This window comes from Canis lupus, chromosome 13 (genome assembly GCF_011100685.1).
Source record: "Canis lupus familiaris isolate Mischka breed German Shepherd chromosome 13, alternate assembly UU_Cfam_GSD_1.0, whole genome shotgun sequence".
Taxonomy (NCBI): Eukaryota; Metazoa; Chordata; class Mammalia; order Carnivora; family Canidae; genus Canis; species Canis lupus.
In genome coordinates this window covers 47,859,820-48,003,998 of record NC_049234.1, presented here as the reverse complement: position 1 = coordinate 48,003,998, position 144,179 = coordinate 47,859,820, and the positions used below count along the sequence as shown (strand labels likewise).

At 43.9% G+C, this 144,179-nt stretch overlaps 1 protein-coding gene and 1 long non-coding RNA gene across 2 annotated transcripts; both read right to left on the bottom strand.

Moving 5' to 3' along the window:
- Positions 1–12,850: 12,850 nt before the first annotated feature.
- Positions 12,851–15,708, bottom strand: LOC119876922. The gene is made up of 3 exons (XR_005368378.1): positions 15,390–15,708; positions 15,004–15,109; positions 12,851–12,929 (listed from the first exon to the last, which is right to left on the bottom strand). It is a non-coding gene; the product is annotated as an uncharacterized LOC119876922 (long non-coding RNA).
- Positions 15,709–51,948: 36,240 nt separating this feature from the next.
- KIT (KIT proto-oncogene, receptor tyrosine kinase) lies at positions 51,949–133,527 on the bottom strand. Its single transcript, NM_001003181.1, is given in 21 exon segments — positions 51,949–52,275; positions 53,332–53,437; positions 53,791–53,890; positions 54,004–54,115; positions 57,606–57,728; positions 58,832–58,959; positions 59,437–59,528; positions 61,411–61,561; positions 62,753–62,863; positions 62,950–63,054; positions 63,340–63,466; positions 63,560–63,666; positions 64,875–65,056; positions 66,799–66,913; positions 80,930–81,045; positions 84,123–84,312; positions 88,218–88,389; positions 92,969–93,105; positions 94,190–94,471; positions 97,257–97,526; positions 133,427–133,527. Coding segments are annotated over 21 exon segments (2,928 nt in total). The 5' UTR covers positions 133,500–133,527; the 3' UTR covers positions 51,949–52,146.
- Between the last annotated feature and the right edge of the window lie 10,652 nt (positions 133,528–144,179).

Sequence of the window (144,179 nt, the reverse complement as noted above, 5' to 3'; positions counted from 1 at the left end):
CCAATAATGCAGATATATCATATAATTACATAGAATATCATATAGCATATGATAATTATGTACTGTATTACTATAATTATACAATTATATAATAAATATATAATATTTATATGATCATGTATTTATAATGCAATGTAATATCTAAAACATATATAACAAAATAGAACATAATCTATAATATAATTTTATTACTTACATATGTGAATTTGTTATTTTACATTATGTTATTTTATTTACATGGATTTTCATAAGTACAATTGATACTATTATATATTTATATGTATATAGTGATATATTATACAAGCAGAATATATTATTTTATGACACTATTGTCCTTTAAAATTTTGCTATTCTTACCTAGTAGGTATGTGGCAATTTTTTAATAAAATTGAATATTGATTAAATACTTTGTGGCCATTCCCCAACCATAGCAGAAAACTTGTATTTTTTTTTAAGATTTTATTTATTGATTCATGAGAGACACAGAGAGAGAGGCAGAGACACAGGCAGAGGGAGAAGCAGGCTCCACGCAGGGAGCCTGATGTGGGACTCGATCCCAGGACCCCGGGATCATGACCTGAGCCAAAGGCAGATGCCCAACCACTGAGTGAGTCACTCAGGTGCCCCGGAAAACTTGTATTTTATAGGATTACATGGATCAGGTAACAAGCAGAAAGATAAGCCATACATTTACACTCTGTGTTTTTATTTCATCCACAGTCCACTTATGTTAAGAATCATCCACCCTTCCTGCCTCTGAAGAGCATTCCCACATGCTCTGTGCCCCATCTCCAAAGCCTGGTGCTCCCCAAGTCCGGTTGTCTTTGAAGTCTTTGAAGTCTCCGTGGGAGAAACTGGAGTTTTTGAGATAAAAAAGTGCCTTTAGGTGATGTGAGTGCCAAGTCTCCATCACCACCTCTTGAGACTAAAGACAATTTTAAAGTGTAATGTTTTTCTCCCTTTCTATGAAAGAAGCACCATCCTGAGCTATTGATGCTTCAAGGACAGGAACCTGGGGGAGCAGCCAACTGTGGTCCAGGATTTGTCAGGATGTGGACCATTCACAGTTTTTAACTGAATTCCATTCAAATAATTTCCCTATAAGCTGAAAACATTGAATCATTTGGGTACACACACACACACGTGCATTTTGCCCTCAATTACAAGTGGTTCATAGACACCCCCCGCCCCGCCGCCCCACTAAAGTCTATCTGTGGATCCTGAGTTAACAAACCCCAACCACACCTAATTTGACAACTATTTTCTTAAAGCTAGTTTACAGAGTCTTTCTAAAGAAAAAAAAAAAAAAAACAAAAAAAAAAAACCCTAGAAATTTGCTGACTGCTTGGTTTTGTTTTTAGTGAAATCCTTGACATCAGATTATTTTTTTTATGATTATCTGTCCTACAATTTAAACAGAGCCTACAGTGTTCTGGAAATTGAAGTTTCTGGTTAACCAAGATTTTGCTACCCCTTATCTATTTCTCTATAGCTATCTAGGAGGTGCACAAAGAGTAACCCACAGAATAGAGCCAGTAGTATCTCAGGAAGATGGTGCAAAAGAGGCCACAAACAGCTAACAATCTAGAAAACCAGTCATCACCAATGGGAGTGAAGGTCAATTGAGTAGAGGACGAAGCAGCACCTTGTAAGGAGGTGAGGCTGTGAAGTGAGCTCAGTTTGTGTTTTGGCATATTTCAGAAAATAAAGAGGATCAAGAAGACATGAAGTGATGATATAAAATAATCCAGAGTCTCCTGGCCAATTAGCCCTTAGAAGGTTGAGTCCCTGTGCCCCTGCACCCCCACAACACCTTCCCACATCAACGGGAGAGGTCACTCTTAAGCCCTGGAACTTTCAACTGATAACATGTCATCGGGTGACCTTAATCATGGTGCAAGAACCAACACTAGCCTCTTTGACTGCCATCATCCTCAACTTTGGCAGCACATTGCAATAATCATAAAAGGATCTTGGAAGAAAAAATGTGGTCCCCACCCCAGACTTACCAAAACAAAACTTCTGTAGGTGAACCCCAGGCATTTGGATTTTTCCAATCATCCCAGGTGATCCTGTTGACCAAACCAAGCTAAACTCCTACTTGTGCTGAATGACAACCACACACTTAGTTGGCTGGAGATGCAAAGTGAGTCCTGCCCCTTCCCTATGAGGTAATTCGTCATGCCTCTGCATTTCAGTGACCTTGGAGTGTGCTCTAATTTCTACTTTTGTTAAGGAAAATAAGTATTTTTGCACAGAATACATATACATCTATGTGTTTGGGGGAAAAACACACCAAAATGTGAAGAGTATACATTTTGAGGTAGTAAGATAATAGGTAATTTTTATCTCTTTGTCTGTATGTTACATTTTCATATAGGGGTGTTTTACTGAATGTTACATTTTTATAGAGACCATATATTTCTTTTTTTAAAAAAAGATTTTATTTTTAATTTTTTAAAAATTTTTATTTATTTATGATAGTCACACACACACACAGAGAGAGAGAGAGAGAGAGAGAGGCAGAGACATAGGCTGAGGGAGAAGCAGGCTCCATGCAGGGAACCTGATGTGGGACTCGATCCCTGGACTCCAGGATCACCAAAGGCAGACGCTCAACCTCTGAGCCACCCAGGCGTCCTGGGACCATATCTTTCTAAGCAAAGCTTATTTAGCTAGTATAGCTATCCCTCCATTTATTGTGGGGTACTTCCCAGCAAACACATCGTAAGTGTTGAAAATAGTGGAAGCCCAAAATGCATTTAACACACCTAACCTACCAACCGCCATAGCTTTCCAAATGTACTCAGAACAGTACCTTAGCAAAGAGTGGGCAAAATCATCTAACACGGAGCCTATTTTACAATGAAGGGTTGAAAATCTCCTGTAACGCATTGACCACTGTACTGAAAGTGAAAAACAGAGTGGTTCCCTGGGTACAAATGGGTTGTAGGCCGCAGTGGTTTACCCTCGTGACCCAGTGGCTACCTGGGAGCAGAGGCACGCTGCCCCCACCCAGCATCACAAGAGTGTACTACCTCCTGGCTAGCCCAAGAAAAGGTGACAATTCAAAGTCCCAAGTATGGTTTCTGTGTGTATCTCTTTCACACCAGTGAGAAATGGAAAAATTGTAAATTGAACCATCGCAAGTTGAGAATTGTCTATATTTCAGGAAAAAAAATCGAGGAATAATTTCTGACAATGTGCAGGGAGTCCCAGAATCCAGTTATGTCCTAAGGAGCACCCCTTGCTAGAAGGTGCTTCTTGGGGCCAAATCAGGTGGAGTTTTGGCTGAAATGGGGAAAAACAAAGAAGGAAATAAAAGAACAGAGGCACAAAACCGAAAAACAACAACAACAAAAAAGGAAGTGATAACAGAAAACCCAAACAGTCCAGAGCAGGAGGGGAGGGGGATGGCAAAGGAGGAAGATGAGAGTTTTAAAGACCAACTCTTGAAAATATGGGGGCTCTCGGGACAAAAATTTCTCTTAGATGTGATGAGTTTTGAACCAGAAGGCAGTGGATGGTACTGATATGTTTGGAATCCTAAATTGAACCCTGAACACGAAAAGTGAATTAATCTAAATCCTCAAAAAGAAGAGTCCATTTTTCTCAATGCTTCCCTCAATCAAAACCAAGCTGATGAAAAATAAAGTTCAGCCCTGGTGAGAGGATTTGTTAAAGCCAAGCTGGAGAGAATATTCGACATTAGGAGAGGTGTTTAGGGGGTAAATAGAGCATGAATGATGGGTAGAGAAGGGAATGCAAAAAAAAAAAAAAAAAAGCTGATGGCCATTATCTTACTCTTTAATTATCCCATGGTATCAGGCATATGACTGGTTTGAGTAAAAAATTTCCAATCTAAAATACAGAGACAACAAGAAAAGCTACCCGCTGACAGCTTTATCCTCTGAAGTTTAAACCTAAGCCATCAACAATCCACAATCATCGCCCTGTCCAATGGCTGATTCCTTTTTCCAAGCCTTGTCCTTTTGACTCAAGTGGCACAAACATGACTTTTAACCCAGTTAGAGCGGCTCTCTCGCTGGCATTTTCTGTCCTTGCACAGAGGGAACATTTGCTGAAAGCTGACACTTCACCTCCTGGAAGGCAGAACAACGTTTGCGGCTCTTGGGCACCCTTGTCCCTTGAGACTGTCTCCCTTGTCACAGAGTTGTCAGGAACTGTCCCCTGCTGACGTTTGAGCTGCCAACCTCTGGATCAGCAGAGACCAGAGTAAATTGGAGGTAAGGAGCTCTCCTTGGCTCTTCTGGCTATCTCAGAGGAAAAAAAAAAAATTGCTTAGTGCCCAATTAAAAATTCCTCCATCGGAGACCCTTCCCCTGCCCTGTCTCCCCAAAGCCCACCCTTTCACTCAGTGCTGTGGGCTACTAGCTCCCTCTCAATGCCCAGTCCTGTCCTAAACAACTCCCTGTAGAAACAGACAGATGGAAAAAGGAGATTTTTTTTTTAAGTCAGTACTTTGTAGAATGCATTTTGGGGGAAAACCACATTACTCCTATTCCTATTATTATTTGCTTTTCACAACCTGGTCTAATGTGGGGTTACCTCATTGCCCCATATCAACATAGAAATAAATTGGGAGTATGTTCTGTTTATGGTCTTTGGTGGCTATGACCGAAATCCCAGGCTATAGGCCTGGAAAGAACGTTAGCTGAACATTAGCTGGTTTGACCTCCCCTACGCTGCTTAGCCAACCCCCTTGAACATTTTCCCAACCATCTGATGATCCAGCTTCTATTTAAACATCTTCATTAACAGGAAGCTGTTATAAGTCCCATATGATCCAGTTCTGGGGCAGATGTGGGTGCTTGAAAATCCCTTCCTCCCCACGTCTCCACATCTGGGTTAGGACCCCTCGTCTAGGTACTTATGTTACCTGTCTGACCCCATCCTGACATTACCACCCTTGCCTTATAGTTTGTGCATTAGCTTCCTGGGCTCTATCCTCTCCTCCCCATGCTGTAGACTCCCCAAAGTCATGTTTCTCTTCGACATCGCGTCCTCAGCCTATAGCACAGCACACTTACTAGGCAGTCAGGGACTTTCTGTTGAATGACTCAAGAAATGAATAGCATGCACAAGTCAGCATCCTTGTGCTCAGCAGATAAGGCTGGAGGAGAAGATTAATGACAGCTATTTAAATCCTGCACAGCAACTGTGTGAGCAGTTGCTACATGCCTTCTGCTTCTGGAGCCTCTGTTTTCTCACCTATACCAGAGAGCGTTGGGCTCCACTGTTTGCCACCAGGGGCAGTGCCAAGCCTTTGTGGGGGGTGGGTATTGAAATACGTGGGGGCCTCTTTGGCTGTCACAAGTTTGTCAACTGGATGCTACTGGTGGAGGCCAGAGACTCAATGTGCTCTGCAATATGTAGGGCAGTCTAGCGCAGTGAAGAAATGCTCACCACCAGCACTATCCCCATGAAATGTCAATAGTGCCCCATGGAGAACCACTGTGGGCTGAACACGGGTTGCGAGTCGGAGGACTGGGATTCTAGTCTACCACCAACTAACTGTGTGACCACGAGCATCCTGACTCACCCCTCTGTGCATCAATTTCCTCATGGAGATAAAGATATTTGCCTGATGTTTTTAAGATCAAGTAATCTGGGGTGAAACAAATAATCGTGGTGATCATCCTGCAAATAATGCAGGAGGGCCATATGCATAAGGTCTCATTGCTGTTCCATGAGAAGCAGAGCAATTGGGCCAACATTTCTGAAAGTAGGAGCTATTATCCCTGAGCAGAGCCCTGCCAAGGAGTGGCGTCTGTTAGGGCTCCGACTCTGTACGCTGACCCTGACCTCATGCCATTTCAAGAGCAATGCTGGGATGGGAAGGAGAGGAGGGGGAGGCGAAAGAGGGCAACACCGACCGAGGAGGCACATATGTGGAAGGAGCGTTCTCTACCCTTGCCCAGAGTTGCCTTCTTCTGGACTTCTGCTGCCAAACTCCTGCTGCAATCACCTTTTAAAGCCAGAAATCAGATCACAGTCCTCTCCTGGCTATGGCCCCCAGTGGCTTCCCATTGCATTGAGGATACTGTTCGCCATGACTCACAAAGAGATGGTTCTCTCTGACCTCATCTCAAACCATCCTCTCCCTCTCTCCCTGTTCTCCAGCCACGCTGGCTCTTAGCACGTTCCTTAAGCTTTTTTTTTATTTTGTTTATGGTTAGATCCACCTAGTTCTTACCTAAGAGCCTCTACCATTTCCTCTGCCTCATGTGCTAACTCTGGATCTCTGTATGGTTTGTCTTGACTCAATATTTCCTTCTCTGGGACACTGACCCAAAATAGTCTCCTCCAGCTCCATGCCCCCATCCTCCATCACTCCCGATTTTCTTCTTAGCATTTTGTGTTGCTGCCTCAACTCTTTATATGTTTGTTTGCTTATTTATTTTCTTTCTTCCTTCAGCAGAATGCAATTCCCATGAGAGCAGAGGCTTTATCTGCTTGTTCAACACTTTAACCACAACACTTAGAGCAATGTTTGGGCATAGTAAACACTTCACATATATTCTCTAAATAAAGGGATGGATGGATGGGTGGGTGAGTGGACGGACGGGTGGATGGATGGTTGCAAGGATGGATGGATGCAGGGACAGATGGATGAGTGGGGGGATGGATGCATGGGTGGGTGGGTGGATGGATGGATGGGTAGATAGATAGATGGATGAGTTCTTCTAGGTTTGGTTCAGGCATTATCTCCTCCAGAAAGCTGTTGTTAGCTTCTCCAGGCCCATAATGCTCCCTGTTCTCTTGTCAATCACAGAGTTGACCAGCTCACCAAAAATTCTGCTTATCCATTTGTCTCTCCACCAGCCTATGAGACCCTCAAGAGCGGGGATCTTGTCTCATTTATGTTTGTGTCCTCAGTGCCTTGAATATTGCCTTGCCTATAGTCATTCAACTCATTTGGATTAAATATTGGCCTTGGGCAACCCGCATTTTCTTCTTGATGTGCAGTGAAGTGGTGGAAGGGATGATCTGCCCACCTCATAGTGAGCAAACTTCATAACCCCAAAAGTCTTTGGCAAGGAGTAGCAAATGGCCAGCTAACCCTGAGGCATTCCAGTAACCACTACCTGGAAGCTGATAATAGAATTTTAGATGTTGTTGGTATCTGTTATTGAATTTTAGGATTTCCTTTTATTTTGGTTAACAGATATCTTCCCAGAAAAATGCATATAAATCAAGATTTTGCCCTTTTAGATAGAAAATTATTTAAAATTCAAATTCAAGATGAACTATGAAAGATTAAAAGATTGAAAAATATTTTTGATATCAATCTTGTGCCAGACACTATACTAGGCATTTTGAAATGTGTTATTTCACAACAGCCTAAAACAGAAGTATTTTGTATGTCCAGAGGACAAGCTTGAGGTTCAAGGTGGTTAAGTAGCTTGTCCAAGGTCTCACAGCTAGTATGTAGCAGGATCTGGATTTACTCCTATATGTAAATTCTGTGTATCATGAACAACACCACTAGAAAACAGCAGGGAACCTCTACTTAACCTGATTTTTTGGTTAGAATTCTTGGGTGTTGGGCTTTCTTTTTTTTTTTTTTTTTTTTGGTGTTGGGCTTTCTTGAAGAGAGGGTCCCCACAATTCCTTATGCGGCTCTCTATCTCCACAATTCAGCTCCTTTAACTGCTGGCAGGGGTTTAGCATGAGAATTATACTGACTAGGTCTGACATATGGGTATTCCTACTTGAATGACAGATCGTTTGTGTAGCTAGTCCCTTTATAATAAAAATGAAGTACTTGGGAAGATTGAAAGCAATTTGGGTTTAAATCATTGTTGGCTTTGTGGTCCAGGGCATATCAGCAAATAGATGAACAGCTGCTTTCCTTAAAAATTGTACAGAAAAATGTCATCACTGGGTAAAAATCAAGTCTCCACAAACCGAAATATTTTGGCTACAAATCCCCATAACAATGATCACATTGTCTGCAAGTTCTGGCCATATATTATTAATGCATTTTCAGAGACAGAGTTTTAGTAAATGCAAGTTTTATGGATCTCACTTCAAGCACAGATACTTTAGAGATGTTCCAGGTAGAGTTTCTTCATTGGATATGTTTTGGCAAGTAGGAGGGGAAATTGCAGGGGGGACTTGAGATTTGCTTTAGTTTATTTTGGGATTCAGATTTTTTTTTTGAATGCTTGTGTTAATACAATCATGTGGACTTTAAATCTAATATAAATGCCACATAATCTTTAAGCCAACTCTGGCCTTTCCTGTCATTTCTCCTTGGCACCCCTTGTTCAGAAGTCCTGCAGCATCAGCATGGCAAGGCAGCATGGCGAGAGCCGGGGTCACCTAGTCTATGACTTGGGCACACCTCTTTGTATGGAAAGTGTGTGTCCAAATCTTGGCTCCAGCCTTTATTAGCTGGGTGACCTAGAGCAGGTTTCTTAAGCTCTCCAAGCCTCAGTTTTCTTAACTATAAAGTGGAGATAATAGTGCCTACTCCAGAACATTTTTTCAAGGAAAAATGAAATAGTAGATATGAAAGAGCCTGGGATAGTTCTGAGGCCATAGGGGTGCCTCTTGCTTTGCCAGTTACAGGATAGAAAATAATGGCATATGGATAACTCAACCTTGTATTTCAAAATTTTTGACAAATTAGGTGCAGATTCATTCATCTGTTGGATTCACCCAAGCCCAGTCTTTGGGTTGTATGTATCTCTACGTGTGTCTGCATTTGTGTGCTCTCTGGGAAAAAAGAAATTAAGTTGTGATATGCAGAGACCACCTAGATAATGATTAAGAACGTGAGTTCTGTAGACAACACTATATTGATTTAACTTCTTGTTCTGTCTCTTATTGACCATGTGGCTTTGGGTAATTCCCTAACCTCTCTGTGACACAATCTCTTCATCCGTAGAAGGAGGGGATGGGGGCAATAGCTTAGGCTTGATGTGAAAATTTATCATATATATGTGTATATACACTCTTAATATCAGCTGTTTTTATTTAACCCTGTTTTGTGATGGAGCTGGAAACAGAGCTCTGTCTGGCTTTTTAAAAATATTTTATTTATTTACTCATGAGAGACACAGAGAGAGGCAGAGACACAGGCAGAAGGAGAAGCAGGTTCCCTGTGGGGAGCCTGATGCGGGACTCAATCCCAGGACCCAAGGATCATGCCCTGAGCCGAAGGCAGACGTTCAACCACTGAGCCACCCAGGCATCCCTCTCTGACTTTTAGACCCCAAGTCAATAGTTGTGTTCTCCATTTCTAGGAGCAGCAGAACATGACAGAGGAGAAAACTGTGGCAGTGAAGGTGACAGAGATTCTAGGGAGGCTGGTGCTCAAGATGATGCCAGGTCAATGATCCATGATGGGATAGAAGCCAAGAGCCTAGAAGGGTCCAACAAGATGGGTAGAAGGGAGTCATTAATGGTATAGAGCAGAACCCAGGCCCCAGGGTGCTAGGGACACAGGGATACTCTGCCTCCTGTTGATGACTAAAGTTGAAAGTAGGATTTGCAACTTGGGGTTTGGGAATATTGCAGGCTTTGGGGGTCACCGCATGTGGAGATGCAGGTTAAGCAGCGTGGAGGAAGCCTGCAGCTCCTGCTTGGCATCTGCTGAAGTGGTCAGGCCCCATCTTGTAGTGCCATGTTGAGGGTGCTGGCTGGTGGGGAGAGCAGAGGGTTCAAGGAGGCACGTCTTTCCAGGAGCCAGAGAAAGACACAATCACTGCCCTGCATGGTGATGTGGGGTGAAGGCCTCCTGTACGGTTAGGAGGTGACAACTACAGTTAAGACAGAAGAGAAGCATAATTACATAATCTGTGCTTATTGCTTTAATGTCACTCAGGCCACTAAATACACTGAGTTCTGGGAATTGGGACCTTATTGTCAAGCTAAATATGTTATAGATGATAATGTACAAAGGGGAGCCATACACGGTCATGTCTCATTGCAAGGACTCGGGAACCAGACTTCCTGGGTAGGAAACCCACCTCAACAACCCGTGCAGTAGAGTTTAGGGAAAATCACTTAACTTCTCTTCGACTGAATTTCCTCATCATTATGGGCTGAACTGTGTTCCCCCAAAACTCGTCTGTTGGCACCTCAGAATAGATGGTCTCTAGAGGTAGGGCCTTTAAAGAGATGATTCAGTTAAAATGAGGTCATTAGAATTGGCCCTAATCCAATCTGACTGGTGACCTTATAAGAACAGGAAATTTTGACACAAAAAAAGGACACCAGGGATGCACCAGCATAGAGGAAAGAATGTGTGAAGGACAGCCATCTGCAAGCCAAGGACGGAGGCCTCACAAGAAACCAACCCTGACACCTCAATCTTAGACTTCTAGCCTCCAGAATTGTGAGAAAATTAATTTCTGTTGCGTAAGCCACCCAGTCTGTGATCTTTTGCCATGGTGGTCCTAGCAAATTAATATGCTTGTCTATAACATGAAGATTAAAAATAGTATGTGCCTCGTGAAGTTGTTAGGAAGTTTAAATGAGATATTCCTTGTAAGGCACTTGTCTTCCCTGGGCCGTAGTTAACACTCCATAAATGTTAGATTATAAAAAGTGCACCTATAAGTTCTGCTGTGTTGTGGGTGTTGAGTGGAGAGGGGACAGGTTCTCTAAAATGCATAAGTCATGACTTAAGTGACAGCTGTCATGTATTAAGTGTATGGATCCTCTTTAGAATTAGAATTCCTGAAAGGAATAGAGAAGAAGTATTTAAATAAGATAAAGTGTATTTCTCTCTCCCCTGCCAGTATCTAGAAGCCAACAGTCCAGGGTAGTTACGGTACTCCATTATGTTAGAGACCTAGGCTCTTTCTAGTTTGTTAAATCGTCATGTGTGGATTTCTTTCCCCAAGTCTCCATATTGCCCAAGATGGCTGCAGGAGCTCCCGCCATCGTACCCCAGTTCTCTCCAGGGTGAAGGACAAAAGAAGTGCAAACCTTCATTTTAAAGACACTTCCAGGAAGTTATGCATACCCCTTCCACTCGCATTTCTTTGACCAGAACTTGTTCCTATCACCTCACTTAGGTGTCAGGGAGTCTGGGAAATATAGTCTTTATTCCAGACAGTCAAGAACCCAGCTAAAACTCCAGGATTTTATTATCAAGGATAAATAAAAGGGGAGAGGAGATATCTGGAAACAACAATTGTCACAATGTACAATGTGTGTCCTTGTGAAACAGGCATCATTATTGTGTTATTTTTTTCAGATAGGGAAACTGAGCCTTGGTTTCTTCTTCAAGGGCCATACAGCTAGAAAGTGGCCAGGGTGTGATCCGATGCCCAGTCCCTGTCTCTGATGTTATGATCTACCTCTTAACAAGTAAGATCGACTGTATGTAATCAAGGACCTTGAGGTGATGGGGACAAGCTTCCCAAATCCCCACTGTCATCAGATGGAAAACTGTAAGTTGGACTGCAGTCACTTGAGTCATGAAGAAGAAAGTGTTACATCTTACCACAATGATGTGTGGCAATGGGTCTGGAAGAAAATTGTGACATCATCTTGCCACTGCTAGGAGGTGCTTAGGGACAAGCAAGAGAGCACTGCGTGGGATGCTTTGGTGGCTCCTCCCTCCACAAGTTGGCCAATGGTGAATCTATGATTAGAACGAAAGGGGCTAATATACATGAAGAAAAAGTTATGATGGCTGTATCTGGTTAGGTTAAAGGTCTCCAGAGAAGAAAGAAATCTGACAGAAAAGTTGAAGGAGCAAATGTTAGACTGGAATAGAAAAAAAAAAAAAAAAAAAAAGCTTTCACCAAAATGTCAGGGGAAAAAGAAGTGCTGGGAAGTGAGACCATTAATAAGTGAGCACTGGATAATGCTGGCGGCAGTTCTGAAAAGGGGGGAGCTACTGGGCTACTTTTTTAAAAATGTTCATTTTTTTTTCTTTTTATTCAGCTCATTTATAGGTGTCCATTACAGAACATCTAATCTCTTACAGGCAAATAGACTAAATAGAACATTGAAGTAGTCTCGATCCAATGAATTAGGCCAAGTCTGCAGCTCGAGGAAGCTCAGGAGACTGCATGGGGTGCTGGGAGCAAGAGTCTCAGGAAATAAAAGTCTTCCCAAGCACTGCTTAGTTGAAGCCCTGGCTGGGTTGGACTAGGGAAGATGTGGGGATGGATGACTGAATTCAGACATCATCAAGGCAGATGGACGACAAAGAACGACCTAAATCCTACCTGACAGCTAAGATCTTTGCCAGACTTTTGTTGTAAGAGTTCTTTTAAAATGACCCTGACCAAAATTTTCTTTTATTGGCCCGGAAGAGAGAAAAGAGTGCTAGGACTCATCCAATGGTATTCCTCAAACACATCAATCCTCCAAGTGTGCGGGACGTGTGTGGAACGTGTGGTAGGCAGCCGTGACGAGGTCTGAGGGATGCAGGGTAGTTGGTGTCCCACCACAGATCTGGCCTTGACCATCTCCTCATTTTAGAGTATTTGAATACTTATTTGTTCTAGCCTTCCACTGGGTTAAGGTGTTGTTCATCCAAAGCAGAGGCTGAAAGGCAAAGACCCAAAGCATAACCCATTCGCCCTGCAGGGCCTTCATACAAGTGTTTCTTAGATTCAAAATCCAGAGAGGCCCAGGGTTGGCTGACTAGGCCTCACTGAACTTTAGAGACAAGTGGGGAAAGAGGAGGAGGAGAGGAGGGGATGGTGGTGGCTGGGATGGGTACTTGGGATGGGTACTCAGGATGGGGGTGGCTGGGTGGGGATGGGACCAGAGTGATGAATGGGAAGGTGTGGGGCCTCCTGATGGTTTACTCTTTCTCCCTGACAAGTTCCACCAGGGTCAGATCTGTTCTCACCTAAGGGCTCTTCTTCTTCCTCAAGCCCACTGGGCAATTCACCCTGGAGTAAGCATCTGGAGAGGAGACATCTCGATTCCTTTTAATTATTAAAACAAAAAAATAATCATTAAGCATTGGTTCTTAACTTGGGAGAGAGGTGATAATGAAAATCCTCTGAGAATCTGATAAAAACTGTGCTTCTCCTTCTCAAAAAAATGCATTTTATGCACAGCCACACAAAATATATTTTCATTTGATTTATGGACACTGTGGGAGCCCATCTTCAGATCCCATAAGAAGCATGGCCTCCTGGTGTAAATGCTCTGATTTATTTTTTAATAACCTAACACAGATTTTGGTTTTGTGCATTATTTCTACGTCTTCCATATGCATGCAAAATTGTTACTGTGCAATCATAATCTACATACAATTTATGTGTTCTACTTTATAAAATCTGACATTATCTTGTAAACATTTTTCCATGTTGCTATATAGTCTTCATAATTATAAATTTGAATGAATGCATAATATTATATTGAATCGTTGCAGTGTAATTTTCCTAACTGTTCCTCAATGATTAGTGCTTAAATGGCATCTAATTTTGTAGTATAGATAATGCTGCATTGAATATCTTTATACATTTATCTTGCTTCTGTTTAATGTTTCTTTCAGACCAATTCCCAGGAGCGGTTTTACTGAATCAAAGAGTAAGAACATTTTTAATGGCTCTTGTGGCATGATGTCATATCGGTTTCCAAAGGGGTTATGGTTTTTGCTATTGCCAACAACATAGAAGTAGCTCAACTTCACTACACCTTTCCCTGTAATGGGGTAGAATCACTGAAAATTTTTTTTTCCTAATTTAATAGTTTTCAGAACATCAAGGGGACAGACAGCCCGATGTTGGGTTGCCGGGGGTGGGTGGGGGGGTGGTGAAGTGGAGAATGAGAAGTGTGTTGGGAGAGTGGGAGAGTCTGAGTCTATAATGGGAGTGGGTAACTCTCTTCTACTTTTAAGTAGGACCAGGCAGGAGATGTGCATTAAAGAACAGACCATTTGATTTAAGAAATAGTACCTCCTAATCGTCTGTTCAATCCCTTCTCAAGCCTTCACTTCTAAATTCAACCAGTCAAAATGGAAACTGGAAGCTGGGGTTCAGTCAGAACCAAAAGGGTTACCCTCAGTCACTTTATAAGGCTACTATTTAATAATCCATGTTATTGATCTATCCCCTTGGGCACACTGATCCCTCAAGCAACTCCTTGTGCCAGATAGCAATGTCATTCAATAGAAGCATGATACAAGCCATACATGTAATTTTCAATATTCTAGTAGCCACATGAAAAAGAAAAAAGAGGGACGCCAGAGTGGCTCAGTGGTTGAGCTTCTGCCTTTGGCTCAGGTCATGATCCTGGGGTCATGCAGGGATCGATTCTCACATCTAGGTCCCAGCAGGCAGCTGGTTCTCCCTCTGCCTATGTCTCTACCTCTCTCTCTGTCTCTCATGAATAAATAAATAAAATCTTAAAAGAAAAAAGAAACCAGTGAAATTAACCTTTATATTTTCTTTAACCCATCATACCCATAATCTATCATTTTTGAGCAGGTCATGTTAATCAATACAAAAATTAGTAATTAGATATTTTACATTCTTTTTTTCATACTAAATCTTTGAAATCTGGTGCCTATTTTACACTCATAGCACATCGCAACTCCAACTGGCCACATTTTTTTTTTTTTCCAACTGGCCACATTTTAAACTCTCGTTTAGCTGCATCGGTCCCGGCCACTCTACCGGACAATGTAGTTCTATGGTCTCAGCCTGTCAAAGGTGGATAGAATTTACCTCTTCATGCGTTGAGCTACTGGGAAATCAAAACCATCTTTATCAGAAAAGAACATTTTATTAAAAATATAAAATACCCTGGGTTCTATGGCTCGTTGCCCTTGTAGAGGAAACACAGGGAAATCGGGCCATGTGCTGCCATCTATCAAAATACATAGATTCTCAGGCCTCACTCAGACACACTGAAATAAGATCTTTGGGGCAAGGGGAGTCCAGAAATCTGTACTTCTAAAACATATTTTTCATTACAGGTTTTAATGACATAAGACATGGTGCTTGTTATCAACAGGAGGAAACGGAATCCCATACAGAGTAAATGACTTACTCATGTTCTCGTAGTCAGGGGTCAGCCAGCAAAGGACCCTGGTTTGACCCATAAGTTCATTTCCACACCATCACACTCACTGCCAACTCGTCTTCCAGCACAGTTCCTGCCAATAAAATAATCAGTTGGCGAGTGACAGGTTTCGGAACAGTCAAAATAACTTTCTGGAAAGGTAACGTATATTTAACCATTAACACAAATAAGAGGAGGAAGGATGAATTTCTTTCTCTAATCTGCCTTTGTTGAAATTGCTCTCTTGGCCAATTACAAACTAATCATGGCATAAAATTAGTAGGGCAAAAATGACCCTCGTGACCTGTCTTTAACAAAATATACAGCTCTAGTCCCTCTTCCTGTTATCACTGTAGAAATATGCAGGTGCCTACCCGGAAAGGAACATTTGAAACAAACGCCACTGACAAGTTTCAATCACAGAGAAGAGCCAGCCGAATGGCCTGCGTCGGCCAGGGCCATGTGGCCAAATACTCTTCAGACCCAAGTGCGATCATGAAACAAGAACGTCGAGAACAGCAGGTCTGTAAACATCCTGATGACAATGGGGGGACAAACAGCTGGGCTGAGGCCAAATCAGTTCAGGCCAACGTGCTCATGCTTTTGATCCAAGAGCAAGATGAACGGATGCAGGGGAGGCAGCAGCTGCAGCACAGCTGGACTCAGGAGGCATGTGACAGCGTGACTTGCAAATCATGCTTGAAAAATTCATTCTACTGAGCTTGGACGTGAACACAGTCACATGGGCCCCCAATCAGCTCGCACACTGCAGCCAAGAGGGAGACAGATATGTAACTGGGCTAATAAGAAGCATTAGCCCCACTTCTGGCTGGACATGGCTGCCTTTCAGGGATGGGACTGCACAGGATATGTACTATATTTGGAAATGACCCTAAATTTAGAGCTATTTGAAGGATGGGGCTGGCTCAAGCAGAGAGAGAGAGAGAGAGAGAGAGAGGGAGCTTGGCTGAGAGTTTGCATAAATGCATTCTGTAATCATGTAAGGCATTTGTTGGGGTCTCTATCTCAGTGTCTTTGTTTTTTTTTTTCATTTGTTTTTATTGAAGTTCGATTTGCCAACATATAGTATAACACCCAGTGCTCATCCCAGTGTCTTAAAGGAAAGATTATTCTGACCTCTTCTAGTGGTCTGGCATTTTGGGTGTGCAAAGAGCCTTACGTTAACTTTCACTTCACAGATGAGTAGATGAGCCTCATAGAAATCAAGTAAACATCGCATGTGTGCGTGCGCGCACACTATTTATGTGTATCCTCCGTAAGCATATTCCCGACACCACATACTTTTATACATCCTGTATTTTAAGATCATATGCACATATGGATGTATATATCTCTCTCCACATAGTAGTAGAATCGTTCATCCCACAGATATTTACAGAGAAATCACTAAGTCCTAGATTAGTCTATAGGTGCTGCATCAATAAGGGGCGGGGATACAGACTCATCACTCATCCAACTTACAATCTCGGTAGGAAGAAAAGGTTAAATAAATAATCACACATGAATATATACTTAGTCTGGAGAATGTGCTACCAAGGAAAAGCACAAGGGGTCACGAGAACGTACAGGAAGGGCCTGGCCAGCCCGGAGGAAAGGCCTTGGAGCTGAGGTATCAAGATGAGCAGGTGTAGACCACAGCCTATACGCAGCATCTGCTGAGAATCTAGAAATGAAACCACGGGTATGGGGGTTCATCACGCTGTGGATGAGGCAGGAGTTTCCTGAAAAGAGACCAATTTCACAAAGCTAGATCCTAAGTCTCAGCCCAGATCAAAAGGTAGGAGGGCTTCATGGTTAGCTGAGGTTAAAGTCCAATCAATTAGTGACCACTTAGAACGTGGCATGCTGTAGAAATGGAAATCTGAACACAGATGAGCTCTCCAATAGGTTTTTCTGCTCTTTAAGCTTGAAAAAAAAAATAGCAAGAAGCACAAGACTTGCTTCTGGCTGTCAGAGCTTCCTGGTTTTGATGTTTTTCTCTCCACTCCCCATCATTTCTTTCTTCTCTGCCTCTACTTCTCTTTCCTCTACCTCTGGATTACTCTCAGCTACTCTATTAATCTTGATTATAAATACCCATCCTCTTCATGTTGAGTGCTGACCAGTTGTCTTCTAGGGTCCAAAATTTAAAACTATATATGACATGGCAAAGCCTTTTACCGTATCACAGAATCAAGCTTTTATTTTGTATTTACACACACACACACACACACACACACGATCAATACCAAGGGTTGTTGGTGCAGGCTGGCATCAAATAGTTTTCTGGCGTCCAACACTGGAGGTTCATACACATTCAGGAGAGCTCAACCTGCTCCTGGATGGTTGACTTAGCCTGGAGGGCCTTTGCAAGCAGGTAGTAAAACCAACACAGCATTACATTACAGCAACGTTCTCAAAAACAAAGAGCTGGATGCTTGCTGTTGCCTTTCCTAAGTAAAGGAGAGATTTCCTGCCTTCCTTGCTCCTATTCAGCAGTTTCCAAGAGGCAAGAACATCAACACTTGGGCAGAAGCCGAGGTGGAAGGGGGGGGGGGCGAAGCTAGCCAGTGGCCCCCAGTGAAGTTTCCACACAGTGGTTGCCTTGGAGCCCATTTGGAGGTTAACTTGCTCTTGTTTCTCCAACATTTCCTTGCTCAAGGAGGTTTGTACTCCAATTCCTCCCTGGTTCCAGCTCCAATAAAACAGCGATAAGATGCCCTGGAGGGTTGAAGTCAAGCCTGAGGGGCAAACGGGGTCAAATCGCATCATGGGAACAAGATGGGATTTTACATAGTTTGAGTGTTGGCTGTTTCCCACTCGCCAACAGTAGGACGTTTGTTCTTGTTGTTAAATAATTAAATAGGCAGTTTGTATTTATTTAACATACAGGCTCCAGCCAATTCCCGCTGACAGCTACCAAAATAACCCCGCACTGCCTGGGCCCCAGTGGCTGGGGAGGCTGCTGGCTGACTGTGGGGGCACCTGGGCGAGCGAAACTCCCCTCCAAGTCTCCGAACACCTTTTTTCATCACTTGGAACAATAAATCAATTCACAGCGTGGGATCCAAAAACAACAGGCCGGTTTTATTGGATGAGATTCCCGTGCTCCGAGGCGCTTCCCGCCACCAGCGCTGAGCTGTCTTGAAACTATGCTGGGCTGCGAGGAGGATGAAAAAAAAAAAAAAGGCTATATTACGTTCCCTCGTTTGTGCCTGTCCGGGAAGGAAAGTGCTCTGTGCTCTGATGATTTAAAAATAGCAGGGGTGGTGGGGGGGGGAGTGGATGATGAGAAAGGAGAGAGTTTGGGAGACGCAGGCCATGGAGGGAGGGTCGAGGAAGGATGTATTTCAATGTCGGGTTGGGTCACCTGGGGAACTTTGGAACAGTCCCTGGTAAAGTGTAGGCTCTGGGTGGTTCCCAGAGGGGGGTGCCAGGAGCCACCAAAGACCAAAGATCCTCTGGATCAGGAGAGGGTGCTGCTGAGGGGATGCTGGGCATCTTGATGTATTCATTGTCAAGGCTTTTACCCTATCACAGGTGCAGAAAGTGTTAGCAGAGGAGCTAGAAACCAGACGCCCCTCGAGGTTTCCATGGGCTAGTGCTTGGGGTATGTAGACAGTGCCCGCTCAGGAAGGGGTTTTAGTGGAAGCTGGAGCCCGAGGAGGAAGCCCTCTGGGCCTCCCTGTGTAGGGAGCATCGCCCATTGGCCAGCAGTGTGTCGATGTGTGGGTGCCACCAGGCCACATCAGCTTCCTTCTGATGCTCCCATCAAGGTGGGCACCAAAGGACCCCCCACCCCCGACCCCGGGGAGAAGCAAGCAAAGGAAGCAACAAGGGGGATGCCCAGGGGGAAGAAGGTTTCTTTTCCAACTCCCCATTCTGCCCTCATCGCCTCCCTGACTCTGGAATGGTCCCTCTTCTGGGCCGTTTGCCTCTTCGAGTGGCTCTGCGGAGGGTGGGCACCGGGAAGGCCTCTTTATGGTCAATGTGAAAACTAAGCATCCACGAGGCAAAGTGGCCCCGCTTTGAAGGGTTCAACTTCAATAGCAGCACAGGTTGGAAGGAAGGTAAAGAAAACCATCCACACAAGTCAGAGATAAGAACCTGTTCGCATGGCTCAGCATTTCATCTGGAATGTGATGCCCGAACCCTGTCACCTGTACATTTTTAATGGTCTGGCCTCAGTTTCCTCATCTGTGAAATGCACCCCCCCCCCATCACTGTGTCATCCTGAGGACTGGAAAGCATCGTGGGAATGGAAGTCACTCTCTGCCATTCATCATTAGTGCCATCCTGTTAACCAACCTGGGGGCACCAGGGTTCAATTTCTACCTCTTCCAAGATGGGAAACTATGGATCAAACCTCAGAAATAATTTGTTGTTGTTGTTTTTTTTTTTTTTATGAAATCTTTTTTTTAAGAGTTTATTTTGTTTTTTCTTTTTAAGTGGTCACTTCAGCCCCTGATTTTCTCATTTGCAAAGGGAGGAAGTTTTCCTATAAAATCTCCAAGGTTTCTTCCAACCTTAAAGGAGAAGAAGAAGAAAGAAGAAGAAGAAGAGGAAGAAGAAGGAGGGGGAGGGGAGGGGGAAGGGAAGGGGAGGAGGAGGGGGAGGAGAAGGAGAAAGAGAAAAAGAAGAAGAAGAAGAAGAAGAAGAAGAAGAAGAAGAAGAAGAAGAAGAGAAGAAGAAGAAGAAAGAAGAAGAGAAGAAGAAGAGAAGAAGAAGAAGAGAAGAAAGAAGAAGAAGAAGAAGAAGAAGAAGGAGGAGGAGGAGGAGGAGGAGGAGGAGGAGGAGGGGGAGGAGGGAGGTGGACAGTCTTCAGGAATGTCACTCATAGGGTCTTGACCAACTTTGGAATGAGAAGCGACTTCTCATTCCAGTAAACCTCAGCTCAACCTCTGTTAGCTCAGCCACAGAAGCAGATGTTCCGGGCTTGGACAGCTCAGGAGCGGAGGCAGAGACCTTGGCATGTTTGAAGGCGTGTTGAAGTGGGCGTGGGTACCAGAGAAGTGTGTCAAAACTGCGCGTTATCCGGGACCACACTCCTAGGAGGCCCATGCAGCTATTCATAGCCAAGAACCATTCCTGGTCACGGTCCCAACTCTCCTGTGGGAAACCTGCTTCGGGTGCATCACCTGTCCCTGGTGAGCTTTGCCATTCCCCCAGACCATGAATCAAGAGACCACTGCCAGAAGCAGTCAGGTGGCTGACTCTGGATTTTCTAGAAGGGTCGCTCACCTCTCGCTGCACTTTATTTCTTCTCCCCTTCTTGCCCCACCCACAGGGACCCTCTACTTTCTTCACTATCATCCCTTTTCTCTCCTGATCCTTTCTCTCCCCTTCATTTTCTCCTTCCTCAGCACCTCCGCTGATGGCAGATGCTGTTTTCCATATTTCTAAGCTTCTATCAGAATCCACACAGCCAGCTTCACTTACATTTCCCTTCCACCCCTCCTTGCCTGTGCCATTATGATTCCTCCCCACGGAGGACAAGGGGGCTGTGTCCAAACTGGGACCAAATGCAATCAACAGGGACTTTAATAACGCCCCACGCCCACAGTACCCTAAACCCCAGTATCATGTTCAGCAGGTCAGAGGACCAAACATCAAGCCCTTATTAGGATGGGATATTTTTGATCCCTGTGGAGACTTCGCCTCTGCCAGTCGAATCCCTTGACATCCATCATACAGAACTGGATAATGGGCAAAGAAAAAAAAAAAGATCACAGTTTGGAGGTTATGGGAAAAAAAGTCAGAGAGACAAATCAAAGTAATGTGATAAATACCGAGCGAGAGACATAGAGCTGAATGAGATGGAGAAGCATTTTGTGGGAAGGGGGGCGGGCAGTGTTAGTGAATGGGAACAGCAGAGTAACACGGGGTCCAAGAGAACTGGGGCGACAAACAGGAGGTAGGAAACATGTCTCTGGGTTATAAGTTGGATCCTCACAGCCGTTTTTTAAAAAAGAGATACATCTTGGAGGCTGGATTCCTTCTTGATTACTTTTGGCTGTTTGATCTATCAGTCTTTGAACATACGTCTCTCTAGAAACGGAGCCATGTGAGTCAAGGAGGCAGATGGTTACACACTGGAGTTTAGGTAAATACAGGAACTTCTGGGTTGTCTTCAGATTAAGCTCTGACCACTGAGGTTTAGGAAGGGTGATAATCGCTGGAATTTCCCCTACAGCACTCTCTCATCAGACAGATATTTTTTTTTCCCCCAAAGGGGAGTCATTTTAGCACAATTGGATAAAGAGATAAATGGCATCCCTATGAGTCTGGTATTTGATGCATCCGTCCTCCCCTGAGAAGCTAATGCCTTCATTCCAGGCTTACCTGAAGCCATTAGGAGACTACCAAAGATTTAAAACTCCTGTGCTAGGCTGAGAGTCAGTAGGTTTTAAAGCTAGAAGAATTCTCTCTCCGTAGTTCAAATGGCATTCAGAAATCCAATTAATGTTTGGTTTTTAAAGCAGAACCTGTAATTGTGTTCAATACCGCCAACTGTTCAGTCTGATAATAAAATAGGCGACTCCGAAGATGACTTTTAGTCATTAGGGAAGTCTGGCTCTGTAGGATAAACTTTCCCTTTGGAATAATAATATCTTACATTTTTATAATTTCTTTTATCCAAGAATTTCACAGCATTTTAAAATAGTTTGGGGGTAGATGAGAAATGTAATGTTTCATAAGTTATGTTACATATGTCAATACTTCGCCTGGGGCCAGAAATTACTTATGCTATGGCAGTGATGTGGGTATCTCATTTTATTCCACTTACGCTGTGAAAGTATCACTGTTAATCATTACAATAGCTATTATTTGTTGAAAGCAGAATGCTTCTTCTGTTAGGCTTCACTGTATTAAGTGCTTTACATGTATTAGCTCATTTAATCTTCCCATGAATCTAATTCTAAACCTCGAGTCATCCTAGTACGAATCTTTGAGACAATTACTGTTTTTATCCTTCCTTCACAGATGATGTAGATTAGACTCAGAGAGGTTAAGTAACTTGTTCCCCTGTCACACATCTACTGAGAGTGATCGTGTCCCTTATTGGGTGGGGATCAGTCAGTAAAAGTTCTGGTGGTCAGCCACTTTTCCAAATGTCATCTGCATGGCAGTTTATGCAACCTCTTAGATCATGAGGCGATGCACTTCTTAATCCTGGAACTGTGTGGCTGAAGTCTCTGCCAATTCTTCAATGTGCTAAGGGGTGGCTCCATTGTCCCTTGACACCTCAGTAAGTAGAGAAAACTCAAGGGTGATTTTGAAAATACAGCAAATGACACCCCTTCTCAACTGTCAGCCAGTTCTCTAGAATTACAGCTACACCACGTACCACAGCCAAAAATTCTAGTACTTGGAGATATAGGGCCACCATCTTTCCCCTGGATTGTTGCAATATCCTCCTCTCAATTGGTCCTCCTGCTTCTACTCTTGTCCCCCACAATCTCATATTGATTGCACATTTAGAAAAATCATCCTAACATGTAAAACCAAGTTAATGCCCTGCTTACCATCTCCCAGGGCTTTCTCATCATATTTAGAATCAAGCCCACAGTGGAATGCTCTACAGGATCTAACCAAGTCTACCGTCAACTTGCTCCCGTCTTATACCACTCTTCTGGTCCACTCCATCCTAGCCTGACCCATTCAGCCTTTTTCAGATCTCTAAACACACCGAGTTCATCCTGCCCATGGGTCTTCATGAATATTGTCACTTCCTGCTGAAACCTCTTACCCCTGGTCTCCTCCCAAATCCTTTCCTCTAGTCGCAGGTCTCAAATGTCACACCTAGCTTTTAGTGACACGCACACACACGCTCCTAAATTCTCTCCTTGCCACATTTTCTCCTAATGCCTTGTGTTTTTCCTTCATAGCTCTCATCCATATGTGTTTCCTATTTTTTTTTTTTTTTGAGTAATGAGTGCCATGAGGAAAAACTCCTTATCTTTTTCGTCACATTGGACTCTCAGCACAGGAGACATTGCCTGGCATGCTAGGTACCAATGAAATATTGGTAAGTTGAGCAACTCAAAATTTGATTCCTTATCAACCACCTAATTGCTAGTTACTTTGGAAATATATTCAGTTTCTCTAAGTCTCTGTCTCTTTCTCCGGTAAGTGGAGCTCACAATAACTATGTCACAGAATCTATGCAAAGAAGATGTATGATATTGTGTATACCACGCTTCATAAATTATTAAACCTTGTATTATAGAATTTTAAATTTTAAATTTCAGATTCAGCTTCACCCCTCGGAAGCAAAGGGCACTTCCTCCTGTGTGCTAGGCTAAGCTTGCAGAAAGAGCAACATGTGGGCAGTTTTCGCAAGGCTTGTAACTGGACTCCAGGGTGCTCAGGGGCTCAGAAAGGAGTGAAACGGGTCCAGCTTGTCCCCTGAGAAGTGCACTGGCCCCTCAATGGAGCTAGATGCTCAGATTGCTTATTTAGGCTTCAGAGATTCAGCCACCTCCTGTTGGCCTTTCATCCTCTTTCCTAACTGACTTCTCCCCCAAAGCACAAAGCCAAAGGGAAACCCACAAGGGCATGTGTATCAACAGAGCACATGTCCTTGGAGGGGCAGGGTGATCTGTGGTTATTTTAGGTAATAAAAAGATGGAAAGGCTCTGCAGTCACCTCAAACACGGGGCTCTTATCTATACTCAAAGTAGACATCACCCTCTTGACTGCTTATAGATGTTTGGAAGGAAGGGCTACGTCTGATGCAGACTAGGACTTTCCCCAGGGGTTTTGATGAAAACCCCCTTGCTTCTTGTTGATCTGGACCTAAAAAAGCAGTAGCATCAGTAACTGTATTAGGGGAAAGGTCAGGATGACTTGAGGCCATTTGCTAGGGGAAGAGGTCACCTGTGGACACCAAGGTCTAAGATATATGCTTTCCTTTGACTTTTTTCTTTGCATCAGTGGGCGAAGCATCTGTGGAACCATCCTTGGAAGTTCTCCAATCTTCTCTAGCACCTCGAAGTAAACAGAGTACCTCAGAGCAGACTACAGAGCTTCCTTGCCTTACAATGACTTACATCTTGATAAATCCATTGAAATATCATAAGTAGAAAGGCATTTAATACACTTCACCTCCTGAGCATCGTTAACTTAGCCGAGCCTGCTTTCAACATGCTCAGGACGCTCACATCAGCCTACAGCTGGGCAACATCATCTAATGTAAAGACTACTTTATAATAAAGTGCTGAACATTTCACACGATTTCTTAAATACTGAAACTGAAAACCAAAATAATTGTATAGGTACAGAATGGGTCAGTGGTTTGCCCACATTCAAACCCAGAATTGTCAAAGTCTGGAGCCCAGATTCCAATCTAGGATGTTTCTCTTGACCTTGAATAATGAGTAGAACTCTGGGATGAGTATTTGAAAGTACTTCTCAAAGTAAGAGTCATAAAGAAAAAAGAGAGGGTGGGGTTGACATGGCACCAGCCTGGGAATCGATATTAGAACAGAAACTTGAAAACTGGTGTGTCCTGCCTGGAGGAGAATGTGCTGAGCGGGCCCAGCTGTGGTTGGTGCACACCTGGTGAGCAAGCAGCCGCAGTTCACATAGCACCCTGGGCTGGCAGCGGGAGCTCCAGGGAGGGGAGCACGGACTCCCTCGCACTCCCTCCAACCAGGCTGCTGCTGCTGGGATCTGCTGTGAAAGCAAAACACTTCCCTCCTTAAACACCAGGTAGGCCCCCTCCTGTTACTCTGACTAGCTGTAATAAGAGCTGAAGGGATGCATCAAAGAAACAGCAGAGCTGGGGATCCCGTTCAGCAAACTTTAATTGCTCCAAAGGAACGGTTATAGTGTGTCTACATAAAAGCCCCTAATTATCTGTTAACCCAATAAAACAAATTTCAAAGGGCCCACAAAGACCTATTAACCAAATGTGTAATCTGTAATTACAAATCATCCATTGGGCAATCAATAGACGTTTTAGCCATTACTTGAAAGTTTATGTACTTCTGCGGGAGGTGGTTTTCCTGAAGCCTTTTATGTTTATTTTTCAACTGAAATATACATAAAAATTGGATCATGGGTATGAGCTACCCACTGTTAAGGGAATCCCACATCAAGACGGAATATCTGAACGCTGATGGGTTTGCAGATGCAGACGACGATGTTGAGAACAGTTCCTAAGTTGTACTAAAGGCAATGTATGAACTTGAAATTGGGTCTACAGGAATAAAATGCTGGTCTTAATTCAAGAACTAACAGCTTTTGGTGTGTCTCAGCCATGATACTAGAGCATCCTGGCCCTTGGGCTGAACGAGACCCTCGTAGGTGGTTTCATCCACGTATATGTTCATTCAGCCAACAGATATTCATACTGTACTCCTATGCCAGACACTGCTACACAGGAGGATTAGATTGACAAGGCCCTGCTCCCAGTGAGCTTGTATTTGGATGTTGGCAAGAAATAAGTAAATGGATAAGATAATTTCAGAGACTGGGTCGCTATTGAGACACTAAAGAGAGATGAGGGGATAGTGATGACCCAGTAGGAGGCTGGAGAGGGACTGATCTAGATTGAATAGAAGGCCTCTTGGGGAATGGGATTCTTTAGCAGAAGATTGATGAGAAGGATCCAGGAACATAAAGATCAACAGTGAGCTTGCCGTGTGTGAGAACCAAACAGAAGGCCAACGCGGCTGGAGCACAGTGAGCAAAGTGGTTACAAAACAATATCGGAGAGGCAGGCAGGGGACCAACTCATCTGGGAAGTTGTCATTCTGTGTTTCATTTTAAGTGCAGTAGGAAAACTGTAGGAGTGTTCAAGTAGAGGGATGACTTGAAAATATACATTTAAAAATAAAGAGCATTCTGACTACTGAGCTGATAATAGATCACAGGAAAGCATGAGTAGACAAGGAGACAGCTCAGAGGCTATTGGAATAATCCACACAAGAGGAAAAAAGAAAAAAAAAACATAGGCTTGGATTACAGTGATAACAATGGAGATGGTGAGAAGTGGTTGGGCTTGGAATCTATCCTGGCCTCAGAGCCAACAAGGCCTACTTCATATGGAGGATGACGGAAAGTGATAAATGGAGGCTAATTCCTGGGATTTGGACCTGGGCTATTGGGTGGATGACGGAAGTGGTCGCTGAAATAGGGGAAGGCAGATGAGGAGGAAGTTTCAGGAGCTGAAGCTGCAGGAATCAGTAGGTCTACTTTGAAAATGAGTTGCATCTGCCTGTTGGGTATCGAAGCGAAGAGGTCAAATTGGCACCGAATGACTTAGAGCTCAGAGGAGAGGTCAGGATTGGAGCTTTTACATATTGAAAAGTATCCCCATGTCAGGAAAACGGAGACTTGGGCAGAGGGGTCGTATATGATTGAGGTCCTACAGCTCATGAACATAACCTCCCAGACCCCCGTGAGGGCCTCCTTCTACCCCTCAGCGGCATTCACGGCCCCCTTGCCTGTTGAATCTCCAGCCACACTGCCTTTCACTCTACTCCTCAAAGGTCCAGAGCTCCTTCCTGCCTGGAGCCTTATAGCTTCAGCCCAGACATTCTTCTAGTTTTCTATCCAGCCCAAAGTCATTTCTCAGAAAAGCTTTTCTGACCCCCTGAAGTAGATCGTGTATATCTCTGCAATCCGTATTCACAGTTCCTTTTATGTGTTACTACGTGCCGTAATCAAATTTAAATAGGTGCGATTATTTGATTAACTTCTGCTCCTCCCCTAGAACATAAGCTTCATCAATGATCTCTTACTACCACAAATCCAGGACCTGGTAATCAGGAAATAGACATTGAAATTGGCAATTCATAAATAGTGGCAATCGATAAATACATGTCAATATATGTTGAAAGAATGAATACGTTTTTAAAATGTTATGATTTTCTTATTGAATTCTAAAAATTAGGGCAGCCCTGGTGGCTCAGCGGTTTAGCGCCACCTTCGGCCCAGGGCATGATCCTGGAGACCCGGGATCGAGTCCCACATCGGGCTCCCTGCATGGAGCCTGCTTCTCCCTCTGCCTGTGTCTCTGCCTCTCTCTCTCTCTCTCTGGGTGTGTCTCTCATTAATAAATAAATAAAATCTTTAAAAAAAATAATTGATGACTAGATGGATAGTTTTGTTGCCTGAATGATGTCAAGGAAGTTATTTAGCTTTCCTTCATCTTCTGCTAGATGTATAAAATTAAAGTGAAAACATCTTCTTTATCCTTCTGGGGATGTTAAAAGGCTAAAGATAAAGTGCTTTGCTAGTTTAAAGATAAGACCTGTATAAGTATATAAGGGTATTTCTAGACACAGAGAAAATATCCGTACTAAATCCATACTAAATATCGTTTAGTTAGCAGTCTACTTTATCAAACCTTTTCTTAGAGTGGCAAACAAATTCATTTGAACAGATTCATGTTTTTCCTCCCTTCTCATCCTTTGCTCACCCACTTTTAGAAAGTGGCAATCTTTAAAGAAAATGTTTCAGTTTGAGAGGGACCAGGAACGTCCCTGGTAATCTTCTAATAACTACGGAGTTAATCCCCAGAGGTTAGAAAAGCTGAGTATTTTTCTCTCCAGTTGCCTTCTTCATTGATGGCCAAAAGACTTGGGACCCAATAAAGCCATCACAGGGCATCTGTGGGCCATGGGAAAAAAAGTGCCCTTCGCACTTGAGCCAAATGTAAGAAGCCCAGCTACCTGCTGGAAAGACCATGTGCAGAGGGGAGAGGTCCTGGGATTACACCAGGGTCACTGGGAGCGTGAGAGCATAGCCCAGTGAGCGGTGCAGCCAAATCTCCCTACCATCCCCACCAAGGTCCCAGAAATATGAGCAAATCAGGTCTGGAGACTTTAGTCCCTTGGCCCCCACCGTGACTATAGGCACAGCTGACACTGTATGTGAAGCAGAAAACAAACTGCCAAGTTAGTCCACAGAATCACACGAAATCATAAATTGTTGCTTTAATCCTCTAATATGTGTGATGATTTCTTAGGCATCAATGCAGAAGATTATTGTATTTTTATATACCACTCACAATATATTGCTTCAAATATCATTTGTACATCAAAACAATTAAATATTTAGGACTAAATATAACAAGAGCTGTTAAGATCTATGCGCTGAAAGTTATAAAATGTTACTGAGAGAAATTGAAGAAATCCTAGGTAGGACCTACTTGCTAAATTGGATGCTGCCTGAATCAAAAATCCCTTAATCGAGCCAATTAGATAGGAGGAGGAGGAGGGGGGAGGAGAAGGAGGAGGAGAAGGGAGAGGAGGAGGAGGAGGAGGAGGAGGAGGAGGAAGGAAAGAAGGAAGGAAGGAAGAAGGAAGGAAGGAAGGAAGGAAGGAAGGAAGGAAGGAAGGAAGGAAGGAAAGAAAGAAAGAAGAGCCAAAGGAAGGAAGGGGAAAAGAGGGAAAGGAAAGACAATAGAGAAAAGACAAAGGAAATCCTAAATAAACTGAAAGCTAGGCCAATTTTCATGACCCAGAGATTAATAGCATAAGATATCCATCTCCTCAAACTAATCTACAGATTTAATGCAATGCTAATAAAAATTCCAATAGGTAATTTTGTCAAAAATTGACAAGGGAATTCTAAATTTTATATGGAAGTACAAAGGGTTAAGAATAGCCTATCTACTCCCTACATCGTGAAGAAGTTCTAATTTAGAGAATTTAGATTACTAGACATCCAGTCTTAATTATAAAGCCCTGGTAACAAAGACCGTGTGATGTTTGCACAAAGATCTACAAATAAACAGAGAGCACAGGATAGATTTCTGCCCAGATGGACACTTTTATTGACTTTAAAAGTGGCAAAGTAAAGCAGAGGGGAAGCTACGCTCTTTTCAGGAAATGGAGCCATTTACTTGTACACTTTCCTGAACGTATATTCCACTTCAATAAAAATGCCTATTAAACAATTACTTTGCCAACGTGGGACGGGCGGCCCTCCTTGGCCTTCAGAGGCGAGTCTTGAGAAGAGCACGTTGCTGGTTTAAGAGTCCAGCTTGGAATGCAAAATCTGCGTCTAACTATGATGAGCATCACTCAAACCCCAAGTGAGGAATGATCTACTTTAAAAGTGTCAGCGTCACGCAGGACAGAGAAGGGCCGTGGAAATAGTCCAGACCAAAGGTAACTAAGGAGGCACAACAGTGAAACACAATACCTGATGCTGTGCAAAAGGAGTGAACTAGATCAAGAGATCTAACTGGACGACGGCACTACTTTCATGAAACCCAATATTTAAGCAAAAAGGGCGATAGTGAATGAAGATTAGTCTCAGATGGCTCAGAGAAAAAATATTTCACATATATACACAAATATAAGTACACATAGCAGGTGAATCTGGGCGAAGGATAGTCGCTGTGTTTTATGTACAATTCTGATTCTGGCATATTTTCTCCAAGTCTGCAGTTATTTCAAAATAAAAAGATTTCAAAATTGCACTGGCTTATTGGATACCTCCGCGGCACAGACACTAGTTGACATGGTTTCTGAGTTTATACGTGTTACAAATAACTGAATAAATGGTTGAATCGCCCGTCACAGCCTGTTCTGCGTGGTTCTCCGGGCCCAGCCACCCAGCTAGGTGTAATGAAAAGGGTGTCCCCCCGTAACCCTACAGGTGGACTCAGCAATCAGATTCCGTAAGTGGCATTGGCAATGACTTACAAGTCATGTTTAGTGTCCCTCAAACTTGGGAATATAGAATGTCTGTGACACTCGCATGTCTTTCCTTCTCATTGATCAATTCGCCCATGGAGCACCTACTATGTGCCAGGCCCTGCTTGAGGCTCTGAGGGTAGGGCTGAAAAGTAGAGAACCCACATACTACCCGAACTCCAGAAGGGAACATTAGAAGGGAGCGACATAAGAACAATTTAATCGAGGCAATACTGATTTCACAAATGCTTATTGACTGGATTTCGATACAATGGGAAAGTTTTTCAAATGATGATTAAATACACAAACAATAGAGCTATAAAAATTCGGTCTACTTACTGGGTAAGGATCCAGAATTACCCTGCTAGGGTAGCAGGTGTGTGGCCATGGCCTTCCCCCCATATATTCAGAGCCGCCCGCCAACCTCCCATGGGGTGCACACCAAAGAGAGCAAAAGGAATGGAAGCAATCATCTGTGGAGAGATTATTGTCTACTGGACGCTGAAGGTGTTCGGCTTGGTGGTGAGTTGAATCATGCCCCCCCCCCAAGACATACGTGGAACGACTAGCCCCCCTTTACCTGTGAATGTGGCCTTATTTAGAGAATAGGCTCTCTGGGCACCTGGGTGGCTCAGTGGTTGAGCATCTGCCTTTGGCTCAGGTCGTGATCCCGGAGTCCTGGGATCGAGTCCCGCATCGGTTTCCCTTCGAGGAGCCTCCTTCTCTCTGTGTGTCTGTCACAAATAAATAAAATCTTTAAAAAGGGGGGAAAAAAGAAAATAGGATCTTGGCAGATGTAATCAAATTAAGATGCAGTCATAGTAAATGAGGGTGGCCTCTAACCCAGTGACTGGTGACTTTGTAAGAGAAAGGACAGGGAGATGAAGCACATGGAAAGCGGGCGAGACATGCCCTTGACATCAGAGGCAGAGCCTGGAGAATGCCCCAGGATCGCCTGCAGCCACCAGCCACTGGGAAGGCAAGAAGGAGTTCTTCCCTAGAGTCTTCAGAGGGAGGCTGGTCAGCCCTGCCCATAGCTTGATTCTCAGCCTCTGGACTCCAGAACTTTCCAACCACCCAGTCTGGGGTGACCCTAGGAAACTAATGCAGCCCTGGTTTATCACTGAGGATGCTGGAGTTCAGAGACGTTACTGCTTGCTCAAGTTCACACAGCTGGTTATTAGCAGAACCAAAAGCCCATCCTGGCACTTTCTCTCCTTCTCTCTCCAACCCTGACCTCTCTCTCTCCTGCATCACACCTGCCATATCAAGACGTCTATCTCGTAGTGTGACTGGATGACGCATAAGCGTCTCTTCCATGTCAAAATTAACGGGTCAGAAATGAACTCTTGAGTCTCCCTTCTCCCCCCCCTCCCCAGACTCCCCATCCCAATAACTTATATCGCCATCCACTCAACTTTTTCATTGAAAAACCAGAGTCACCCCTGCTTCTTATCCCCCATTCCCCAATCCCTTATGTCTAATCCATTAGCGAGTGCTGCTCAGTTCATCTCCAAACTGAATCCTCAAGCTGGCCACGTGTTGTGGCCCTCAGTGCAGCCACACTGGTCAGGACGACGCTAACCCATCTCCACCTGGCAGCCGGGGTGACCTTTGACAAATATAGATCAGGTCCTACCACTTCCTGGTGAAGGTCCTCCAATGACTTCCTATTTGCACTCAAATAAAAAGCTAACCTTTGTCATGATAGAGTGGACATCTGTCATTTCTTTGGTGATTCAGAATCCAAACCTGCTTTCTACATTTGGGGAACTCCCTGATTTGTGAGTTTTGATGGGTGCCAGAGTCTACTTCCCACTCTGGAACACTTCAGATACTCATTTTCCAGGCTGTTGTGTCCCCTAAAATGTGGGCAAGTGACCACTCAGCCAATGGGCTGCGCTTACCCACCACAGTGGTTAAGTTTATGTGTCAACTCGACCTGGCCAGGGAGTGGCCAAACGTGGGGTTAAGCATGATTCTGGGTGTTTGTGGATGAGATAAGCATCTGAGTCAGTAGACTCCGCGAAGCAGATAGGTCTCCCCAGAGTGCGCAAGCCTCATCACTGAAGGCCTGACTAGAACTAAAGGCAGAGAGGTGGAGTTAGCTCTCTCTGCTTGAATGTCTTTGGGCTGGAATGTGGGGATTTTTTTTCCCCTGCCTTCAGACTGGGACTCAGGGACTGGAACTCACACCGTTGGCTCTCCTGGGTCTCCAGCATGCCAACTGCAGATCTTGGCACTTCTCAATCTCCAAAATCATCTAAGCCAATTCCTTATAATAAACCTCTTTATCTATCCGTACACGCATAGCACACATGTCCTACATCCTACTGGTTCTGTTTCTCTGAAGGACCCCGATATACCCACCGCTTGCAAGCTCTGGTGACTTCAGGGAATCGTCCTGACGGTGGTGGCTTGAAGCAGCTTGGTTGCCATCCAGGGAAGTGTCCGGCAACCAGTGCTGGCAGGGGAGGTAGCATTGTCCGAGTCCAGCTGCCATCCCTTCTCTTGTCACGCTTCCATATCTGTCCCTGGCAAAACTACCTAAACTCTTTTCAATAAATTCCTTTTCTGATATAATCAACCAGTCAGTCTCTGTGACTTACAAAGGGACCAGTTTATGGTAAATGTGGCCTGTAAGCCTTACAAATGCTACCTCCTTGTCCAATTTCATCATACCCCACCCTTCCCACTGGGTCCCTACACTCCATCTCTCTGGATCTTTTTTCTCCAAACCCTTGCCCCGGGTCTTTGGTGCTCAGCCTTCCCTGGGGGTCTTTACATGGTGGCTCCTTCTTATTACTGAGGATTCAGCCCAAAGAGCTCCTCTTGGGGAGGACTATCCTGACTGTGTGACTTAAAGCAAGTCCTTCCCCACCAAGATACCTTCATTATTTTTTTAAATTTTCTTGATAACACTTGTAACTACCTTAACGTGTCTTGTTCATGTGTTTACATGTTTATGGTCTACCTCTCCCATTAGAGGTGAGCCCAGGAGAGCAGAGACCTTTTCTTCCCCATCAATGCTGCATATCCAGGACCTCGAATGACATCTGGCACATGGTCAATGTGCAGGAATCATTTGCAGAATAGAAAAAATAAAAATAAAAAAAGAACGAAGGCCCCTCATGGGAAGCACCCAGGGCTAGACTTCTCGGGGGCCCTCTGCCCTGCTCCAGGCCTCACGCTTCCTGCCCGAGCATTCATTTCTAAGTGTAGTAAACTCATGAATTTTTTTCTTTCTGAGGATCTGGGCTTTATCCCCCTCAGGGTGCCAGCAGGGGTGGTTCTGTCCATGTCGATTACTGCCATTTAAACTCTGAAAACTGCTAGAATGTTTGACAGGGAAAAGTTAGAAGGCCAAAGGCCCTGACCACCCCCAGCTACAAATGTCATCAAGAGAGCCCTGGCTGTGCTGGCGACAAAGGGCATCCACTGGTACTTTTCACTGAGTAGCAATAGTAACAAAAAAAGAAAAAATTCTTTCTTTGTTCTGGTCTGTCCTAATCCTATTAGCATGTTTCTTGCTGGAGAAGGGAGGGCACAGGGAAGAAGAGGACCTGGTTTTTCAGGCTTTGGGAGGAATATTTATAGAACCAGGCTGTTTGGGGTGGGCATGGGGAGGAGGATGCAGATAGGGGGAAATCGGAGGGGAGGGAGAAGGGAGGGAGAGAGCCAATCTCAGAGGGCAGCAGCGAGCTGGAGGGAAGGAGGAAATGCAGCAGAGGGATGAAGGATGGAGGCAGGAAAGGGGGAAGGAAAGATAAGAGCAGGAGGGAAAGGGAAGGAAGGGAAGGAGGAGGAAGAGAACCTGAGGCCAAGAAGTGGGACAGGTATGGAGAAGTGTGGATCCCAGCCACTTTTTTTTTTTTTTTTTTTTGTCCTCAAAACAGCAATTTCCCTCAGTGAGGTAGTAGAAGGCGCTCTTGTGTGGTTCATCTGGATCCCGTGCACGACCCTCCCCTCCTTCCTCCATCCTCCAGACTCTGGCCCATCGGACATCCACAGCGATGAGCAAACCCAGCACACTTGCAGGGGGCCCCACACGGCTCATGTTACCCCTTAAGCCTTGCCAAGGCCCTAGGCTGGAAGGCTGGTGCCAGTGGCCCCATTTTTCAGATGGGAAAACCGAGACGCACAGAGGCGAGTTAAGCCTGCCGGGGGTCATACGTCTGATGAAGCGGCGCTGGGGTTCGACTCAAGCCGTCGAGCTCCAGAGTCCGACTGCTGCAAACATCCCTCCCTGCCACAGAGAGTGGAGCTGCCAGTGCACTCGGGGCTCCCTGACGCCTCTTCCACCGGCCCAGGCGAAGCTGGCCACCCCCTTCTGCGCTCCCAAGGTGTGTGTGTGCCCCAGGTGTCGTCGTGATAGATTGTCCCTGGATGATCTGCTTGCCCCGGGAGCCCTGACGTTGCTCGAGGGCCGCTGGCTATGCCTCCTTTCCCACGTGCACCTGGCACCCAGTCGTGCACCTTGCACACAGCAGGTCCCCACGCAGAGGGTGTGTGTTGGCTCACAGGGAGTGCACCACTGCTCTGCCAACGTTACCCCCTCAGAGCCCAGCGCTGCAGGTGCCGAGGCCGCAGTGAGGGCCCCAAGGCAGTGTGTGATCGCCTGTCCCTGTCCCGATCCACATACTGCCAACTCGTGTAGCCCAAGGCGAGCTGGGGGGCCGGGTGGGGCAAGCAAGGGGTGCAATCACCAAAGCGGGGGGGAGGCAGGGGGCATTGCATCGGCAACTCCAATCCCCCAAGGGGCCTTGCCCAGCCCAGGGGGGCTCGGGGCTGGCACAGCATCTCTGGGATGCGAGCCCTTGAGGGGGGGCCCCAGTGGGACAGCACCGAGGGGGCCTCGGTAGGACAGCAGACCGGGGAAAGGTCACCCTCCCTTCTCAGCAGATGCCACCGCCTTCACAGTATCCCAGGCCCCAGAGCTCAACCCACTGGTGGTTTGCAGAACCTTTCTCTTGCCTGAGCAGCAGGACCCTTTCTTCCGACCAGAGCCCACAGTGGAGAAATGTCAGGGGGCTCTGGTTAACACGGGGGGCAGGGGGGGGGACTCAGACGTCCCACCACTCCCACCTCCACACTCACGGAGTGTTTTGAAAACCACAGAGGCAGCACGACTGGCTCATTTCAAAGAGGGCGACCCTGAGCCCCAGAGAACCTGAATGACCTGGAGGAGGTGACCTCGGGGCCAAGGGGCATGTGGGTGGGATGAACCAGACCCGAAGATGTGCCCTCCACTATGTCCCTCTGCTTCTTTTTAGAATAAATACAAATCCACTACGAGCAGTGATGAGAAGGGTGCTCCGAACGCTCCAGTGGGTGGCTGTCAGGGCGCTCGCTGCCTGCTGGAACCCGCCGACTGGCCCCTGGACAAGTGGCAAAGCCCTGGGTTGTGTTCCGTGCGCTGGTGTTAACACCCGACGGGCAGAGAAGCTCTTTTTTGGATGTGGTGGTGTCCTCTGCTGAAAGATGAGTTTGCGTGACAGGCAGATGCTGCTAGAAGACAGACACCTTCTCCCTTCTGTCGCCTTCGCTTTCTAGAGGCTGGGTTCCCGGCAAGGCCTTAGGCAGGTTTGCCCAGAGGGAGTGAGGTGGCAACTGGACTCCTGTGGGGGGCACTGGGGTGGGGGAGGACTTGGAGAGGCTCCTCACAGGGCCTAGGAGCTGCCCTGGAAGGCAGGCAGCTAGGATTCGAGCTCCACACCAGTAGGGGGGCAAGTCCTCAGTGGACAGAGAGCCAGGCCCAAGGCAAAGGTCAGGTCCCCCCCAGCAGTCACCAAAGCAACAAGCGTGCCTGGCTTCCAGGGGACCGTGCATGACTTTTCTTTCCCCAGCTTTATTGGGGTATAATCTACAAATAAAACTGTAAATATATTATATTTAAAGTGTGCGATGACATAATTTGGTATATAAGTGCATTGTGGAAAGGATTCTCACTACTGAGTTAATGCACACATCCATCATCTCACATCGTTACTTTTTGTTTGTTTGTTTTCTTTTTTAGTGAGAACACGTATGATTAATCTCTCGCCAGCTTGGTAGGATGGGGGTGTGGAGCAGCTAAAATTTGATTTAGAAAAAGAAATGTGACTTGTCTTTTGGAGACAAAAATGCTGAGATCCCCATCATAGACAAGATTGAGGGAGCCAAATAAGCCAAATACGCTTGGCGCCTTATCTTCTCGGCTCCGCACTATGACGTGAGGTAGGTAGGGCACGTGCTACTGCTATATTCTCATTTTCTCAATGAGCAAACTGGGTCTCCGAGTGGTTTAGTGTCCCACGGCTACTAAAAGGGTCTTCTCCTTTTTCCTCCAAATATCACTTCCAAGATTTGTCTCAGAAAAAAGGGTATAATTGCTTCTCTCTCTGCCTGTGTCTCTGTCTCTGTCTCTCTCTCTCTCTGTGTCTCGAATGAATGAATGAATAAAAAATAAATAAATAAATAAATAAATAAATAAATAAATAAATAAATAAATAAATCTCTTTAAAAAAAAAAGGGTGGTGGGGGATCCCTGGGTGGCTCAGCAGTTTAGCGCCTGCCTTCAGCCCAGGGTGTCATCTGGAGACCCAGGATCGAGTCCCACATCGGGCTCCCTGCATGGGGCCTGCTTCTCCCTCTGCCTGTGTCTCTCTCTCTCTCTGTGGCTCTAATGAATAAATAAATAAATAAAAATCTTAAAAAAAAAAAAGAAAGAAAAAGAATATATTGGATATGATGTCATGGGAGAGCTTGCTACTCTTAAGAAAGTAAGGGGATGGGTGCCTGGGTGGTTCAGTCAGTTGGGCGTCTGACTTCAGCTCAGGTCATAATCTCGGGGTCCTAAGCTGGATCCCCACATCAGGCTCCGCACTCATTGGGAAGTCTGCTCCTCCCTTTCCCTCTACCCCTCCCACTGTTCATGCTCTCTCTCAAATAAATAAATAAAATCTTAGGAAAAAAAAGAAAGTAAAGGGATGGGAGTATTTTTGTAATTAGATTCCCCCACGCTTGGACCCAAAAGGATGCACAGTGACTCAGAAAAATACTTAAAGTGGGGATGCCTGGGTAGCTCAGAGGTTGAGCATCTGCCTTCAGCTCAGGTCTTGATCCTGGGGCCCTGGGATTGAGTCCTGTGCTGGACTCCTTGCAGGGAGCCTGCTTCTCCCTCTGCCTGTGTCTCTGCCTCTCTCTGTGTGTGTCTCTCATGAATAAGTAAATAAAATCTTTAAAAAAAACTACTTAAAGTGTAGTGTAGGGAATTGGCCCCCTGCATCCATTGCAACCTTCTTCTGTCATTTGCAGCTAACAGGATGTCCTAAGCTCCTTGAAGCTAGGGTTCTGACTATGAATTAGATTCCACGCGTTTCAAGTGTTTATGTGAGATGGAGCAGGTGAAAGGGACACAGGGCCATCTTTCCCCTCCCGCCTCAGCTGCTGCGTTGGCCCACATGGGCACTGGGACAGGGGTATTCTTGCCTGGCCCCTAGCTTCATGGGTGTGAAAGGCAGTAGCAGCAACTCACCAACAGCCATGTCTTCATCCCTGCACTGCAGCTCCGAGGGGAGCTTTGGAAGTCAACAATTCCAGTGGCGGCCTCCTGATTTTCATTTCCTGCTCATAGACATTAGTTAGCTGACTCTGCAAAGACAGTTTTTACAATAGAGGTAGCTGGATTTAACTCCTGCAATTAAAAAAAATTCTGAGACAGTGGAAGGATGGGGAAACACCATTTTATATATTTTTAAAACATATTTTTAATATCTTAATATAAACATTTAAAAATTATGTATATACTTATATATAAACACATAATTTTAAATTACACAAAAATATTACACAAAATATTAAATATTACACAAAAATATTCATTATACATATATAAAATATTTCTATAATATTTATATTTATATAAGCAAATTAAAATATAAATATTATATTATATTATATTATATTATATAATATATGCACCAGAGACAGCAGCTTCTTTGGTGAGTCAGTTCAGCAGTGTTTTTCAGAGGGCATACTTACAGGACTGGTCTAGAGCCCACCTTTTAATGCTTTAAATCCCGCATAAACACTGAATCTCCTGTATTAAATCTCTCTCTACTTGAAATAGAACAGTTATGGGTTTTGTATTGGTACCTTGAATGATACACAAAGTTCTATAAGATAACATAAGCCTTAGAAAACTATACTGGAAAATGAAAGGAGGGGCAAACGAGGCATGTGATTAGTACAAAGTGCGTATCATCACACTGTCTCCGTCTGCAAGTGGTGGATCGCTCATTTGGTTCTAACCTTTCTAGGAGTGACTCCTGAGAGGAGAAAGAAGCATTTGATTTGCAAAATTCATTAAGCCAAAACATTCCATTTCAGGGAAAAGCACCATTTGTTTCAGGACCGGAAAGAGATTTCTCTCATGGCTCTTAAAAATGCTGTTAGTGACAATAATGTAGTAGGAGTGATCTGGGCACAGTATTTCACTAATTGATTTAAAAACAAAACAAACAGAACCCCAATACTGATTAAAGTGGGGGGCAATTATTTACCAAACCATCATGATGCAGGCACACCTTATACCTTTTATTTAAATTAATCCTATGAATATATGTTTGTTTCCCAATCTTTTGGTAGGGTAAGGCCCTTTCTTTGATTCTGAATCTTCTGCTTTGAGTTATGGTGTCATCTTTCTTCTGTAAATCACATCCACAATACATCATGACTTGAAGTTAAACTGGAGCATGAAATTAAACAAATTGTGAAGTATTTTGAGTGTGTATTTCTTCTGAGGTTTTTATAGTTTTTTCCCCCATTTTAAAAATTGTTGTTATATTCATACCTACATTGAGAGCAATTTTTCTTGGCTACTGATCTTTATGAAGTTTTTCCAAATATTTTCCTTTATTTTTATTAAAATAAATTGCAGTCATACATATTGGAGCATTTTAATGTAAATATCAAAATATATTACTGTGATAAATTCAACTGACATAAATATGTTTGGAATAAAACAACTTGGCTGGTATGAGCACAAGTGGGAGGGCAGACGGGAGAATAACCCTATTGGCCCAGAGTGTCCAGAAGGTCTGGACATCAGTCTTTATGATTCACAGAGGGTTTAGAGGACTCTGGTGAAAGTCAAGCTCAAGTAAGACCATGAGCTGAGTACCGTACTGCTAGAACTTAACACAGGTTATCTCCTGTAATTCAACAAACAGCCTATGAGCTAGGAGCTGTTGTTATTTCTATTTAACAGATGAGACAGCTGAGGCTCAGAGAAATTACAGGACTGGCCTAAAGTCTTATACTTAATAGATGGCAGGGCTGGGATCAAAACTCAGGTCTTCTCAGGGCTCCTGAGTGGTGCAGTTAAGTGTTCACCTCTTGGTTTCAGCTCAGTTTGTGATCAGGATTGTGAGACTGAGCTCTGAAACAGCTCGGTACCCAGTGGGGAGTCTGCGTGAGTTTCTCTCTCCCTCTCCTTCTGCTCCTCCCCTCACCACTCCCTCTCTGAAATAAGTAAATCTTTAAAAAAAAAACAAAGAAAACAAACTCAGGTCTTTTCAACTCCAAACATTAACCACAATAATGTTCTTTTTATAATATCCTTAATCTAAGGTGGAAGCCAATGGAATATCTCAATGTCTAATTCAGCAAAAGAATTTCTGGGGATTATGGGACAATATAAACCTAGTCTGTGCACACAGCTTTCTTCTGTTCATGGATAGAACTTGACGTTCAAATGAGAGGGGAGATGAACTAATTATTCTTTAGACAATTGTGCATAAGCATGGTTTCTATCTATGTGGTTTTCAATGGATTCTGAATGTCAGGGAGTTGGAGGTTACCCTGCCTGACAAGTACCTGGAACACAGCTATTTTCACTGTCAGGATAAAAGCAGACTAATGCTTTACTAATCAGCCCAAAGAGGGGCAAGGATTGACATTCATGGGAGCAGGGGAGTTGCGATCATTGGGCAGCAGTTCGAAGAAAAAGTGATAGCCTATTGTAGTCTGAACAGTTCACATCTAATGTAACCATGGTGTGGTTTGGCTTTATTTTACTCAGAGACAACTGAGCTCTAAAGCATGGGTGTGATTGAGAAATAACTCCTTTCTTCCAATTTCCCTTAGACATCTAAGAAAAGCTAATAATCTTACTTTTTAAATGCATTGAATGAAAACCAATCCAGGCAAACTAATATTCCTTCTACTTTCTCTGTCCTTTTTTTTTTACCAACTAAAGGATATTATACTTCCGGTCTTCAATAATGAATGCATGAACCCGCCTAGCACCGCTCTGTACCCTCTCCTATGGATCATCTTTATTTAATAAACTGACTAAAATGTATTATCACATACTTCCCCTTGATTTAGCTTCTTACCCAAACAAAACAATGCATGATATCCTCTACATTTGTTAGAAGTGGACCAAAAATATTAGGTCTTAGACTTCCAGTCGCCAATGTGGCAAGCTCTTATCTAAAAACATCAGGTTTTTGGCACGTCCATCCTACGGGAAATCATATGTTTAATTTATATGGGATGATCTGTCATGATAATCACCATATACTGGAAGTTAAAAATGTAAGTTGTAGTATTAATAATATTCCCATTTCTTTAAAAAATTTTTTAAGATTTATTGATTTATTTTAGAAAGACAGAGAGAGTGGAGGGAGGGGCAGAAGGAGAGGGAGAGAGAGAATCTTAAGCATCACTCATCACTGAGCATGGAGCCCTGCTCAGGGCTCGATCTCATGACTCTGAGATCATGACTTGAGCTGAAACCAAGAGTCAGATGCTCAACTGACAGAGCCACCCAGGCGCCTCTATCCCTATTTCTTAAATAACAGGAATGTACATATATATCGAAAGGTATGGAAGGAACCATACCAAAATGATCATTGATTACCTAAGGGACAGGTAACAGCTCAACAAATCTTTTTAAAATAATAGTATATGACATACAAGTTAAAAAGAAATTTAGAAACAAATTGGTGCTGGAGAAGTCTGGAAATATTGCAGACAAGGAAGGTGTACTTTCTTCTCTATCTCCCTACTAAGTCAAAAGGGGAGTCTGTGGTTAAGTGGCTGGGGACTGCCCCTGAAGTGCTGCAGGCCTGGGTGTCTTCCAGCAAGAAGAGGCATGAGCCACAGCCAACCACAGCAGGTGGGATGGCATTTTAAGCTTCTGAACTGCAGAGGACTTTCAGTGGTCTTTGTAAGATGAGAGAGTCTGGGGGTAGCTGTGGGACAGGGGTGTAGAAGCCCGGTAGGTAGACTTCAGGGACCCCATTGCCACTGTTATGGAATTTTCATGTAACTTGGGCTGCAGCAGAGGCAGCAACAAAAGAAGTTGAAAATTTCCAATTCCACTCAGAGGGACTTTGGAGTCAAACAAAATGTACTTCATCTCCCTCTCACACAGCTTCCTCATCTGTGTAACATAGATAAATTCAGACCTTTTAGGGCTGTTAGGAGCATAACAAGAAATAATGCAGTTAGGTACTTAGCATTTGATATATGGTCACTTAAAAGAAAAAAAGGGTCACCTACATGGTAAATAGAGGCACAAGTGGGGCAAGTGACAGGCTTGGAATACCTTCCACTATACCACTGTCTTCGACTTTCTCTGTCACCTTTAGACATTATGCTTTTCAGAGACCTGGGTTAAATGGTCACCAACATGTGTTCTGAGCACCTGTTCATCCTAGGAACTTACTCTTTCCCTGAGAAAGTCATCGCATTTTGCCAGGCTCCTCCCTAAATGCTCATCAGCCTGGGAGGAAAGAAGGCCAGTAGGACACAAAGCTCATGTCTAGTGATTGTGATGGTGAAGACCCCCTTCTTGGATTGTAGGCCAGGACAAAATGCAAGGCCTTTACTGACCCAAGCAGTCTGTCTTGATCGAAACAGGATAATAAATACACAGAGAGGAAGTTTGACATGATGTTCAGAACCCCAACTCTGAAACTAGACTCCCTGGATTCAAATCCTGCCCCAGCCCTCACTGACTATGCGGACTTGGTCAAGTTACCTGCCCTCTCTGTGCCTTAGTTTTCTCATCCATAAAATAAAAACTATTGCATATGCTTGTTGAGAGGGTCAGATTAGTTAATGTACACAAAGCACTTAAAACAGAGCTATGTAAGTGTGCACTATAAGTGAATTCACACACTACATTTCTCATCGACATAAATCGATGACAACATTCTTTTTTACTGAATCTCTTTGAGGTCTCTGTAGCCTTCTGATCAAAGCCACTCTATGTATTGTTAATTGATTGGCTCGCCAAATGAAAACTATTTTCATATCATATTATAATGTCAACTGGAATGTTTAGAGGTAAGCAGTAGAGAGAGTCAGTTCCCTCATACCAGTTCTCTATGTCAAACACTCTGCAAAAGTAAAAATGTATTTTTATTAGAGGCAAATGATGCCATGCAAGGGAGATTGGGCACTCAGACCAGGCAGCTTGCTGTGTGGACACAAGGGTTTTCAGCAGCCCTAGAATGCTTATTCACATCCTGAGACAAGCAGCCATGAAAACGTCCTTTTGCCTGTCCTCATTCTTCATTTGCTATAGAATACGAGTGGCTGCTAAGCCACAGACCACAAAGAAAAAGGTCAGTCTCATAAAATATGCCACAGTCCTGCTGATGTGCTTGAAAAAGCACGCACACTTCAAAGCCAGCTATGGACGGAGACACATGGACGAACCACTCGAGAACATTCATTTCAACTAGGAACATTTACCCTGAGGACCCAGCCCTTGTGAGGTTAAACCCCTCATAGAAGAACCCACATCATAAAAGCTGCATTTAACCAACAAAAGTGGAATCAACAGTGAAGGAGACATATGGCTAACAGCTTGTTAATTTATAACCAACAATAACAACTGTTGAAGGGAAGGCAAAGTGGTGTTTTCACCCCCTACTCTCACTGAACCGAAATTCTTGATTTGCCCTCTCTCTCCTGCTCTTCTCTGCACTTCAGACCCCACCCCCTCCACCAACCCAACATTTTGTTTTTCTCGTGAGGCTCAAATGAACAACTGTTGTTTGAAACATAAAGGGAAAAATGTTCCTGGAGGGTATGGGGGAACTTTGCGTGGTACAAAAGGGAGTGGACAGATGAGGAACCTGCGAGATTGATAGATAATTCTGGAACCTCACATTTAATTTTTACTTCAACTGCCATTCTCGCCAACATTTAGAAGAGCTGGTAATGAGTAGCAAAGTGGTTGATTTATCTTTTCTTATACTTTTGAAGGTGAATGAAATGGCTAAAAGATCACCCAAAGCCAAAAAAATGAATAATAAGGGACTTGCCCATATACCAATTGGATTGGTGACATTATTGTTTAGAATCCTAGGATTCAGAGGTCAAACAAACTAGCACTTGCCTCTCAGCTCCACTGCTCTTAAACATGAGGTTTAAGCAAGATAGTGAGCCTCTGAGAGGCAAAGTTTTTTCATCTTTATTTTTTAATGATTTATTTATTATTTATTTATTTATTTGAGCGAGAGAGTGAGAGGGAGAACAAGCAGGATGGCGGGGAGAGGCAGACAAGCAGACTCCCCAAAAAGCAGGAAGCCTGACTCGAGCCTCCATCCTAGGACCGCAGGGTCATGGCCTGAGCTGAAGGCAGATGCTTAACCAACCGAGTCACCTAGGTGCCCGTTTCTTCATCTTAAATGGAGATAAATCATAGCTACCTCCTGGTGGTAATGTGAGGCATAAATAAGGAAATATGTATAAAACAGCCGATGTAGATCCAGGTACATGGTAGACACTCAATAACTATCATTATCATTATCACCGTCATCATCATCATCATTGATGATGATCCAAACAAGGTAAACCTATCAGTTATCACTGTTAATTATATGACCAAAACATCTAGAAAGATCCCAGAGACAATAAGTGAGACTGGTTGAGTGTGTGCATGCTGTAAGAGAGAGTCAGACATGTGGTGTCATCTTACAAGGCAAGAATATTGAAAATTAATCCATGGAAATTATTTTAATATCTATTAACTACAAACAGGTATGAGAGAAATTGAGGGGAGGATGAGGGCAATGTTCTAAAACTGAATCATAGGGATGGATGAACAACTTTATAAATTTAATAAAATCACTGAATTATATACTTACAATGAGTGAGTTTTATGATATGTTAATTATACCTCAATAAAAATGCCAAAAAGATTCTCCATGGACAGGAGCTGACGGGGAATTCAGATAACAGGAAAACAGAAAATGCCTTGCATGAAGCATAAAAAGACAAAAAGAAGGAAAATGTGAAAGTTGGATTAGAAGACACTGAGAACAGAGTAAGAGACTCTGTGGTGCACTGAGCGGGAATCCCAGAAGAGAAACATGATGGGCAGAGGCAATTTTAAAAGGGCTGACAATGTCTCAATATTGATGAAAGACACCAATCCACAGATTCTAGAAACCAAATAATCCCTCAGAAGATAAATAAAAAGAGATCCGAGTTTAGATAGACGATAGTGACACTATAAAGACCAAAGGCAAAGGGACAGTGTTAAAATCAACAAATAAAGCACAACAACTATCCTTAAAAGAACAAATTGATCTGACTTCTAAACAGCAAAGATGGAAACCAGAAAAGAGGGAAATAAATGTGCTGAGATGAATGTGCTGAATATAATTGCCATTCTTAAATTCTACTTCCTGTGAAAATACTGTTCAAGATTAAATGTGAGGGACCCCCGGGTGGCTCAGTCAGTTGACCATCTGACTCTTGGTTTTGGCTCAAGTCATGATCTCGGGGTCCTGAGATCAAGCCCCAAACTGGGCTCCGCAATCAGCAGAGAGTCGCCTTCTCTCTCCTCCCTTTCCCCATCCCCTGCTCATACACACTCTCTCTAAAATAAATAAAATCTTGGGGGATCCCTGGGTGGCTCAGTGGCTTGGCGCCTGCCTTTGGCCCAGGGCGCAATCCTGGAGTCCCAGGATCGAGTTCCGCGGTGGGCTCCTGGCATGGAGCCTGCTTCTCCCTCTGCCTGTGTGTCTCTGCCTCTCTCTCTCTCTCTCTCTTTCTCTCTCTGTGTGTGTATCATGAATGAATAAATAAAATCTTTAAATAAATAAATAAATAAATAAATCTTAAAAAACAAAAAAGAACAAAGGTGAGATAACACCTTTAGACTCCAAAAACAAGATTTGCCACCTATAGACCTTCACGACAATCCAATTCCTCCTGGTGTTGGGTTTTTGTTTTTTGTTTTGCTATCACTGAAACTCTACATTTCTTCCATGAGTTGGGCCTTGATAGTCAATAATTAGATGCAGTGCCTAACTTCAAGAATCCCCAAATCTAGAGTTATTAGATTTAGCAAACAAAATAAACCCAGCTTAGTGGATTTAACAAAAATGCAACCCAGTTTAGTTTGCATTTCAGATGAATGATACTAGTATCTGTGTGTGCCAACTAGCACACAGGACATTTAACTGGGTAGCCTCTGTTTTACTGGCAACCACAGTCTATTTGAGGGGAGAGATGTCAGAGATAGCACTGGAAATTGTCAGCTCATAGGTGATGCCCACATCCCAGGGTGGGGACTGGATGAGACAGATCTGAGCTTGGTGAGAGCACGTCAGGTGAAAGAAGACAGTAAAGGACCAGGCCCAGCATTCCAACCTTCGAAGAGTGAAAAGAAGAAAAACAGAGAAGAGGAGGACAGGGAGGGCAGGCAAGAAGGCAAGTTCCAACGAGGAGGACTTTCCCATCACATGAAGCTGCATTCATTCGACACGTATTCAGTCTGCTACAGACCAGATAGCCTGGTGGACATTGTTCTAAATAATAAGAAAAATTGAAAAGGATGCCCTGAAATTTGCACTTTGGAGATTGTATTCTTAAAGTTCTTCGAGAGCCAATTTTACTACTCTAGTGAGGACCAGGTCACCGGCTACAATATGGAGGGATTTTGAGGCCTTCCTGTTATGGATTGAATTATGTCCCATCAAATTCATATGTTGAAGTCATAATGGTAACTAACTCCCAGGACCTCAGAAGGTGACCTTATTTGGAAATCAAGTCATTGCAGATGCAGTTAAGATGAGTTCATACAGGAGTAGGGTGGGCCTTTAATCCAACAGGACCACTATCCTTATAAAAAGAGGAAATTTGGATGCAGACATACACACAGAGGGAGAACACCATATGAAGACGCAGAGCTCTGCAAGTCAGGGAATGCCTGAGATTGCCAGCAAATCACCAGAAGCTAGGAGCGAGGCATGGGACAGATTCTCTCGCAGCACTCAGAAGGCGCCAACACTGCCAACACCGTGTTCACCTCCAGAACTGTGAGACAATACTTCTCTGTTGTTTCCACCCCTTTTCCCCCGCAACATGCAGTACTTCATTACAGAAGCCCCAGAAGACTAATACTTCCTTCCACAAAAATCTCCTTGGATGCTGACCAGATGGTACTTCCTTTCCACCCCTTTTCCCCGCAACATGCAGTACTTCATTATAGAAGCCCCAGAAGACTAATACTTCCTTCCACAAAAATCTCCTTGGATGCTGACCAGATGGTACTTCCTGCTACAGCTTAGCTGGTCCCAAGTCCCCTCATGGGGGGTGTTTCCCCATGCAGATGCTGCCCCCCATCAGCCCTCTCCTAAGATCAAGCCTAGAATGGTGGAGGTCTCCCATCAGCAGTTTCTGTACTCCCAGTCCAGGGACTTGTTGGTAGCTCCAGTGCCTTTCCCCCATTCCAGCTATGGAAAGAGAATTTCTGCCACTGCTCCTTCCTGCCTACACTTCCCCATCCACCCAAGTCCCCCTTTTGTCTACTTCTTAGCTCCTCACTCCCACAAAGCAGCTGTGCACCCCTCACCAAGCCTGCCCAAAAGAACTTTCCTAGTTCCCCTTTCCCTTTCTCCCGAAAGAAAGACTTAAAAGCCCTCTGACTCACCTCCCACTAGTGAGTGTAAAATAAAGTCCCACTCTGGGTAAAAGTTGTGCTTTTGTAGAGTTCCTATCTTTCCTGGACCCATGTCTTCCCAGATGGCTCTCCCTTACTCCATGCTGATGGGATGTTTAATTATTCATTCAAAAATATTAATCACTCATGAAGCACTGTCCTAGAATCTTCCTGAGTGTCTGAGACAGAGACCACCTGTGTCTCAAGAAAGGTGAAATGTGGTAATCATCTAAGGGTGACAAGGCTTAGGCTAACTCCAATAGATCTGTATGGGCTCCCTGGAGAAGACTGGGACTTCTAAGGCACCTTGGCTCTTTGAGAAAGAGTGATAGATGAGTGATGTCTGCATGCACATGCAGTGAGGGACGTCAGCATGGGAATACTCGCCACCACCAAAGTACAGACTCCAATCTGGATCCAAATTCTGGCTCCTTGTCTACTAAGTGAACTTAGGGAAGTCTTAAGCTCTCTCACAACCTCCTGAGCAGTTTAACCTTTGGAGTGTTAGATAAATATTTTAACAAGGAAGTGATGATCACTAAACCTAGCAATCCTAGCACATAGAGGTATTTTATGTTAACTGATTTTAAGACAGGATAGAGTGGGGGGGTGAGGAGGAGACATACGAACCAAAATAATGACCGTACAAGGCAGAAGAGATTTTAAGAGCAGTCAGTTTGAGTACAGAACGCCATGGGAATCGAAAGCCATCTTCCAATTGAGATCATTTCTCTGGTCTTGAAAGGTGGCAGCTGATAGGAAAGGAACAGACAATATGAAGTCTGAATGGGTGGAGGCAGAAAGAGTGGGGCATATTCATGGGTATATGGTATATGTAAGAGAAGCCAGGAAGGAAGGCTTGATCAAGGACAGGGAGCCCTGCATTCCTGGCTAAAAAGTTGGAATTTTAATAAAACACAGAAATCTCCATAGCAAAGTCAAATTTCACAGCAAACTAGTGCGATATTGTTTGCATTTGGGGAAAAAAAAAACAACTAGAAGCAAATGTTGACGGTACCGTTCCACATGGGATACCAGCTGGGTTATGCTGGTACAGGAGCATCTTCTTTGTTCCTAGTAAGCCTAACTAGTCTTGACAAAAGTTACCATTTGTGAGCACTATTTATGTATTAGGCATATGAATGTGGTCTCGACAGCTTCACATTAGTACGTTGAGGCAGATCATACTATTACGGAAACATAAGATTTCAAGAGCCGATCTGCCCAATATCACGCATTTTAGTAAGTGGTCAAGACAAGGCTGGAACCAGGACTTGAGCCCAGGTTTAGCCAGGACATCAAGCACCTGATGCTACTGTGTGATTAGAAGCTGAGCCGGTCGACAGACACATGAAAAATGCTCCACATCACTCGGCATCAGGGGAATACAAATCAAATCACAATGAGGTACGACTTCACACCAGTCAGAATGGCTAAAATTTGCCAAGTCAGGAGAGGACAGATGCTGGCGAGGACTCAGAGGAAGGTGGGCCCTCTTGCACTGTTGGTGGGAATGCAAGCTGGTGCAGCCACTCTGGAGAGCAGTATGGAGGAGGTTCCTCAAAATGTTGACGATAGAGCTACCCTATGACCCAGAAATTGCACTACTGGGTATTTACCCCAAAGACACAAACATAGTGATCCAAAGGGGAACCTGCATCCCAATGTTTATAGCAGCAATGTCCACAATAGCCAAACTATGAAAAGAGCCCAGAGGTCTATTGATAGATGAATAGATAAAGAAGAGGTGGTATATATACAACGGACTACTACTCAACCATCAAAAAATGAAACCTTGCTATTTGCAATGATGTGGATGGAACTAGAAGGTTCAGAGAAAACAATTATCATATGATCTCATTCGCATGTGGAATTTAAGAAACAGGATCATAGGGAAAGAAAGGAAAAAATAAAACAGGATGAAATCAGAGAGGGAGACAAACCAAAAGAGACTAGACTCACTCTTAAATACTGGAAACAAACAGGGTCACTGGAGAGAGGGGTGTGGGGGAATGGGGTAACTGGGGGATGGGCATTAAGGAGGGCACAGGATGTAATGAGTACGGGTATTATATAAGACTGATGAATCATTGATCTCTCCCTCTGAAACCAATAATACATTATATGTTAATTGAATTTAAGGAAAATTGAAAAGAATTAAAAAGAAAAGAGAAAAGCTGGGCCAGTCAGGGAACTAACTGGAGGCTAATAATACAGGGGCCGTCGACGGCTTTTAACTCAAGATTTCACACAATGAAAAAGTCTAAATGACACTGAAAACATTCAGAAAGAAAGGACTTCTTTGTTTTGTGGTCAATTAGCATTCATTCCTGTCTGTAATATAATAATGGAAAAAGCTTGGCAGAAATGTGGGTGCTTTCACAGACAATTGAAGTGTTCCTGGCCACACCATTCCCTCCTGTAAAAGGATTCTTCTTCATTGTAGGTCGCACCTTTCACCCTTCTTCCTTTTCCCTTCTGGAGCGAACTTCTGCAGGTTTGGACGCCACGTCAATAAAGAAAATCAAAACTGATGGTGTTTTATGTGCCTAACTCATTTTTAGGAGGATTCTGTGGTTCAGGGTGGTTGTTTGTTTCAAGATGGGAGGACTCGCAGGCCCTGGACAGGTTTCCCTGGTTTGGACAGTATTTCCTAATCACAAAGGATGCTCCGGCCACAGGACAGGACCCAACTAATTGGCACAAATCACCTTCCCCCAAGCAAGAGACAGAGCTTAACTGTTCAGAAGCAAGTGAGAATAATGGTTGAAGGGTAGAGCATGAACATCTCATGATGGACCAAAACTCTTTTCAAAATCCAAGCCAACAAGAACACACACCAGTGTCTTGGGAGTCCTCATGTCAACCCTGTGGATTACTTTACAGTTCACGTTCATTTTTAGGCAATCTCTTTCAGGAGGAAACATGCCAGTTATATCAGACTGAACCACATGAAATTGCTATTTAGCTATCATTTTGCCCACAAAAACGGTCATTTCACACAAATCAACCTAATTATAATCATAGCAATGCATAGTATTCTCAAAATGTTTCCTATATTTATTTTTCAATTTACACGGGGACACTGGGTTGCAAAAATAAAAGGAGAAAATACAGCACATACTAAATTCTTAATATATCTGTTGAATCTTCAAGTATATAAATCCTAGTGATGCGACGGTCTTGCTCAGATCCTAGGCCTGCCAGGAACAAACTTTCTAATGTCAGAGTGAATGCACTTTAACACTTTGAGGTTGGGTTTCACTAAGCTTGAAGAAATAAGCAAAAAATTCCACTTGATTTATATATGTACATTTTTATTAGAATTCTTCAGAACTGTCAACAATTGGACAACATACCAGGAAGAAAAAAAAAAAAAAAAAAACACATGGAATACCAACATCCTTTAAACTTGCACCGCTTACTTATTTACACATAAAGTTACTGTATATATAAAAAATATTTTCAAGGACTCATGGGCTTAGGAATATTCAAAAGACATTATTGCTACATTTCAATATTTACAAAAAAAGCCATAAAATAATTTCAAACATTAAGCCACTGCAAAGAAATATCCGATGTAAAAAAAAAATATAAAAATATAAACTTTCAAGAATATCCAAGACAAAACTCTCAGTGAAGTGCCCCTGAAGTACCTAGACATCTACAATTAACAACCACTTTTCTTACCATAATCAAAGTCAATAGAAACACAAAGGAAAGTTTCCGACAAAGGAGAGCAAACAGCGACAATCTCTTACGTGACGACAAAACCCCAAAACCTGTTACCTTTGGAAAGGTGCAAGAGTATAGAACTCCAGTGCAAATGGTTACTTCCAGATAAATGACCACAGTTCTCTAAAATGTAGTCTAAGGGACCCAGGAGGGGGGAACCATGAAGGCAGCATACCTGAATCTCGCAGGACAACACACGAACCTTACCGCAAACACGCGGACCTCTGACAGTTGGGCAGTGAGTTTAATTAAAAAAAAAAAAAAAAAAAAAGTGAACTCTAAGAATAATATCGAGGCTACAGCATAAAGGGTAAAATTTAAATATGCTTTAGTAGGAAAGTAGCCTTAGGTCTAAGGAATAGGTACAGTATATTGAGTCTAAACAACAGAGTGCTTGAAGTGTAGGTGGACTGCAAATAAATAAGTATTTAAGCACTCTGCTTCCTATATGGACGCTATGTAAGCTTTTGGGAAGCTCCTCTAGACAGCTAGGTTCAGAGAAATGAGCAGTACTGATGATAAAAGCCAAGCTACTACTTGGGTACTGAAGGACCCTCCTGGTCTCAAGGCAAAGAACACCCCCAGAAATATTTTTCTACAAGCACACACACACGCATACACGCATACACGCGCACACACACTTATATAGGTACTGGCCCGGCGTCCAGGACATGCCTGCAGTTGGAGGCTGGATTTAAATTTAATTTCTGGCTACCGAAGAATCCAAACTAAAAGAGCACTGTATCGTCACTCCCGCGGGAGTCATGCAGTAGTAAATCAAGTCACTTTTTCAAACGGCATCAAATCCATTGAGCGCAATGCCATTCTTTCTGAAGCTGGTAGGCTTGTTCTGGAGAATCTGCAGAGCAAGTTCATAGACTACAAAAGGAGATTTTTGTGAAGATTGTGCTTGGCAATTATGGGTTTTTTTCTTAAAAAAGAAAAAAAGAAAAGAAAAAGCACGGTTTCCTTCAATCCTGTCTGGCTCTTCATCTATTTCTACAACACAGCAGACTTGAGCCAGGGTCGTATCCAGAAACTACATCTTGTGGGTCCCCCCCCCTTCAAATATAGGAACATGTACAATTTATAGATGAGTATATACAGATGCTGGCTGGGGAGGCCTTCTCTCCAATTCTCAGCGTCCTAATAGCAAACTCTATTTACAAACCAGGTCAGTAGTACAAAGGCTCATGCACAGCAGCGAGTCTTTATTCATGCTCAGGGAGCATTTTTCCATGGCCTATGTCTCATTCCCAGCATGAAATACTAGATTTCTTAAGCCCAGACATTCATAAGCTTCTGCCCTTTGTTCTAATAACATTCCATTTTCCACATCAAGAGATCAGGTTTCAGCTTCTAATCTTGCTGCATCATCATATCATTATGGATGGTTAGGAGGCCCAAAGGCGACCACTGCCATTTATTCAAATAAACTATCAACTGTGCTTTTCAAACAGAAACTGGAGAAGCCTTGGAAAGGACTCGGGGTGTCTAGCCCATCCCATCCTCCCTTGCTCCAAGTCTGTATTATTTTTTTTTCATTAATGGGGGCTTCCTTGCTATTGGGAATACAATATGCAGTCTGAACTCTTACAACAGGATGGTGGCTGATGACAAAAGTCACTGGCCACTAATTAGGGTGTGCTCGTAAAGAGGGAGGGACAGAGGGGTGTCCGCTACCCTGGAATAGGATGCAAGCCGAAGGAGGACAGAATAACCAGTATAGGAACCAAAAGAACAGGGATCGCTCTTGTTGGGGAGACCCCCGGCACTCCTCCTGCTTCACACATCTTCGTGTACCAGCAGAGGCTGGGTGGAAGACGCGCTGCTGCCCACGGAATTGATCCGCACGGAATGGTCCACCACGGGGCGCTCTGGGTTGGGGCTGCAGTTCGCGAGGTTGGAATAAATCTGAGGAAAACAAGTCCACAGTTAATATGCCAGTCCCCACAACGGACACAGCAACAAGGGGGGCACATCTGCATTCTCAGGATCACAAATAACTCACAAAGCTTCTTAAGGAGAAGAGATTTACAAGACTTTCACAGCCAAAACCCCATATTGATGAAAGAAAATATAAGCTTTGTCTTATTCCTCATTTCCCCCAAGGTCTGATGCATAAGACGTGATGGCCAAAAAAAAAAAATTTACTTTTTGCTGGGACACATATGGAAACAAGTACTATCTAACCTATTAAAAGAGTTTCTAAACCTCTGTAGCCAACTATAACCCAATGGCTGATGTCATTTACTGGGAAACGGGTGGCCTTCCCAGGGGCCCTCTGCTGAGAATAAACACATAGGTGGGGAACGCTGTTTAATTTGAAACATGCTCTGACACCCAAAAGAGCAAGCTTTAACCCCAAAATACCAGTGGTATGCTTTTAGAAAGGATAGCTCCAGGCCAATCCATCCAAAAAGCAGCTTTAAAAAAATCTGAGTTAAAGTAAGGATCACTAATTCTTCCGTAAGAGGGGGAGGAGAAATAATGGATTTGAGTTGTTGAATTCCACCCCTGCTCCCCTAAATCACTGGCAGGGATCTCCCAAACTCAAAAAGCTCTTCATGTTATATGGCTTGTGGGCATGACAGCTAGCTGCCATTTCTGGCTATGCTTGTTTGAGCAGAAGGCTTATTTCACTGCCGTAACAAGCTGTCTTTTCTGTGCTTTTATTCTAGTTCACGTTACCCCAACCGTCCGAAGGCTGAATGGCCCAGACACGTGAGGCAGAGACCACGCCGACCCCATGATCAGCATTTGGGGTGGGGAGGAACCATGGCAAATCTGTATGGCAGGCTCAGGACGGGGGTTGGTCCAGAAGAACCTGTTTCCATTGCCTTCCTAGCCTCCCCGAAGCCTAGTACACTGCTTGAGCCAAGGATAGAAGGGATGGGTAACAGAACCCCAAGAGCCTGACAATCCCAGGAGAAAGCAGGGAGGTTCTACGGCTGGCGGGAGTGAACTCACATGATTGGTGCTATCTGAAATCTGCTTCTCAATTAGCTGCACGATCTGCTTGAACGTCGGCCTTTTCAGGGGATCAGCATCCCAGCACGTCTTCATGATGTCATACCTGCAGAGCGAGGACCATTTCCTGTCACTCCTCAACGCCCTTAGCCTAAGGTGTCATGCGACAGTCTCAAAAAAAATTCCAGGGCCATGCAAACTGGACATATCACGCATGAACTAAAACACCGTGCATGTGAAAGGCTGCTGAAACTTTCTGTATATTTGGTGACAAGAGATTATGAAAAGAAGCTACAAAAATGACATTTGATCACGACATGTCATAAGAAGGAACCAGGAGACACTGCTGTTTCAAACCATGAAACCCTAGTGAAAACCCTCAATACTCAGGTTTCGGTCTTTGAAAAGGAAAATAAAAGGAGAAGCATGATCTCAAGGGAAATATATCTCGGCCCTTACATTTCAGCAGGTGCATGCTCAGGGCTGAGCATCCGGAACCCTTCCTTGATCATCTTGTAGAACTTTGAATCGACTGGCATCCCAGGGTAGGGGCTGCTTCCTGAGGCACAAACGGTTTGCAAATCAGCATTAATAATAAGCAAGCAGGACCCTGCTAACCCCTTAAAGAAGATGCTCTCGCCCAACCAAGGTGCCTTTGCCCAGGCGTTTTACCTAAAGAGAAGAGCTCCCACAGAAAAATCCCATAGGACCAGACATCACTTTCAAATGTGTACACACAGTTGAAAATGCTCTCAGGGGCCATCCACTTCACAGGTAGCCGAGCCTGTAATGGAAGCACAACAGATCCGGCAATGTTAATTAAGAAGTTCAAAAAAAAAAAAAAGAAAGAAAGAATAGAAAGTATTCCTACAGACATCGCTCCAGCTGAGGGGGTGAGGGTGAGAAGGTGATGGCCATCTCACAAAGGCCTTTTACCCTATGACCTCAGAGGACTCCTCCCCACTTCTGAAATAGGTGGCTCACATGGTACTACCCTCATCTTCAAGATGGGGAACATTGAGGGACACCTGGGTGGCTCAGTTTGTTAAGTGTCTGCCTTCGGCTCAGGTCATGATCTCGGGGTCCTAGGATCAAGTCCCACATGGCACTTCCCTGCTCAGTGGGGAGTCAGTTTCTCCCTCTGCAACCCCCACTCTGCTCATGCTCTCTCTCCCTCTCAATTTCTCTCTTACAAAATCTTTTAAAAAGGCGGGGCGGGGGGCACCCTGAGTCCATACAGCATGGTGGTTAAGAGCACAGATGTCAGAGACAGACACATGGGTTCTATTCTTGGCTCCACCACTGGCCTTGATTAACACAGAGATTTGTTAGTTGCCACTGAATATGTTTTCCCTTTTTTCCTTAATAAGAGAAACATGGCCCTCCTACAATAAAAACTACATTCCCAGCTCCTTTGCGGCTTAGCAGAGCCACGTGACTCAGGGTCAGCCACTAAGTGGGAAGTATGATATGGCAGGTGCAGGGAAGCCTTCTTAAGACATGGCTGGCATGTGCCCTTTGCTCTTTTCCTTCTTGTCCCTCCTCCATCCTGCCTCTGGCTCTGGTGGCTGGCTATCTGGTGGCCATCGCGGCCCAACGAGGAGGGCCACACCAGCCATGGTAAGAAAATAGAAGAGTAGAAGGACTTGGTCCCTAGTGCTTCACAGAAGCTCTACACCTGTTCTGGCCTATGACTACGACACTTCTTTGACTCTTCTTTTGGGTTTTCTCTCATACGAAACCCAAACTATCCTTTACAAATACATTGCAAACGTCACTTAAGTATCTGTAAGTAAGCCTCAATATGTTCTTGTGTCAAGAAGAAATAACGTTTCAAATTTCATGAGTCATTTTGCGGGTTAAATGAGATCGTGTGGGTGGCCAAAGGTGCTTAGCACAGTACTGCTGACTCACTAATCTCTAAGCAAATGCCTCGCATAAGCAGACACACAATGAACAGTAGGGGCTTATGGTGACCATGACTATTCCAAGGTGGCAAGCGGCAGTTCGGGTTTTAAATTCAACAGCTGAACCTCACATCCCAAACCCTTTCTGCTAAAATTGAGCCAAACTTGCTGTGACTATTCCTCTTATAGACACTGTGGGTTCTTGGATCTTAATCTACCATAAAAAGCTACATCAATCCTTCTCTTAATCCATTTAGGGTTGAAAACTGGGAAGACCATCTTTTTTCTAGCGTTAAAGTTATTTTAGCCAGCAGGAAAAAAGAAAGTAAGAAAGAGAGCAAGTGGGTGCCTTGGTGGCTCAGTGGTTGAGCATCTGCCTTCAGCTCAGGTCGTGATCCCAGGGTCACGATCAAGTCCCACATCGGGCTCCCCACAAGGAGCCTGCTTCTCCCTCTGCCTGTGTCTCTACCTCTGTGTCTCTCATGAATAAATAAATAAAATATTTTTAAAAGATAGGAAGAAAGCCTTCTAGTATCCCCTTCCCAGATTTTATGCTAATACTCCCATGGGGGCTCTTAACCTGAGACCTACTACAGGTGTCTTGGGTTCAGGGGCCTGTGAAAGACCTTTCCGAGAAACCGACACAGGGACATCTCAGTGACTGTGGATATAGTGAATTTGGGGTGGTAACAAGCTGTGTGAGCTTGGTGAGGAGAGATTTGTAATTGGTTAGTTCAATGGCCCTGAGCTGGAGCCCCCGATCTTGAAGCCTGGTGGGACCTAACCCATCCTTTTCCATTCCAACTATGGTCACTAACCAGTAACAAGCTAGTAAGAAGCTGCAGCCTAACAACCACTGTCATGATTATTTATATTCCAAATCAGACATCTATAAAGAACAGTTCGGAAGAACAAGTGCCATGTATTAGCTGCAATGTGGCTGGCACTGTTTTAAGCACTTCACATAGATTAACTCATTTAATCCTCACAACGTGATGAGTCAGGTGACAGTTATTATTCCCAAGAGGAGGAAAACAAGCAAAGTTGAGAGGCACTGGGTAATTCTTGCCAAATAATAACACACAGCCACCTAACGACGGAACCAGATTCAAACTGGGGGAGACTGGGTCCTGAACCTGCTGCCTTCCTCCTCGTGCCCTTCATTCTTTCTTCCAATACTGCATGGACCAGGATGAAGAGAACTTGCTTCCATTAACCCTCATAATGATGGAACCTAGTCTTAGAAGAGGTTTATTAGAAATGCATGCATTGAGGGGCACCTGGGTGGCTCAGTGGATTAAGCATCTGCCTTTAGCTCAGGTCATGATCTCGGGGTCCTGGGGTCAAACCCCTGCATCAGGCTCCCTGCTCGGGCTATTTCTCCCTCAGCCCCTCCCCCTTGCTGGTGCTCTCTCTCAAATAAATAAATTAATTAATTAATTAATCAAACAAGGAAAGAAATACATGATTTGATCAGGAAGTAAAGCCAGCAGCATTTCTACAAAACCAAGTCAAGTACAGAGATGCCATGGTGATGGAGGAGAAAATATTACATTATCATAAGGCACATAAATAGTTACCTCCAGAAATAAATCTGGACTGGGGAAATGGGTCTGGGCAAATAGATGTAGAAGAATACATAGATACAGGACTAATATGGCTTCCCATACTAATGGGACGTTGCTCTGGAGATCGTGGGCTCTGGTTTCAGCCTTTACCGACCTGTGTCAGACTTAGTTGATGCTTATTACTAAAATATATAAAATAGACTGAGCTTTAGTTTCTCCAACGCTGAAAATGTGAAGACACTGCACTCCAATGCCAGGGGCTTGTTCTGATGCTACATGGAGAATTGGCAGGGACATAAAGCACTTTGAAATAAAATCACTATGTTCTCTAACCCAATTATTACTTACGAACCTATTTAATATGCTCTCTATTGATTAGAAGATCCAACATTCTACATACCTAATTCTGAACATTATCTTAGATTTTAATCTTTTGCGCATAGCATGTCAATCTCCAAGTAAAATTCCCCTGCTGTGACCTTCAGGCCCACATTTGTTTCACTTGAACAAAATAGAGTTCATTGCTATTCTCAGGCTATAATGAAAATTAAGGCTATTTCTGTTTCCTTCACATGCCCCATAATTACACAATTAGAATTAGGAATTCTATTATCGGAATGTTAGTTGTAGTAATGTTCAGCCTACCATGCAAATTTTGCTGAAGTACACTTAATTTGACTGCTAAAATGCATGGTATCTCAAAGGTAGGATTTGCATTAGGAAACTCATAAAAAGCAATTCTTAGAAAAACTTGAAACTAAAATCCTTCACTGGACTGTCAAGCAGAGTGGGTACTCACGTTTCCTTTGACCACATAATTAGAATCATTCTTGATGTCTCTGGCTAGACCAAAATCACAAATCTTTGTGATTCGACCATGAGTAAGGAGGATATTTCTAGCAGCCAAGTCTCTGTGAATACACTATTAGGAGAGTGGGAGAGAAAAAGAAAACCATTTACATTTATTTTAAACTCTTCAAGAATGAAAACTCTGTTCAACACGAGAATGCTGCTATGTCACACAAATCCAGTACCTTGGCTTTGCCTTGAAACTCTTCGGTGCACCAAAAATAAAGATCTAAATTATGCTCTGAATGATGTTCAAAATTTGTGTTTCACATCGTTTAGGACCTTAATTACGATAATCGCTTTCCAAACCAACTCGAATAAATTTTTTTTTCTTCTTATGACTTGCTTTCATTCATAGGAAAATACATTATAAATAGTCGTATCATATTTTTTAAACCAAAACCTCATTTTGCATGCTTCTCTTTGAATGTCCTTTTATAGAGTTTTTAAAATGTCTTTGCAACTCCAATTTGATGTCTCCCGAGGACACAGGGAAGAGGCTCTTTATTTCAGCCATCCTATATCCCTCTTTTAGTTTCGTAATTGTTTGGAAATGTCACCAATGACACTTAAGGGTAGGATCTGTTCCCTCCTCCTGGTCTGCTAGTCTCATTTGCTACTGAATTCCTCTCACCCTTCCAGAGCCATGTTCCTTGCTTTGGTTCCTTCGTTCTCTTCCCATTTCTACCTTTTTCCCAAATGCTTATTATTCTCTCCGATTCCTTATTCCCCCACACTTCATGAAGCCACACGATATCTGAGGCCCAACTTCAACAAGACCCAAGCATGTGCTTCACCAAGCACTGCAATTGCATGAGGTAACGCCTCCCTTTGCTGATGAAACCATTCTCTATTTTCTAAGAGCAGCTCCTGTATTCTAAGAGCCAGGATTTTTAAATGAATTTGCTGCATAAAAAAAAAAAAATTCATAGAAAGTTCATTTAGACAGGCTTATACTTTAAAGCTTATAAATGAGAATAGGAATTCCAAAAAGATAGCGGTTGGAACATGAAGAAATGAAATTTCCCCTGTTTTGGGTTACCACACTTCAAAACGACACTGTGCATTCTCAAAATGACACTGTGCATTCTAACTATGAACTCTAAAATGCGCCACTGGAGTTAGGGGATTGGGGGGGGGGGTTGGCAATACTCCTCGAGAACCACATCCACTCACATTCTTCGAGGCCAGGAATGCCATACCCTTGGCCACCTGGTAAGAAAAGCTCAGCAAGTCCTCTAGATCTAGAGCCAACTCATCATCTTCCATGATGGCAGGAGTCACATCCCTTTCTATGTATGAGCCTGTTAAGAGAAGAAGGACTTTCTTAGCAATTAAGCCTCAAAGCTTGGAAAACAGAAGACAGCACAACAACAATACCAAAGGTTGGTAATAAGGAACTGATGTGACCGCGCAGGCAAGTCACCCACCCGGCGTTGAGGAAAGTTAAGTGCCCAAGCACCAAGTTAATATTCACAGTCTGGGGCTTCAGGGGAGAAGGATGGTGGATAAATACACAAATCTCCTATTTTTTTTTTTTGATGTGTAAAATACCTAGTTGATACACATATATCTTCATTCATGCAGTGAGATGCTCCTATACGATAATGAACACTCTCTCACCCCAATGCTCACTTGGAACCCTGACCTGCCACTGACTTTTGCCATCGGGCCCTCCTGGAAAGGAGAACCAGTCACTATGGGGCATAGTAATGTATTTCCCAGCAGCATGAGAAAGCCTTTGTAAATGAAGTTCTTTTTATTATTTGATAGGTACCCACCTATTCTCGCAGATCTCCTTTTGTCTGCCTTGGTTGGCACAACGTAAGAAACGCCGGGTTTCATGTCCATGTATTCATTAGTACTGTCACTGCTGTGAGAGATGAAATATCCATCCATCAAATTATGACTGAATAAAATGGGAAAATGGGGGAGTTCCCATGGGGCAGGCTCTATCTCCCCACTGTCTTTTTACGTAAGAGGCTGATTTTATTCAGAGAAAGTATTACTAGGTTTGAATGAAGAAAAGCTTGTTCGTTATACAGGAGTTTTTAATATTCAACATCAGGGCCCGATGCCCAGGAATGAGACGGTCTCTTTTGTGTTCATAGATGGGACTCACGTTAGAAATGTCCCATCTCTTGACACCAGAGGTGTAATGGAAACAGAGAACCATAAACAGTATCCCCTGTTCCCTCAAAGTCTCTAAATTAGCCCCAAGAGACAAGATGAAAGACACAAGAAAGACGAGAAGAGCAAGAGCTCTGAGATGTGTGATGGGGAGGAAGGCAGGGATCGCTAACATAGAGCGACTGATGGAAGAAGGTTTAAAAAAACCAAGTTTAGTTCAGATAAACACCAATAATTTGGATGATTTTCTGAACCATCTGGACCTCTTGAATCTGCAACATTTGGCTGGAAAGTCTTCAAGATTTCTAGTACTTCCTGCTTCTGATTAGCATAGAAACACTATGACAACAATCTCCTTCAGAGTGTGCTGGTGGTTCCAGTCCCATATGGGATCCCAAAGCACAAAGAACACGACATCGGATAGAACAATTTGAGCCATTATTTCAGCAAGTTGAAAAACATGTATGGGGCCAAGGTTTTAGAAATAAGGCAAAGTGGCTCATTTATTCACATAAGGAGCATATGCTCTGGAGAAACTAACAAAAGGTGGTTTGTAATGTGTTTTTACTACCACTTGACACTACCCAAGTCTATAGGACTAAAAAAAAAAAAGTAAAATGAAAAGGCTTCACCTGGGGTGAAGAAACCCTTTAGTCAAGGGGTACAGAAAAGGTCTTTAAGAAGTAACCACCCATCAATAATAGTTGCTGAGGCCTTCTAGAGGGCCTGGAGCTAAGTTTAAGAAACACAGTCTTGCCATCTCAAAACGTAGGGGACAGAACGAATAGAAAGGAGAGGAAAAAATCCACCACACAACTTCAAAAATATAAAGTATAAGGGATTGGGCATGATGAATATGATTTCTGTTGGGCTGGGTGCATCTAGGAAATCTTTCTCAACCTTTGGAAAGAACAGGCAAGGCTAGGCAGAGAGGAATCCTATTCTGGTTGTTAAGCCACACTAATTGTTCTTAAAGGAATCTGAAGCTCTTTGTACGTCATTCAAATTCAGAAGGATATTAAAGAGGAAAAGAGATGAAAATAAGGTACAGAATTTTTAAACACGTGCTAGAATCGTTGTGCCTTTTTATAGCATGATTGAGTTTTTTTTTTTTAAAGAAGGGCAAGGTATACGGAAATAATTCAGAGGTAGATGGTGAGAAACCTATGTGCAGAGATATGTTCAGAGCTCTTTTGCCACTCCGTTAAAGGTTTTCAAGAAATTTACCGAGACAACTTGACAGACTTTAGCATTTTCCCTACAGTGTCTCACTGCAGAGATGCATACAGTACCAAGCCCAACAGAATAAATGAAAGGACACACGAGAATAGAGCCCTGATAAGTGAAACAAGTACAGAATTATTCAATTGAACAGAACACTTTGAAAAAAAAAAAACTAAAGATGCATTAAAAAAATCAATAAAAATCTAAGTTCAACACTATTTAAATCTTTACAAACGCTATTCAAACTTTCTAAATTGTTGACGACACCTAAATGATTTAATAATTCTGATTTGGCACCTCGAAGTACCTCTGTTCATTTGTTTAAAGAATCAGCCTTGATTGCAAACCCTTTCGACCCCCTGAACTGCCTGTTGACAGCTATTTATGTAAATCAGTCTTACCAGGAAGACTCCTTTGAATGCAGAAGGTTCTTATAAAGTGCCACTTCTCCGTGATCTTCCTGCTTTGAGCAAATAAATGAATCACGTTTCCTTCGCAAAAAATTCAAAAGATCACCATAGCAACAATATTCAGTAATGACCAAGGTGGGCCCTGCAGATATGTAAGAGAAGGTTAAAGAGAGGTGAGCTCTCTAGACGATCCTGCCCCCTTTAAATAGACTCAGGGGCCATCATGACCGTTTTCATTCAGGTTCATTGATAAGGCAAATACTTAGCAGGCTTAGCAAAAACCAGCATTCTGAGGAGGACAACTCAACAAGTAAGCCTCCTTTTACCCCTTCCTAAGTGAGGTCAGTGCTCGGGGCCTGGCCTGACTTACATCCAAGTTACCAACTTTCAACAATATCCTACAATCATCATAATTTCCTGCACTAATCCTTCCATCCACTTCGATATGCAACAGGGCTTCACACCCTCTCCTCGTGTTATTATGGAAATGATGAAGGGCAGAAAGTGCAGCCTCAGAGGAAAACCGACAGCACAGGATGGCCAGCTGAGATGACCCTGGAGAGGGTGAGCACCTGGCACGCCAGGACACCACCTGCCTTCTGAGCACTACCGGCCACCAGTGTTTCCGGGGCTGTAATTAAACCTCACGCTGCAGCTCTGAAGTCAACAGGCACCCGATTAACTTGGGCAGGAATTTTTACCAACAGGTCATGATGTGGAAGCAACATTTATAGGGGCTGTTTTAAGAAGTTAGCTAAGCTGTCAACTTGACCGTGAACCTCAGTACATCTTGAGGAATGGCTCATTTTACACATCTCTGTCCTTTTAGACCAAAAGGTTTTCTGGAAACATCGCAGAAATCCTTGATGGAAGGCTCTACCTCAGAATTGCTTCCAACTGGAAATTTACTTTTTTTTTTTGCCGAGGTGAAGTGTTTGTCTCATTTGGTGTGTACTGGAGAACTTGCAGGCTTCAAAGTCTATCTTTAATTATGGATAGTAACCCTTTAGTGACTAGATAGGCTCCAGTAAAATAGCTTGAAAGATAAAAGAAAAGTTTTCTGGAGGAGATGAGAGGTTCTCAAGATACTCAAGAGGTTGATACTGATGCAACGCCCATGACAGTAACTAGGGTATGTCCCCATGATGATAAAACTCAAATATACATTCTTAAGAATGGCTTTTGGGGCAGGGGTGTGAAACATCTACAAGAGGTAACAACCCGGGTAAAATCCTGCAATAAGATATAACCAAGCACTGTCGCAATGGTATTAAAATCTCCCCTCTTCAGATAATTTGAAAGATAATGAAAGTTAATTTGGTCATGGCCCTACCTCCAACGGTGCACGCTCCAAGAAGATTCACAATATTCATATGATTACCGAGGTAACTCAAGACTTTGAGCTCAGACATTAGGGCTTCTCGTTCGGTTAAATGGGCACTTGCTAAAATCAGAAAAAAATTTCATTTTAGCAAGAAGCAAATTTGGCAAGCCAATGTTGAGGGCATGCAGCCACCTGCAGAAACTTACGTTTGAGCATCTTAACGGCAACAGTCATGGCCGCATCCGACTTAATCAGGCCATATGCAGTGGCTTCAACCACTTTCCCGAAGGCACCAGCACCCAAAGTTTTCCCTGCAGAAAGGAAGAAAAGAGTAAGGGGTGGTGATAGGACCAAAGGAGCATCTGGGTAATTTCAAAGTCAACAATCAAGGAATTGTTAAGGAATTAAGGACAAATCCAGCTAAGGACATTTCTCTATAAGGTGCTTTATGAGGAATCTATCAAAAATGATGAAACTTCACAGAAAATACTTATTGTCTCAGTTGGAACAGAACAAAGGAAGCTAATGGGGTTCCCTAAAGTCATTGTTACACGTACACAAAAAGGTTACATGGAAAGCCCCTATTTCATACTGACCAAAGCTCAGCCTGTTTCTGGGAAACTCCCATTTGTGATCGTAAGGAAGCTGTGTTGGGTCTATGTAAACATAATTGTTTCCATTGATCTCCTCAACAACCTTCCACTGTACTTCATACATGGGTTTCTGGTGGGGGGAGAAAAGAGAGACAGATCATCTTTTAATGAATAACATTTCGATCATTATAGCACTTAGGGTAGAGAACAAATGAATGATTACCTGTAGATACTTGTAGGTAAGAATCATCACGATAATGCACATCATTCCAGCTGCGATCACAAAGCCAATCAGCAAAGGTGTGAACAGGGTGTGGGGATGGATTTGTTCTAAAATGAAAGGGGAATGTGGAATTACAACGTATTAGCAGGGGTGGAGCTTCATGACAACCACCTGACCCCAAACTCACCCATCCCCCGCCTTACAGACCACGGCAGGATTCAAAGCCAAGGGCATCTCATAAACTCCTTGCCTTGCTAATACTACCTTCCTCTGGTTATTCAAAGGGATCTCATGAAGGAACAACTTCAAACCAGACTACTGTGGAAGTTGAGATTTCTGTAGCCCACAAATAATTTTATGGCTGTTTTGTCAATAAAAAGCAACATTATAAATGAACTTTGTATTTCAACTAAATTCCTGCCTTGGACAACTTTAAGAAGTTTCCTTTACGGATAGTTATATTTTCTTCCTTACGCTTTCCTGTATTTTCCAAATTTTCTACACTGATAAGAATTTCTTTTACAACCAAGAAAATATCTTTAAAGTGTTCTTTTCATTGCCTGAGGGGGAAAAAAAAAACCTGTGATGAAGAACAATGTAAGATTCTCCCCCTCATTACTCAAAAACTGGAAGTATACCACTTATTGGCACACATCTTTGCCAACTCAAGAAAACAAAACTAAGCCCTGGGAATGTAGATGCCCAGCTTCTTTGTCTTCTAACTTCATACCAATTCATCAATGTATCCACAAGGATCATTTCACTTAATGTTCAGAGGTAGTCCCTCATGAATCAAATCTGACAGACACGAAAGAAATGGCTCACTGACATAACTTCATAAAAGGCAATGTTAACTTTCTTGTATAGCATCCGGCAATGTGTTCAAATACACGATTTTCAAGGACTAAAATTTTAAACTCAATTTAAAATTTTTAACTGCCCTAATTCTGGTTATATCTGGCTGTGAGGCAAATATAATTCCCTATTTTCTTTCCCCGCCCCTTTTCAGTAGGAATGACTGGAAATACGCAATTCACTACATACACACACACACACACACACGCATGCGTACATACATACGTGCATATACACATGCAAATATATATGTATGTGGTTAAAATCACTGCGTACATGTTATTAACAGACTAGTACAGGATGAAACTTAGTGAGTTTGATGACAGCATGGTACAATGTGGAAATTACCAGAAATGACATGGCCATTGATGGAATGGACTTAAAATCATGATTGATATGGCAGGCAGAGCCTAAACATCCCCTTAAATTGGATTAAAAAGAAATATACCTTTGCTGTTACCTTTAAATGCAAAGTTAAAAAAGGCAGAACTCCTGCCTACATTGTTGTAAGCCCTACACTCGACTGTGCCATTGTGCTTGAAGGCACTATAATCGATGGAACTCTGAACCACTAGTTTTCCAGACGGTGACAGAGACGAGTTTTGCATCTGCACATCCATTGGCCCAATAGGGACAGAACATCTAGAGGGAAGAGAAAATAACAGCCTGGATTTACTCTAGGAAAATCAATCAATCAATCAATCACATTGGAATTGGCATACGTTTAAAACTAAGAGAGTAGGTCATAATCAGAAATGTCCTTTTTCAAAATAAATAAATAAATAAAAATAAATAAATAAATAAATAAATAATAAAAAAAAATGTCCTTTTTCAACCAAGGGTGTGAGGATGCATGAGCACTCCCCTGGCGCCGTGAGCAAGAGAAGCAGGGCGGAAAGGAAGAAATAGGGAGTGAGACAGGAGTTTGAATCCGGATTCAAATACCTGTTTTGTTGACAAGCTACTTAAAACCCTCCAGGACTCCGTTTCTACAGCTAGAAGGTCGGGATGGTAATACCCACTTTGGAGAGTTACGGAAAGGGTTAGAAATGAATGGAAGAAAGGTAGTAGCTGGCACACAGTAGATCTTTATAAAGTAAGTGTGAAAGGGTACATGCGTGAGGGTTGAAAAAAGAGCTTAGAGGAGGAGAGAGTTCAAGTCTACAAGGATGAAGACAGGTCAGCCCCCCAAATCCCAGCAGCTGAGATCCTGATCCAGGTTTTAGAGGGAGACAGAGGCCAGACCACTGGCTTGTACTCGAGGTAGCAAAGCCCATCCATCAGGGGCTGGACCCCCATTTTAAATTACGTCCCCCATATACCTAATATTTTTCTATTCCCTTATACCTTGCTTTATTTTTCTCATTAGCACTTAACTGTTTATTTCATCTTTTGCTCACCTCTCTCTACCCATTAGATATAAACTCACAAAGCTGGGACTCCGAGGTGTGTTTGGCTCACTAGACCAGGGTCTGGCATACAATTGACGCCCCATAAATATTTGCTGTATGGAGAACAGTAACTGCTGGGGTTACTTCCTGCAAACTGTAGGGGCTTTTCCAGGGGCCTCGGGTCCTTCTTACTGTTCCCCGAAGAAAACATTCCACTAAAACGCCGCTGAAAACAACAATCCTATGTAACCTCTTCCAACGTGTTGTGATAAAAAGGACTATTCTGTGAGAAATAAAATTTCTATTATTATCCTGACTATTCAATTGTGATGTTACACTGGGCTTTTAAAGCCCGAGCGCAAAATAGCATTTGATGGATAAAAACAGCCATGGTGACCCCATTTTCATCTTCAGGTAATGTGAAAGGACAATTTAAGGCTTAAGTGCAGATTGGAAGGGAGAGGAAGCACCCTGCCAGATGTGCTCTGCTCAGGGGCCGGGCACCTAATCAAGGAGAAAAAAAAAACCTTTTAAAAACACGCAGCTTACAAATGCCATATGTATGTTGTAACTGCACGATCATTACTTTTTGGTAACTTGGCAATTAACTTCTGAGGCAATTTTTTTTTTCATGAAAACTACAGCCACATCTCCCACACACATTGCCTCCTGTGTACAGAATGGAAATCTAATTACTCTGTCCTGGAAAATTGCTTTATCTACCTGCAGGCTAGAAATTGCATGATAAATCCAAAAGATAACCACCAAAACAGAGAAGTAAGTCACTCAGTAATCATTTCTCAGCAAACAAAATTAATGTCTACCACGAAAAATATAGCAATTATGCCCCCCTTAAAAAACCACATGGATAGGGAAAAAAAGGATAATCAAACAAAGCTTTAAAAAAAAGAATCTGAAAACCTATCTGAAGTTCAACTACCCTGCTGTCCTTCCCTCGTGCACATTAAGTAGTAGCCAAAATAATCCTCTCACCTCTGCTCAGCTCCTGGACAGAAATACCAATCTACTGCGGGCTCTGGGAATCCTGCAACCACACACTGGAGCATGCCATTCGTGAGACTTTCATGAGTCAGGATTTCTGGTTTTGCTGTAGGAAAAGAGAAATGGCCATAGGTCAGACTGCTGGAACACCTCACCAAGGCTCCCCGCCACGGTTTCCAAATCCTTAGAACCTTCTTGAGTTTGAAGAGGACCCTGAGGGAACATATTCAAAGGGGAGCATCGGAACCAGTGAGTGAAAGGCACAGGGAGGCAGAAGCGAGGGTCAGACCAGGAAAGGGTTTCCCCCATTTAGAGCTGCCTGGCCCCATTGTGGACTGTCCACACTGCAGGTGAGAACTCCCTGTTTGGGGTTGAGTGAACGGAGGTGGGGTTCACAGGACCCCTGGCCGGGTTTCTGCTTCCAGTTGGGGGGTAGGGGGGCAGAATTTTCAAGACTGCTTCTAATCCAAACTTTAGGATTCCAAACTGTTGTGAAGGTGGAAATTGTGTTTAAGATTCTTGCCATCAGACTTTCAAATTACTGAACCTGTCATAGAGAATTTCAAGTTATGGCACAGACTGGGATGGATAAAATTAAGAGGAGTTCTAGGAAATGAGAAGCCCCCCCCACCCACCCACCCACTTCCCCCCCTCCAAGAATGTCCTCCTTTTTAGGGGTGGGGGCAGAAGGGAGTGGGTGGAAATAAAAGAACTGAATCACCCTATTTACGGAGAAGCCAAAACATAAGAGTAAAATACAATATGGGCTTTTAAACTCCAAATTTGTATTTCAAATGCAAAATATGGACAGAAAATTTTAAGAGGAAACCAGCCCAAGAGTTTTATTCACATGTCTATCTAAACCTGTATATAATCACTGAAAAAGTAGGTTGTATCAGCAGGCATGCTCTAATTTGACGTTTCTGGGGAACGACAATAATCAACTGATATTCATTCAATCAAGGGTGCCTAAAAGCACTGCAAATTCTTGAGATTATTTTCTAAAGTGAAAGGAAAATGAACTTATTATATTCAGTTGTTCTACTGGAAATATAAGTGAAGGGGTCTAAGCCTTGGAAAATGAGTAAGCCGACCTGTAAGGATCTGATGGCAGGGGCGGGGATGCGCTCACCCTGAATCCTCAGTATGACATCAGACACAGAATGGGATGCACCCCACTGTGTGTGTGTGGGGGGGGGGGGCGTGAAGGGTGTCCTGCCGCTGGCTCCCACGTTTACCAATAATCTGTCCCTCCATCAAGCCTCCTCGTGTGTCATGTGGGAATAACAACAGTCCCCATTTCATAACGATGCTGGGACAATTAAATGAGATGGAGCACCCAAAGGAGGAAGAATGTTTCGCAGACACGAGACAGTTTTATTAACCATTAATTTATTAATGATTCAGCTATCATTTCCTATTTCGGAATACCTACCCTCTCTGGTTAATCAAGTTTGCTACCCCTCAACTGTGTTTGCCACCAGGAATATTCTCTTCAGTGATCTAAAAATCTTCAGATAGTGTGATAATGAGTGTTTTAACCCCACGCGTTGGGAATCTGACCTTGATTAGGTTGCAACTGATAGGAAAATTGTACATGGTGAGAAGATAGGGACCGACAGATCGGAAGCTCAGGAGCGTATTTCTTCAAGGGAAGGGACCACTGTAGAACCACCTCTCAGCACCTCACCTCCTTGCAGGCAAAACGGCTTGGCGGGGATCAGTGTCCACATGCATGGCACACCCACCTGTCACTCAGCCTGGCCCGATGCATGGGCAGGCCATTTGGCAAATACACACAAAAGAGTGGCACTCCAAAGCGATCTCAAGGTAGGGGCATCCTTGAGAGTTTGGATCCAATGCCAGCTTTCACAAATAGAGCAAGAAGACGAGCCATCGTCTTGCGAAAGTATCCATCTGGCAAGTCTCATTTAATTATCATGGGCAACTGTGTGATTGTGCTGAAAAGTAGGACAGAACACAAAAAAACAGTGGAACTTTAGGAGAATGCTATTTGCTGAAGACGGCAGGCGCCATAAGGCAGGTCTCTCTGGACTCCATTCAAGTGTCATCTCCTGTTCCAAGCCATCCTCAACTCTCCAAAGCCAAGTTGGTTGGTCTCTCCTCCCTCTTCCCGCAGCATGCGAGAGCACCTGACACTCTTACACAACCTCCTGGGCTGCCTCCTCCATCAGACTCTACATTCTCAAGGGCAGAACCACATCTCCCTGATTGCACCTCCAACTCGGAGCAGAGTCTGACCTGTGGCAGACACACAAAGGAAGAGCTGTTTGAACCACTAAGTCCCCTCTAAAAAACCAAGTTCCTCGGAGTCCAAGGAATTCGATTAGAATCATAAGAAGGGACCTGGGACAAGAGCCCGATGTTGACTTTGCTGTGTTAGGGGCTCTATTCCCACTCTTACAAGAAGCTATCCACACATCTACCTGGTCAGGTGAATTCTTCTTTAACACAGAGATTATAGGTGAGAGGGGAGGTCTACACAGAGATGGCAAAGGTAACAGGATAGGACTTAGACTGGAATCGAGGTCTTAAGATGGATTCCCTCCTATCGACATTCCTTTTGTCACCCATCCTTCCTAATCCAGATGATTAGATTTCTTAGAGTGGAATTAAATATTAATTCAATAGGGAAAAAAAAAGGCTGAAAGGGTACCTTAAGATGTTAATGATGGTTACCTCTGGGTAAAAGGATTATGGATAGTTTCTACTTTTTTCTTTTGACTTATTTTCTCTCTCTTTTTTTTTTTTTACGGTGAACGTGTAGCTAATAATGAACCAATAAAACATTTTTTAATTAAAAAAATTGGAACAGCTCAAAATTACATAATCAATTACATTCAGCTCTGGCTATAAGTGCTCAAGATCCAAGCCTTCCAGCGTGACACCTGGTGGCAGTTACACAACGGCCAGGGCTGGCAAGTGGTGCAGTCCGGCTGGCCTACTTGTTCCCGTGTGCTGGTTAATTGGGCAGATTTTTAAGCTACCGTCTCAGGCCAGTTGTAACCCGAGGCTAGCAGAGCAGCTTTGTCCTGTTGGTCCTTAGCCTGGCCAACCAAGCCCAGAAGGTCTCTAAACATTAATGTGTGTTGGAAGTACTAAGAAAATAAAGACTAAAAAAAATAGACATTTCTGCCCCCTACCCCCATCCCAGAGATTCAGTAAGCCAAGGATCTGACCCAGCAATGCACCTTTTTAGTGGACCTACAAAAAAAGACCCTGACTGGGGGTAGGATGAGGGTGAGGCAAGAGAAGCACATCAGATGTGGAATTTAAGAAGGCACTCACCCTCCTCAAGGTCTTGCAGATACAGGGCTGGCACCTCGAGTGAGCTCTTCCTTAAATTCTACACCCCAGGCGCCTCGCCCTAATCCCAGTCGTGTCCCTAACATTGGTGATGACAGACCTCATTTTGAAAAGGCTAAATTACACGAGTACAGTTTCAGCTCTACATGGCAAGTTGCACTACGAAAATGTTTAATGCATAAAGAATGAGCTAGGTATAAATCTGATTCCTAAAAATGAAAATCTGGGCTCATCTGCATTTTGTAAGTGCCTCAATGCACTGTGTAAGGCATTAAATATGCATTTTGCTTTTAAAGACACATAACTGCAATTCTCCAGGTTAAATCTGAGCTGTGGTTTCTGAGATATTCGGCAATCAGCAGTATACCAAATGACACATTCCCTAATTCCTCCCAAGTTGGAGGTTTGGATAAGCCTAAGAGGTGCATGAGTTATGTATTTCCTGCGGAGATTAAGAAAATAGCCTTTTCTCCTTTCAAAGCGTTGAGGGCCTGGGTCATTCCAGCGTCTGCAACAACACTGATCAACTTGTAGGCTGATTTCAGAGTGCTTACGACTCTACTCAGAATTTATGGCTCGTGCAATTAAAAAAATCCTAACCATTTGCTGATTTACCCCAAAGATATGTGATCTTGAAAAAATACTCCTTCTCACCACCATCAGGTCCAGACGGGAGGCAAGAACAAAACAAATTTTTAAGACACAGCACAGATAATAAGAGCTGGGGTGGGGTGGGAGGAGATGCACGAGTCATTGATGGGGAAGCATTTCTGAGTTGAGCTCCCCTCTTGCCCCTGAGCACCTCGACCAGTTCCTGCTAATAAACCACATTTGCCCACACTCTATAACCAGCAAAGAACATAGACTGAAGCCTCCACAAGCAATAAAAGACTAAATGAAGAGGGATCATAAGGATGCATTTTGTTTTTACGATTGATTGTGGGTCTGCTGTAGTTTTAATGGCCACACAGCAATGCTTTCCAGCAATTTGGCCCTATTTGGGCCTGGGTCAAATCCACATTCCTGCCATAACACTGCTATGATAAAGGAACTTAAGTCTGCTAAAACAGGACTATAAAAAATTTCAGATTAACTTTCACTTATATAAGGCTATACTTAAAAAAATAAATAAATAAATAAAACTGGAATAGATGTCCTGAGATTTAGCTCCGCTGAATGGATTCAGGCTCCATGCTGGGCAAAGAGCCTACTTAAGATTCTCTCTCTCTCTCTCTCTGTCTCTCTCTCTCTCTCTCTCTCCCCCTCTGCCCTTCCCCTTCCCTCTCTCCCCTTCTCTTTAAAAAAAAAAAAGATTGTTAGAAACTGGCATATGGGCACTTTGATAGAAGTTTGTTTAACAAATCAAACAAAACTTCAATTATAGTTGCCTGTATCCAGCTGTCTTTAACAGAGTTTTTACTATTAAAAAAAAAAATCACCCTCCTAACGCAGTGACATTCTAAACTAGGAGTAAGCTAACTTTTATGGTAAAGACTGAGGTGGTAAACAACTTCGGCTGTGTGGGCCTTAGGGTCTCTCTTGCAAATACTCAACTGTGCCACTGTACCTCAAATGTAGCCAGACATGCAAAGCCATGTGCACAGCTGTGTTCCAATAAACTTTACTTATGGACACTGACATTTGAATTTTATCTTCACGTCTCACAAAATCTTCTGATTTTTTTCAACCATTCGACCAAAAATCTTAGTTTATGGGCCCTTTGAAAAGAGGCTGCAGGCTGACTCCGGCCCTAGGACTACAGTTTGCCAACATCTGTTCTAAACAGTCAGTAAAGATCTCCTAGTCCTGAGATTAAGTTAAAAAAATTTAAAAAAGTGATACAACTAACTGCACAAAGCCTTGCCCAGCCAGAATCACGATGCTCGATTTACAGGGCACCACTGCCATGTGACCCAGACACGCAGAGAGCAGATGTAGACACACACGTGGAGGACAGGCATGTGATATAAATGCTATTTCTCTATTCAGTAAAAGCAGTGAATTCATTTCCAACATAATTCAAAAGTGGAAGGCAAGGGTTATTGCCATAAAACCCATGGAAAAATCATGCACCTATTCTCGGGTTAATTTAAATTTACACTAAATTATAGATGAGCCTGGATCCACGTATAAATGAAGGGAGCTAATCTGATGTAAAAACATATATGGGCTCAGATAGCAAGGGAACTTCCACAGAGTCGAAGTTCCACTAACACGAGGGAAGAGTACTCACACCGTCTTTAGAAAATTATGCCCCAATTCAGGGTCCATTCCTAGCAGACACTGACAGTCGTATAACTTAAAACTGTTTCTCCTGCTTTTCTACCATAAGCACTAAATGATGGCCAGACCACACCAACAAAGGGCCCAATGATCTAGACGGGTTTCCTGTTCTCAGTTTCGGCCTTTAACTAGATCCTCCAAATTAGCAATACACCCCACCCGACCAACTTTCTCATGATACACGAAGGAAAAAGAATACTAATACATTTCCTAAATTTTTTCAGAATATAAGAGAATCAAAGTAGACTTTAAAAGTAGGTTGCAGTGATATCCCTTTTTTCTTTCAACTCAAACGTCTATAGCAATTCTTGCAGACATAGAGATCTTCATTATGAGAAGGAGATATTAAAGTGTCACATCAAAACAACACTCATAACTCCAAAGCATTTAACAACAAGAACTCATTTCAAATTCAGTAACAGAATCTGAAAAATAGAGCTCAGATGCTGTCAGGTATCACAAATGAACATGCACTACCTATAAAAAGATTAATATAAAAAGACAAGAGACTACTTTTACATAGACTAGCAACCATACTAAGAAGACCTGAAAATTATTCCTTAATTTAGAACTGCCCCAAAAGCCAGGAGAGTGAAATCTTCTGTGACATATGTTTAAGACATGGGCGAGCATGAAAGATAATGACAGATGATAACCTTATTTACTGCCAGGCACTTAAGCTAGGTCACTCATTTGAGATTAAACAAGATAATTATAAACCTTAAATAAGCATTTGATGGGTTTCTTTAAAACCCCAGTCAATCATTTGTGACCCATCCCATACTATACAATGTCTCAAAACTGCACCAGATGTGGGTTAAAAAAAAATGATGCACTATCCATGCAACAGGATACCAAAATGAGGTTGCAGACAGGTATCTCATGTCATGGAAAGGTGTACGCAATGCATTCATTATTCAGCATCAAAACACAAGTTCATGAAGCATTAGGACCTCAGTTTTGTTAAAAAAAAAAAAGTTAACAAAAAATGTTCACAAAGAACATATACAATAAGGGATATATTAAGCAACAGTATAAAATGTAAACCAACTTTAAGAGGCACAATTAAAATGTGCTTCTTGTTTTTGCTTATTTACATTTTCCAGCTTTTCCTATCCTTTGCGTGACATTTTTACAATAAGAAAAAACTGTTTTAATTTAAAACTGTTTTATGTATACATATGTTTGCACTAACCAAGCTACATTTCTGGTTACTGTGATAGCCTTACAGCAAATTTTCAAAAGCAAGTAAATCAATCAGAAAGGAGTTCTATTCAGCACTGGTTTTATTTAATGTTTAAGAATTCCAGTCATTTGGGGGCACTTGGGCGGCTCAGTCGGTTGAGTGTCCGACTCTTGATTTCGTCTCTGGTCATGATCTTGGGGTCGTGGGATCAGGCCCCGGGTGGGGCTCCACACTGGGCTGGGTGTGGAGCCTATTTGGGGCATTATCTCTCTCTCTCTCTCCCTCTCTCTCTCTCTCTCTCCCTCTGCCTCTCCCCACTGCTCATGTGCTCTCTCTCTCTCTCTCAAAAAAAAAAAGAATTCCAATAATTTTAGAGTAGATTTAATAGAATCCACCTAATAGGGGGAAAAAACACTAAAAAGCAAAACCTCTTAAGCAAAACTCAATGGTCAAGTGTGTTAGTCATAAGCCTTATTAAAACGTTTAGCCTCTAATGCAAGAATGGTTTGGACACCCAAATGTTTGAAAGGTCCTATCAGCCCTAAAAAAGGGAGACAGATGGTAGAAAACACTTCTTCCTCCCAAAAAGGCAAAGTTCTAGTAACTCTGTTCTCATCTCACAGGGATCATGAAAGACACAGACCCAAAGCCCCTAAACTGAGCAATCCTTGAAGGCCAGCCCACATTACCATTTAACCCTGGGTGAAGGTCCCTGAGGACTTCCAGCCAGGTGGGTGACTCAGAGGGCTGTCTGGCCAGGGGGTCTAAGCCATCTATTTACGTGGCTGACTTGACACATCTGCCCTCACCTTTGGCAAATGTGCCACTTTGTCTGCGGGGTGCTCCCCTTCAGAGTGGCTTCTCCCTAGGAGGACAGATTGAACTATGACCAAAACTACATAAAAGGCAGCCCAGATTTTGCAAACGTGGTCAAAGAGAAACTTACTCCTCATCAAGAGACCTCACTCCGGATGATTTATTACTTTGACTGATACGGGCACGCGGTATGATCTATAAATAATTGCTCATACCAGACAGGATGTTAATTACATGATACGGTGATTTAGAAATAATGCATTATTTAGCATTTCCTTAAATCGTTTCAACCCACTGTTAACACTGCCGTAAATGAAGTAGAGTCGGTGACTTTGAAAGTTAATTTGGTGTACTTCTGCAGTCATTTTGGATAGCCGGTCTAGCTTAACAGGACCTGTGTTCCACATAAGCCCGATGGTGAAGGGCAAGCCCCTGAGTTCTCTCTATATGCTTGTCCTCCCTCCCTTCCTGTGACCACCCCCTGAGCCCCCCAGTACCACAATACTCTGACTCACCTGGCGAGGTTTGTCATTAAAGGGCAGACCTTTAAGACTGGCCAGAGATCTACTTATGGCCCCTTGATACCATTTCCCCCAAATTTTAGATTCACAAAGCTGATCTTGGAAAGGTTACCCGATAATGTGTTCAAGAGGCATTTTAAGACTATGGGTGAATCAAAAAAAGCAAAATGAGGTGATCACCCACACCGTTAGCACGTGTATTACCAAAAAGATAAGAAATAACAAACATTGACAAAGGCACAGAGAAAAGGGAACCCTCATGCACTGTTGGTGGGAATGCAAACTGGTGCCACTGTGGAAAAGAGCATGGAGGTTCCCCCAAAGAAATTAAAAACACAACTACCATATGATCCAGCAAGTCCCACTTCTTGATACATATCCTAATGAAACAAAACTATTACCTTGAAGAGAGATCTGTACTCCCATGGTCACTGCGGTATTACTTACACTAGCCAAGGTATGGAAACAACCTAAATTTCCTTCGATGGATGAGCGGATAAAAGAAAATGTGATACACACAGACACTGGATTATTGTTCAGCCTGAAAAAAAAGGAAATCCTGCCATTTGCGACAACAAATTAGGTTGGATAAACCTAGAGGGCATTATGTTCCATGTAATAAGCCAGATAGAGAAAGACAAATACTGCATGGTATCACTTAAAGGGAGTCTTTAAAAAAAAAATCAAGTTCATTGAAAAAGAGTAGAAAAGTGGTTGTCAAAGCCTAAGGGATGGGAGGAATGGGGAGAGGCATTAAAGGAATACAAACAGGTGTAAGACGAGCAAGGTCTAAGCATCTAATGAATTACATGGTGACTATAGTTGATAACTCTGTATTACATAATCGAAATTTGCTAAGAAAGTAGAGCTTAAATGTTCTCACCAAAACACAAAACAAGCACCCCGCCCCCCCAAAACCCCGGAAAATCAAAAACAAGAAGGGTAAACATAAACACGTAAACTGATGTGTTAATTAACTTGATGTGTGTGTGTGTGTGTGGGGGGTCTTTTCAAATGTTTACATATATCAAAATCATGTATACACTTTAAAATCTTATTTTTCCCAGCTTTATTGGGGTACAATTGATAAAATTATAAGTTTATTAGATCTTCTTAAAATCATTCCACAGGAAAAAAAAATCATTCCACAGTTGTGAAAAAACAATTGTTTTATCATATTAATCATACTTTCCACCATCATGTAGGTTACTTCAGGATTCACATGGGGCATTTGAAATTATATGTCAAAATAAACTCATTAAATATGTACATTACTAACATTTAAGTCCACTGCAACGTTTGAGATTTAATCAAGAAATATTGGGTGGGGAGGGAAAAGAGACAGTGGATCACTTAGAGTTAAATGTGCATTTGGCCTTTTATTTGTCCTGGATCTGGTAAAAACCTCAATTGTGTGACATTTATTGCAAACAAAGAGACCATAGGTTTCTAACCAAGTATCATAGGCTACATATAGAACCTTGGTGGTGTCGGTTTTTCTAATACCTCTAAGAATTTTAGAAAGAGTAGGTCCTATTAGGAAAGCACTTTTATCATGTATATTATGTCATTGTAGCTAAATATATTTTTTAAAAAAAGAAAACAAGAAAGCATGTTTGGGTAGCTCTATAGATTTTAGAACTCTTTCCTCCCAATTTTGATCTGCAAAGGAAACAAATGGCCAATTTCACCAAAGATCTCAAACTTAAAAAAAAAAAAAAGATTTTATGTATTTATTTGAGAGAGAGAGAGAGAGACCACAGAGGGAGATGAAGAGGGAGAGGGAGGAGCAGATTGGTCACTGAGCGGAGAGCCCGACGCGGAGCTGGATCCCAGGACCCCAAGATGATGATCTGAGCCAAAAGCAGATGCTTAACCAACTGAGCCACCCAGGTGCCCCTCACACTTCTTTTTGGAACTAAGAACCTGATTTCTTTTTTTTTTAATTCAATTTTTTAAAAGATTTTATTTATTCATGAGAGACACACAGAGAGAGAGGCAGAGACACAAGCAGAGGGAGAAGCAGGCTCCCTATGGGGAGCCCAATGTGGGACTCGATCCCAGGACTCCGGGATCACACCCTGAGCCAAAGGCAGACGCTCAAACACTGAGCCACCCAGGAGTCCCAGAACCTGATTTCTATATACATCTTCAATAAGTAGGGCAAGGGTGACTATAGTAATGCAAATTCAATGCTTTTGTTGTTTGTTTTTTTTAATGAAAACTCCGCCCCTCCTTCCCCCCAGCCAAAAAAAAAGTGGGGTGGGGGACACCTGGGGTGGCTCAGTTGGCTAAGAGTCCTACTCTTGATTTTGGCTCAGATCACGGTCCCAGGGTCATGAGATTGGAGCCCCGCTTCAGGCTCCGTGCTGGGTGTGGAGTCTGCTTAAGGTTCTCTTTCTCCCTCTCACTCTGGCCCCGACCTCAACTCCACACACTCTCTCTCTCATTCTTTCTAAACAAAACCAAAACCAAAAAAAAACACAAAAAAACAAAAAAACAAAAACTCCCATCAGTTTCCACTGGGAGTTATGCTCAAAAATAGCAAATATGTCATATAGCTCTTGTCCTTTATACACCACCTTTAATGCCATGGAGCCAACTAACAGACCCATGTAAATCATAGCTTGGTTAGAGGAGTTAAAAACAGACCTAAAACATTATCAAGTTTAATATGCTACACATTTTTCTCTAACACAAACTGATAGAACATGGTATTTTTTAAAGCCTCCCACATAAGCAATTAAAACACACACACACGCATACGCACGTACACGCACACGCTCAATGTACTCAAATCTACATGTGGAGTTTTTAAAACAAATGAATTTTTCAACGATCAAACATTTAACCATTCAAAATCGGGGATTTTCATAAGCATTTCTCCCAGTTGAATCTATTAAGCAATTATGCAGCAATGTCACTGAGGAAAAGTCACTGAACTTCTGCACTAATATTATGCATTTATTATTCTGATTTTTATCAATTCTAATTTTTGCACAGCAGAATTCCTTCCCTCCTTGGGGCTAAGCTTATTTACAGAACAAATCACACAGTGGATCTACTTGGCTCAGCTGAAATGTTATGTCAAAACGGACACAACCGCTCCGATTTTAAATTTCAAAACTATTTTTAGCTTTTGATTTTAAAGTGTAACATTAGAAACCTTTTCCAATTAAAAAAAAATCGACAAAGTGATTAGCTAACTTTATCTGTAAAGAGCGATTGGACACACTTCACAAGAGGTAGATGTTTTTTAAGTTTCACACAAAAAAATACCACCTCTGTCAAAGTATGTGGAGCTCAAGAAATCCAACGTGTTAGGTAAATGAAAGAAATGCCTTTTGTCGCTTAAGGGTTTATAACAAACTGACAGCAATGAAAGACTTCCTGAAAAACTTTACCTAAGTGGAAAGACACTAAACCACCCTTATCTGTGTGCCCAGTGCCATGGAGCAGCTGTTCATCAGTTGATGCTGGGTGGGCATCTGAGACCTGGGCCCCCAAATAAACAAAGTCCTGCCCCAACAGGGAATCCACCCCCTCCAGAAAAAAAAATCATTTGGGAAGCTTAATGTGGTTCCCTATCTAGTTTCAAAGAGGCAGGAGTTCACCAGCAGAGGTGACTAACACCAATCGTGCGGGATGGCAAATGAGCCTGGTAAGTAAAATGGCAGCAATTTTGTCACCAGAAAAATGGGACTTCAGAGACATCTTTCTAAGGTCATTGACCCACAGCCTCCTTGACCTTGAAGCCAGGGAAAGACAGATGCAAATGGCACTGAGTTTTACAAAATTCCCGCTCCCAAGTAGGGCTGAAGTGAGGCCTGTGGAGTAGGCCGCGGCCATGATCTGCTGTTACTGGTCCGCAAAGAGGTGAGGTGCAGCTGACAAGAAGCATTTAGCAGGAGCAGTTTTCTATCTATGGAATCTCCTTAAAAAAAAACAAAAAAAAATTTAAACTTGGGTTTTGCATACATCTCTATTCTTATTCAATTCACTTTCCTAGTGATAGGTTCTTACCGTATTTTGTAGCAAGGACTGATCCCGAATAACTTGGAAATTAAAAAAAAAAAAAAGGTCCTTTCCCATAGACAGTCTGAGAAGCACTGCACTAGAGCACCCAAAAATCCAGTTTTGGGTGGATAATATGCATATTCGGCTTGTAAGAATACTGATTTACCTGTAATCGTCTCTTAAGTTACTTGAATATTGAGATTTTTCAGAAGCAGGTAATTTTGCCCATGTGCGCTATGCTAAGCTCCTCTGATTAACATCTGAATTAATCTAGAGCTATTTGAAATGCAGGCCAATGAGATACCATATAATCAACACTGTTCTGAGGAAGGGAGACGTTAATGAGTATGATTCCCTCAAAAAAAAAAAAAAAAAGGTAAGTTCTGTGGTCAAACAAGTTTGAGCTGTATACCCCATCCCACAGCCTCCTCCTGGCACATTAAGGATCCTGACAAGGTCTGTAGTTAAGAAATTCGTCTGGCGGGGGATCCCTACGTGACTCAGCGGTTTAGCGCCTGCCTTAGGCCTAGGGCGTGATCCTGGGATTCCAGGATCGAGAGCCACGTCGGGCTCCCTGCATGGAGCCTGCTTCTCCCTCTGCCTGTGTCTCTGCCCCCTCTCTCTATGTCTATCATAATTAATTAATTAATTAATTAATTAATCTTTAAAAAAAAAGAAAAAGAAATTTGTCTAGCTCCACAGATGTGATTTTAAGGATCCTGACAAGGTCTATAGTTAAGAAATTTATTTAGCTCCACAGATATGACCCTCTTGTTCTTGGAAATGAGGACAGAGTTAAAAGGCTCCAGATTAGGAATCCAAAGCCTTGAGTGTCACTCTCCTGTCTTCATTTGCAGCTGGATCATGCTACCCCTACCCCGTAAGGCTGAGCTGCAGCACCAATGAAGTAACTTGTAAAATGACTTCACAGAAGGTCAGCTCTTTGAGGACAAGAAACTGGCACCCCTTTGTTCCCACAGCCCCTCCTGCACCCCAACACACACACACACACACACACACGAAGCACTCAGCACAGTTACTAAGCTATCCCCTAGGGAATGTTCCAGATTGTCTCCTAATCCCTCACCTCCCAACACACACCCAGGATGGCTAATCCCAATGGTCCTGTTGTGGACCACTCCCCTGGAATTCTGTGTCTGTGGAGGCCTCCCATCCCCTGGTCCCCTGGTCCTCTGGCTGGTGTGGTGCGTCAGACACCTGCTGTCCTTCCTTGGATGTGCAGATGGGCCCTAGAGTAGAGCCAGGAGGGTGCCCTGCACGGAGCAGAAGCCCCCCAACTGGCGAGCATGCTCCCTTGGCCTCAACCTCTGTGCAAAGCCATTTCTCTGAGATGCTGCAGGGGCCACAGCAGGGCAGGACTCAGGTGTTCAGGTTCCCACGCCCAAAGCCATCCTCCCGCCCAAACCACCTGCTCCCTCTCCCACAGTCCCCACGTGCTTTGCAGGAGGGTCTCGTTGAGCTGGATCGATACTGCATTCGTCTTAGTGAGAGAACAATCTCAACACAAATAATATCACAACCCTGAAAGAGAAAGCGCTCTAACAGAGAAATCATGACGGAGCCTGATAGCATCTCTTGCCCAACTAACACCATAATCCAGGTCCTATTCAACCTCTGGCTCCCCATTTCAACAATCAATAATAATACATTTTCCCCCCTCACATGACGGTTATTTTTAACTTCTCTGGCTCCTCTGTTTGCTTCAACGGCAGCACCCGGAATCCGAGTGACCTCTGCAAGGTCGCGTGGTCAGTGAAATGTAGGGCAAGGAATTGGTTTTCGTACACATTCTTCCAACCACCAAACCACAGGGTCTTTGTTAAGGTCAAAATTATCATGAAACATTATTTACATAGTACACAACGAGCTCAGTGCTGCAGCTGTTCCAAGCACGAGCCACAACTTAAAATAATAAAAAATAAAAAGATAAGGGACCGTTCGTTTTACTCACTGTTCACATAAACATTAAATGTCACCGAAGAATTGACATCGGAATTGGACACTTGAAATGTGTAAGTGCCTCCTTCGTTCCCTTTTAATCTGGTTAGATGAAGTTCACTCACATATCTACAAAAGATAAAATAGAAAAGAAAAGAAATCAAGCACTCGTGGACGGCCTGCCTCGGGTGCGCATCTTGTCCACAGTTTCTCTCTGGAAACACATGCCTGTGGGAGGAAGAACCAGACCAAGCACTTAACTCAGTATTAACAGGATCCATGTTAACAGATACAAACCTATAGGCATGTATTGAATTTGGGCCCAATGGCTGAGTGGGGAGAGGCTTTCGTGGCCTCGTGGAGGCCGCAGCCTCTTTGGCCTCCTGGCTGCCCTCATGCCCAGGCCCCCTCTGCCCATAATCCTTCCCCGGTGTCCTGAACTCACCCGCCCTGCTGCCCTATAACGCTGTGCCCCTGGCAGGGCCCCCAGACGAGCAGGTGCCCACATGGAGGACCCTCACCTTCCTTCTTGCAAAGATCATAATCTCCCAATTCTCCTTTCACCCCCACTACTTCTTCCTGGCATCCTTTCCAGTATGTGCTATTCAAGCTTCTGTTTTCCTACCGGGATGATACTAGATACGGCTGTGTAGACTGAGCCCACAGGCCTGCCAAGGGAGTTCCCGACATGGGCGCTGGTGTGGGTGGAGCGCCCTGGGCAGCCCTTGACCCATGTGAGCAACATACACAACCGCCCAGACATACGCAGTGGCCTCTTCAGACTTTCATCTCATCTCACAATGCACACGCCCCCGAGCGATCCACTCTCACAATGAACTCCTTGCTGTTTGCTCACAGCTTTCAAATCTTTACCTCTGGTTCAGAGTTCTCGGTCCTTCGCCTCCTCTACAGAGCTATTTGCATGCCTGCATCTCCCTGCCTCGTGGGTACAGCTTATAATGATTCACACCTGCAACATCCTCCCAAGTCTTGCCCTTGGACACTTGGCCCCTTTTGGACACTGACTGCCTCTCCAGGTCTAGAGCTGATGAGTGACTGCCTGTGGGGAGGGACAAAAGCTCTGATGAGCGCCCCTGAGATCAGCCTGCCAATCACCCTTCCATCCTTTCTTTCCTCCTTTACCCTTCCTGCCCTGCTCTCCCTCTCCCTTAATGAAGCTCTTGACCCAGAATCCCTGTCTCAGGCTCTGCTTCTGGGGAACCTGCCCTCGATACTTCCTACCTGAATGTCCACACTCAAGAGCCCATGGACATTCTCAAATTCAACCAACCCCAAAAACTCATGGTCTTTGCCATCCCAACCCTTCCCCCTCCTCCTTGAAAGACATCACCTCTCACCATCCAACGTAGCTGACAGATACAGAATCTGAAGGGGTATCTTCAGCTCCTACCTCTCTCTCCTATCCCCTCAGTCGCTGAGTCTTACTAAAGAGGTAGCCTGGATACCTCCCGAATCTAACCTCCTCCCTCCAGCCCCTGCACCTTGACCCAGGACAGCCTCATCTCTCACCCATATTCCTACAACAGCCCATAGCTCTTCACTGGAAAAAAAAAAAAAAAAAAAAAGTCTATGAAGGCATCCACTTCTGTTAGCAATTTGACCTTGGTCAAGTTACATCAAGACTCATTTGTGTCTCAGTTTCCTCTTCTCAGAAATGAAAAGAATAAAAGTGCCTGTCCATGGGGTTTGTGAGGACTGAAATTATTGACTTAATATATGGAAGGTACTGAGAACAGTGCAGCGCAGGCAAGAGCACCTGCAGCCTACATAAAGTAAGCTACTTTTATGCTTTTGCTTTGTAATTTTTATTAATTTTATTTTTACTTACTATTTTTATTTTATTTTTTACTATTTTATGATTGCTACTGTTTTTGTTAGAAATGTCTTGAGGGGGATCCCTGGGTGGCGCAGCGGTTTGGCGCCTGCCTTTGGCCCAGGGCGCGATCCTGGAGACCCGGGATCGAATCCCACGTCGGGCTCCCGGTGCATGGAGCCTGCTTCTCCCTCTGCCTGTGTCTCTGCCTCTCTCTCTCTCTCTGTGACTGTCATAAATAAATAAAAATTAAAAAAAAAATTTTTTTAAAAGAAATGTCTTGAGGATCAAATGAGAGATGTGGGGGCGCGTGGGTGGCTCAGTCAGTTAAGCATCCAACTCTTAGTTTCGGCTCAGGTAATGATCTCAGGGTCGTGGGACTGAACCCCACATGGGCTCTGAGCTCAGGGAGGAGACTGCTAAAGTTTCCCTCGGCTCCTCGCTGTGTGCGCTTGCTCTTTCTCTCTCAAATAAATTAAATCCTTAAAAAAAAGAGAGAGAGAGAGGTGTGATGTCATAGAACTTGGGAGTTCACTGCCTGGACCAAAGCTACTGAATGAATGAGACTTAGTTTTCATATAGTTGGTTGTTTTACTTACTTACTTTCTTATTTATTTATGACAGAGAGAGAGGACATATTTATTTATTTATTTGAGACAGAGAGAGGGGACATGCGAGCTGTGGGGCCAGGGTGGGAAGGAGCAGAGGGAGAGAGGAGAGAAGCAGACTCCTCACTGAGCCGGGAGCCCAACTCCAGGCTTGATCCCATGACCCTGAGATCATGAGCTGTGCAGAAATCAAGAGTCAGAGGCTTAATGACATAGGCACCTCTCTTTTTCTGACAGTTCTCATTTTTTATTTTTAAAGATTGTATTTATTTAAAGATTTTTATTTGCTCATTTGAGAGAGAGAGAGAGAGAGAGCGCACAAGCAGGGGGAGGAGGAGAGGGAGAGGGAGAAGCAGACTCCCCATTGAGCAGGGAGCCCAACCCAAGGCTGGATCTCATGACCTGAGCCAAAGGCTTAACCCACTGAGTCACCCAGGTGCCCTTGACAGTATTTTTAAAAAGTTTTCAAAACACTCACTTTCCTCTTTCCTCTGAAAAATAATTTAATGTGTCCGTAAAATATGCCATTCCCTGCTTTCAATCATCCTCCATATCAGAAATGTGAAAACTGATGCACAGACTTTTTGTGCGGGTTTTAAACCAACACAAAAGGAAACACTGGCCTGAAGACTCAGGAAGGAGCCCCACACTTCCTCCTATGCCAGGTGTCCTCTCACACACTTATGGGCCACAAAAATAGGATCTGGTAAGCCAAGGGAAGTGGGGGGAAATGTCTAATCCCCAGTGCGAGGCTCTTCTCTTACCTGATATTACTTTCATTGTCAGACTTGGGATAATCTTCCCATTTATCAGTGAAGGTTCTGTTCATATAGATCCACTGCTGGTGCTCCGGTTTGGGATATGCCTCATATTCAACAATCAGATCCACATTCTCTCCATCATTTACAAATATTGTAGTACTCATCATGGGGAAGATATTAATGAATCCTTTATCTAGTTATAACAGAATAAAACAGGGAGAAACTATGATCCACAACCACACAACAGAAAACACAGCTTCACCTTTGGTTATAAGGATAGCGGACTGGGGTCAGGTATTAAGAATATTTTGACTTGCCATTGTACCTTTTTTGGGTCTTTTTGCTCTTGTAGAATCACCATCATAAAGTGAGAAAGGACAGCCCTGAAATGTTCATTCTCCCACCTGTCTCTCAAGCAACTCTCTTAAAGATCTAGCACCATCTTGTTCAAAGTCTTCTAGAATGACTGGTCCTGATGCTTCTTAGGTCAAAAAACCTTTGGACTAAATAGTCATACCCAGACTCAATATAAATGTGATGATATGAAGGTGTCCAAAATCAAGATGAAGAAGAGATCCTAATGGTCAATGAAGATGTTGAAAGAACACCATTTAGTATTTGAAGAAAAATAAACATCCATCTTCTCATCACATCATGTATCACAGATGAAATGAAGGACAGCACCTTAATAACCCTACCATATTTTTAACTAAACAGAACTAACTCCTATCAAACTTCTAGGTGGGGAGGGGGAAGGGCAGTTTTCTAGGCTTTTTAGGAACCACGGAAGAAAAAGAATCATAAAATCATAAAAATCCCGAGAATCTGAATATATAAGCTTTTTTAAATGTCTATATAGTAAAAGTAAGGTAATAAGAAAAAGAACATGAAAATATAGATGGAGAAATATTTAAACTAGTACTTAAAATAAGGCGTCACTCTTCACTTATTAAAAATAGCAAAACTTCAATAAAGCTGCTAAAAAATAAAGTATATCCATCCTGTGGAAAAATAGGAAAACTAATTTGAAAGAAACTCAATAATTTTGCGAGTGTGGTAAAAGTAGCACGCCGAATTACACACTGTAAATTGGCACAACTCTTTCAGAAAGCATTTAGCAATATAGATTTTCTATAATTATCTATTCTCCCATTTAACCCTGTAATTCCCATTTGAGATCCCTTTTTAGTGGATAACTACAGACCAAAGGAACAGCTATCTACCCTGGACATAATAATTTTCAAAATCAGAGAACTGGTTTCTCAAGCAGCCCTTAGAAATGGTTATATAATAATAATATAAGAAAGAGTTTGAAAAAAAAAGTAATAAAATTATTGCCAATATTAGTTTTATGGCCACCATTTATGGAATGTTTACTATGTGCCAAGAACTGCCCTATGCAGTTTAGCATACACTCTAATTAATAATTATGGCAAATATATAATTGTATAACAATACTGAAAGAGAACACTTAGAACTCCTAATTTATACATGAAAAATATCCAGTCCTGGAAAACTAAATGGTAGCTACCCAAAGGCAGAGCCCAGATCGGAGTACAGGTTCATGAGAAGCCAAGGCTGGCCTCTTCTTACAGTAGCAAATTCCCTAGATTCTCTACTTTCAGTTAGAGAGAGAGAGTGACATCCTATGTGTAACTGAAACCCTGCTGCGTACAAAAATATAAGCAATTTACCAAATCTTAAAAACAGTTATATCACATTAGTGGAAGGGTTTTCACATTTTATTCTTCCATTTCTTTCCCCAAATTTAAGAATTATAAAATTTAAAATTATTCATTATTTTTGGCACTACTCGGTTGAATATGTTAAGGTCCTACATGAGTTGTTATTCTAGTATTTACTGCCCTTTAGTTTCCTAGAGATTCAGAATAAGAAAAAGAGTCCAACTGTACCAATGAAAAGGATGTGTCACAGATGAGAATAAAAAATCATCCGGGTGAAAGCTGGAGATGGAAACCACCACCCTGTTCTAATGCCTGAATCATAAATGAAGCTCCCTCTGCCATTTTTAAAGGAAAATTTAGATTTTCGGTTAATTTTGAAGGAATAAATCTTTCATCGGAGTGCTGTGTTACAGTTTCAGGTTCTTAAGGTCATAAATTGATCCCACACAATGCAAAATACTCAAATATTACGGACCACAATATTTGCACTGAAATGAGTTCCCTCATCATCACCATACATAAAATACTTAAGTTCCTCCTGAGTTTTCCAGAGTCCTTTGGCTCAATATACTTTTATGTCCTTCAAATTCATGAAGTATCAGAATTATTCAAATCAAAGAATTCCATCAGGGTTGTTTTAACATAAAGTATGATTTTTTTCAGGTACTTCTGCATTAAGAAATTGGTGATGATTAATATTTAATCAGTACAAACGTTATGCGAGGTACTTCTATGAAATCTATTGCCTTTTCTCCTCTCTATAACCTCTGGAGTTAGAGGTAGGGTTTCTCAGAAGAGAAAATGCAGGCAGAGTTAAAGTAGGGTGCATTCAAAAGTTGGGTGGCATGGCCCCAACTTAAAACCAGGTGGGGACCATCCCAAAGCCACTCCACATGGTATCCAAATCCTCCTACCCCAGCCCCCAAAGAAATTACTTTTCTCTTTGTCTCCTCCTGTTCGTGTCCCATCCCAACCCATCCCAAAACAATAAAAAACCAGATTCAGGTTTCAGAGCCACAAGCCTTTCCAGTTACACAGTTATATTCTTGGAAATTGATGAATGGATTTTAAAAATCTGATTACATACAATAATATGCTCAAAACATCCTTACTAATTGCTTTCTGGAGCTGAAGCTGATATATCAACATGCTCCCTAATCAACTTAGCAAATTAGCACTTATGGAGTTTAATATTTTAAAAGCATAGCTTTCCATTCAAATTAATAAATGGTTCACAATCACGTTTAGGGAAAAAGTAATATTCTTTCTGCATGCTGGTTCTATCATTGCAAGTAAAGCGTGTTTCCCACGTTTAGTCTGGTGAGATGCTTTCCATTACAACATGGGCAGAAATGCCAAAATTATATGAGATTATTGTAGGATAAATCACAGACCTCTAACACTGCTTCATAAATTATTGAGGAAACACGGGGGAAAGAGGAGAAATGAAAACAAATATCACATCATTTTATTATTGCTCATGATGAAGAAATTTGCCACCCTACCAGTACTTAATCAAAGTCAAGCACAGAGACTGTACTTGCATTAAAAAAAAACACAAGAGATTAAATTCAAACAATACTCACAAAACAAAAAAAATGTGTAAATAAAGCAATTTAAAAATACTATTATTTCCAGTAAATCAAAAAACATCCAGGACATTCACTATCTTCTGCTCCCATTAAGTAAATCTTGGAAAATAAATATTTAGTGAGATTTCCAGAGTAGGGAAGGAAACTAAACCACTTGTGCATACCAGCTATGATGGGGTTAGGATTATAGGGTACCATGACCCAGTTTATGCTGTGCAGAACCAATGATTCAGGCCCCAGGGGACCTCCTTCCTGAAGGTTCACACCATGGCCTACAAGGCTGGAGGATGGGGTAAAGTGAGCGGTGTCCTAGGAAGAAGCAGCCCAATTCAGCCCTTCCTGTGACAAATGAACTAGACCCATGAGTGGTAAAAGATAAACCAAAGGCTCAGGTGCCCCCCTAAAAGATTCAGAGAACTACTTCAGGCTCTCAGCATCTGCACTCCTCCACTGAGAAAGTCCACACCCATTTCTAAACTCGAGTCATTCAGTAAAGACTCGAATTTTTGAAAAAGTTCCACTTAACATCTTATTTGTTTAGTAGGGAGGGGCGGGGGGATGGGAGAAAATGACCCATTTAAACAACTTCAGTTACAAGTTTCCACTTCCTCTCTATTAAACTGGTGGAATTTGCATTTGTGCTCTGGTTGGAAAAGGCGATAGTGATAATTTTCATTCATTCATTCATTCATTCATTCATGTGGTGACAATTAAATTTCTAGTAATCTCTTCATCATTCTATTAACATAAAAAGGAAGCTATCTAGCAATTTCTTCTTTCACTACTGCCAGTAATTTATACATTCTGATAGAGATATTTACCTACTACTTCCAAGGTTGTTGTGACATTTGCTGATCCAAAAGTATTATTGGCGTAACACATGAACACTCCAGAATCATTAACTCTTGCTGAGCTGATAATCAACTTTTCCTGACGTTCAAAATTGAAGTCACCATGATGCCAGCTATTACTCTGTGTCTGTGCATTAGTCTGCTGGTTTTGGAAAGAGAGGAAAAAAAATCCAAGATTACCATAAAATTTATATTCAGGATCTTTCCTAGATAAATTAAAAATAGCAGCAATTAACTGCTCCATATTAACATTCATTATACACTACTTAAGTAAGAATAATAAAGCATCATGACAAGTCTGTCATTGGAACACTTCATATTACAGGATTATATTGAAAGATAGTCATTATTAATGATTGGAAAAAACATGAAAATTCATTTCATAATAACCATGGCATACATAATTCCAAATTCTCTGTAGCACTAAATATTTTAACAGTGCCAAATTTTAAAAGTTACTATATAAGAAATATTACTGAATACTGATACTATACATTTAGTCAGCATAGTTAGGTCATATCAAGAACTCAAATCCAGTACATTCACTACATTCTGCTCTCAGTAAGCAGATCTTAGAAAATAAATAGTGAGATTTCCAGAGTAGGGGAAAAAAAGCGACACCAATTGTTCATAGTTAGGTCATATCATTATCTCTATATCCCAGTGATTGAAAGGAAACACATCACTAATAATAATATTCTATTTTATTAACATTTATATTATTTTCACGAATAAAAACTGAACCACAATGTCTAAAACTAACTTGGAAACTCATCCTACAGTTCTTATCCAGTAGAATTTTGGCAACTATTAAAAAGAGTTCCAAAGTATGTGAGACGTCTAAGACCAAACCCCAAATTATTTAAGCATGAGTGGAAGAGAAAAAGTTGCAAATTTACTCTTGTGATATCACCATTCTACTCGTATTATTTGCCTACAGACAAGACACAGAGAGATTTCTTGTATGAAAAACATCATGGGAATAAAACATAAACTATAGTCACTCTGAAAATATTAGAGGGAGTACTATAGAGCTTTCTGCATCTTCCAAATTTTCGGTAAAATGAACACATTCCTACAGAAAAAAATAACTGAAAACAAAACAAAACAAAAAAAGGAAACAGGAGCTGATGTTGACATGAAATGAGACCAAGGGTAATGCGCTGGCCAGGCTATGGTCAACCTATTAGCATGAGACCATTCTGACACTATTGTAAATCAGAACAAGCCCTGTGGAAAGCAACTTGGCAATTTGTTCATACCCCTGATCAATTCCAACAAATTTATCTCAAGGAAATAACTCAATTTCTTAAAAAAGTTTCAAAATATTTACTGCAGTGAAATCTCAGAGATGGCCTAAATGTATACCAAGTATCAAAATTATAAATGTGAAAATAAGAAAAAGGTTTATATTACTTAATAAGCATAAACTGAGTGTACCTTAAAACTGCAAACATGTGGTAATACATATGCATGGGAGCAGAGGGAAAAGAAATATGAAAAAAAAAATGGGCAATATAGTATTTATAAAGACCAGACACACAAAGACTACTGAGCTCTTGGAATGCTTGAGGTCCAACTTGTGTTATAAATATAAAGTATGCCCCAGATTTTGAAGCCTTAATATGAAAAATAGTAGTGCAAAATAACCCATTGATATTTTTTATGTTAATTACATGATAAGATAATATTTTAGCTATACTAGGTTAAATAAAATGTATCGATTTTACTCTGACTCTATCATGTGCCTACTAGAAAATGTTAAATTACATAGGAGGCTCACATTTTATTTCCCATTGCATAGCACTACAACATGCAATGGTGGAATTATATCTGTTTCTTTTTTCCTCATGTTATTATATTTTTGGAAATTTTTTTTACATTAAAATGAGCATACATAAGAGCAGACTGCCAAAGCGGAATGTTTTGAAATAAAAAGAAGAGAAACCTGCTTTCTTAACTAACTGTGAGATCTTGAGCAAGTCAAGGATACTACTAGTCTCAGCTTTTGTTTCTATAAGGAAATGAGAGGGGGGCCGCCTGGGTGGCTCAGTAGGTTAAGCGTCTGCCTTTGGCTCAAGTCATGAACTCGGGGTCTTGAGATGGAGCCCTGCGTTGGGCTCCCTGCTCAGCAGGAGTCTGCTCTTCCCTCTGTCTCTCTCCTTCTCTGTTTCTCCCTCCCTTGCTTGTTCTCTCTCTCTCTCTCTCAAATAAATAAAAGGAAATAAGAAAGCAGAGATCTTTAAAGGCCTTTTCATTTTGAAGCACAATGCAGATATGAAGACACTCTCTTCCAAGAGATTCTTCTAATAATTGGCAGAAATCTGCCATCTCACTGCAGAAGAGCAATCAAGAAGATGCAGTAGCAAGGTGAGGGGACACTGTTTTGTCCTCTCCCAGTTCACCAGGTCACAGACTTCTCTGCAAAGGCAGAGTGACAACAGACAGCTAACATACCACATTCTAGATTTGTGGTATAGATATATGTAGCCCAAGGGTCTATAACAAGGAGCTAAACAGGAACAATGAACACATGTCAGCGCAGGAAGGAATAGCTTGGTCCTATGTGATACAATATCAACACCTAAAATCAAAGACCGTAATTCAAGATGATGTCAAATAACATAATTAAAAGTAAAAATACAAGGGTTTAGAGGCACTAGTAAAGCTAACCAAGATTCACAATTGTTGAATAAACTCCAAGACTCTCTTAGGGTTTAAAACAAACAACTGCAAAAACTCTAGAATAGTCATTTTATCCTAAATTTCTCTGTGAGTTTTAAACTTATTCTAAACGGTCAGAATCAAATACCAGGAATTTTTAAGATAATTTGATAGCGCTCACAGTGCTAAGTATTCCGAATGAAGCCAAAGGATATCAACAAAAGATTCATGGATGAACCTTGGCATGGAGCCACGAGCCCCATCTGCAAGTCACACATTACATATTGTTTGCATGTGATTTGGTTTTCCTTAACCCTTGAGGTGCACACTGGGATTTCCCCAAAGAGCTCCCAACACTGAAGGCTTATCTAGCAGCGCCAGTGGATTAATTGGGAATGGCATGCAGGACTCCTGGGAAAAGTGGTTCAGAACAAAACTGCCTGGGGCAATTGAATTTCTCATGAAAAAAGGCTAATTTTCAAGTTATACAGAGGCTCAAATACACACATGGTCTAAACTGTTCTCTCATCTGAAATCAAGGATTATGGAAAGCCAATTAATATAGGATTGCGTTCCGTAGGGTTAGTCAAAAATCCATACATAAGCTATTGTTTTTATTAAATTATATGATATGGAAACTAAAACTTGTTTCTTTGAGCCACTGGTCTGAAAGAACAAGACTCTAGTACAATCCATTCTCTAGTCAATGGCAGGCTTCATTAGCAAAGTATCATCCATCACAAGTCTATGTGAATACCATCATAGTACTTTGCATTATGCTAATCACCATGGTTACTTATGGAGCAAAAAATTCTTTAAAGAGGCATGAAATTGCCCATGTTGAATACAGAGCATGAGAAGGAAGAAGAAGAGGAGGAAGAGGAGGAGGAAAATATATCATTTCTTTTCTCCCATGTAATGCATATGTGTGTTCTGAAGAAAAACCACTGTGATAGCAAATTACCTTAGATGGCCAAAATTATGCAAATAAAAATTACTGAAAATTCGGTCAATGGGAATTTTAAAGCAAAATATTTGGGAAATTAGAATTTGAAAGACCTTGCTATTAATGATTATTTAGAGAGAGGGAAAAAAAAAACTTCATATAACTGGTTAAAATTTACTTAAAATCTGCCTTCCACAGTATCTGACATATAGGAGACATTCAATATGCATTTGTTAAATGAATGAGAACTTAAACATGTCCAAATGTTTCAGATTAAAGATAACCATTTTATTAATAGTGACTAAAACAAATAGAAAACCATTAGCAACTTGATCTCAGGTAACCAGCCTCAGAGGGGAGAAGTCAGATCAATAAAAAAGGAAACACAGCTCTCAAATGGATAGGCCACTTTGTGGGAAAGGAGGGAGCGCCCCAGTTAGTATGAGATCATTGACTGTTTTTAAATATGGAAGGGGAAAAAATTGACAACTTTTCCCAATATTTTAAATCATCTGGCCTGGATCCTTGGGTGGCGCAGTGGTTTAGTGCCTGCCTTTGGCCCAGGGCACGATCCTGGAGACCCGGGATCGAATCCCACGTCGGGCTCCCGGTGCATGGAGCCTGCTTCTCCCTCTGCCTATGTCTCTGCCTCTCTCTCTCTCTCTCTCTCTCTCTGTGACTATCATAAATAAATAAAAATTTAAAAAAAATAAAAAATAAATCATCTGGCCTGGATAATTTTAAGAGTCTTAAAAATCAAGGTTAACGTACGTGGCTAACAAGAAGTGTTCTTATAAATTTCCCTATAAAAGTCAAAGAAACAGCACACGGTATAGAACAGGAGTCTGAAGTTCTCTCTTCGGTCTTCTCAAAATAAATTTACAAAATGACACGTATTTGTCGCTAATAATGAATATACACATCCACATATGGTGTTACGAAAGGGGGAAATGTGCATCTCGACACACGCCCAGACAGCCCCACCTCAGACAGACACACCAGCTGAGCCATCCCCAGGATAATTAATAGACTGTTTTAAGGGGAAAACCTTAAAATGTCCCCCACAGAGAGAACAATGTATTGAGAAAAACAAAGGAAATAAGCCACTTACCTGGCTGTTTTCCTTTATCCACATCGAGTCCACGAAACTAGACACATCTTTTATAAAGCACATCACAGAGAAGGCTTCCCCTTCCTTCAGGAGAGAGCTTGTTTTGGATACTGACACAACTGGTACAGCTCTGATGGCTAGAATAAGAAGAAACGTGGCCCTCAAATTATTTGTTCCGTGATCATATGCCATTGTCACCTACTGCTTTTCCTCAAATGCACCCAACTTATTTGGGCGTCTTTTAAATAAAATCTCAAGTACTAATCAATCTGTATTACTTGACTATCTGAAGACATCAGCAATTAAATCTTGCATCCTTCAAGCAAATTCATTAATATTGAGTGAAAAAAATAGGAACGTCTGCTTTGAGATGATAATGCTCCTGGCCAAAGCTATTTTGAAACAAGTAGAAGCCCTGGCACAGGGAAAGTGGCTTTAACCCTGATGGTTTCATGAGGACGTGACCTACGACTAATTTATATTCTTTCAACCAAACAGGCATCATTCCCATGTGCCGTAGTGATAATATCTTGCTCATTTCTGGAAAAATCTCCATTTTAAATAGTCAAACTTTCCTTAATCCCAATGAGCACCCTTTTTCAAAAGCCTTCATAAAAACCCCTCCATAGCAGAATGTCACCCAGTGTTGAATTTGATGATCTCGGAGACACAAAAATCTAGACATCTTCCGGCTACGAAAATAATCAACATAATGCCACGATGATAACAAGGGCCATACTCAGTTGGCGCTTTCCTCCTCAGACTGGGAATAAGTCTGGGAATGCATTAAAATCAAATCGCTGAGGAGAAACTCAATTCCTCTATCAACAGTAAATCAAGGGGTGAATAATGTATATGCTAATCTTTCCCAACAGTGGAATCAAAGCTCCGCAGTGAGGTTCCCTTGGAAGCACACCTCATGCAGTTATGAAACTCTGAGTGTCCTGATGTTGTGAGGTTTCACAGCTGTCCCCGGGAGGGTCTACACACTGGTTTCTGGCAGATGCACCTGCCAACGGTGGCCGTGCACTGGTGGTGTGGGGCTTGGGGCTATGAAACAAAGAATTCGCCGGCCACTGACAGTAGTTGGGAGCTGGGGAAAGTGATGAAGAGCCAGCCACCTGACCGCTGAGAGTAAGACAGACCAGGGAGAGGAGACAAGTCACCCCTCCATCAACAGATGCTCCGCCTCCCCACAAGAAAGAGAGAAAGGGCCCCTACCTGCCCTCACTTTCAGGGTGAATTTCTTGGACAGCACCGTCCTGCCCTTCTGGTCCGCAGAGCAGTGCAAGCAGAGCCGATGATACTCGCGCTTCACGTTTCTGATCGTGATGCCAGCTTTGGGATCAGCGACGAACGTCAAGTCCTTGGGAAGAGGCTTCCCCTCGCACCCCCTGAGGGAGTAATTGGTCACTTCTGGGTCCGTCAGAGGGCAGCGGACCAGCGTATCATTGCCTTCTTTCCCATACAAGGGAAGGTCAACGAGGAAAAGCTTTGCAGGATCTAAAGCATATCAAAAATCAGTCGTCTGAATGGCAGGCCACAGGCACCGAGAACATATTTAAAACATCGCGGACGACTCCGCATTTTGTTCGCTCTTTGCAAGCAACAGAATTTATCCAAATACTACGAATTGAGTAACAGTTAACATTTGTTATACACTTCCCATGTGTCGGACACTAAGCTCGGACCATTACACTTTAGCTCATCTCATCCTCAAAGCACCCCGACGTGATGGGCACTATGCTTACCCCCTTGATGTGATGGGCACTATGCTTACCCCCCCCCTTTTTAGAGGTGAAGAAACTGAAGTCTCAAAAGTGACTCTCCTAAAACAGTGACATGGCCCAGAAATGGCTGAGCGGAACTCAATTCCCTATCCAACTGATACCACGATTTGAGCCCCTAAAACTCGGAGGGTATTTTACTATAATAGTTACTATTCTTCTACAACAGGGAATACTCAAGCAGCATAGGCTAAGACAAAGGCTGTGTGATGATACCCATTAGGGTCAGGGAAAGGTGTTCTTTCTCTACCCTTCTGGTGGTGGGGTGCGGGCCTTTCCAGAACTCCCAGTGGCCAGGACCTTTCGGCTTCTGCATAGAGCCTGGGAGACCATCAGCCGGCCACCCTGTACAAATGTCATCATGGGCCCCACTCTCCCTATTTCTTGAAAGATATGTATAAGCATAAACTTCTGGAAATCAAATGAAGCCATATTCCCAAGGGGGGTCTTATGAGTTTCGGGAATGCTGTGGCAAATACTTCATCATCTGAACCAGGACACTCGTGAGTGAAGGGGAGTGCCATTAATAATTATGCCAGGACACCAGGTGTGGACTGGAAAAGCCTCGGGCACACTGGGACCTCCTATAAGCAACAACAAACCTCATTCTGTACACACAATATGCGGCCACCCCTACCGTGTAAAGATAATACAGATAGACGGTTGGGCCAACAGATCATGTTTAAAATGTTTTTGTTTTTTTTTTTTAACGGGCACTGAGGGGGGCACTGGATGGGATGAGCACTGGGTTTTATACTATAGGTTGGCAAATCGAACTCCAATAAAAAATATACAAAAATAAACAAATAAAAATAAATTTTTAAAATTTCTTTATTTATTGTCCATTCCACTTGGAATTCGGTGTCCCACAAAAAATCAATTTGACATTGGTGAAATATATTTATCATTTGATTTTAAGAAAAAAAATAAAACTTCTAGAATGAATAATACGCATGTCCCAGCCTCACTCCTTTGTTCTATGAATAAAGCACCTCATGAGGATAGAACTGAGGTCCGAAGCCATCGCTGGTTATCATTCCATCTCCTCTTTCTCAGTTGCTGGAACCCGGCTCCTACAATGCCCCAATCTCCTTCACTGCTGTAACAAACTACTCAAGCATCCAAAACATCTCAAATCAGTAGTAGTTTGGTGTAGCTCTGATTTATTGAGGAAGACTTCCCTTCTATCCATGAACTCTGCGAGACTGACTTGGCTACTTGAGCAGTTTCCCCCCATTTATTCAGTCATCTACCCACTGTATTCATATGCAGAATGAGACTTCATTACCACCTGGAAATCAGAGTATCTTCTCGAATGCCAACGACCAGCACACAGGATACCTCCACAATTACAGAAACATACCCAGAGGCTAAGCTGTGCCTTACCAATGGGTAGGTCTCAGTTTACCCACGTAGGAGAATAACAGATACACCGAGGAGAGGCAACCTTCTCTACAGCGAATACGAGGTGAGTCAACTTTATGAACCCTTGAGAGAGCTAGAATTTGCACGATTCTGGTCTCCTGAACGACAACAATTACACCAGGAAGACAGAGCAGGAAACTCTCAGTGTTCCGGTGAGAAACCGAAACTCTTGAGGTCCCTCAGACCTGCAATCTAGGACAGATGTATTCATTATTCCCCCACAATACTGTGGATGAGGCCTCCTACGTAGTCCCGTTTTCACTGGACAGAAACTCAGAGCCAGACCCAGGACTCTATTCTTCCTCCTATGACCTGAGGATTCATCTCCTAAAGCTCGAAGTACTTGTTTTTACATCAACAGAAAGAGCCTCCTGCCTCCCACACATCAGCAAACCTCCTCTTGACAAGGATGTTAAGCAAACACAGGCGAATCACCGAGTTTATCATAGGAAATGAGGTACGGAAATCCAACAATCATATTTTTCTTCTGTTTCTAAAAAGGTCACCATTTTGTTTTGGTTCTTTGTTTCTTTTTCTTTTCTTTTTTTTTTTTTTTTTTTTTTGTAAATGAATCAACTGACAACTATTAAAGAACCTAAGAGGGACATGGGGTGATTTAGCTGACTGGGTTATTTTTCTGGAATTTGCTCCCTAAAAGTGGGTCAATTCTTTTTGAAGTGTTGGTCTGTTTGGGCCTTCCGAGGCCTTTCGTTCCCTGAAGTGTTTTTACTAAGTGGGAGTATCTAGGATCTCAAGGCATTAAAATGCAGCTTTCCCAAAGGGCCTAATTTATTCTCAGGGTTTACTCAGAGTGCCAGGACAAATGGGCTAACCATATTGTAATCTCATTAGGAAGAGCAGCGCAGGCTCACAGACCTTCGGCTGAAGTCATACCCACAGCCACGATGTATCAAGAGATGGTGGGGGGGGGGGGGACCAACAAAGAAAAATTTGTTTTAGGCTTTCTAGACCTAGCCATATTTTCTCTATGGCTCAGCCATCTCTATGTCATCCATAATTAAGAACAGGATATTAAGTTCTCTAAAGCATAGCATGAAAGAAAGCCACACATTTACCTCTGACAAACACATAAATGGACCTGCTCAAGCCATCTCTGTTGGTGCACGTGTAATTGCCCGTGTGGCCAGCCTCTGCCTTCTCTGTGATCCATTCGTTGTGTGTGTTCTCATTCAGTTGACCCAGGGTCTCAAAAGTCCACTTGACAAATCCTGGGTCGGTGCAGGACAGCCTAAGCTCGTCGCCGACACTGACTATTAACTCTGATTTTGCTGGATGGATGGATGGGAGAGACGGTTCCCCTGGACTCACAGATGGTTGAGAAGAGCCTGCCAAGAAAAATAAGAATCGTGTTGAGTATGATCTTTTCCTTGGCGAAATAAAGCAACTCTTCCAATATTGATTTCCATCTTCTGTGCGCTCTACAATAAAAATAGGACAAAGCTGCCCCACTATTTATAGTTAGAAAGAGTTCTGTTTAAAGTTTCTTAAGTTCATCGAGAAAATTATTTTCTGCAACTCTCCATTAATCCTGAGGGTCACACTTGGTATGCAAGCCATCCTCACGGGATGCCACGCATGGCCCTTCTCTGGGTCAAACACACAGCTGGGTCAAGTTTCCACTCTGAATATGGGCCATCGAAATGGTACTGACATGCTGACACCCTGCTTAGAAACAACAAAAACAAAACCCCACACTATTAAAAACAAACAAAAAACCTACTGGCCTGTTACTCTTCTGGCAAGACGTACATGACCATGACATGGGTTGGCTGTGAATTCAGTTATTTGTGTGAAATTCTCCTTATACGGTGATGTTCCCCAAAAGGAGAACTATTTAAAAGTCTCAAATAATAAGGCAGCACGTGAAAATCCCATTTTAAAGATCAGACCATGAGGGCAGCCCGGGTGGCTCACACCTTCAGCCCAGGACGTGATCCCGGACACCCAGGATCGAGTCCCACGTCAGGCCACTGCATGGGGCCTGCTTCTCCCTCTGCCTGTGTCTCTGCCTCTCTCTCTGTGTATCTCTCATGAATAAATAAATAAATCTTAAAAAAAAAATCAGACCATGACATATCTCATGACATATGTTGGGCTGCAGCCTAATCAAACTAATGCCTAGATAGGCTTCTTAATATAAAGATGCAAACTTTAGACTCGGAGTATGAAACTTGAAGCTTAGAAAATTCACGGCAGTTCATTCATTCATTCATTCATTCATTCATTCATTCATCCACCTATCTGTTGCATGAATGCAAATGTACCTGTTCCTTATTCATGGTCTGCAAAAGCTTCGAGCTGGGTGTTGGGGAAACGTACACATAAGTGCAACACCTGGTTCTTACACGCAAACCAAAGTTTAAAGAATACACTACTCACATGTCAGAATAAGTGAAACGCAGCTGTTCTGGCTTCAAGCTGAAGAAGGAAGAGGTGGGCTGGACCTTGACCATATCAGAAATGGTGAAAGAGAAGACAGACACGGGCCATAGATGTATACCATAGAGACCACACAGACCATGCAGAGACACTCGATATTTTCCAGCAGAAAAGTGACATGCACAGTAAGATACCAAGATCTTCCAGATTCAAGGAACTCAGTGAAGAGCTCCAGTCCTCAGAGGTTGGCAGAAGGAATAAGACCTACAGTAAGGGTCTGAGACTAAAGGAGCATTATTATACCATCAGAGGAAAAACACATTAATGGTTCTAGTGTAATTAAAACTACAAAGACTGACTCACATTCGACCTGGGTGAGTGAGTGGGAAGAAAGGGTCCCCGGGTGAGGTAAGCTAGAGCAACAGGGTAACAGCACTCCCCCCTGAGGGGGTGGAGGGGGAAGGAGCTTTCAATCACTTTTGCAGGGTCATAGGCAAAATGGCATATCTATCCCCTCCGCACACATACAAGGTCGGAGACAAGAAGCGACCTGAGTTCTGATGTTGGAGTAAAAATCCTCCAATCCAGGTGGAGAAAGGAGCAGGTGGGAGGCAAAGGCAGCAGGTAAGCCGCGCCAGGAAGCTCTCCCCAAGTCTGGCATGACTGGGGGTGGGGAGACCTGATCAGAAACGTGTGGGGCCAGGAGGGCCAAGAGCCCTGCTCTCAGGGGCTCCCGGGCCAGTGGATGGGACTTCTCACCTTATGACCTGCATTTCAGATGGTGGAGAAAGAGCAAATAACGTGTGAAGTTAAAAGACAGGATCAGGGGACGCCTGGGTGGCTCAGGGTTTGAGCATCTCCTTTGGCTCAGGTCATGATCTTGGGGTCCTGGGATCTAGTCCCGCATCAGGCTCCCCCGCAGAGAGCCTGCTTCTCCCTCTGCCTATGTCTTGCCTCTCTGTGTGTGTCTCTCAGGAACAAACAAATAAATAAATCTTTAAAAAAAAAAAAAGGCAGGATCAGATAGTCAAGGGTGAGGGCTTGTGGAAAAAAGAGGCACACACAAAATACCAATCTTGAAGAGCTCTTCCAGCTAAGAGGGTATAGATTTGAGATTTAAAAGTCAAACAAAAATGAACAAGCTACAACAACAAAACCACCACCAGAAAGGAAGAGGGTGGGAGGGGAAGGCAACACATCAGAAGGTTTCAAAGAGAAGGTGGTGGGGACTAGGGCAGATGCTGAGCGAGATCAAGAGGATGAACAAAAGTGACCAAGGGAACAAACCAAATCTATTTGGTGAGAAAGAAACTGCAGGAAATGCAAGAGTACAATTTCAGGTGAGTGGGAATTTCCGTGTGCTCCCAAGGTCAGAGGCTCTACGTGTAGACCTCTCTGTGAGAAGCTACAGCACAGGAAGGCACAGAAACAGACATATAGTCAAATGAGGTGAAAAGTTCCAGAAGAGGGGCGCCTGGGTGGCTCAGTGGTCGAGCGTCTGCCTTTGGCCCAGGGCGTGATCCTGGAGACCCGGGATCGAGTCCCACATCGGGCTCCCTGCATGGAGCCTGCTTCTCCCTCTGCCTGTGTCTCTGCCTCTCTCTGTGTGTCCCTCATGGATAAATAAAATAAAAATCTAAAAAAAGAAAGAAGAGAGAAAGAAGAAAGAAAGAAAGAAAGAAAGAAAGAAAGAAAGAAAGAAAGAAAGAAAGAAAGAAAGAAAGAAAGACCCAGACGAGACTTGTTGACACGCGAGGACAGAAGAGGAGAGGGACAGACCAAGGATGCTCTAGAGCAACAGTGAAACCATCCCCTGCAGGTGCATATAGATGATGACTGGTCTCAATTCCAATTTGTTACCCAATATTTCATCTGGGCACCTTTCAACCATGGCTTCAATTGCAGCTCCGTGAGGTCATGCCAAGTACACCCCAGATTGAAGATACTCAGCAAACCTCGATTCGCAGAAGGTAACAACAAGGTCGATTACAATCATCAAACATTATTAAGCACCAATAACACATGAAGGGCTATAGGCAAGATCATCTGTCCCTTGCTGGGCTCAGCATCTAAATGCAGGGGGCCAGAATAGGAAACGAAGTGCTTGGGATTGTTTTCAAAGTCATATGCAGTGTTAAATAATGAAAATGGGCATAGCAATAAATGGAGACGCTATTATGTCAATTATTTATCCCCTTTTAAAAAGGGGGTTGTTGCAAGGGAATAGCAGTGACGTTGACAGAAAATTTAATCCAAAAATCCTTAAAGAATTTATACTGCAATACACTTCAACCAATTTAGCTTTCTCGGGAGGGGATCTTAAGGGCCATAGGTAGTATGGCAATCCAGCTGAATAACCATCGCCAACTTCTGGAGAAGTACCGTAACCAATGGAAGCTAAGCCTCGCTGCGTGACCTCAAAGGCAGGCCACTCTACTTCTCTGTGACCAAGTTTCCAGATCTGGAAAATGATAAAAATACCCTCATCTCATAGAGTCCTTATGGGAATCAAATGTGACATCTCATAGAGTCCTTATGGGAATCAAATGTGACAAATCCATGCAAAGAGCTTAAGACAGGACAGGGCACATTGAAGATGTTGGCTATCACACTGAGATGGTCGAGCATACTCAGTAAGAGCTTGGCTCTGGAGTTAAAACTCTAGATTTGCATCCTGGCTCTGCCAAGGAGTTAAGTGTGTGATCCTGAGGCGAGTTACTAATCAATTCTGTCTCGGTTTCCTCATTTGCAAAGTAGGGACAGCAACAGAACCTATTTCATAAGGCTGTCATACAAAGCACTCAGAACTCTTTCTATTACGTAGAAAATACATAATAAATGTCAGACACAATTTTTCTAAAAACAGAACCTCTTATCACCCCTCCAGTCAGTCCTGACTCACTCACTTCCCATGAATGTAAACGGTTCCATCATTTCCCAAATGGGTTCCTGCCTGACTTCTGCCTCCTTGGCAGCAAATCCCAGCCATTTCTCCTTTGGAGCCTCTGCCTCTCATCCTTGCCTGCCTTTCCTCTCCTGCTGCCCTACCCCAGACTAGCCACCTACTACCACCCAGACAGATGACATCTTCTCCTAGGAGATTTCTGTGCTTCCAGCTCATCAAACTCCCAACTCATCAAACCTCATAGCCCTGAGATCCATCAGGCCAAAAAAAAAAAAAAAAAAAAAAAAAAAACACTGTCCTTCAACAACACCAGTCCGAGCTTCAAAAATCTCTGTCAGAGGCAGCAGCAGCTAACACTGACCTCATGGATAGCTCACAAAGCACCTGCATGGGACTTAGTTTCTAGCTGCTTCCTCTGGACTTTTACCTCCCTCTCCAGTAAGACAGAGTCTTAGGCTGGCGGGCTAAGGAGCCTATAAACAATTCCATCCCTTCATGGGCCCATCTTCCCGCCCCCATTCCCAACCCCAGAACACATCTACTCCACCAATTCACCTTCTTGCCATGTGGAAAGCCCTGTTTTTCATAGGCATTGGTCCCTAACCACGATCACCTGCCCTCACTAACTCCATCCAACATGTCCAGCCCCATCACCCATGTTTGTTCTGATGCTCACCGTGTTCTAAATCTAAGTCCTACCTCCTCCACCTACTCCAAGGATCCTAAATTGTATTTTCCCCCTGGAAAAGCCATAAAAACATACCCTTCAATCCCTGAACATAGAAAAGATCGGAGGAAGGACAGATTCCTAAATACCTAGCCCCTGTAATGGGTGTCAACAGTCCACTGACCTATCCCCAAAAGAGGACAGATGTCATTTCTGGTGTTCCACTAAGAAAAGGGAGTGGGGTTCTATGCATCCATTAACCTGCTATGGATGCTTCTAAAAAAGAGTCCTCCGAACTTGAGGTCATTGGTTTCTGCTTTACCTCTAGAGCTTTAGAGAATAAATTTTAAGATAATTGGCACCAAAAGATTAAGGGTTTTATTTTCAAAGTAAATTACTTATAAGTTCAACCCTCAAACTCATCCTATAAAATGAAAATAGAGCTTATATTAGAATGGGACTCTAGGTATTATTTATTCTCTTTTTCCCAAACTATCTTGAATGTTGTTATGAAGCTCTTACAATAAAGACTAGAGATTCATGTTAAAAAGTATGTACCTACCCTTATTATATTTAAAATTCAATACCAATAAGGTATTCCAACTGAGCTTAGAAATTGCCCTGAAATTACACATTTTAAAAAGGTGTCTGGTACATAGCAAGTTCTCAACAAATGTTTGTTGAATTGGGTTTTATCTACATTAGGAGTCTCTGCATTAGAAAATGTACTTCTCTAATCATGTTTGGCTAAGGCTAATTTAAGAGTCGTTTTCTATTCCCTGAACACATGTTAATTAATGAGCCAGAAAAAAAAGAAAACAAGATAGATGGCAAAACCTACCATTCTGGGGGCCAACTACTAGAGCATATGATGGTTCTGGACTAAGAATTCCAGGAACTAATCAAATATTGATATATTTATCCCAGGTACCTGGCTAAGGGCTGAACCTAGAAGGCAGTCCGTGCTCTCAAAGAACAATAAGGGAGAACAGGAGCATTTATGAACAGTCAATAAGGTTGCAAGAGTTTAACAATATCACGATAAATGCCAACATACCCTCTATAACCCCTTTCGCTCATGTAAAATCCAACCATATCCAAGAGAACCGAGAAAGTAGGGATGCAAACAGATATTGGCACACCCATGTACACAGCAGCATTATCTACGATAGCCAAAAGGTGGAAACAACCCAAGTGCCCATCCGCAGGTCAATGGATGGACAAGTGGCAAGATCGTGCAATGGAATATTATTTGGCCATGAAAAGGAAGGAAATTCTGACACAGACTACCACATCCGCGAACTTCAAAAACATCCTGCAGCGTGAAATTAGCCAGAAACAAAAGGACAAATGTCGTATGATTCTACTTACATGAGGCACCTCGAGTACACAAATCTGTAGAAACAGAAAGTAGAATGTAGACACCAAGAGTCAGGGGGAGGGAGGAATGGAAAGTTAATGGGGCTAATGGGTACAGAATTTCCATACACAACATTGTGAATACACCTAATGGCACTGAACTGGACATTCAGAAATGGTACATTTTGTATTGTGTGTATTTTACCACAATAAAAAAAAAACCCTAGGGGCACCTGGGTGACTCAGTGGTTGAGCGTCTGTCTTTGGCTCAGATCGTGATCCCAGGGTCTGGGATCGAGTTCCACATTGGGTTCCCTGCGAGGAGCCTGCTTCTCCCTCTGCCTGTGTCTCTGTCTCTCTGTGTCTCTCATGAATAAATAAATAAAATCTTTAAGAAAAAATTTAAAAATTTAAAATAAATTTAAAAACCCTAACATTAAACAAAAAACAATTCTTCAAAGCCCTGGCTGGTGAGCCTCAAAGCTGCTCTGCTCTCCTGGCTCTTTCTTAGCTGACTCCTCTGACCTCTGGTATTGGCCTCAGTGAGCCCCCTGCCTTTGTTTTAAATCACACCATCTAAAAAAATTAATTGTTGTCATTATTTGTATTTGTCCCACACAGTTGTGCTTGCGGGCAAGCATACCATCTTGGTTCCCATCTCTCCGCTACCTGACACAAAGCAGGCATTCATAAAAGTGCTTTCAACTTTCTGGGCTGAATAAGCTCTAAGTTTTAAACCGGGGGACTTTGAGTGCTCAAGACTGTGAGGTTCTTCTCTCTGGCACCTCTGCTCTCCTGCTTGCACCATCAGAGTCACGTGGTCTTATTCTCAAACTGTCTACAGAAGCTAGACTTGTGGCGTATTATATATACAGATTAAGTGCATGTTATAAAAATTGATGAAATAAGAGTGTGTGTGTGTGTGTGTGTGCACGCTGAAAAAGAGCTGTTGATTCTCTGGTAACAAAGAAACCCTCAAAGGGTGACTCAACTAAATGGAGTGTCCAATTAAATGGGATTGAAACATGAGAAGCCTGGGGGGGGGGGGGGTTACCCCCAAGGGGAGGGGGGCTCTTTATCCCAAGTGCTATTTCATAAGCACTATACTAAAGGAAACTGAAGTTAGAAACTGCAGAACTGGCTTGCATTCTGGGTGTGGTGTGTGGTCAGAACTCCCGCCCCTCATCCCAAACTCAAAGTCAACCAAAACTCAAAGAAAAGGTTCTGCTTCTCCATCAAAATGAACACAGCTGTCCATCTTTCTTAAGGGAAAATAAACTATTCAAGATACACCTGTCATCTTTGCCATCTGTCGATTAAAAGACTAATTGAGAGTCCAGGCTGCGCTGGTCCTATAGAATGTTCTCGATGACCAGTGTAAGAGCCACCTGCTTGAGTGCAAGGCGCTCCCTGGTCAGCTCCGTGGTGGCTGGACCACCCATTATTATTGCAAATCTTGTCCCAAAGATCCCCCCCGCCCTAAGGGGTCTGTGCACTTCACAAATGTCTAAGCTGCAAAGACTGGATTTATAGCCGGAGTTAAAAGTAAGGAAGTCATTTCAAAACCTTTTCTCCTTTGGACACAAATATAAGGAACCAGGTAAAATAACGGCAGGGAGGAAAACCCATGTAGAGAGGCCTATTCTGGTTTTGAGGAAGTAGAAAAGGACCTATAGCAAAGACAAAGCTCCAAGCTCCATTGTAGTCCAACTACTCTTTAGTTCATGTACTATTTATTTAAATATTCTATTTAAATTCAGTTTGCCAATATATAATGCCCAGTGCTCATCCCATCAAGTGCCCTCCTCAGTGTCCGTCACTCAGTTACCCCATCCCTCCACCCACCTCCCCTTCCCCAACCTTTTGTTTGTTTCCCAGAGTTCAAAGTCTCTCATGGTCTGTCTCCCTCTCTAATTTTTTCCCCCGCTCACTTTCCCTTATAGTCCTTTTCACTATTTCTTATATTCCACGTATGAGTGAAATCATATGTTTGTCCTTCTCCGACCGACTTACTTCACTCAGCATAATACCCTCCAGTTCCATCCACGTCGAAGTAAATGGTAGGAATTCATCCTTTCTGATGCACTATTTAACCACAATTTGTGATTCAGGAAAAGAAAAAAAAAAAAAAAAAAAAAGCTCATGATTTGTATATCCTACTGTTTCTGACATACTTTTAGATCCCCACAGGAATAAACTGGATAAAAACCAAGATGGAAGGATCCTAGTAATTGCCCACAACACCCATGAGGCTTTAAAAACAAGTAGATGATACTGGAAATAGAATAAAGCTGGGGTGGGAGGAGAGAGAGTATGAGCTCAGTGAAAACCAAACAAATCTGAAAAAAAAAAAAAAAAAAGCTCTTGCCCAGAGAGGGGGTGGGGGGTGGCACTGTAAATCCACTCTGGATCACCCTTACAGAGTGAAGGAAGCCATGCAACGGAGGATCCCAGAATGGCCCCCACTCTACTGTGGTGAGTTCATGCTACCATAAGCACTGAAATCTTTGGCTTCACCATGCATCTGTTGCATAATCATTAAATCGGTAGTGAACCAGATGCTGATGGAGGAGCTCAGAGACCAATGCAATATAAATGAAATAAAAATATGGAAAGACATTCCAGGACTCAAAAGGAGCGGCTACTCTTCGCCTAGAGCACCATGAAAATGTCCAGAGGGATGGGGGCCCTGAGAGCTGGGCCAGTAAGACTTGGTCCATTTGCATGTGTCCATGTTTATGTGTAATCAAGGAGGGGAAAGGCAAAGGCAAAGCTCTCTGAGTGCAGAGGTGTGTGGTAGTCAGGAAAAGCTCCTCCCTACAAGCACCCCCCCTCCTGCTCCTACCTCACCCTCAAACGGTAAGCTCTCAGAATCCAAAGCAAAGTCTGTGTCTCTCTCTCCATCCCCAAAGCCTCACAGAGCACCAGAAATATGGAAGGGGACAATAAATGCATGGTGACAGAGTTACTACATATATTAACTGGGGAGGTGCAGGACAGGGGAAGGTAATTTGGAACACCATCCTACAGAGGAGTGCTTCTCGGGATCTCGGGTGCTTTCACCCCGTCTTCTGGGAGGTCCATTTCTTGCAGGGACAAATCATTTTTTAAACGCTTTTATATTATCTATCATAATATGGAAAGTAAAAGAAAAATTCTGGTGGAAAAACATGAGCTTTCCGAGAAACTTAACTACCTTCCAGCCACATCCTCCCAAACACACCACCCCAATCCCTAACTTTTAACAGCACCTCCATGGACAAGTTTAAACAGTCCCCTACTGCATAGCAGGATTCCAGATTCACAACTCTGCTGTTTCCAAAGGATTTTCTGGGTAAGGGGGAGTTCAGATGTATCTCTAACCTTGTAATACAGAGATTAAAGCACTTACCCAGAAAGAGCTCATTGTGAAAATCTACTCGGGTCAGACAGGAGGTAAATACTAATAATTGACACGATCTCCTCACTGTCTTAAGTCTTTCACTGCCCTAGTCCTGTGTCCGTGGACTCAAAAACCAATTCCTTGGCACGGTGCAAATTTGTACTTAGTCCTTAAAAACAAAATAACTTTTCTATTTGCGGGCCAGGGCTCGGTACTACAAAATCATACAAGACGTGTTTCAGTATTGGAGACAGTTCACAGTTTTCAAGCCTTGTACAATGATCAGCCATTTGGAAGTCAGTTTAAAATCCCAAAATAAGAAAGACTTCACTGAAACACAGTTTAAAAAAAAAAAAAAGGCAGCTCCTTAAGTGTATTCCAGCGTTGGCCTAATGATGATGAACTAATTGACAGAAGGGAACCGAAGGACAGGGAAATAAAAGCTGGAGCATTAGTCATTACTGGCAGAGAGACGGATCAGTAACAACGCAGGCATTTCTCAAACTGTCCTCATTGATGAACCGGTAACTGAGCTCCTACCAGTGGTCCTGGGAGAGGCTGGGAACCAGGAATACAGAGCAGGGGCTTGGGGCCCAGTGGGGAAGATGGACTCAGAGATAATCACCGTAGAAGCAAGCCAGCACAGCCAACAGGGGAAACTGGGGCCGCGGGAGGGTCAGAAAAGGATTCCCAAAGCTCAAATTAAAGAATGTGTGTGACGTGGTGAAGCCCAGGGGTGGAGGAGGAGAGAGGTCTATTAGGTGTGGGAACCGCAAGAGCAACTATCCCAGACCTAGTAAGGTGTGTGCCTAGTATCACAGGATCGTTCAGAATCGCTGCAGCATCAGGGTGTGAGGCCACGGGTCCTGGGGGGCACCATCATCTCAGGGCCCCCTGTGTCACAGTTAAGGGGGTGAGCCCACCCTGATGTGCGCTTGGGGGGAACCCCTCAGGGAACAGTGAGGGTTAGGACTGATGGGTAAGGGTCTGGGCTGGATCTGGGCAGTGAAGGAGTGAGAGGAAGAAGAGAGGACACCTGTTTTTGGCTTAGGTGATGGGGAGACGGGGTGCCAACAGAAGAGAAGAGGAAGAACAGGTTTAGATGCATATGTGGACCAGTGGGAGGCACTGAAATGTCCTGGAGATCAAGCCAGGGGTGGTGGCCGGTGTCAGGGCCACCAACGTCCTCCGCAGCACACTGTAGGCAATGCAGGGGGGCGAGGGGTGGTAACCAGCCGTGTTCATAAGATCATCGAGGGTGGGCGTGGAGAGTACAAAGAGATGGCCCAAAACGGAATGACAGGTGCAAGGTGACTGGAGTTGGGTAGAGACGGGGAGCAGAAGTGAACAGAGAACCAGGCCCGCCACCCCCCGCGCACAGGACTGGTCCCTGACCGACATGAGGAAGGACAGGCCATGGCGTGTCCTGCATCCCTCCTGACAACCCTAGTCGTTCACCCCACATTCACCCCTGACATCGCCCCATGCCCATAGCACCAGGATCTCCCACGGTGCCACAGTCCTGCCAGGTGGGAGAAGGAGCCTTGACTGGCTCGGGCTACTGGGGGAGGGCAACGTCGGGGCCAGCCAGGGGCAGGGGGAGGAGCAGAGGGAGGACTCTCGGAGCTGGAGAGCAGGGGAGCCAAGGGCTCCCAGTGGGGGGTGGGGGGTGATGAGCATCCTCAGGGGTGGGGGGAGGATCACAAAGAGCAAAGAGGATTGAAAGGCAGGCAGAGAGGACCGACCAGCAGAGAAGGCCAGAAAGTATCCCGGCCACAGGCTGGTGCGCTGTTCTTGCCTGACCCTGGGGGCTGAGGCATGTGGCTATAAGGGGCATGAGCCCACTTGGGGTTTAAAGGCACCAAAGCCAAGGTGAAAACACCAATTTCAGGTCCCTTTTGCTCCGGGCCTACTCATTTCAGAAAAATACCTGTGGCCCAAAGGGGCCAGGGGTACCACACGTGGGTCCTGCATTCTCACGGACGTCCAAGGAAACAGTGGTTCACCAGGCCCCCCGGTGCTAAGAAAGGGATATCCCCCATCACCAGGGGTGGGTGCTCTTCTCCGGGGGGGCAGGGCCAGGCCGCATCACCCATCTTACCTTCTCACCCACTTGCTTTTCTGTGGTATTTTCAGCCGGGGGGTGGATTCACCTGTGGTTTGGACCCTTCCTGCCTCTGCAACTGAGAGCGGTTTCCTCTCGGGGGCCGGGCCGGCTCCTCTCCTTTCTGCCTTAACCGCGGAACCGGTAGGGTGCGTGCCTGGAGAACCCCAGGCCTGCTCAATCACCTGCGTGGAGCACACCTTTCCCGTTGCACTATTTGCATTCGCTGCTTTTCCGGCCGTTACCGGGATCCCTGGTCAAAGTCTGCACGCCCGGTCCTCTGCCTTTAAGTACCTGCCACTCAGGTCCCCCCAACACCGCACAGCGGGGAGCTTCACTGTAGCCAGAGCCTGGATCCCTCCCTGTCACTAGGTCCTGATTCACAAGCATGCCATCTGATGGCAAGAGAAGACCCCCACCCCCACACCCACCCCTTGAGCTGACTCTGATGTTTGAAAAGGACCCCCCCAAGATCAAGGAGATGTTAAACATTCTGCTTGCCTCTTAGGACACTTACACTAAGAGGACCTAGGAGCCAAGGTTCAAACTTCCGGTAAATGCCTTTTCAAGATACAACATCTATGAAAGCTTTGCTCAGGTTGAAGGAGACTAGCAAAATTATTAATTGTTTGGTCTCTGCTACGATATGCAATATTTGTAGGCTTTAGATAAAATGTATAACAGCCTGTTTTTGCTCTTAAGCAGTTCAGGGAAGGGTGTGAAGGAAAAAAAAAGTCATGGTGGAGAAATGCAGCTCTGGATTCTAAATCTTGGGCAAGTCACTGAGGTTTCTCTAGGCCTCCGTGTCCTCTTCTAAAAAATTATGAAGAGGTCATCAGAAGCTCTAGGATTCTAGGGTCTGTTATCAAATACGTAGGCCACGCAAGGGTCAAGATCCCGAACAGTGGCTGGACAGACCAGGTACTCAATTCACTGCAGCAAGAATGAAGAGCAGTGATTCTCTTGTGACATAAATAATGTAACTCATCACTTACTTTGTTTTAAAACTACTGTGTGAACAGAATAAGGGCCTAGACGTGGAATCTGATCCCTGGCCCTCACATCTTATAAAAGGAACAGGAAGGGGGCACCTGGGTGGCTCAGTGGTTTAGCTCCTGCCTTCAGCTCAGGGTGTGATCCCAGGGTCCCAGGATCGAGTCCCACATCGGGCTTCCTGCGAGGAGCCTGCTTCTCCCTCTGCCTGTGTCTCTGCCTCTCTCTCTCTCTCTCTCTCTCTGTGTGTGTCTCTCATGAATGAATAAATAAAATCTTTCAAAAGGGAGAGGGAGACAGGAAGTGTGGAAAGGTACAGATCATTCAACCCTGGAAGAAAGGCCCTTCTCAGCTGATTATTTTGCAAAATTTCTTCTCGCCAGCAGCAGAGGCTTTCATAGGACGACTTAATGCATTTCCTACTCACTCACTGTAAGAAAAATACAAGCCAGTGTCGGAGGAAGCAGGACTTCCTCTTTTGATCTCAAAGACACACAGGGAGAGGAAACCTTTCTCAGCCATTATGAAGTCGGTCTTTGGGGAATCAGATAAGGTCTGGATTTGACAAGCACGATATATTAGGATCCATCCCTGCAACAGAAAAGAGGAACTTTCTCATTTCCAAGGGGGGTTTTCCCAATAGCCCAGTACAGCTCCTGTTGTAAATACGCAGACTTCCGTGTTTCTGAGTTCTGGAAAGCACTCACTGAAATCGGAACCAGATAAGAAGCATTAAGGGTTTGAATACAATAACCACCACAAGACCCTCGCCATATGTGGGGTTTGGGGTGGGGGTGGGGCAGGGGAGCTCTTGACTTCTTTCAACTTGAACTTCCTTAACTTAAAGGACTGAGAAACGACGTGAAAAGGAACAGGGCAAAAAGAGCATGGGGAATGTCATCGACCAGACGAGTCAGTGGCCAGCTCTACCCCAAAACTCACCAAGCTCTAAGGAGGCGCCCCACATGTGGGTGTCTCATCTCAAGGCTGACCCTTCAGGCTGCACGGCCCAGATCCTCGCAAGAAGTTGCAGGAGGACCTGTTGGGCATCAACTGCCTTCACCTTAGCATCGTCCTGGGAATTGGGAGCAGTGTGGGCAGGTGTGGCCATACCATTTCCTCCCAGCAGGAGCCAAGAACTCCTCAAAATGCAACTCCCAGGTTCAGGAGGGGGAATGAGGCTGAGCTCACAGCCACTGAAAATGCAAAGACATAATACATACCTGCCAACCATAAGCTCTCTTCTAATTCCACAGCATCTAATTCTAATGACGTCAAATAAAATGCCAATGAGTAGGGGGTTTGGCTCACAAGCAGAAAGATAACCCCAGTGGGGCATTGAAAATTTTGCTTTAGATCGAACCTAAAATCTACCATTTTTACCATTTTTAATGATACAGCTGAGTGGCATTAAATACACTTACAATGTTGTACCACCAACACTGTTATCCACCTCGGGAGCTTTTTTATCATTGAAACTTTGTACCCGCGGAACAGAAACTCCCCAGTCCACCACCACCTCCCCGCAGGCCATGGCAACCACCATTCTACTCTGTGTCTCTACGAATGGACTATTCTAGAAACCTCATATAAGTGGAACCATAAAATGGTTGTCCTTTGGTGCCCTGCTTATTTAAATCGGCATCATGTCTCCAAAGTACTTCGGTATTGTAGCATGTAGCAAAATCTCCTTTTTAAGGCGGAGTAACTAACATTCCATCCCAGTACCTACCCCGTTGATCTTCATCCATTCATCCTGACATCTGGGCTGTTTTCCTACGGCATCTTTTAAACCTTGTCTTTAAACGTGGATCTACGCTTCTGAAAGGCCTCCCTGATTGTCTAAGTTATAAAAAATGCTAGGAATTATGCTTGGCTCAAATGGATATTTAAGCTGATTTCCCCCATAATGGGTAAATCAGTAAGTTTTACTGATGAATAAATTCCAAATCCTGCTTTTAATGGACCTGTCGGATGAAGGAAATTGCACCTTCCCCTCCATCCCATACCCAAACCGGACAGAACGTGTTTTCCTTCTTTTTCCACTTTCAAAATGTCGTTTTCTAGCCACAGGGCTGGTTTACACCAAAGGAAGTAAAAACAAAAGTAGTTTTTTTTTTTTTTTTTAAGGGAATTTTATCTGAGCCAGTGGCCAGAGAAAAGGGTTAGCAGCATTGATAACTGTCTTTGCAAACAGACTTGAACTAGCGGAGACCACAGTTTAGCTGCAGGTCTGGATAACAAGCTGAGGGATTCGGAATCCCCCCCTGTCCCCCTTGCCATAAAATAGGTAGAAACATACAAAAAGCCCCTCTCTATCTGCCCTTGTAGTGCCCTGTCAAGAACAGGTTCTGGGTTTCAGGTGCTAGAGAGGGCCAGTGTCCGGGAAGGTGCATGACTTTTAGGGTCTAGTTGAGGGCAAAGTCAAGAAAGCTCAGAGGTGTACCTCCTTGGAGTCATGGTCCCATGCTAAAAGAAAGAGGGAACCACCCTTGGGTTGAGGACAGAAGAAGGCAGTCAGTCGTTCTGGGTGGCCCTCAATGCTCTCATAAAATACAAAGCAGAGAGAGAGTTGCCTTCAGAGGGCTCTTCAGGGAGGGAGGCATATTAGCAACTTATTCTCAAATGGTTCAGAAAAAATATAGTATGTATATACACAAAGGAAATGTGTCGAAATGTTGACCATTAGAGAGTCTAGGTGAAGGGTATCCCGGAGTTCTTGCGACTCATCTTGCAACTTCTTTGACTTGATTCAGCACTATTTTCAAGGCTTGAAGCCAGCTCAGAGGCTGGAGGTGATGGTGCTCCCCTGAGCCTCTGGGAGCAGGTGCAACAGGGATGGAATGAGAAAAGGGTGTTGGTTTTGGAGGCAGACAAGCATGGCTTCCAATCCAAGCTCTGGGAGACTTCGGGGAAGCTCCTTGACCTTTTCCAAGCCTCAGTTCTCATGTATCTCACTGGGGGCAAAATATTTCAAGATTCTGACCTCGTCTCCAAATCCTGCATGTACCTGGCAGTTGCAAATGGTCCTGTTACAAATCACTTGCTAAGATGACTTGGCTGCAACAAAGGAGGGCGAGGGAGACCCAGAGAAAGCACCAGAGCCAGGCTGGAACCAGAATGGGCCTGAGAGCAGGGGGAGGCAGCAGGGATGGGGAATGAACCACAGTTGAGGAGGGAAGATGGCATCTGATAAACAAAGGACACAAGCACCAAAACATAAAATTACAGCCATGTGTGCCATCCCCGCTCCTGGCCAGCTCAGCAGATTACAGCTATTCTGATGTAGCTGTTTGAGTGAGAAATTGTGTTTATGATTTTTGTTGCAAAACACATTGCATTTATTACATTCGCTTAATCTAAAAGGAATTTACAATAGGTCTAAGAGTATGTTAAGCCTCAGATGTAAAAAAAAAATTTAAAAAAAATACACAGCATAACAACCAACTATGCTTGACAAATAGGCAACGGATCAGTTCTATTAATAGCAAGATTCCCATAAGCATGTCAGCATCTTTACCCTCTAGGTCTTGAAAACCCTATCTTAAAAAAAAAAAAAAGAAAGAAAGAAAAATTGAGCCCCTGTTCTCCATGTATGTATTTTTATAAACTACACACGTGCAGGCTCTTGGCAATCCTATTAAATATCAGCACAGCTTACTTGGTGTCTTATACGAAACAGATGCCCCCACCTTGAAGCTACTGCCTCTGGGAAGCAAATGCCATGCTCTCTCCTTCTGGAACAGAAATAAAAAGTCTTACTTTATCCAGGTCAAGACCAACAGACTAAAATAAGGCAAAGAAGGACATCTCTGTTCTATTAAATGGACTTGGAAGTGGGTGGGAAGACACATAGTGCCCCAGCATCAAACTCTATTAGCAAAGCAGGCAGCCCCCTTCTTGGAGGCTCTTGAGGGGAGTGGGGACAATAGTCGCTTCCCTGAGAACTTCTCAGGTGCCACTTCCTCCACTAGAGCTGCTGGCTTCTAGCACATGTACTATGAACGTCTCCAAGATCATATGATCTCTCTCCTTCTTTCCCATATTCCTGGGATAGTAATACTCAAGAACTTCTATTCTTGGATGTCCCAAAAATCAGACCCCAGATTAGAATCAGGTTGTGAGACTCCGCTGCCACTGTGCAAGGGGCTCGCCAGTCCAGTGGTAGGATTCGATGGTGCTGACAATCGATCCCATAAGTAAAATTTATTAGGGGACACCTCTCTCCAAATGCATACATTATCCAGTCCTATGACCCAGGGATAAAAAGAGGACTGTGCCCTCCCATTCATTCCTTCATTCATCCATCTGATAATGTTTACTAAAAGCTTGCTCCTTGCTGGGCCCTTGGGCAGCAGGGAATATGCAAGCTCTGTCCCCCTCTTGGAATTTATATTGAGCTCCAGGGATGAACATGAGGAATAAACCAATCATTATATAATTGTATAATTACAATGTGATGAGTATGATGAAGTGCACTGTACAGTGAGAACTGACCTGACCCACACTGGGGGGTCAGAAAGGATTGCAAAGGCAACAAGCCAGTTGCAATCTGAAGTGCACTAGAGACCAACCAGGGAGGCAACAGGGTTCCCTGGCAGCTGGCAGAGGGGAGGCTCCTGCAGAAGCCACAGCTCCAAGGAGCAGGATACCTGGAAAGGGTGAAGAAAGCATGGACAGCGAAGGCAGGTGTTGTGTGCAAAACATAGATCTGAAGGAGACCCTGGAGGCCTCCAGTGGGATCTACCTGGATTTAATCAGAGAGGGGCATGGTCATATTTGTCCTTTCAAAATACCACCTCAAGGCACAGCCGGTCAGGTCATGGGTCAGGTCAGGTCATGACCTCGGTCCTGGGGGGTCGGCTCAGATCATGATCTCAGGATCCCAGGATTGAGCCCAGGGAGGCTCCACACTCAGTGGGGAGTCTGCTTCAGATTCTTTTTCCCTCTCTCTCTCCCTCCCCCCTCTGCCCCTCCCCACTTACATGTGCTCACTCTAAAATAAATAAATAAAACCTTTAAAAATTAAAATACAATACAATACCACCTCTAGAGGGGCCTTCCTGTCCCCTCTCGCTCTGGCACATGCACTGTTCTGAAGGCCCCCTGCAGCCTCTACTCAGGCACCGTCCGCCAGCACTGCGATTGTCTGTTTTCCTGTCTGCACTAACCGAAATTCATATCTATCTTTTTAGTGCAACAGAAAGAGAACTGAGAATTGCACCCTGGTCTGGCACTCACAAGGCCACACGCGCTTTAGCTTTTCAATTATCACTGCCTGACGCCGTGACAAGGCCCAGTAACTATAGACTCCTGGTTTGCAAACTTCAGCCTGTACCAGAATCACCTGGAAAGTTGTTGAAATGGACTGGGAGGCCCTTCCCGGAGCTTCCCATTTCAGTGGGTCTGGGGCGGGGGAGGGGGAGTGCGGGGGAGGGAAGAGTCTGCACTTCTGAGAAGTCCCAGGTGATGCCCCTGCTGCGGTCCAGGACCACACTTGGAGAAGCAGTTACTCAACCCCACAAGACCATCAGCTACCAAAAGAAACCCATGAATGGCATTAGTGCCGAATAAGAGAGAGAGAGACAGAGAGACAGAGAAGGAAAGAAAGGAAAAGGAAAAAAAATGAAACGAAAAGAAAAGAAAAGAAAAATTTTACCAGTATCTGTATCTTGGAAGTCAGAGCAAACCTACAAAAACAGATTTTCTTGAGTGAGCAAATCTGCCTGGCTTTTACACCTAGAAATCGGCCTCGCACTGGGTCCCCCTGACAAGCTTTGGCAGCCACTCGGGCACCAGATTTCTCGAATCCCCAAGCTTTAGAAGTGGGAAATGTTGCAGAATTCACCAGTCACAGCTACAGGACTCCAAATAGTGACACTGGGTGGCAAATACAACTTCTGCAGCACATCAGACCTCAATCTGGTACACTCCATCTGAGGGCCCCGAGCCCAAGCCCACAGCCCCTGCTAATCCAGTGCGGGCCTCTGAGCTCCCATTTGCAGCGGGTGAGAAACAGAGCAAACAGCACAGGCTTCTCCCGAGACCGTACGTGTTCTTGCACATGGCCCTATCAAATACCAGACATTTCTTGGTGAGGAGTCAGATACCATCCACCAATTTTCTAAATTGCTAATCAGAAAATTGCTGCAATAGTTAACTCTGCATTCTACATTTGAATAAACAAAATAAAAAATAATTAGACCAAAACAATCACAATGGTCCTAAAAGCACACTAATGGACAAAATTAGCTTATTCAAATTTGTTGCGACATTCATCAGAACACTTGCTGGTCAATTTGCTTAATGAGTGCTCACTTTTCCCTTAATTTTTCTTGGGTGACATTCACTTAGAACAACACATTAAGCTGGCTACCCTTCTGCAAAGAATTCTTAATGACCAGCTCTGTTTTCAAAATGATTTCTTCTCATCTCTTTGTAGAAAATAAGAGGAAATGTCTGAAAATGATCTTACTATGTTTTCCAGAACTTTTTTTAAAAAGTTTCCAATATGTCCGTTGAGAAAGTTTTACTACTTCCTTATATGACTTTAGAATGATGGCTATCCTTAAAAGCAGGAGGGATAAAGAGGCCAATTCTAAAATTGTAACCTTCTAGTAGGTAATTTAAATCAATGGCCAGTTGAAAGAAACTCAAGCTGGAGGAAAGAAATTTAGTATTTTTGGAAACCTAAATTAATATTACGTCAAGCCCTGGGAGCATATTTTTTTCAAATGACTATAATTAAAGATATGTGAATTTTTCACAGGAGAAAAAAAGCTGAAAGTGAAAAATGCACCTAATTAAGTAATGATTTTATCTTTATTAGATGGTATTAAAAATATTATGTGGTTTAATGCTTTTAAAACCATAAAATAGCATTCTCTCTTTCACAATTCAAGGAATATTACACCAAACAATGGCAAAAGTGTGTCACTTTCTGTATGTTTTTCTCAGAAACAATAGCTCAGATATGAGTTTCCTGGTACTCTGATGATTCAACCATTACATTTTGTCATAAATAAGCTTAGAAAGCTAATGCTAGGTAGACCATGAAGTGTTCAGTTCTGGTTTTCAGATAGCTACAACTACTAACTTTTCTCTCTACACCACATTTTTAATAACTTATTTTGTAAGAAAAAATATTTTTAAAGTCAGCTACCAGTGATGTTTCAAGACTTTTCTACTTTGGTCCCAATTTGGTAGACCAAAAAGTTACTGAATCTTATGTTAAAAAGTCTATGTAGAGGCACCTAGGTGGCTCAGTTAAGTGTCTGCCTTTGGCTCAGGGCACGAACCCAGGGTCCTGGGATTGAGCCCCTCATCTGGCTCCCCACTCAGCGAGGAACCTGCTTCTCCCACTTTCCCCACCCCCAAATCTTAAAAAAAAAAGAAAAAAGAAGTCTATGCAGATTCTGGCAAGGTGGCAGCAGTGGTAGTAGCCTAATTATTGGATCTCCCCTACCTGCACCTACCCTAACGCTAAAAAAAAGACAAATAGAGCAGAACCAAAACCCCAAGAACAACATCTACAACAAACCCAGGTGATAGAGTATTCCCACCAATCCTATATATGACAAGATGAGGAAAACCAACCAACAGCTTCAAGAAATTTCAGAGAGCCATTCTGAGAACACCCCCTACAAACTGGCAGATGGCATTACAGTTTTTAATTTCACTAGGTAAGTGCAGAGGGAATTGTGACCCACGGATGTCGGTGCTGGAATGTCCTGGGTGGGGGGAGGATTGATTCTTATAAAAAAACAAGAGAGGAAAAAAAAAAAAAAAACAAGAGAGGAGAAAGCCCCCGTATGGAGGAGAAACTGCTGAGGATGAATCTAAGATGAGCAAAACAGGGGCAAAGGTTGGGTGGGCAGGTGGGAATGGGAACCAAAAATGTAACATCTTAGACTTTCGAAAACTGGAGTCCACATACCACTCTGTGAAAACGACATTAATGGTACTCCAGAATTGTGAAACTAGGAAAGCTATACTGGCCCCACTAAAAGCACAGGAAAACTCATAGTGAGCAACAGAAAGGAACCACAGCTGAATTCCAAAGTTATTTAAAGAAAAAATAAGGAGCAGAATGACATCCCCAGTACAGACAATAAAATCATGCCAGAAAGAAGGAAAACAGATGTAAACTACAACCCGGTATTTCAAAATAAGCTAAAAGAAATGAAATCAAAGAAGCTATAAAGAACCACGTAAGAAGTTTTAAAACCCAGAAATTAGTTGACTGGAGAGAATGGAAGAGTGGAGGTAGTGAAGAAACCAAGAAAAGAACTAAGAAAAGAAGTAAAAGAAATGAAGGGTAAATTTTTTTAAACACACACACACACACAGCACATAAAATGAATTGTGCCTTAAAAGAACTGGAAGATGGAGAGGAACAAAATTTTTTTTTTAATTTTTTTTATTTATTTATGATAGGCACACAGTGAGAGAGAGAGAGGCAGAGACACAGGCAGAGGGAGAAGCAGGCTCCATGCACCGGGAGCCCGATGTGGGATTCGATCCCGGGTCTCCAGGATCGCGCCCTGGGCCAAAGGCAGGCGCCAAACCGCTGAGCCACCCAGGGATCCCCCGGAACAAAATTTTTTAATTCACATAAATAATGAAGACACTGAAAGGTTTTGGGAGAAAGTGATCATCATAGAAGACAGGCAAAGAAGATCTAACACACATATAATGGGAGTTCCTGAAGCCAAAGAAAAAAGAATAGGACAAACAGCTAAAGCTATGCTACAAGAAAACTTTCCTGAGTAATTACACATTTAAGTAGCATTATTATGTGACTAGAAAACTCAACACAGAGTGGCCGACACCGTAAAATACTACTGGACTTCAAAGAATAAAAGCAAAACACATTCCTTTGGGTATTTAGGCAAACCTACCATGTTAAACGTGAGGAAAAGAAAATCAGAGTATCAGCAGACTTGGACAACACTTTATGGCAAAGGACAGTACCATAAAATATTAAAGATACTTGAGCAAAGAAAACATGAGCCAAGGATTTTACATCAGCCAACCTGACTTTGAAGTAGAAAGGTGACCGACAAGCTGTTGTGAACATGTAATTCAGGAAATACTTCCCATGAGTGCTTCCTGAAGCATCTAGCAGAGAGGATGAGCTTCAGAAAAACAAACAGCCAGGAAAGACAGGACATAAGGACCAGGGGCCAGCATCAAATAGATATTTACCAGGAGAACAGAGCAGTAACAAAGAAGAGAGGAGAACATGTAATTATCATATATTCTGATAAAGCAATTTTAGTACAGCTATCATTAAAATTAGGGGAGGGAGGGAGGGGCATTTGAAAAGTAGTATATGATCAACCGATTGTATAGACAGTAACTAGGATGAAAGGCCATGACTTCAAATGCCAAGCTGGGGGTGGGGGAGGGAGAAGAAAGAACAGGCTTCTAGCTAATTTAAATGTTACTCACAGTAGGAAACCAATAGAAAATAGCACCCCACCACTACTACCAAAGAGTGAAACAAGGATATTATAGAAAAGTATCAGCATAAAAGCAACCAGCAGAATGAAAAAATACCAATCTTTGCCAGCACCCCAAGGAATACCAAAAGAGCAGAAAGAAAGTAGACTAACAGAAGAACACTCCAATTATTAAGTACTCTTGTTAGGGGAAAAAAAAAAAAAATCAAACCTGAATATGACCAAACCTCTAAATCACAAATGCATAAGAAATACAGGGAACAAAGAGCCTGTTCACCAGCACCATGGGGATGCAACCAGAAGAATCAAGAGAATCCTGCACAGGACCAGTACTCAGTTCCTTCAATGGAAATGGGGGAATAGGACCTATGGGTGGCCCAGCAGTTTAGCGCCTGCCTTTGGCCCAGGGCAGGATCGAGTCCTGTGTCGGGCTCCCAGCATGGAGCCTGCTTCTCCCTCTGCCTGTGTCTCTACCTCTCTCTCTCTCTCTCTCTCTCTCTCTATGTCTACACTGAATAAATAAATAAAATATTTTAAATAAATAAATAAATAAATAAGAAATGACTTAAAGACCACATGAACCAACTGCAATATGGAAATCTCATTTGGATTCTGTATCAAATGTGTACAAATTGGTGTGTGTGCCTATTTTCATACATATTTTTATAGGTATTATATTTCCACAGGGAACTGTGACTCCTGGGTAATCAACAACATCGTGGGAAATACATTGACTTGGAAAGCTGTGACACTGGCATTATCACTACGTGGGTAATCTTTGTATTTCAGAGCTACATACTGAAAACATGTCTAGATGAAATCCCATGATGCGTGAGAGGTGCCTCGAAATAATGGAAGGATGAAGTGGACAAAGATGAAACAGAAAACGCTGCTTGCTGATCCAACTGTTGAAGCTGGATGGTAGGTATAGAAAAGTTCATTACACTATTACCTAGGTCTGAAATAGCCTTGTGCTTTATATATTTAGATATGTAGAGATATATCAATTTTTATGTATATACACATATATCATTTTCGTTTTTCAGAGAGAGAGAGCATGAGTGCCTGGAACAGGGTTTGAGGGAGAGGGAGAGAGAGCAGCATCTTAAGCAGGGAGGGCTCGATCTCACAACCCTGAAATCATGACCTGAGCCCAAATCAAGGTTTGGATGCTTAGCAAACTAAGCCATCTGGGTGCCTCTGTATTTTAAAGTTAATGTGAGGTTCAATTGCTCCATCTTTTTTTTTTAAGGTTTATTTATTTCTTTTTTGAGAGAGAGAACCCATGTGTCAAAACAGGGGGGTAGGGAGGGGGAGAGGGAGAGAATCTCAAGCTGACTCCCCGAAGAGCACGGAACCTGAAATGAGGCTGGATCTCACCATCCTGAGATCGTGACCTGAGCCAAAACCAAGAGTGGAATGCTAATGCAACTGAGCCACCCAGGTGCCCCTCAATTGCTCCATCTTAAGATAAAATGGCTACTACTAGGTTTTCAGACAACCCAAGGAATAGTCTAAAAGTTCCAGGCCCCCTACATTTTTTTTTAACCCTTCTCTAGTTAACTGATAGCAAACTTAAACAGGATCTATTTAAACTAGGCCCTGAAATTCTCACCCAAAACAGTGGGAACTAACCACTGATGACCGACCACACTGGATAAAAATAATTCCCTGACTTAGAAACACCAGTCTTTTGTCAAACGTGAAGCAAGTATATGACAGCAACGGGTCCCATCATTACTTAAGGACCCACACTTGTATATCTTAAAGCTGGTCATCTCAGCAAAATTGTTAGCTGACACCCTACAAAGCACCTGGGGAAATCTTGAAGGCCTTCCCGCCAAAGCTGTGGTCACTGGGGTCACACCGTCTTGCCCACAACTCACAGGGGTACCACTCTTCCATCGCCAGATGGTCTGTATCTTGGATTCCTTCCTGAGCATCAACCCACACTATACCAAAGGTGACAACAGTCCTACTCGATGCCCAAGAAACCGACAGAGAAGGAACTTTCTAGTCCTCAGTAATTCTCATTTGGGGGAGTCCTAGATTTGAAAACTAGAGAGCTTATCACTTCATGGATCTTTGAGAGGCCACTCTCAGGCTATGCAGAGTCACCTGAAGCCAAGCTGCTGCCACCCCACCCCGGCCACCTACGGTGACATGAGAGTGGCACACGATGCGCCCAATACCTGTCCTGGGCTGAATGGCCCGGAGTCGACACAAGCTGCCATCGGCGGATCGTAGTTATCATTAAACCCAAAGATGGTCCGATTTTAACAAGAAAAGGCTGAATTTAAAAAGGAGGTGAAGAGCCTCTAGTCCTTGGAGACGACCTGAAGAGCACTCAGGCTTGGACCCCTGGAGGATCTCTCTCAGCTGTGAAAAAGCATTCTGGTACATTCTGAGAAAATGATTCCAAGCCTCCAGCCGGTGGGTCCTTCCAGGAAAACCTGCTCATGTGGCTCATCATTGTTCTGGAGGCCCCTTCCCTGTCTCTCCTCTTTCCCCTTCTGGTTTGCCTTCTCCAGTCCCTCCTCCTTCCTCGTGAACCCAGGCCGCCCCGACCCCCTGAGAAACCTTTACCTTTCTCTGCTCCCTTCCCTAAGTGACCAGAACACAGAACTGAAATAAATCTATATGAAGCCGCTTTCTATGAGAGACCCTAGGCTTTCTTCTTCTCTTTCTGGGCTCTTTGTGGGGCCTGGGCTCATGAGCCAAAAAAAGAATTCACTGGAACAGAAGCCCCAAGATGATGTGGATTTTTGCTTGGTGCTCTCCCCACTCCCCCGATGCTTTAACAATCCTGGATGAGCCAACCTATGAATGTTAAAAGATCTTAAATTTTAAATTTTAAAAATTAAATTTAAAAAGATTTTATTTTAAAAGGTCAGTTTAAAAGATATTAGAAGGGAGCAAGGGAATGAAACTGAGTCATAAGCCTACAGAGTCATAAGCCTACAATTTTATGGATAGAGCTGCTGGTCCAGATTTCCCATAGGGACACAGAAGCCGGCTTACACCCTGCTAAGGACTGTCCTCACCTGCTGGCCCGCCACCACCTCGGCTCTCCAGCATCCCCCTCCCTTGGCCAGCCTCTCTTTGGAAGGCAGTCATTCCAAACCTAAGGTGATCATTTAAATAATATCCCTTGAAAATGCGCAAATGTAAATTAGGCTACACATTCAGATCTACTAAAAAATTCATAAACCCTTCTACATATGCTAGTTTATTTTAAAAAGCAAAAGAGGAGGGGGGGTTCTTTTTTTTTTTTTTTTTTTATGAAAGTGATGCCTTTGGGTTGAGCTAGAAACGTGTCTACTATTTCCCTGCAGTAAATACCCTGACGATACTATAAGTAGAAAAAAAATTTTTTCCACATCCCAATTAAACCTTTTCAAGTGGCTCTTCTAATGCCATCTTTTGGATTAAGAATCCGGGTTTCATTTAACAATGACAAGAAGCCTAATGACCACCCTGTGTGGTTTTTATTACCAGGCCAGTTCTTAAAACGAAGATCTTCCCAAGGTACATGGACTCAACGTCACCCATTAAAAGAGAAATCAGTGGAAATCAGAATGGAAATGCATTTAAAACACTTCACAAGCCAAAAGACCGAGTCGGTTTAAAAGTACCCATAGCCTTTCCAAGTAGAAGAATTCTCAATTTTTTTTAACATGCTCTTGTTTTCTTTCAAACCATGCGCCAGCCCAGTAACAGAGAGCCAATGCCCCCACCTCCCCACCCCATCACACTTCTAAAATCGCCAGTGTTTTCCCCAGAAGCCAAATCTATATTAGAAACCTTTCTATAAATACCTCCTTCCAATAAAAAGACACACCAAATAATCCCCAAAATTCTTTGTGATGATACCCCCTTTGTTCTAACTCTGCTAAGCAATTCTGCGGCAGCTTACCAGCCTACCTACATAGGTCATTCTATGTAAATTACTGGCAGCCCGGGATTGTTTTTGAAGAATTTTCTAACACCCTTTGAAATAACCTGAGTCATCTGGGGTAAAAATCCCAAAGAAGCTAGGTATTTTGCCTCACTCACTCAACTCACTCGGGAACTTAAAAGATGCAAGCGAAGGAGTGAGGGTGTCTCCTCTTTTCGTATTTCCCTATTAGTTTTTTTCCACTTGGTCAGGAACAAAGGCACTCCCAGGTGAGTGCCATCACACACCTTGATTTTTTTTTTCACACCTTTTCTTTAAGTGATTGACTTTTCCTCTCACCAACAGCCACCTCCTCACCTAAGGCTCTCTGCTTTGGGGAGGGCAGGAAACCAGTGCCCCCAATTACCTTCCAAATGCCCTCTAGTGCAGGGTGGAGAACCCAGAACAGAACCTCAAGATGTCCTAAACCCTACAGGAGAGGTTGATTATCAAGGTTGAGAGGCTTTGCTTGTTCCTGGTTTTTTTGGAGTGGGTTTTTTTTTTTTTTAAAGGAATGGATTTATGCAGATTGCCACACGCCTGGATTATCATTTTACTAAATATTTAAAATCTGCTAATAAGTAAAGAACCAAAAAACCATCTAGTGCCACTACGGGACGTTGAGCCTATGAAATCTGTAATCTTGGCTGGCGGTGGGGAGGTAGGAAGGTGAGGGAGGGTAATTAGCCTGGACTTAAAAGCAACTCAAAATACGTATCCGTGGCCCTACTCTGGATTTGCATTGTACATGCATCATGTGTAATACATGCAAAAGGAAAGTCTGTAGTTTTTCCATTTTTTAAAGTTAATTTCTCTGAATAAGTAACTACCTGACCAGATTACACTTAACAAAAATCTCCTCACATATGGCACCGGAGGAAATACTGCAATTACTGACGAATCAAAAAAAAAAAAAAAATCCTCAGAAATTACCCTATCTCATCTTCCAGTAGATTCTTTCCATGGGAGTCTTTTGGCTAGCTGAAACCCCTTCCTTTAAGATTCACACCTTACCCCATGCCTTCACCGAGATTTAACTCAGGCCCCACATCTTCCTCTGATTCAGCCTCTCTCCTCCAGAAGGGATGCCTATGCCTCTAATCCAGTGGTAATGAATATGCATCCTGGCTTCTGGTCCAGGACTGGTATTTAAATCTTATTACAAATCCTATTACATTAGCACCGACCCCAGCCCTTATCTTCCCATAGCTCCCAGGCTCCTTCAAGGCAGGGATCACATCTCAGAGCATCATCACACATTTCAACATGACAAGTGAAATGGCATAATCAACTGGAAGCTGTTGAATTGCAATTTCATTTCTACCGTCCTCCCTACTGGACGGCTGACTGATCTGATCTGTGCCATTGAGCCATGACCATGAAATGACCCAAGGGAAAGGGCAGGTGGGAAGGGAAGTCTGGGTGATGGGTAAGCCACCGGGCGAGCAATCCACCCCTGAGCAATCAAGGAAAAAGGACTTCCTTCATCCTCACAGATCTCTGGGCCTAGCTGCAGCACGGCTGGCTTTCTCTCAAAATTATCAGTGGGGGGATCACAGAGCACAGTGGTTCTCAGGTTAGGGTGAATTATGATCAATTATAGATTCCTCTGGACTTCGGACTTCCTTTTGTTCCTCTTACTTTGGCACTTGGCTTAAGTGATCCCACAGCTGCATGATCCACTCTGGTGAGATAGCCCCAAACCCTAAGAGATCAATAACCCAGGCTTAAGCTGTGGGTTCTTTATTGGCTATTTTCAATATGGCCAAAAACTGTGAAGAGTGGTGGATCGTGTTAGAGTCGAACCAGAATTTAGAGAAACACTCTCCCCAAATCCAAGGCAGGAAAGAAGAAAAAAGTGGCTGGTGATTTTATTTAGAAACGATTTCAGACAGGCCCTTAAAGGGTCGTCAGACCAGCTGAGGTAAGCAGGACCTAACCATTTCAAATGACAATTATCTGACTCTCCTCATACTTGCAGCAAAGACCCTATAACTAGCTCTGGCAATGCAATAACGTATTTTCCAAAGCTCCAATCAAGAATCCCCCCCCCCAAAAAAAAATCTCAATTTCCTTCTGGGGCAATTTAAACTATTCTCACTTTGTCCCATTCTTCACTCACATATTGCAAATATTTGAAGACTGTCATTCCCTAAAACTTCCTCACCTTATCTTCTCCAGGCTTAATAAATCCAATTTCTTTAAGTTGCCTTCAAAGGGCCTATTTGCCAAAGCTTTAATCAACTCTGTCCTCCCTCACACCCACACTGTCCATTCTGTTCTCTGAGAAAACCAACAAACACTTTTGGAAAATGGCTTCATGTGGAGAATAAATGCAGAATTATCCTCCTGCTATGTATTTCTTTTCGTGAAAATTTACCTTTCATTGTATGACTGACACACAACACGCAATTCCTTAAAAATCCCCAAATCCTACCATTCATATCACACAGCCATGTCCTGTTGACTTCTGGGGCACAGTTTTGCTCTTACGTGGACCCGACCCTAAGAAGTATCCCATTTGTATCTACCATCATGAAATGGAGTTTCAAGGAAATGTGGCCTGTAAATAGTCAATAAATAAACACAACAGAGTCCGACACCATATTCCTCTTCCTCCCCTCAACCGGACTGCTCCTCCTCTGGCTTTATTTCCATGTATGACATAGTACCTACCACCAGTTCTCCCAGTTACACATGCCTACTGGGAACTCCTGCTCCCCTTCCCCTCAATCTCATCCATGCCTGACACATCCAAGATGCCTGTAAATTTGCCAAGTGAATTAAGTCTGCCATCTTGATCTTCCCCACATCTCATTAGCGTTTTCCCTGCTTCCCTGAGCATGCACCCTTCACACTCAGGCCCTCACCCCTCCTTTCCCCAGAGGCCATCTAAAGAGTGACCATCGCTCTACCCTGCTCCCCATCAACACACAGCTCAGCCATGAGACTGACTGTCCCCAAAGAGGCTCCTGAGAAACTCTCCCTTAGGTGTCTATACGCCCATGTTCACAGCAGCATTATTCAGAACAGCCACCCAGTGGTCCATTGATGGATGAAAGGATAAACAAAATATGGTATAAACTTATATATGTGCATATGCATATGCAGACATACATACACATATACATACATTTCCCTCCTTAAAGAGGAAGGAGATCCTAACGCATGTTACAACGTGGATGAACCTTGAAGATATTATGCCAAGTGAACTAAGCCAGTCACAAAGACAAATCCTGAACGATTCCACTTCTATGAGGTCCCTAGAGTAGTCGAACTTGTAAATACAGAAAAACAGAATGACGGTTGTCAGGGGCTGGGGGAAGGGGTAATAGGGAGTTAGTGTTTAATGGGCACAGAGTTTGTTTTGCAAGATGGAAAACGTTCTGGAGATGGACTGCCCAACAACGTGAACGTACTTAACACTACTGAACTGTACATCTAAAAATGATTAGGATAGTAAATATTACATTGTGTGTATTTTCCTAAAATGCACACACAAGCACATACACACCTCCCTTGGTCTTGGTTACCCACAGTAAGGGGGTGCCCAAGTTTTCAGGGGAGGTTGGGGATTGGATGGAATGGTGGAGCGAGCAGCCCTGGCCTGATGGTGAGCAAAACCCAGAGAGCCACTACGGGGTCAGGTCCACGCTAGTCCTGACCTCTCAGCTCTTTTCAGAATCTGGACCAGGACGCCTGGGTGGCTCCGTGGTTGAGCATCCACCTTCAGCTCAGGTCGTGATCCCAGGGTCCTGGGATCGAGTCTCACATGGGGCTCCCCGCAGGGAGCCTGCTTCTCCCTCTTCCTATGTCTCTACCTCTCTCTGTGTCTCTCAGGAATAAAACACTAAATAATCTTTAAAAAAAAAAAAAAAAGAATCTGGACCAAACACAACAATAAATATTCCCTCCCTCCAATGTTCCTTGAGGCTAATCAAAGAGCCCACCTTTCCTGCCTCTCTTCCCCTCCGATTCCCTACCCACCCCAACCATCACACCAACTGGAAGATGTGACAATCCTCAAATAAGATCCTAGGACTTGTCCCCTGTTCCCACAGTTTTTTCCCAATTGAAGCCTCAACTACACTCTACCCTCCAACGCACAGAAATCGCTTTGCACTTTTTTTGACACCAAGTTGGATTTAAATTGGAGGCTCTGCTCTCAGGCCCCCCTCCCCTCTGGCCCACACCTGTAGCGCCTGCGAGGACCAAGGCCTAGGGATTGACAGATCTTCCCAAGACCCGTTCTGAAAGGTTTACTGAGCATTTACTATGTTCAAATGCTGCACAAGTGCTGGAGATCGAGAGATGTTAAGCTCACATCCACGGAGCACCGCTGTGTGTCCAGCCTGAGGCAAAGGCCAAGGTCAGCCGGGTCCCTCACTCCTAGGGAAGGTGGTCACAGAAAAACCCCTCATTCTTGAGGTGCTTTCAACCCCACTTCACAAAGTAACAGGGTCCCTGGACCCTAAGTGAGCTACCCTCATTTATTCACCTTGAGAAAATGGCCATCTACAGACCTGTCCCCTCCTAAACTTTCATCTGGAAATCCGGATCCACCAAGACAGGGCTAAGAATAAAGTGGAACAAAGAACCAAGGGGAGAACTATGCATTGCCACTACCAGCGGATTTTTTTTTTTTAAAGCTAGACATGAAGTGTACACATTTCTCACCTTAGTACCAAAAACAGCCCTCTACAAAATCTGGTTTAAAACCATTTCCAATTTTTTTTTTTTTTAAGAGACAAAGCTGAAAGAGGGCCATGGAATCAGCCTGATGTGGAGTTCCCATGCTGTCCCCGTGAGACACCATGCTAGGGCATGTGATCCCCTTTTGGGAGCCCATGCCATCATCCCTGGGTCACACATGAAGGACTGAGGCTTACAGAGAGGAAGAGTCCTCACCCAGATCGCACAATGGCAAGGGGCCCAAGTGGACACAAACCTCAGGTGGTCCCGTTTAGGAGCCCAAGGTCTTAACTCTGATGCCACCCGCCCTGGATAACAATTTAGCCTGACGTTTGCAAGTGTGGAAAACGTAACCATCAGAAAAGGAGGCAGGTACCCAACAAAGTGTGTGGTAACCAAAATAGAGCATGAAGGCCAGAGCATAGGATGAAAGGAAAAATCAGCAGATGTGAATGTTTTCACTGGAGAAATCTTCTGAGTTGTTTGTCTTTCTGGGGGAGAAAAAAAAAAAAAAAAAAGTTCAAGATCCGTCCAGTCTCCGAGTAGGGATTCCCAACGGTTAGGTCAAAAGCTATATAAAACTCAAAACAAGAAGTAAAGTTTATTTCACGTTAAAAGCTGTCATGTTAGTACTTAATTGGTACCTTGCATGAAAGGTTCCAAAGAGAAACCGTCAAATTCTACATCCTCACAGAGCTCACTCACTCATTAGGTGCCCATCCCATCCCAGGCCCTGTGCCAAGCATCTGGACAAGAATCTCTTTCTGATTTTTAGGACAATCATATGAGAGTAGGCATGATTTCCATCTTGGGGAAAACAGTAATTCCTATTTTACAGATGGTAATTATTGACTGACATGTATTGAGCTTGTACTGGCAACCATTCTAAAAACGCTACACGTAGAACAGATTTACTGGAACAGAATGGTTTCGTAATTTAAAGTCGCACAGCTGAAACGAGGGTGAAAAAGGAAATTCAGTGGGGTGACAGACTTGCTCCAAGCCCCCAAAGCTCTCAGCCACGAAGCCAGCAGACTAATTAATACAAGGCTGTCTTCACTCCTTAGGCCTGTGCTCCATCCCCTAGGTACCTGTCCACCAGGTACCTGTCCACCAAATACCTGTCTACCAGATACCCATCCACCAAATACCTGTGCACCAGGTACCTGTCCACTAGGTACCTGCGTGGCCCATCTATGCTCACCAGCGCCTGAGGCTTAAAGCCTACAATGTCTAAGGGCTGGCAGCAAAGAGTGGTATCTCTTGGAGCCTCCTAAGGAGCACAAATCCCATCTAAAGAGGCAGAGTTTTCTGTTCTTCAAGAGAACAGAGAAATCGAGAACTTGACATAAATTCTCCAGATTTTTAAGCACTGCCTCGATGTTTTCTTAAAAAGCAGCATGTGGAGGAAAACAAAACAAAACACACATGTCCAGGGGCCAGCAGCCGGTAACGTCTCCCTACCTAGTCTGAAGTCAAAAGCTGGGCTGTCTCGGGTCCCAAACGTCCAGAATCAGAGGTCCTGGGCCAGGCTTCCTCAGAGTGCCCCCCTCCCTTTGACACAGATTTACCCTGGCTTTGCCCTGGACTCACACCGGTACCTCTGCTTACTCCCTGGCAGGTGCTCCTCGCTCTGGACTTGCAGTCACAAAGCCACCTTCTTCAAGTTACAGAAACCGCCTATGAAATTTTGCACACTTGAGATTCCTTCCAAGGCCTTTCAGTCCCTTATTTGGAAAGTCCCCTCCCGTGCCTGCTGCAAAACAAAGCACTTCCCTCGTCCCAGCCTGTGGACCCTCCAAATAAATCCATTCTGGAGCCAACGCTGCTGCAGCCTTGACCACTGCCTCGGAGAGGTTCTCATCCTGCAAGGCCAGCTTTAAGATTTCTGCTCGGGACACCGGGACGCCGTGGCTCATTTCCCGGTGTCCTCTCATCGGCTGGGGGTGGGGGGGGAGACTTGAGGAAATGAGTCAAAATCCTAAGGGCAACTTCTGGCAGCTGTCAACAACAGCAGCAAAATCCATCAGCACAACAACATCTGTCCCTAAACAAACGCGCACGACCAGGGAAGCCCAAGAAACACTTGGCACGTTTCTGATGAGGATGTGTTTGGGGCTATGAGTGGTAAACTGCCTTTCTGGCTCAACTGTGCCCATTCAGGGTAAATAGCCAGTGGTGTGAACTCATTCCTGGGAGTCTGCTCTTTCACAGCTATGCCACAAGTATACGATAACGCTAAGAGCATTTTAATTTTTTGGAGAGGGGGATGGAAACAAAAAATCTCAACTGACTTTCATCATCATTTGAGAGACCATTGGTCTTCATTTCTGAGGCCTTCAGAATGGGACAGCTAACACCTACAGCCCTCAGGAGCAGGGTCAGTTGCCTAAGTACCCCCCCAGGGAAGCTATATTGAATGACTCCCCCTCCCCAGTGAATACTTCCCTCAAACTGAGAACACTTTAAGTCAGACATCATAAGACAGGCAATTCTAGGTCTTTTTTTCACCAAAATTTGGAGGGCCATCCCATATTCTCAGAGCCTCCAGTGATACCCTGGCATACAAGATATGCTCAGTGAATAGCTTCAAATGATCTCACAACTGATTCTGTTAAGGCTGTGAATGGATATACAGTTGGGCTAATGTCAGGCTTCACCATTGATGACTTTGATAACAGACTTATCCTCAGCCAGTGTCTCCAGCTATAAAATGGTAAGGATGGTAAGACTACTGCCTCCAGGGCTTGTTGGGAGGACTAGAAATACCACATGAAACCCTCTCCCCGACTCCCCCACCCCAAAACACGGACCTGGCCCAGTTTTGAATAAAAAACAACTACACAACACACAAAATGAAATGTAAGGCACATCAGAGAATGCATCGTAATAACACAGCATGCAGACTTTATCAAGTCATTAAAAAAAAAAAAAAAATGTGTGGATGAGGGGGAAGGACCAGAATGGGGCTAAGTGACTTTTCTGGGATCCCTTTACAGGACCACTGTATTATTCCCAACAGGATAAGAACCAAAATGTCCCTTGGCCAGCTGCTGGGTATGACTCTGGCCTCACACCTGCAGGAACGAGAGGAAAGTGTGATTCACTATTCCTGGCAGGCTCGTGTTGCCGGGCACAGGGGTTGTAAATACTGAGGGGAGCGGTGATGGAGGGTCCTACGGAGACGGCACCTCCTAGGTTGTATTCAAAGGGAAACTAGGCAAAGGTGGGGACTGGGGAGGGAGCAGGAATAAACCACACCCCCCTGCTTTAGCCTAGGGCTCGAGCAGTAGCAACCACCAGTGATCCCCGGGAGGGGAGAGGCAGAGCAATTTCAGGGAGCCAGAAAGGAATCAGGGAAAGAATTCAGAAAAATTGTAGTCTACACCCAGAACACTGGAAGAGGAGAATGTGGAACCCAAAGGATCCTTCATGATGCCGATGCCTCACTGTTCTCTGGAGGACACTGGGACCTCCAGAATTTAAATGACCTGCCAAGGGCACACCGCTAATACATGCTGCAAAAAGGAGAACGAGAAGGGCAGCTCAAGGCTCTGTCACTATACCACACTGCCCCCCAGGAGCCAGCCCTAAAACTCCCTCTGCCAAAAATCAATTGAAGGGAGCAGGATATTCATGAAGACAGAGGCGACCGATTCATGTAATTTTTAAAAAGGGAACTATTCTGGGTGGTCTGTCTTTTCTGGCGCCCTATTCGGGTCCCTGAACATACCTTAACTGCAATTTAAAATGCCAAGGCACAAAGACAGGAGGACCAAATGTGTCATTTGAAGCTTAAGCGGTCAAATCCGCCACGGAAACCGGGCCCTGGTCCATGATCCACGCCCCCTCCCCCCCATCTCACGGGGTCCAGATGCAAGGCCTCTCTTCCTCCACAGGAAAGCCCGCACAATGCCTTCCAAGCCCGGGAGCAGGCCGGCTGGACCTGGAGACTTTAGGGGAAACCGCCCGGCGGTCAATGGAGTACACGACAGTTCATAACGATGCTTCCTTTTCTTTCTTTCTTTTTTTTTTTTTTAAGCCCCTTAAATTCCAGGTCAGACTCACTTTCTGTCCTTGCACCATCGGGGTGGCCTTAAAGGGTTTTTCAAAAAAGAAAAAAAAAATGACCTGGGTTTTATGGCTTAGCCGGGCGCCCAGCACTCCCTCGTGCACTAGCGACACCCAGAAAAAAAAAAAAACGGGGGAGGGGGGGTGGAGGGGAGGGGAGGAATCTGACCCAGGGCTTCCAGGAGCCTGCAAGTCCTCCTCCTCCACCACCACCACCACCTTCAGACCCAAGTTCCCGCGCACACAGAACCGGGTTTTCACTACAGATGCAAGTACGATTTGCAGAAAGTTCCACTGCGTCTCCCACCCCCGCCCCAGGCGGCCCCGGAGGAGTGTAGCTGTCACGTGGGGCGGGGTGTTGCAAACCTCCCAGTTCCCAGGGAGGACGGGGCCCCGCGGTTCCAGGGCGCAGACCCCGGCTCGAGCGGCTCGCAGAGCCCCGCCGGGCTGTCGGGGGCGGGGGGGGGGGGGGGCCCGGGGCGCCCCAGCGCGCGGTCGCTGCCTCCCGGCCGCTCGGAGGCGCGTGGCAGGAAAGAAACGGCCCCGCGGCGGAAAGGGGCGAGCCTCCGGCGTGGGATCAACAGCAAAAAGTCTGCAGCCTAGCGGCTGCTTTGCACGCGCCCTGCCCCAGTGGTCCCCGCAGCCGCCGCCTCCAGGCTCAGGGGCCCGGCTCCCCGGCGGACACGCCTATAACCGGGGGCGGGGGGCGACCCGGGGGGCGGCGGGGACGGGCGGCGGCGCCTCTGTCCCCAGCTCCGGGCCACAAAGGGCGCCCGCGGTGTGCAGAGCAGAGGCTCTCCAACTTCGCCCTCGGCGCGGCCGCGAACCTGCGCGCTCCGGCCACACACGCGCAACTTTCAACAAAAGGAAGCAGCGGCCGCGCCTCGCCTCGCCGCGCCGAGGTAACGCGCTGGGTGCGGACCCCGGACCCCGGACCCCGGACCCGCCCGCCTCGGCCCCCGCGCGCCCCGCGCACAAGAGCCGCCCCGACCCGCACAGCTCGCGCCCTCCCGCCCCGCCGGACCCCAGCCCGGCGCCCCCGCCGCCCGCCCCAGGGGCTCCCCGCGCAGGTGAGCGAGGCGGGGCGCGGGGCCGTCCCGGGCACGCCTCGAGCCTCCGGGGGCGGAGAAGCACGGGCACCGGAGGGTCGTCGGCCCCCGCTGCGGACCCCCACCCCCACCCCCACCCCCACCCCCGGCCAGCGGGCTGCAGCCCCGGGGCGCGCCGGCGGCGCCGGGGTGGGCACTCGGGGGGCGCGACCCGGGGGCCCACCTGTCTGGACGCCGAGCAGCAGCAGCAGGAGCAGGACGCAGAGAAAATCCCAGGCGCCGCGAGCGCCTCTCATCGCGGTGGCTGCGCTGGGACCGGAGCTCCGTTCCCCGTTCCTGCTCGCGCCCAAGTGCACGGAGCGCCGCGGAGCCGAGCCCCCAGAGCGGCGAGCGGCGAGCGCCGAGCCGCGGCCCCTCCTCCCGGCGCCCTCCCTCCGCGCGCGGCCACGCCCCTCCCCCGCGCCCCTCCTCGCCTCCCCCCGCGGGGCTCGCGGGCCGCCGCGCCTCCGACGGGCTAATCCCCGGGGCCCTGCATCTCGCCGGCTCTCCGCCTCCCCTGTGATGTGGTCGGGGGCCCGACGCGGCTCCCGGGGAGGGGCCGTGTGAAGCCGGGCACCCAGCGCACCTTAGGGCGCGGGCCCGCCACCTGGCAGGTGCTCCCCAGACAATAAGGTCCGCCGCCCGGTCCCGGGCTCGCCCCCGGGCGGGGGTGCAGGAGCCGGCAGGAACGGGGGGCGCCGGGGATTAGCGGTGAGGCCCCCGCTCGCTCTCCCCTTGCTGTCCACCCTGGGGGCCCCAGGTCATTCACTCCGCTCGGCTTCTCCACCTGCTCCGCGCCGGGAGCGCACCCGCGGCTTCCACGGGGCGCTGCGGCCTCCGCCCGCCGAGCCCCCGCCGCGGCTCTCGGAGGAGCGGGCTTGGCTTGCGAGCCGGGGAGAGGCGGCCGCGGCGAAGTTTGCTCTGGGAGCCCGAGTTTTTAGACGACTTTGCGCCACAGATGCAGCGCGAAGCAATCCGGGAGCCCCCCGCCCCGCCCCCCCCCCCCCGACCCACCGACCTCCCCGCCCCCGCACCCGGGCGGATCGCAGGGCGTCCCTGCCTCGGAGCCAGAGCACCGTCCCCGGGTCCCCTTAGCTGCCCTAACCTGTACCAGGGGCAACGTACTAGCAAAATAATTCTCTTAAACCAGCTTCCACTGCCTGGGAAGGGCTCGATCCGAGGCAAGCCCGGGGCTTTGCCGCTCCTCCGGGCTCTGAATCGGGTTTGAGGCTCACAGCAGCAGCTTTGCGAGGCAGGGAGAGCGCAATGCTCCTTACTTGGGGTTTAAAAGTGGCCTCAGATCTCACAGCAGGTACAGGGGCGAGGGAGTCCTTTTAAGGCTGACTCCAGGTATGAGGGCCTTTCCCTTTGGCTTTTTAATAAACCCAGTAAAACACCTTACCAGAGAGTTTAAGAGTGGAAAATAGACAAAAAAGGGTGCCCATCGGAAAAAGTGGTCGAATAATATAGATATACCTGGACTTTTCTCTAAAATGACATCCAAAATGTGTAAGTAACCGCCCCACTTTATTTAATATCGAAAGCTCTCCTGTTTGATAATGAAAGGACCCAAGTTAGTTTGTTTTTTTTAAAGAAATGAGTTTTAAAGCTAATCACTTAAAAATGATCACTGCTAGGGGTGCCTGGGTGGCTCAGTCGACTAAGCCTCTGACTTCTGCTCAGGTCATGATCCGGGGGTCCTGGGATGGAGCCCCCCTCATCGGGCTCCCACTCAGTGGGGGAGTCTGCTGCTCTCTCTCCCTCTGCCCCTCCTTGTACTCATTCTCTCTCTTTCTCTCTCTGTCTCAAATAAATATATAAATAATCTTTTCAAAAAATTATCACTTTGAGGTCAATATGTATGATTGCCTCTCCTTAAACTCATGTATTCATTCAACAAGCATCTAAGTGTCTACTCTGAACAAGGAATAGCTGGGTACGGGGAGGACCATTTTTAATAGACAAAGGTGGACCCTGCCACCCTCCTTAGAGTCAAGACTGGGAACCCCCACCCCCATGTCATGTCCTAGCAAATAAGTCATACAGCTGTGGGAAAACTGAAATTCAAAGGTCTCTCTTTGTGCTCTGGGCCATCAGACCACATCTTTTTCTTGGGATGACAGAGATAAAAGCTACCACTCAAAGCAATCATAAGTTTCTGGGATCTTGATTTATTTCTAAAATCCATTTTGTAGCAAGAAAAAAAAATCACTGTGAGTTAAAATATCAACATTATGCCTGAGAGAGAAAATTTACAATTTTCTTCTTCAATCAACTGATATTGGAGAGGATAACAAGTCTTCAGAAGAGCGGGTGAAAAGGGACCATATTGCAATTTAATTCTAGGCAGGAAACTTCTTTCAGAAAAAAAAAAAACAGAATAGGGAATTATACAATGCTGGCCTGTCAGTCATCCCAAATATCTATTGAGCACCTTGGTAGGCACAAGACTCCCAATAATTCATAAAGACAAAGTCCTTGCCTGGGAAAGTAGGCAGATCCCCCCAAAGAAACTCTGATCTCTGCTAACGTGGTTTGTGTTCAGCCAAGACACACCAAGTTGGCCATACAGGTTGTTAGAATATTGAAGTCCTTCTGAATCAACTGGGAAAAAAAGTCACTGCCCCAAACCCCCAAGTACCCCTTCATTCACTCCAAGCTCTTTCCTGAGAGACCCCAAATCTCCTCAGGTCCAGCAATGAAAGACTGAATGCCAGGCATAACAGGAAACCGCCAGCCGCTGTGCCTTTAGGGTTACAAGCTATTTTTAATAACACCTCATGCCAGCCATGTACTGAAAGAAGGCATATAGGAGGTACTGTAAGTGACCTGCTACGCGAGTGAACTCTATTTCAGAACACGTCCAATAGAAACACAACGATGGAAATGTTTTACATCGTCAGGTAGGGTGTACAGGGCCAATTCTGTACTTTTTTTGTGGGACAGCCCTCCTACAGCCTTTTATAAATTATATTTTACATAGTTCATTGTTTTCATAACTGTGTTAGTGAGGACTCTTGATTGCAACTTGTAGAAACCCAGCTCAGGGCGCCTGGGTGGCTCAGTCGGTTAAGCATCTGCCTTTGGCTCAGGTCATGATCCCAGGGTTCTGGGATTAAGTCCCATGTTGGGTTCCCTACTCATCCAAGTGTTTGCTTCTCCCTCTCCCTCTGCCCCTCCTCCCCTATCAAATAAATAAATAAAATCTTTTAAAAAAGAAAAAAAGAAGAAGAGCACCTGGGTGGCTCAGTGGTTGAGCATCTGCCTTTGGCTCAGGGTGTGATCCCGGGGTCCTGGGATCGAGTCCCTCATCGGGCTCCCTGCAAGAAGCCTGCTTCTCCCTCTGCCTATGTCTCTGCCTCTCTCTCTGTCTCTCATGAATAAATAAATAAAATCTTAAAAAAAAAAAAGAAAAGATACTCACCTCAAATGGACTCAACCCAAAAACCAAAAACCTAAAATTGTGGATCTCATAACTGGAAAGTCCAGTGATGATAGCATTCGAGACTTTCCTAGATTCAAGAATTCAAAGTCACCAGGACTTGAAGGTAGTGTGTGTGGTGTGGTGTGGTGTGGTGTGGTGTGGTGTGGTGTGGAGTGACGTGTGTGTGTGTGTGTGTACATGCATTTTCTCCACGTCCATCTTTCAGCAGCACACGCCTGTATGGCTTCCCTATCTTCATATGCACTTAGGCAGCTCTAGGCTCACAGCTTATTTGTATGAATGTGAGCGGAGCTTTTCTGCCCCCATGAACATCTCCTATAGAAGTACTGATCCGGCTTAAGTCAGATGCCCACCTGGGACCCATCACTGAAGCCAGATGGGTACAATATGATGATTGACTGCGTCTGGATCCCACAGCCACCCCTGGAGCCCGGAGTTGAGGGTCCACTTCACCCACACCATGAGGTCTAAGAATGAGGAAGGATGTGTCCCCAAAGAAAAACTGAGGTACTCCCATGGGAGGAAGAAGGAGCAAAACAAAAGATGCTCATTACAACTTAACAATTTTTGTAGTTCTGACTGTAAAAGCAAAGGTGCCCATTGTAGAAAATCAAGGAAATGCCAAAGATTATTAAAAAAACAAAAACCACCCAAGACATAACTACTAAAGAGTTCATTTTAGTATGTTTCTGTCAAATCTTATTTCTCTGCTTATTGTAAGGGTTTTTTTTTTCCTCATTTATGTGATTTAAGATTTTATAATTTTTGTTAGTTTTCTATCCATCTTTTTTTTACCAGGCATAACAGAAGCGTTGTCCTGGGTGATTAAACATTCTTTGGAAGCCGTGTATAATGGCACTATAACGTTTAGTTGCATTATGTACCATAATTCTGGATGTTGAATTATTTCTCTATTTTTTCCAGTATTTTTTCTATCATGAATTACTTGGTGATGAGCATCTTGGTGAATAAAGCTTTTCTGCTTCTGATTATTTAGGAGGGATTTCTAGAGGTAGAATTACTACACAAAGGGTACAATCCTTTTCCAGGTTGTCACTTCGTAGTCCCGACTCTCCCGGTAACTGTTTGAAAGTCTCTTGTCTGTAAAGTGGAAGAAACGAATGTACGAGCCTTATTGGTAGACCCTAGTCTAACCCTAGCCACCTCACAGTTTACGAAGATGAAAGAAAATGATATATGCCCTTGGCTCAAACTTTCATTCAGTATTTATTGAACACCCTCCGTGTGCCAAATGTGCCAGCCGAGGTGCAAGGAATACAAAGTTAGGTAAGACTCATATGCTGCCCTCATGGGACTTGGAGAGAAAGAAGGGACACGTAAGGGGGTCAGAGATGAAGCTGTGACACATACTCAAATGGAGATATGCACAGAGTGATGTCTGAACACAGATGAGCAGCTAAATCACGTTGTGTAGCTCCCCCAAAGAGGTGGCGCTTAGATTCGGAGGGGTCAGGAGGAGAGGAAGGCAGAGCCAACAGGGGACTATGTTCAAGAGACAGAAAGCACAGGTGTGAAGGGGCCAGAGGCAAGACACAGCACCAAGATTCCAGAACCCTAAGTCATGAGGCACAGGACAGCTAGCGAGATGGGGCATGCAGGGAGGGGAAGTGGGGAGCACAGAGATAAACAAGGCCCATATGGGCCAAAAAACATGAACTTCATCCTCTGAAGAGTCACTCCAGGACTTTAGGCTGGGGCCAGATGCAGTAAGGTTTGCATTTTGGAAAGAGAGTGGGGAAGCCCAGTCAAGGGTGAGTTGAAAGGGGACAAACCTTGGGGCCTGAAGAAAATAGCAGGGAGCCTGGTGGGGTGATCCCCAGGAGAAACAGTGAGCTGAACCAAGTTGGTGCAGGTGAGAAGGTGAGAGGGGTGGATAAGAGAGAAGGTAGGTAACCGGGTAGGCCCCCATCACCCACAGCCCTACGGAAGATGACTGCGAAGAGCATGTGCCTGGGTTTCAAGTGTGAGCTACAAGGTGCTTCCCTTTGGCCAAACAGGAAAGTGGGGTTGGAGTGGCAGCTGGAGGTCTAGTGGCTCAGCATATTGAGTTCAAGGTGCTCAGGAACTTCCTGAAAGCTCGAGATGCAGGCCTGGAGCTCAGATAGGATCAGGCTATAGGGAGGTGGCTGCTGCCCCCGGAGGACCAGGTGAGGTCACCCCAGCCAGTGCCCCCCACCAGGAGAGCAGAGGGCTGAGGCCAGCGCCTTGGGCACCACCCACATGTAAGAGACAAGCAGAAATGGGTTCCACAAAGGAACCTGAGAAGCAAGGGTCAGAAAGGCAAAAAAACAGAGAGGGGAGCCGCAAAAGGAGATTTTCAGGGAAGTCGGAGGATTCGGTTGTATTTGCTCTCTTAGGGAAGTCAAATTAGATAAGGGCAGAAAAGCATCCAGTGCAGTTTGTAACCATAATAGGAACTGACAACACCTAGTTCCGAATTCTTTATGGGCACAAAATCATTTAATCTTCACAGTAACTCTGCCGGATAATTTGTCCGTCTTTTTCCACTTTACGGTTGAAGAAACTGAGGCACAGGGAAATTAAATAACCTGCATCAGGATTTGAACCCCTGGTGGGCTGAATCCATAGGCACTGTGCTTAATTACTGTGATAACTCGCTTTCTTGGTTAACCCAGAGCTCTTTGGTGATTAAACATGTACTCTCACCCTTGGACACAGACACATACACACACACACACACACACACACACACACACACACAGAGTTTGTGGGGCCAGAATCCAGGCTGCAGCGGATTGAGTAATGAATTTGAAGCAAAGAAGTGGACCCAAGGATTTATTGTTTGATAAGTTTTCAAAAGATGTCATGGTGCAGGGGCGCCTGGGTGGGTCGGTGGGTTAAGTGGCCAACTCAAATTTCAGCTCAGTCATGATCTCAGGGTCATGGGATGGAGCCTATGTTCAGCTCTGCGCACAGTGTGGAGTCCGCTTGAGGTTCTCTCTCTTGGCCCTATCCTCTGGTCAATCTCATTCTTGAAAGAAGAAAGAAAAAGAAAGAAAAGAAAAGAAAAGAAAAGAAAAGAAAAGAAAAGAAAAGAAAAGAAAAGAAAAGAAAAGAAAAGAAAAGAAAGAAAGAAAAAGAAAGAAAGAAAGAAAGAAAGAAAGAAAGAAAGAAAGAAAGAAAGAAAGAAGAAAAAGAAAAAGAAAGAAAAAAACATAATGGTACAAGAAGGGAGGGGATGGGGCAAGAGATTGAGGGGAATCTGGGGAGCTTGAGAAATTTGTGGGCTAAGGAAGGTGACAGGACCAGAAGGGGGAGATTTTGAAGATCTTTTTGTTGGGGGAGGATGGTCGGAAAACAGGTGGAAACCCAATGTGAAGCCAAGACAAGGGAATGAAGAAAACAGAGAAACATGAGAAAAACAGAAGGGACAAGTGAGAAATGGGAGAGATGCAGGAATTGATTTGAAAACCCTAGAGTCAGACGCCTGGGTGGCTCAGTGGTTGAGCATCTGCCGTCAGCCCAGGGCATGATCCTGGAGACCCGGGATCGAGTCCCACATCGGGCTCCTGCATGGAGCCTGCTTCTCCCTCTGCCTGTGTCTCTGTCCCTCTCTCTCTCTGTGTGTCTCTAATGAGTAAATAAATAAAATCTTAAGAAAAAAAGAAAGAAAGAAAGAAAACCCTAGAGTCATACACATATATGATACTCTCCTTCTCTCTCTCTACATATTTATATAGGACTTAATATTTTATACATATTATATATATAAATATATATGGATGTGTACGCATAAATGTGTGACGTGTATTATATGAACATGCCTTACATGTATGTGTGTAGTGTACATGACTATCTGCCTCTAGTACTTAAAATGTGACACCACAAGATTGCTTTATTGTAATTATCAACAACCATTGCTGAGAACTTCATATGCCTGGGCCACTCTACAAACATAAATAAATTAAAAAAGCAACAAGATAGGGCTTCTTATCTAAATCCACGCTACTTCCCAGAATTAGGAGTATTTCTCAACTTTAGAGTCACATTTGTGTCCTATAAATCCCCACAGCACATGGTTCAGACATCTCTCTCTTAAGTCATATATCTTTCATTGCTTTTTAATAGGATTATTTGCAACCCTGTCATAGCCTCTCCACTAAATAATACATTCTTTGAGGAAACCGTGCTATAATTCCACTGTGGATCTTACTGAAAGGCTTGCCCCATACAAAACCATGATGCACGCAGTAGGCGCTGCCTGTCTGCAAAATGGAATTAAGTGACAAATTATGCATCTGGGTGTTTTTTCTACGATTTTTATTTTATTAGGATTTGTTTTGGCTCCAAGAAAGCCAACTTAAAAAAGAATGTATTACTGTTGTCATACATTTGTATAATCCAAATCTGTCTTATCCTCATACTAAGCACCATGACTTTTTCACCTTTTTACATTTTCCTAAGGATCTGATAGAGAAGTCATACTGCAGGAGTAAGAAAAACTTGCTTTAAGACTAAAAGTTACTGGGACATCTGGGTGAGTCGATGGTTAAGTGTCTGCCTTCAGCTTTGAGTGTGATCCTGGAGTCCCGGGATCGAGTCCTGGGATTGAGTCGCGCATCGGGTTCCCTGCACGGAGCCTGCTTCTCTCTCTGCCTACGTCTCTGCCTCTCTTATGAATAAATAAAATCTTTTTTAAAAAAGATTAAAAGTTATGAAGTGGGTTAGTAAATACAGGGAGTAAGAAATGTATTTGACGCACAGCACATATAAATCAGGTCTCTTGATTGGTAAGGGAGGGAGGAAACAGACATTTTCATATATTTGCAATTCCTAAAATTGGCAGCTAAATGATCTCAGATTAGGGATCCACCACTCATTCTTTTTTTTTTTTTTTTTTAAGATTCCATTCATTCGTTTATTTATTCATTCACGAAAGACACAGAGAGGCAGAGACACAGGCACAGGGAGAAGCAAGGAGCTCCCTTGCTCCTGCAAGGAGCCTGATGTGGGACCTGATCCCGGACACCAGGGATCGTGACCAGAGCCAAAGGCAGATGCCCAACCACTGAGCCACCCAGGCACCCCCCCCACCCCTCATTCTTGATTGATAGAAATGATTTCCATAATTGCAAGGAGAGCTATAGGAGCATGGTCCTTGTTACATGACCCAAAACTGTAGCATAAACCATTGCTAGTGATAGAAATAAGTAGCTCTGGGCAGAGCTTGTCCATGGGCCTTTAGTCGGCAAGGTGACAGCGGAGACCAGGGCATACCCCCCGCAGGGTGGGAGTGGCAGGTGCACAGGGGTAGAGGTGAGCAACAAGGTAAATAGGGGAAGGGTGACTCCAAACCACGTTTTTTAAAACATGCCTCATGTTTTAGGTGTAGGTAGGGTGATCACATAACTCATCACCCAAACTGGGACCGTTTGGGGAGTGGAAGAGGACAACCCGCACAAATCAAGCAATCCAGGAAGGACGGTTATCCTGAGCATAGGGATTACAGCAACGGCTTTGCTGCTATCCCATTTCAGTTAGGAATCAGATCTCTTGTATCGCTTAGGCCCTGAAGGGAAGAAATGCCTTGGAGATCCTCAGGGATCAAGCCTTTACGACCTTAGCTTGGAGAAAAGTGTGAGCAGAGAGAGAAAAAGAAAGAGAGAGACAGAATATGAGTGCAAAAACACTTGTGCGTTACAGGTAATTGACAATTAAAGGCAATTAATTTTAATTGACTTGCACATTAAAAAAATAAACCCCAGCCCAAATCATCATCATCATCATTATCATCATCATCATCATCATCCACAATAATTATTATTATGTATTATTATTCGTGGCATAATAAGCAGAACTATCCACCTTTCACCATCCACTACAAAGTGCCTCCAAGACTTATTAATGGGTCATAACCATGCTGGGATATTATAATAATATCTAGTGTTTAGTGCATAATTATGATGTTTCAGGTGCTGATGTAAGTGTTTACCTGTATTATCTCAAGGCTTTGAGGTCGGGGTATTACCAGCCCCATCTTACAGGTAAGGAGGGGAGGGCACTGCTAGGCCATGTGCCTTACTTAGGGTCACCTGGTGAGTCGGTCGTGGAGGTAGGCTTAGGCCCAGGCAGCCAGTAAGCAAGCCTCCATCCACCCTGCATCGCTTCCCCCTGCACCACCGTGTACATTTGATCCACTTTAATAGTAGAGTTTCAGATTCATTCTTGACCTTTCAGAGCCAAAGGGTAGGGTTTGTTTTTTTTTTTTAACCATCCCTGTGTCCTCCACACTGTCTTGCATTTGCTAAAAGTTCAAAACTTGCTCACTGCAAACCAACTATTAAAAAAAGCGTGCAGGAAAGAGGGCAATTTGAACAGTAGCAGCAAGCCACTTGATCATATTAAGCGATATTGTTATTTTTGAGGTATGGTAATAGCATTGTGCTGATATTTAAAAAAAAAAAAAAGAGAGAGTGTCCTTAGTGTTTAGATTTATACTGAAATGTATGATGCTTGAGATTCCCTTCAAAATTCTCCAGCAGGGGTTGGAAGGTGGGGAGTGGGCAGGAATATAGATAAAGCTAGATTGGCCGAGTGGGTGATGGCCGGGGAAGCCGAGCGGTGAGACACAGAGCTCTCCTATACTATTGTTGAAATTTAACTTTCTCCAAGATAGACAGTTTTTTTAAAATTGCTTGCAGTATTTAACCCAATGGGAAAACCATGCAAAAGACTGAAGGCAGGAGGCAAAATCTATGCCCCCCATGCTCATCAGCTCTAACTTTGCCCAACTCCCGTGGATGCGTGGACTTATGTCTTCCTCTTTTGAAAGGAAAAGTGTACCCTTGACAGTTTCTGAGGGTCTGTCCAGCTCCAAAATTTTCATGATTATCTAATTTGGGGGCAATAAGTCTGAGAGAAAAAAAAAATCACCAAATTCTTGCCATGAAGGCCAAGCAGAGCTGCCCAGAACACTCATTCTTCTTTAACCTTCACACGTTGAACCTCTTGCTTCCACTCCTCTTACTCCCTAGCTGTGTGACCTTGGACCAGTCATTTAACCTCTGCACCTATTTCCTTACTATACAATGGGATAAGAAGAGGGTCACTTCATAGGGCTGCCATGACAATTGCGTGAGTTAATACACGTCAAGTGCGAAAAGCAGCACCCGGCATATAGGAAGCACCCAATAAATGACAAGGTATTTTCCACTATTTTAGTTTTACAGCTATTCAAAGGAATTGTGGTCCACCGAGGAGAAGTGGTTTAGTCGAAGTCTATCAGTTTTCATAAACCATAGGGCAGACGTTCAAAGGCAGGTTTTTCTGACCATAAATCCAATGCTGCTTCCCCTCCAACTGCCCTCTGAGGGCATTATTATGAAAGATAGCAATTATGAAAATTTATACTAAACAACAATCTGGGAGAATCAGGTACTACCCTCCGACTCCAGCAGTCATCAGAAACGAAGTTAACATTTATTGTTAACACAAAAACTTAGTCTGGTTG